We start from the raw sequence: 144,179 nt of genomic DNA on the forward strand, positions 1-144,179 counted from the left end.
TGAGCCACAAGTTCCCAGCCTGGGCTGGAGAGTGGGATAGTCAAAAACAAAAACAAAAACCCACAACAACAAACAAAAAAAACCCCAAACCCACATGTATGTGAATTTAAAGAACATAAGGGAAATGGCTAAAGAAAAACTGAGTGCACTACGTGTGTACATACCAATTCTCTAGGTTTCCTGCCTCTCATTAAATCAATCTCCATCTCCGCCCCTGAAACCTCCACACACCCCATTTCTCTAAATACCCTACACTAGAACTTCAACAGAGCCTAAAGACACCTGAATCATAACATTTCTTATGAGGGAAAGGTGACAAAGCAATTTTTAAATGGTTCTTTATTCATAAACTTGATGCAAGTTTACAAAATTTACTGTACATTGCCAAATAAATCTGCAATGAAAAATAAAATCCAAAAAACAAAGCATGCCAAATGTGCAGCTGTCAATCTGCTAGCCATGAGGATATGAAAGAATTCAACAATGTATTCAAGATTCTGCCTTAGGCTTAAGGAACTTTATAATGCTTTGAGGAATTAATTCTGCCTTGTCACTTGTTATCTGAGCACTGGAATCATTTGAAGGTAACCAAGGGAGCAAGAATACCAGGTATCTTCACCTGTCCTCTTAACCAACAGAACAGAATCAGGAGAAATTAAAAACACACACAAAATGCACAAGTGCCAAGTTTCCTGAATGTGGCTTACAAAGTTTAAAAAAAAAAAAAAAGAATCACAAATCAAGTGTATAAGAAACACCTTTTGAGCTGGGCAGTAGTAGTGGTAGACACCTTTGACCCCAGCACTCCTCTGTGAGTTCGAGGCCAGACTGGTCTACAAAGCAAGTTCCAGGACAGCCAGAGCTGTTACACAGAGAAACCCTATCTTGAAAAGCAAAAACAAACAAACAAACAAACAAAAAAAAAAAAAAAAAAAAGGAAACAAGCTTTGTACTGGTTTGTGCAGGAAAATGTGCTTCTGGGTTTCTTTTTTTAAAAGTGCTTAATAGCTAGAGTTTATACTTAAATCAAATTCAGAATTAAAAAAAAAAACTATTACCAACCAAAGAGGACTGATTCACATAAGGCAAAAAATGGGAAGTACATTGATTTGTGTCACATTTTATAAAAGAATTAACATATGCTGAATCACTACTGGTCTTCTGATGTAAAAGCCACTGGATGACTACAGCAAAAAATCTCAGGGTCTCCAATTTTAGGTGTCTTTTATACTTCTGCTCAAGGAGTCTGTCTTTGTGCCAATCACTTGACAAGTTTATTAGTTTATCAACAATTGCAACACCCCGTTAATAAGTGGGAAGGTAAAATGACCTCATACTTTAGAACTTCAGGCTCTACATTGTGGCTCTTCCCAAGAAATGTTGAACCAACAGGAGGCAGGTTGAGCCCAGCAGGACTCCGCCATCCCAGTGGAAATTACTGCTCACAAATGGCTGGCTCACTTTGCTTTACCTAATATGATACAATACAACTAAGATCATACTTCCAGAAACAGTTCAAACCTTCACACAACCATGAAAAAGTTAACAATTTAATGAAGAGGCTTCCTGTCATAATTTTGGCAATAAAAAGATTTCAGACCTGAAAACACTATGGTTTAGAAGACCTAAAATTCCTAAACCAGTATTGACCATCAGTTAAACTTTTATTGGCTCTAAACGAACAGGATTTTGCAAATCTTCATACCCCATAGGCTCAATATAGGAAGGTTACTGTAAATTCACAGCTGCAGTAAACTGATGCTGACTTCCCTGCTTGCTTAAAAGATTTCACTTTTCAAGAAAGAGGTGGTAGGGAGTGGCTATTGTGTGTACTTATCAGGAAAAATACAGTAAAGGCCCCACTGTTCAGTCCAAGATACCTAAAGTGAGCAAAATGAAAAGGCTGTATCTGGATGTCAGTTGACAGATTATCCACTAAATGATCTATTAGCTAATGTCTTCGGTACTGCTGTTATACGGGCACTCAAAAGCTTATGTCTGCACGTTGGAACGATTTTCTTTAAAGCAACATTGGTCCAGACATATGTCAACGTAGTTAGCCATCTTCCTTTGGAGGTGTATACCAGCCTGAAATAAAATGGAAAAAACATTAACTACTTCAATCCTTGAAGCATCTAGGAAAAGGCACTCCTAAGATGAGGTCCAGTCTCTACTCATAATTTTGATGTTTAACACTACTGTAAAAACTTAAACTTGCTTTTTGGTTATTAATCCAGCATTCTGATATATTCACAGTATCAAGTCACTGCTTATGAATAAACCACACTTGAGTTTTCAGCATCTCTATATAAATGGTATTCCTAGCTGATAATGACAGTATGGAATAACAGCAGTCACATGCTAACCTTCCATTTCAATTTTGTATTTAAAAGAAACCTGGCAATTAGAATTTAAAAAAACACACATTAGTACTGTCATCATATTAAAATTCTAGCTTTTTAAGGCAGTCCAGAGTCAGTAATCTCATAATGTATGTCCAGAGTTACATGTGATAAGCACACCATTTATCTGTCAATTTAAAACAAATAAAAAGATGAAAATTTTTGAAAACATTTTAAAATTGCTATCTCTGATTCTGAATCCACTGCTCTTTCATCAATGCAGGGTTTGCTTACACACACACACACACACACACACACATTTTCTATAAACATCTTTGAATGCCAATTGTAGGTTTTGCCTTAGGAGAGGAAAGAGGAGCAAGCCTGACTGTTGCTCAGACTCCACACAGCTCTCAACTCTCCTAGAAAGGCAATTAGATGCTCAGTCATGCCTGGTACAAAGCAAGCATTGGAACACACTCAGCTGAGAAACTAGAAGTGATATTATGAAAGCCTGGACTTAACCTTATGTTGTAAGACCTTCCTTTGAAGCATCAAGATTTGGTTTTGAATATTATTTCTATAAGGAATCACTGACAAAAGTGTCAAGTTGGCATTGTCATTAAAATAAAATTGAGTGCAAGATACAAATCTAAACATACAAACTAACATACATATGTGTGTATACCTTCGCTGGAGCTCAATAATTCAGAGAGCCCTAGAATCGTCCCTTCCCTGTCTCCCCAGAGGTGGGATCAGAGGCCTAACTAACATGTTTCTAGAAAGTTAGGACCATTGACTACAGATGCCTACCTACCTACCCTAAGGAGACTCCTTCCTTCTGCTCCACACAAAGGGCTTTCATTTCCCTCTGCTATCACAATGACTTCTTTGTTCAGAGGACTTGGTTACAAAGTGCTCTGCAGAGGCACTATTCTTTTTCCTCATGTTTATTAACAGACACTGCCAACTTTAGAGATGAGGAAACTGGGGCTCAAAGAGACCACAGAGGCTGGTAAAATGGTCAGCGGGTGAAGGCATTTGCCACCAAACCAGACAATCAGAGTTTGATTCTCAGAACCCACATGCAAACACATACACACAAAACAAGTATTTCTTTTCTAAATGAATCGTAGGACTTTTTCAAAGTCGCAGAGCTAAGAAGCCACATCAATGGCACTTGCAAATAGGTCTCTCACGCCAGGCTAAGTGATGCAGGCCTGTAATCCCAGCTACTGGGGAGACTGAAGCAAGATTCTGCAGTGATCTCAGAACCAGCCTGGGCAGCTTAGTGAGATCCTATCTTAAAAAGCTAAACAAAACGGGGGGAGGGAAAGGGAAAGGGAAAGGAAAAGGAAAAGGAAAAGGAAAAGAAAGACAAGGCAGATGACTCAAACAGCAAACCTGAATCTCAGTAGTAGAATGCTTTGCCCTGGTAGGAGTTCTAGGTTCGACCCCGAGGGAGGAAGGAAGGAAGGAAGGGAGGGAGGTCTACCAAAGTACTAATCTGAAGATGTTTCAGAAGCAGATAGCCATGATCCTGCTAAGCTTGCTCAACTACAATGAGAGCTCCTATACAAAGTTGCTTGTACAATTCTTTTACTTACAAAATATATTTCAATTGAGCAAAGGGATTTAACCATTAAGCTAATTTCTTGGTTCTGACTCAATGGCATTTAGGTCAAGTCTTCAGAGCACAGAAAGAAGCAGTGTTAAGATTTGTTGCAAGATTATGAATACAGTTAAGGTTTTTTTCCCCAATGTAATTAACAGTATTTGATAAAAAAATTAAGACAAAACCACAGGAATGAACAAGGCAAACACCAGCATGCTGTGTACAACTTCATGAATGGCAATAAGTACTTATTGAATTAAACATACCATTTTTCTCATGTATCTGTACAATGGAATTATAGGATTGTTGGGCCCGTGCTAGATTATACTGATTCTGAAAAAGAAATTACACATTATTAAAACAAATCTGCAGTCAGATGAAAACCATCAGAGTGAATTTATGGATATATCACTACTATGTTTAAAAGGGCATTTTCATTTCCCAGAGAATTTGTGTTACTAACTTTCCAAATTTGCTACAATTTTATTAAAATAACAAAATCAAAATTGCACTTCGCTAAAACCCCACAAACTTCAGTTGTTTACTTTTAACATCTTCCTACCACTGGTCAAGCAGGAAGGTTTACAGTCCTAGTGTGTGTTTCCATACTGTCAATTCAAGTCAAAGGAAACATATTTGGATGAGTAACACTCAACTTTCTTCTCCTTACATCCAAAAGAATGGTCCATGGTACTGCTTTCAGCTAAGAAGACACGAAGCACCGTGAATCTAAATACTTGTAGTTAGAAATATAAAGAATGCCCACAAGTGCCACCAAGTCACCTCCTTTGGCTAAAATAAGGAATTTTCTCTAACGAGCCAAATTCAGACTGAATTTTGTCCCATAAGCATGAATAGCTTACACTTTAACTTCAATTAGTATCAGACTGATCTCTGTAACAGCTCGCCCCACCTACAGCACATCATTCAACTTGTTGCATAACCAATACACAGTACAGAAGAACAACAAAATGTAGAGACAGTCTCCCTTCCCATCCCAACTTCCCCTACGCAGTTAACTACATTTACTAGTTTCTTGTACACTTCTCTGGAAGATTTTGCAAGGACATTCATGCATAGCTGTTGTCCAAAGACTAATCCTGTGCTTGCCAAGTACGGGCAAAAAGCATCTAGAATGGAGCTGCTGCATCAAGAACAAGCCTGTGCAATGCTGAGGCCTTGCTCAATGCTTCACTAAGGACTGCCAAGGCCAACTGTGTGCACCTCCAAGTAGCTTCCCAGGAGTCCTTCAGCACTATTTAAAGCCACATCCTCCCTGTGGTTTCAGTTTGCTGGTCTACTCCTCAGTGCAGCTGAGAGTGTCCGTGCATTTGTGAACCACTTATTTTCATTTCTGTACCAGTCATAGACAGACCCTATTTTTCTACAGAGTAATCTTCTAAAGACATAGACACAAAACACAGGCAGAATCATATCAAAGAAAAACTTGAAAATACTTTAACGGCTAGAGATATGGTTCTGTGGTTAGGAACACTTGCTGCTCTTCCTGAACACCAAGGTTTGATTCCCAGCACCCCACCCAGTGGCTTCCAAGTCCAGTTCGAGGGATCTCAGGCCCTCTTCAAGCATGAATATGGTGCACAGACATATAAGAAATTCAGGCAAAAACATCCATACACATTAATGTTTTTCCACAAAGAGAAAAATAAAAGAGAAACAGACTAAAAACAAAATATACACAACATACTCTCAGATAACCATGAACTACTGTGCCTACTCTTCCAAGCCAAGTATCAGCCAGCCTCCACTATTTTGGACAGTTGACACAGTTGATGATGATTAATTAACTTCCAGTTTAAGGCACTGTTAGGTCAGCAGCAGACTTCTGCTTACACCTTCAGTAATCTCTCCCTGTTCTTCACGTTGGTTTGACTCCTTTCTAACAATGAGTTGAATTTTTGATTTGTTGTTATTGTTTTTATTTCTGTAAATTAGTATACAAGAAACTAGGTGTCAGCATTTTTAACAAGGTCTGCATGTTTTGGTGGAGTCTGCTCTCCCTCACCTTCTGCTCTGGTAACTTCACCGGCTCCAGCCTTTCTTCCTCCGTGCACGGCCCTTTCTCTTCTCCCACCACTGTTCTGAGCCCTCCTTTGGCTTCTGACTGCACTGCTGCTGCTGTCCCAAACACTGCAGATTTTATTTTCAAATTCCCATTTATCCAAAGGGTTGTATAAATCTGAAATTCCACAGAACAGTTTCCAGTGTACTAACTTACCAGTCTTATTTAACTAAACTAGGTTCAGAACATCCGTCTTTTTTCTTTTCAGCATTATGCGTCAGCTTCACTCAAAAACTTTGGGAGGGTTTAAGAATTTTAGTATTGCTATTGTAGTTAAAAAGTATTTTAATTTTGTACTTGAATTTTTTACTATAATTTAGAAACATACTTATAATTTCCAAGTTCATATGTACTGTAATTAATCTTTTCATTATTATCTTCTAATTTAATTACATATCTGAATTATATGGTTTGGAAAGTAGCAAACCACAAGGTTTTTGTATTGCCTGCCTTGCTTTACAAAATAGTCCATTCTGATTTTATTCCGTTTCCCATGTATGTCTGGGAAGGATATGGGGATCTGATACTGGGCACAGGTCTGGTCACTGGCACTCAAAGTCACACATGCAGACCTCTCTGTTGGCAGACTCATCTGGTTTCCCTGGGCTTTTATCAGGGTTTTTCTCTTCAACTGTAAGCTATTCTGTATGTTCTGTTAAATTCTTCTTCAGATCTCTCTCAATACCATTCCCAGTCTTACTAAATGATCAGTTTCACCATTCTGGTTTTAAATGTTTTCTTTTCTTTGGCTTTTAGGGTCTCATGTAGCTCAGGCTGGCCTTAAACTCACTATGTGGCCAAAAATTGCCTTGAACTTCTGATTCTCCTGCCTCTACCTTCTAAGTGCTGGGTTGACAGGCATGTGACCATGTGTCCAGCTTCCACTTCCCAGCTTTGATATTTCATACAACTATTATATTGCACTTCAAATAACTTTGTTTTGTTTTCGTGTGTTTGTTTTTTGTTTGTTTGGTTGGTTGATTTTTCGAGACAGGGTTTCTCTGTGTAGCTTTGTGCCTTTCCTGGAACTCACTTTGTAGACCAGGCTGGCCTCGAACTCACAGAGATCCGCCTGTCTCTGCCTTCCGAGTGCTGGGATTAAAGGCGTGCGCCACCACCCAGCTGTTTTTGTGTTCTGAGGTATTGAGGATTGAACTCGTGCTAAGTAAGCACTCCACCACTGAGCTATATAACCCCAGTCCTGACTCCCATCTGCAGGGGGGCAAGTTTCTCAGTCCTGCCTAGCCCCACGGTCCGGAATAATCTCTCCCACTCGAGCTCTCAAAGCCACTTATAAAATAATCACTCAGAGGCTTATATTAATTACGAACTGTATGGCCTATGGCTCAGGCCTCTTGCTTAAATTACCCATTTCTATTAATCTATGTGTTGCCATGTGGCAGTGGAGTTACTGGACTGAGGGCCTCTTGTTGCTCTTTGGGTGGCCGGTTGACATCTCCTGACCCCGCCTTTCTTCTCTCTATATCCCTCTTGGATTTTCCCGCCTGGCTCCATTCTGCCCTGCCATAGGCCAATGCAGCTTTATAAGTTAACCAATGGGAGCAACATAAATGGGAGAAAAAAACGTCCCACAACACCCATCTTGTGATTTGGTGCCTGGCTGGCCTCGTGATCTTTAACTGCATTCCCCGTGTGTTGGATTTCATCTTTGGGAAGCCTACAAGCTCCAATAGAAACCCTTTTCTCGGGAGACACTGCAGCCACCGCCAGGACAAGCAGCATGTAAAGCCTCTGGTAAGCCACCAGCCACGTGGCAAGGTATAGATTTATAAAAATGGGTTAATTTAAGATAAAAGAACAGTTAGCAAGAAGCCTGCCATGGCCATACAGTTTATAAGTATTATAAGCATCTGAGTGATTATTTTATAAGTGGATTGTGGGACTGCGGGGCTTGGGGAACCTGGAGAGAAGCCCTCCAGCAACAAATGGCGCCCAACGGCTCCAGTTTCCACCTTAAACCTGAGAATATTTAATAACCAATTCTAAACAGAGCCAAAACCAGGTTCCTGCTTCTTGTCTCATACGGGCAGCTAGACGTCGCAAAACACAGGTTTGAACACTGGCGGGTTCCTGGCATGTGCGTTTGACCGGCAGTATGACAGAAATGAGGCGTCTGCCAGGGGCACATTAAGCTGTGTGGTAGATTTAGTCTTTACTAGTATTTAAAAAAAAAAAAAAAAAAAAAAGAGGTTTCTGAGCTACACGCTGCTTTGATAAAAGCTTAGACCCACTATTTCTGAGACTTGATGACTCCCAGAGCTGGCGGAAAACGTACTACTGCCATGTTGGGAAGCTAAAGTGGGCAGAGCCAGCAGCCACAGCGCCGTTTCAGTCTTAGAATGGTGCAGTTTAAAGCAATAGGCTCAAGATAATATAAAAAATAAGCCACGTAAAGATGGCTACCACACAGAGAATCTGGATTATGTTGTCTTTGATATTCGTAACTGAAGAAAAACATTTGATTGCAAAAGCTGTTGAGTTATGCCAAAATGTATATTTTAAAGGTACCTTGACTTCAAAATTGGGATTTAAGGATATGTTGCTTTGGAAAAGAGGTTCTGCTTTTGTTTCCACAGAAAGCCAGAGGCTGTGGATTTGTTCCAGATTAAGATACATCAGGTTTCACCAGCCAAGACTCCCTGAAAGGTCTCTGATGACACCATGGCCCAGATGATCCAACATCCAGAGCGGTTTCAAGGCAACTGGTTCACACAATACAGCCTCACGGACTACCCCATAGGCCTAAAATTTTCTTTGCATCCCCATAAGATACAGCGCCCCCCTCCAGCAGGAAGTAGTAAGAAATGCTACGCCCAAATTCCCAAATATACCAAGCTGGCTTTAGAGGTGGAATTGGCTCACTCCCCCTCTAAACCCAGACATACTGCTTTAAAAAAAAAATGGTTAAGAGATTCTTGTGTCCCAAATCAGAAGAGCCCTCTGGTGTGGGACAGAGAAAAAACAATATTTTTATTTAAAACAGGTTGATTATAAATGTGATCTCTTTCTAAAAAAGAAAAGGGGATATGATATAGATATATAGGAGGATATGGAGATGATAAGATAAAAAGGTAGATTAATGAACCTACTTTTAAAGAACAACTTGTTTAAAATGTTTTACATTGGTATAGATTTTAGTTTATGTTTAAAATGTTTTACATTGGTATAAATTTTAGTTTATTGATACAAACTTGAAGTTAATTTTGTTATACTGTATATATATATTTCTATTCTTGTTTGAGGTATTATGTTTATGTAACTCATTTAAAATTGTAATGGATAATTAAAAAATAGATTAATAATTAAAAAAAAAAAAGAAAAAAGAAAAAAGAAACCCTTTTCTCCGGAGGCCGAGTCTGTTTCTGGGAGAGCTATGATTGCAGCTGACACGGAACACAGCAGAGCCCTGGTGATCAAGGTGCTTATATTTGGCACCACAACTTGGCTCACTTATAAATGAGACTAGGCTGCTTAGTCATTCCCTAACACCAGAAAGGAAGAAACAACACAGATCTCTCCTGCGCTTGTGAGCACTATTCAGGGTTCGTTCTTCAGGAGAACGACAGCATCAAAGGACACCTGTTCTGAGTGCAGAAACAGGGTCAGCACTGCCCCAGAGGCTGTGTGCTCCAGGACTTCGCTATCATTCACTAGTGTTCCCTCTGGAACATGCATGCTTCACACATTAGCTTGCTTTATTTATTTTGTTTTTGGAGATAGGGTCTCCCAGTTGAGCCTAGAATACACTGTGTAGCCCAGCTGGCTTCCGAAGACAGTCTCTACTGAAACAAACATACTTACACAGCTCTCCTTTCCTCCTCACTGCCGTCCCCACTATATATACATGTACCCATCTACACATCAACAGCACTGAACACTATTTAAAATCTTTATTATTGTATGTGAGCAAGTGTGGGCACACGTGCTCAGCACACAGGTGGCAATCAGAAGACAACACTGTGGAATTGGTTCTCTATTTCTACTTTTACATGGGTTCTGGGACTCCAACTCAGGTTGTTTCTTTTGGTTGACAGACAGACACACAGAGTGAGAGTGCATGTGCACACGAGAGGGGTGGGGGAGGAAGAATGTGTGGACAGGGACATGGGGATCAGAGGACAACTTTCAGGGATAGCTCTCTCCTCCCACTGTAGCTGAACTCAGTTCATCAGGCTTGCATGGCAAGCCCTCTCTACCCCATGAACACTTGCTGGCCCTTTAACACCATTAGCATCTTTTTAAAAAAAGATTGATTGTTATTATTTTTAATTAAGTGTGTCTATTTCTATATGTTGAGTATGTACACATGAGTGCAGATGCCCACAGAGGCCAGAGGTATCAGATACCCCTACAGTGGGAGTCAGAGGCAGTTGTGAACTGGCTGACACAGATTCTCTATAAAAGCACCAATCACTCTTAAATCTCAATCATCTATCCAGCTTTGAATTAATAGCTGACGATATCATTTATTATGACAATATCATGTATCTTCCTTTTTGGTTACATTTATTTGTGTGTGTATGTGGCGAACAAGGGGACATACGTGCCATAGCAGGCAGGTGAAGGTCAGAGGATAACCATTGGAGTTGGTTCTCCCCTTTCTACCATGAGCACCAGGAATCAAACTCAGGCCCTCTGGCTTGGTGCCAAAATGTCTTTGCCTACTGAGTCATCTCACGTCCATCTTTCCTTTTTGATTGTTAAGGGTTCAGTTTTTTGAGACAGGGTTTCACTACATAGCCCAGGGCAGCCTGGAACCTGTGGTCCTCCTGACTCAACATCTCAACTTCTAGAATCATAGGCATGCACCACCATGCCAGGCTTCTGTGTTATTTTTTAAGTTAATATTTAGACTATTCCCTGCAGAATGCAGGAAGATGAAACTTCTATTATATTGTGCAAAGTTTCCACTTTCTTAGCTGACAATATTTTTTAATTTGAAAGAAAAAAGAGTGAAGTTTTACCCTAAAAGTTCACTGAATTCACTTCTAATGCACCGTCAACCATGAACAAAGCAGCCAGCACAGAGGATCACAATGGTCCCCAAAGGTTCCATCGGCTATGTCATCAAGTCATCTCAGCGGTTATGTGCTATGTTCTACATAACACAAAGATCTCTTCGTGTAAGCCATGTATGAATGTGTTTCAATACACAGAAGTACTCAGCAGCCGGACTTAGGGCCTCATATGTAATGCTTTTTTCTTACTTACCAAGAAAACTGCACATCATAGAAAACATGTAGGTTTAAAGCAATTGATGGAATCTAAGATTTATAGTATAGAATAAAGAATACTGGTATTCTAGAACTTCAAAACTGGAGAACCTAAGTTAGGCTGGCCCACTGTATTTGATACAGAGCTCTCAGGAGAAAGTCTGTACAGTGTACTGGTAAAATTTTAATTATGAAAGAGAGGAGAGAAGAGGAGAGGAGAGGAGAGGAGAGGAGAGGAGAGGAGAGGAGAGGAGAGGAGAGGAGAGGAGAGGAGAGGAGAGGAGAGGAGAGGAGAGGAGAGGAGAGGAGAGGAGAGGAGGAAGAGAAGAGAAGAGAAGAGAAAAGAAAAGAAAAGAAAAGAAAAGAAAAGAAAAGAAAAGAAAAGAAAAGAAAAGAAAAGCGAGAGAGAGATCACTATGCCCTTCTGATTTTCTTTTCTATTTTAAAATGAAAAACATGGGAATTTTTTTTTTAATTGTTAAATTTAACATCAAATTCTATATATGTATAGATGTTAGGAGAAAGCACTGAAGACCGGGACATGCTAATGCCTGGTGTATTTCTCTAGACATTCAAAACTATAAACTACCTTCTCAGGGTTTTGTGATGTTATCTGCTTTAGGAACTTTGAATGAGGAGGCATATATTTCATCATTAAAAATTTTTCAGATTATACTATGTAACTATTTTATTGACACATTAAAATAAAAATATGCCGGGCGGTGGTGGCGCACGCCTTTAATCCCAGCACTCGGGAGGCAGAGGCAGGCGGATCTCTGTGAGTTCGAGGCCAGCCTGGGCTACCAAGTGAGCTCCAGGAAAGGCGCAAAGCTACACAGAGAAACCCTGTCTCGAAAAACCAAAAAAATAAAATAAAATAAATAAAAAAATAAAATAAAATAAAATAAAATAAAAATATATTCACATATATTATTAACAAACACTGGTTTGATATAAGTTATTGAACATTGGTGAGTTGCTTAACTTTTGGATTTTAAACAAATGGCATTTTATTCCAGTATAAACAAACTGCTATTAAGAAGAGTTAAAAATAACACTATCATCCCAAATTATGATTTTTTAAAATGAACTTTTAAAATTTTTGCTTTTTCTGTGGATTAACTTTCTAAAAAATTCTCATGATTGTAAGTACAGTATAAGTATATATCTCTAAGTTTTAAACTACTTGAATAAACAATGCAAATTCACAAAGAACTTTAGGGAAAACATTCACTGCTTAAAAATCATCAGATCAAGGTTATTTCCATCACACAGAGGTTTGTTTTTTTTCCCCCCCAAAACAAACATCATAAGTATCTATGAATAGCTACAATTCCACCTGGAACAATCCTTCTAGTACAGTAAGTGAATTCAGCACAACTCAGTAAGTGTACAAACTACACCTGCCTAGCTGAACCCTTGTTTTGCCCCCATGACCTTAGAGTTATCAGACCCTGTGTGCCTCAGTTTCTTCAGCTCTAAATGAAGACAACAGAACGTTTCTCATAGGTTATTAAAAGGGTTGAAAAAGTTAATGATCTAAAGTAGAACAGAATCTAGCATGTATACTCTGACTGAAAATTAATGATGCTAACATGGTCTCAGTTTGGAGAAACCTCAAAATACACCCAAGCCTTTTCCTTAGTATGTGACATTTAACAATAACGAGCTCAATCTAAACACGCCTGTGAGTAGGAAAGACTAGGTGGGGCTAAGTGACTGCAGTGAGCATCTTCTCCTACACATCTGTTTCCCACCTTCACTTTTCTAAAACAAGAAAATTAAATCAACTGTCTCAAAAAGAATTGAGACGGGGGCTGGAGAGATGTCTCATCAGTTAAGGACATTTGTTCCTGGAGAGGACCTGAGTTCAATTCCAATCGCCCACATGGTGACTCACAACTGTCTATAACTGTAGTTTATCCAATGCCCTCTGAGGGCACCAGGCACACATATGGTCCACAGACCCACACACCCAGGCACTGCATTCATAGACATAAAAATAACTAAATTTTAAAACTAGAACCGAGAAAAATATATGCCTCACATGTGACCTACGCTAGCATGAGGGCACTTCAGCCTATCTGTGGAGTTCTGAAGAGAGTACCTTATTTGCTCCAAACTGCACTCGGGCCTTGCCTTTCACCAAGGTAGCGTTGATCTGCATGATGACAGATTCTATAGAGTAGGCGCTGCTCCAGCCCTACGGGAAGAAAAAACACAATGGTCTTCACAGTTCCCACTCAGGAAAACCTAAGGAGACATCATAGAGGAAGCCAATGACAGCATGTCAGTGCTAACACATTTGTAGTGAAGAGGAAAACACAGATGACAGTCCTGGGTTCTAAACATCTAAACCTGAGTGAATTTTAATCTTAAATAAACATTACTCTCAGTTGTTCCCGCATGGACTGAGCTCAAAGTACGACATTTTACCAGTTTATCTTAGAATTTCGTTATAAAAGTAGGTGCTACAACAATTTTTTAAAAATATAATCTGCTACATTTAAGAACTTTGCTCTTAGAAGCCAGCTAATTTATGAAAATTATACTAACACTGAGAACTGTGCACAGGAGTTACCTGTTTTGTAAGAAGTTCCATACATAACGCTCCTCCACCCAACACGTACCTTTAAAAAAAGAAAGCAAGCATACAAAATCCTCTAAATATCAATATTCCTTAACTTCTAAAGTATTACTAAGAAAGCATGCACACAAAATTAGGAGATAGCATACAACAACGAAACTGTTATTAGGGACATAAGACGGGCCAATTTCAAATGTTTAGTCATCACTTTAATACAGCCAATGTGTCAAACAAACTGAACAGAACACAAACTTTTCTGATGTCAAAAACGAAGAACTTAGCTCTGTGCATATGTTTCCTTAGCTGACGCTGAAGCATGCTTCTGTCCCTGGAGCTTTCTCTGCACCCTGCTGCAAGGCTGCAAACTCTGCGGACAGACAAAGCTCTACCCTAGCCAGAGTCACAAACAGCAGCAGGGTGCTGTACAGCCTGAGATGGCAGAGCAAGTGTGCCCCCCACCCCAATACACTGAGACTCCACAGTGGAGCCCACATGCCAACTAACATACCTCCATTTCTATACAGACTCATACAAAACCTAAGCTGTCTTCTGATTCTGATATTGAAAGTTGTATTTTAGATATCTTTCAGAAATTTTAAGTCAGCCAGTAGTTTTCCTCTATACTTAGTAATTGGACTATGAAAATCAAGCTATTTTGATTTTGCTTCCATTGGGCTTTCATATTTTACTCCTCTCTCCAATCTTGTTACTTCTCTATCAATTTAGGTTTATGTCCCTTGCCCCTAAGACAGTAGTAGCATGGATCTCAACTAGTGTCGTATCACCATCATATATTCTTTGTACTGTCACAGAGGATTCATCTCCCTAGAATGCTTTTTCCTTTCTTTTGTGTAGATATGTGGTGTGTGTGTCTGGTATATATACATGTCGGTTTGAAGGCCAGAGGTAAACATCAGCTGCCCATCTTATTGTTTGAGACAGTCTTCTCAATGAACCTGGAGCTCATCAATTCAGCTAGACTGGTTAGCCAGCCAGCTTCGAGGATTTCTCTCTGCCCCCACTTACCCAGTGCCAGGATTACAGGCACAAGTCACCATACCTAGATTTTCTGTGGGTTCTGGGGATCTGAGCTCAGGTCCTAGTTTCTCAGCATGCATTTTACCAACTGAGCCATCTGTTCCATTTCTACAACATTTTTTAAATTGTTGTTTCCCTTTTCCTATGCCAGTTAATGACAAATGAATCCAATATTCACGGTTAAATATGCTTACCAGAGGAAGGAGGAAAAAATGACTTGTTACACAATTTACAATGTTATAGCAACACTAACTATAAAAAGTTTAGTGCTGCTGTACTTGGCTAGGAAGAGGCTGGTGTTCTAAGCAAGAGATACAGAAGTTTAAAATTCACCGTATTTCCACCCTGTTTATTTTGTGTATGTAAATATTTGGCTAGGTTACCTAGTATTCTTCCAAAAATGGCCATATGCTTTATGGTAGAGTTACTTCCACTGCCTAACCCAGAAGCATGAGGGGACGTCTAAAGGTAAGAAAATGAATCTTCATAATCTGAACATCTTTGTTCTATAATCTTATCTTGTGATCTCCTCTCATTCTAATAGTGAACAGCAGTGTAACAGCTTTCCAAAAGCAGCAACAAGATCCCTAAGAGATTACTTCAGCTTTGCTGAGCATCACTTTTGGGATTCTGACAGAGCAACACTTCCCAAACAGCGAACCAGAGGGTGCCATCTTCTGAGATGCCAAAGGGAGGGGGGGAAGACTAAAGGAATTTAGAAGAAGTTATTTAGCATCTTTGTGGAAAACAGACTTAGGAATTACTTAGTGTCTCTGTGGAAAATCACATCAAGTCTCCAAGAAGTCCCTTTGGAAAGAATATTACTTAGTCTGCTGTCCAAAATGCCTATTAATATACCATAGAACTTTCTGGGAGATGTGGTAAAGGATTGGGCTGCAGGCATCAGCCAAGCCAACTTTTTTGTTGTTGTTGTTATTTTTGTTGGGATTTTTTTTTTGTTTTTTGAGACAAGGTTTCTCTGTGTAGCTCTGCACCTTTCCTGGAACTCACTTTGTAGACCAGGCTGGCCTAGAACTCAGAGATCCACCTGCCTCTGCCTCCTGAGTGCTGAAATTAAAGGTGTGCGCCACCACTGCCCAGCTAGCCAAGTCAACTTTTAAAGGAGTATTTCCTGATCATGCTGTAGACATCTAAATGGCTCAATACATCATAAACAAGGATTTGTTTAAGGCCATGCTTTTTGTTTATTTGTTTAGCTGAGCTTTACAGACACTGTGGCCAGTGTATTCTGCAGCCCCAACATCAGTTCATATGTATTCTGACTATACTGAGAAATCTTAGCAGGATGTAATCTCAAAAACACAGCCTTTATACTTATATTTGCTTTGCACATCTATTTCTATATTAGAGACACTAGTCTAAGAAGTTCTGAAGTCGGTCTTTAGGAGTAACCCACTTCTGTCTCAAACACAGAAAGGATCAGTCTGGGGCAATGTTTTTAAGATTTTATTATTACAGTAGAAATCATCTCACAAAGTAGAATTAGCTGAGTACTTGAAAATTCTCAAAGGATTTTTTAAAGATTTACTTTCATTCATGTGTGTGCATGTATGCCTGTAGAAGCCAGAAGAGGGTGTTAAATCCCTGGGAACTAGAGTGACATGTAGCTGGAAGCCACCTCACGTGGGTGCTGGAGACTGAAGTCAGGTCCTTTGGAAGAGAAACAGCTGCTCTATAACTGAGCCACCTCTCCTGCTTCCCTACAAATAGTTTATGATTCCTGTGTGGGGACTATGAAACACTTCATAGGTAACTTGATCTTTTCCATGCCTCCTATAGCCTCCTAACTACAAAAAGAAGCAATCTAAAATTCAGTCTGGCTGTCTGACGACCACCAGTCATCTGTACTAAGTGACAAATACTTATGTTGGGATCCGCTCCTGTAACCTCAGGTTTCCCAATTATCACAGTGACTGCACTCAACACAACAGGCCTGTGGGAACCACAATGACTGTAACTTCCCTGAAATCCTCAATGGTTTATATTTGAAAAATGCTTTCTTAAAAGACAGGATCTTATAAATATTGACTACATTACCTAACATCCATATCTGGATGGATGGATGGATGGATAAATTAATCTCTCTGGAAGGCCCAGACCCACTGTAAAGTCAAGGCCAGCCTGGAACTCACAATCCTGCATCAGTTTCTGACAGTTTGGGGTTACAGGCGGGCATACTCAGCTAAAACCCATTTCTTAAGGGTCAATATCTATAAATAAAATCCATTAGTGTGTCTACTTATAAATAACTAATTTATACCAGTCTGAATGTGGACCCCAAACCAGTACTATCAGTTAAATCTGGGAACTTCTTAGACATGCAAATTCTTTGGCCCCCTCAACCTACTTGGCATAGAATCCTCCAGCAGAAGTCCAGCAATCCTACCCTCCCAGGGTCTAGCTACTTCTGCAACGGACCCTGACACACAACGACCACAACAAAGTAAATATGTAACTTACCCTCCTGAGAGAACAGGTAACACCACTCGAACAAATGGAGGATCAAATGGAAAATTATCCTAGAAAAGCATAAGTTTAATCAACATTAAGAACATCATAAGTTTAATCAATTTTAAGAACATCATTTTTAGTTTTGCATTATTTAGAAGGTTTTCAAATAATCAATAAAGAAATGTATCCTCCTATTAACTGTAATATAAAGGTCATAAAAGTTAAATTAGTCCAAAAGAAAGCTGAGAAACAAGTAAATAAAAATGTCAAATATGGAATTCGGGTCAGGACAGAATAAAACAGTGCTGTACTAACTCACATTGTACACTAAGTGCATGGCTGTGGGTAGGCCCAGGAGAGGCCTTTTCTTTCCACTACAGACAGAAGAGGAATGTAAGAGCAGAATGCAGACTCTGGGCCAGGGAGGCTAGAGGCGGAGCTGCAACACACCAAAGAGAGGCCTGAGGGCCTTCTGCATGCCAGGCTGGGCCCTGAGGGAACCAACAGCCAACTGCCCCCCCAGGAGTGTCCGTCACAGATACTCTAGGGGTCCCCACTGTCTGTGGCCCTGGCAGAGGCACATGGTAATCCCCTCTAGGGAAGAACACAATAGTGGAAACCCCTCTGTGATCTTTCACAAGTATGTCCAATTTACTAAGACTTAGACATAAGGACACACCTTATGTCTATGACAAGACAGGAGCAGAGCAGCCAGTCGGCAGGCAAACGTCAGAGTAACTAAGAGGAGAAGAAAGCAAACCTCGGCAGAACTCACACAGTAAGGAGAACCAACAGGATCTGGATCTGGAGCTGCAGCAACAAGAACTTAACTAACAACCTAGTAATGCGTGACTGCACTGACGGCAACACACTGCAGCAGAGAGACTCAGTAACATCCAAAGGAAGTTAGGAAAGGCCACAAAGGGTAGACACAGTGGGAAATGCGGACGATAACAAGACACCCGGTTTATCACACAGGTTTGAGTCTTAGGAAAGAGAATGGAGCAAAAAAAACTGGATAAGAATTTTTTAAACACTCCTCAAGGTTTGGTCAATGTAAGCAATATCAGGAAAGACTAGAATCTTCAATGATGAGAAAGGTCTTCAAGGTGCTGAAAGGAGTTGGCAATTTGCCAACCTAAAAATCTGTACTCCTCAAAAAGGCAATGAAAGCCAGGCAAAGTAGCACACGCCTGTAACACCAGCAATCAGGAAGGGAGTAATAATTTTGAGACCAGTCTGTGCTTCATAGCAAGACCTTGTCTCAAAGAAAAAGAAATAAAAACAAATCAATTTTCCCATCTGCAAAACTGTACTAAAAAGAGATACTTAACAATATTCTTTCAAGCAGGAAAAAGATCGTGCTAGATATAACCTGGGAGAATAAAGAGCATGAAAATCCAAATATGTCTGGTCCCAGAATCTAAGTATAGAATGTAAATGCATGCATTGAGTACATGAACTCAAATGTTCTAAGGCTATGAGATTACAAGGGCAAAAAAGGGAATATTGCACTTTGACAATTCAAGGACATACATGGGATGAGTAAGAGAACATGGAATCACCAAGCTAAAAGGCAGGAGATGGGAGTCCTGAGGAAATCCAAAGGGGCGGGGGACATAGCACAAGAAAGATGAGTAGAAAATCACCAATCATATGGTAGATTTAAACCCAGTTATCAGTAGTAACATTCAAAACAAAGGCTAAGCTGCTTCAAAAAGTCAAAGATGATGCTGAGGAGGTGCCTGCGCAGGCCCAAGAACCTGAGTTCCAGCCTCAGAACAAAGACAGCCAGGTGTGTCAGCACATGCCTGTGACTCCAGCACTGGGGAGACAGGGACAGAGGGATCTCGGGGCTCACTGACCAGCGCCAGTCTAGACAAACTAGAGAACTCCAAGGCTAGTCAAAGACCCTGTCCCTTCTCCAACCCTAAAGAGACGGAGAGCCATCTCCTATCATACAGTATGATGCTAACGGAGCCAAGAGTGTTAGCCGTTAGTTCCTGACAACCAGGTCAGGAACGCTGCCCGTAACTTCCTGGACAGTGAAATGGCTTCCTGCTCTTGTTGAAGAGAGACCAAGGGAGTCTAAGAGAAATTCTGTCCAATTTTTATGTTCAAACAACATGGTTTAAAGGGAAGTAATGCTATTTTAAAAACTCCTTTTGAGGCAAGATAGGTACAAATATGCTTCATTCAATTATTTCCAAGAAGACAAAAAGTCAAAAAACAATTACCATACTTTCAGTAACTTCCCCTGTCTGCTCACAAGATTTCCAGGAACATAAAAATTAAGAAAATTTGATCCTTCCAGTAGAGGAGGCACATTTCTAGTCACTAAAATGGATCATCTTAGATTTCTACTGCAGGTTAGAAAGACACCTGTCAGCCGGGCGGTGGTGGCACACGCCTTTAATCCCAGCACTGGGGAGGCAGAGCCAGGCGGATCTCTGTGAGTTCAGGGCCAGCCTGGGCTACCAAGTGAGTTCCAGGAAAGGCGTAAAGCTACACAGAGAAACCCTGTCTCAAAAAACCAAAAAAAAAAAAAAAAAAAAAAAAAAAAAGACACCTGCCCACCCATACATACTGCCAACTTAATGACAATTTAATCTACTTTCAAATCTATCTATAATTTAACAGAGTAACGAAAACACAGATGCACAGCTTGGAAGAGCAGAACTATTATTAGAACAGGTCTCTAAACACATGATCCCGAATGGGTAACTATAAAATCTCTTTTGACTGCTTGAGAACTGCCTTCAGTTTCAGAAAGTAAGTCTACTTCAGAGCTTAAGAGACTTCTCCATAAACTGTGCTCTGGGATTCAACTAAAGATCTCTACAAATTCTAAATATAAAGAAAATATTCTTTAATGTCTTTTGTTTTCTTCCTTCAAAACATCTTAAATCCTGTTTCACCTATTCTACCACCAACACCATACACAAGCTCTGTACCATTTCATGCTAGGATTAAAGTTAAAGCCTCCAACTAGTCTCCCAGAAATCAGCTATATATTATCAACCAGCACTGTTGAAAGCTCAATGACCGTTAAGACAAAACAAGAAGCTGAACAGACCAACTCTGCCCTTACACAAACTCCTCCAGGGCTGGTTTACAGCACAGAGGACAGATCCCAGAGACTGCAGGCTTTTCAGCATGTTCTGCAAAGTCCAATAACCAGCTCCCTTATCCCCAGAAGGACTGCAAATCCAAAGCCTTAAATAGCATGGGGCAATTCAAAGTCACTTGGGTAAACTAATGTGGACAAACACTGTAATTGAAAGACAATTGCTACACTAAGCCTCCTCTTCAACTCAGAACAGGGCAAAGAGAAGTCCTGCCTCACTTCAACATAAATCCTCAAAACACCTCAATCTAGTTGAGATTTTTTTTGTTTGTTTGTTTGTTTTTTGTTTTTCGAGACATGGTTTCTCTGTGTAGCTTTGCGCCTTTCCTGGGACTCACTTGGTAGCCCAGGATGGCCTCGAACTCACAAAGATCCGCCTGCCTCTGCCTCCCGAGTGCTGGGATTAAAGGCGTGCGCCACCACCGCCCGGCTCTAGTTGAGATTTTTAATCATTAGATTTTACCCTATTACACATTAAATCACTAACATTTTATCTAGAGCCCTTTACTATTCTTTTTTAACTTTTATTCCAAACATCTTTAAAATTACTAAGTGTAGTACAAATTCAAAAAGAAATATATATATACAGGGGTATTTTTTATAAATTGTTATAAAGTGGATGCCCACGTGACCAACACTCTAGTCAGGAGAGTCTGCCAGCAGGAAGCCCATGGATGGCCTTTCCACTGTCCAACCCCTTGTCCTAATATGCACAGTGATCACACCTCACTCCTACACTGGGTTTACCAAAAGTTGTTGTTTTTGTTTTTGTCACTGTTGTTGTTTTTGTCACTGTTGTTTACCAAAGAAGTCTTCCTAGACTTCCCCCCCCTAATTTTACCAGGGTCCCTTGCCCCATGGAATTTCGCCATAGTAGAAATATTTTTTTAATGCCGAAGAATGTTTCATTTAAAGGACCAATTTTCACCTACCTGCAGTGACAATGCGTGTCCTATACAATTCTAGTTTTACAATTTTTTTAACTCTATATAAATGGAACTAAACAAAAAGGCTAGGAGTCAAGTCTAGTTACTTCTGCTTAACACTGTACAGAAGACTGACCTATCTTCTCAAATATGTCTATCTTAGGATTCCACATTCTCCACTTTCCTGTAACTTGGGTTATTTGCGGTTTGGAGTTATGACAAGCAAAATGCTGCTCTGAACTCTTTTGTTTATGCTTCCTGGTGTGTCTAAGCACTCATTCCTTGTGGAGTATATGCCTCATGAATTCCTGTAACTAGCCAGGCCCACTATCAACATTTAATCCCAACACTCGGGAGGCAGAGGCATGCAGATCTCTGTGACTTTGAGGCTATCCTGGTCTAGACAGCAAGTTACAGGTTAGCCAAGGCTACACAGTGAGACTCTGAATAAATAAATAAACAAATAAATCCTGAACTATAAGGTATGAGTATCTTCTACTTTCCCAAATCATACCAAATTGTTCTCCAAGGCAGCTGAACCAATTACACACTCCCATTAGAAGAACATGGGATCCCATTACAATGGTCTTACCTTAAAAGAGAAGTTAAGCAAAATATATTCTATGCCTTCTTTTTCTTTTAAGATCTGAAGATCACTGTGCAAAGGACTATCAGAGTCAACCCTAAGAATAACAAAACAAAAGCCAGTTCAAACAAAGTTAGAAAAACCTTTCTTAACTAAACTCCACCTGAACAGGTCCAAGAGCGGACAACAGAGCACCAGGTTCCCAACAGAAGTTCTGAAGTGCTCACAGTCCCAGGGAAAAAAAAAAAACTCTAGCTCCTTGGAAACGAAAGGAATTTTAAATTAACAGTCATTTCAAAGAACTACAATTGGATACATGTAATTTTTCAAGTAACTCAAAAACTGTTTGATGATATGCTTTCCTAAAATTATATTTTTAATCAAGAAGTTTAAGGAAAGAAATTTATGACTAATAAAACCATGAAAAGTAAATCACTGTAAAAGCTTTTTCTTTAACTCTTCTGTATATGCTGCTTAAATCTCCTTACTTCAAACATAAATAGCATCACACAGTCTCGTGTTATTTTGAATACATTGTTTGTAAATTGTCACTGTCTGAAAAAACTTTATGCCCCTCTATCATTCATCTTCCTCTGTGACTTAACCCAATAATAACCTCAGAAATAGCTCACTCTAATAATCTTACAACTACTTCCAGAGCAGTAATGTTCAAGTAAATGCCATAATATAAAAGTATACAACTGAAGAGGCAAAAAAGAGAGAGAGAAAAGAAAGGCAAACACTTCATTGTGGACAGTAGGTCAGCATAAAAAGCACTTACTTGTGTAGTTTGACATGCCAGTCATATAAGCTGTCATTTATTAGTTCCACTGAATAAATCCCTGTAGATACACAGGGGACAACACTGGTTACTCTTTATTGATTATGTATTACTCTGAAGTAAGTAAATACGCTAAATATACTAAATAGCCAATAACAGCAAAGTTTTACTATTAAAATAATTAAAGCTATCAACTAAAAGATACTTTGTTGAATTAAAAAACTGCTTACTACTCACTTTCACTAAAAAATACATTATACAAATAATATTTCTATGTATGCAGATACTTCTAGGAAAACAGAATCCTATAGAAACTACTTTAATCTTCACCTTTTGACATGCCTTTCTTCTCTGTCAAACTTTTTATAGCATACATGTGACTTAATTTTTTTATTATTTGTATTATCTTACGTGTGTGTGTGTGTGTGTGTCAATGTATGCCTCCTACATGCGTGCCTGTGAAGGTCACAGGGGGTCTGACACCCTAAACCTGGAGTTAAGAGGTGGCCAGACTTGAGTGCTGGGAACTGAACACACATCCTCTATATAAGCATCAAGTGCTCTTAACACTCTCTAGTCCTTACTGCCAATCTTTAAAACAACTCTACTTTTTTTTATTTTGTGATGAATCCAGAATAATTGAACCAATTATTCCTAAACTGGTTATTTCTTGCTTGTTAACACTACAGCAATAAATTTTTTCCTCGGGCTCTACAATACTTAAATCTTGCTGGAAAAGAAAACCTTTTGATTTTTGAATTCATGCAGCTGAGGACTGAATCCCAGGGCAAGTGTTCTACCAATGAGCTACATCTACAGCCCTGAAAAAGAACATTTTCTTCATAGAATTATGAAATGGGGAAATCTATCAATTTTGAAAAGAATACCACTCCTATTGTTAAGTTTTATTGTTTCAAAATACGAAAACTATGAAAATAAATTCAGCAAGTTTTCCTTGTACAACAAAGTATATTAACCTTACTATTTTAAAACGTAGTATTACTCATACTTTTGCCAGAAGATAAAAATCATGAGTTATATCTCCATCAGAAAGAAAGTAAAATTATGATGTATTTATATAATTTTTAAATACAAAAATTAACTCATTTTATCTCCTACATCTTTTAGAACTTTGTTAAACCTGAGTTTTACATCTCCAAAATAGTCAATAAAAATGTCCAACTCTGTCTACCTATATTAATTACATCTAAGCTGGGTGTGCTGGTACACATCTAATCCCATCATGACTGAACAGAAAAATAGTGAGTTCAAGCTAACTGGTCCCCTGTGACTCCCCAAAAGGAAAGCAAAGGAAATGAGAAACACCACCACCTGAAGAAGCAAATGGCCAGCAGAGCCAGGGCCTCACCTGCCTTGTAGCTCTGTGATCTGTAGACGTCCCTGAGCTCCTTCATGAGTCTATCTGATGCTTGCACCGACCCAGACACTGCACCCTGAAACAACAGGTAATTAAAAGCTTAAGGTATCGGAGTCTGAGGGAAACTTTACAACGACATGAAAATGATCACCACTCAGCATTAAGTCAAGAAGTGCCAGACAGTGATGACGTATACCTTTAGTCCCAGCAACTGGAAGGCAGAGGCAGGAGGATCTCTTGAGTTCAAGGTCAGCCTTGAGTGCCTTCCAACTTACTGAGTTAAGTTCCTACTTAAACAGTCTAGTTTAACTGGCCAGCTTGCTCGGGGGATCCTGTCTCTGCTTCTGAGTTGAGGAAATACAGGCTGGCCACCATACACCCCCAGCATTTATGTGAGTTCTAAAGAGCCAACCACCATCCTAACACTTTCCACTTGGGAGGCAACCACTTTAACCTTTGAGCCATCTCCCAGCCCTTGAACTGGTTTTAAACCCTAGTATTTCCATACTATAAAACATATAAAACATGAAGAGTGCCTAGTTACTACAACAGCTATGAAGATTCTATGAAGATTTAATGGGAAGGTAATGTATAAAGCACTTAAGTCTTATATTTATCATGTCAGAGTATCCACTAATTTGTAGCTGTTCTAACTATAAAGCATACAAACTGGAGTCCCATCATAAGACATAGTAAGTAAAGTATTAGTTCAGATGCTACAAGCTTACTTTAATAATAAAGATGTGGGCTTAAAGTTAAAGTTCTCTGCAAAAAAGACTTGCCAGTTAAATTAGCATATTAAATATGATTAAAGGAATGATAAGAATTTACTTGTTAGAATTCTTGATATTAACTTGCATAACAAGTCATTCACTGTGTTTGCCCAAGACAAAGCAGCCAGCTCTGACTTCATGGAGTTAATAAGCTTCTCTTAATTCAAGGCAGTAGGTGTCAGATAACCAGAGTACCATTACACACTTCCTTTGTCTGGGCAACACACACACACACACACACACACACACACACACACACACACACTTTAAAGCTGAACACAAACATGTCTGTCACCAAACAATGAATCTCATACTGCTAGGATGCTTCTCATAAAAGCCATGATAAATCACCTGGCATGGTTGTGCACACCTTTAATCCTAGCACTCAGGAGAGGAAGTACAAACAGGCAGATCTCTGAACTGAAGGCCAGCCTGGTCTATATAAAGTTCCAGGCTAGTCAAGGCTACAGAATGAGATGAGATGGAATGAGTCTCTAGACGGAGTGAGGGGTGAGGTTAAGTAAATCCAAAGAGAAAAATTACTTCTGGGTTGGTTAGGCACAAAGACAGAGGTCAGATTTGTGGAGAGACTCAGTAATACTCTGTAGGAGGCTGAATGCGAACTTACAGAGACCACGGAGGGGAGTAAGTAAAGCAGCAACAACAGGATGCGAAGACGTGTTCTTCTAGGTTCGTTTCTGTTGCTGTGATAAAAATACCCTGACAAGCCAGGCGATGGTGGCGCACGCCTTTAATCCCAGCACTCTGGAGGCAGAGCCAGGTGGATCTCTGTGAGTTCGAGGCCAGCCTGGTCTACAGAGCAAGATCCAGGAAAGGCACCAAAACTACACAGAGAAACCCTGTCTCAGGAAAAAAAAAAAAAAACCTGACAAAAACCAACTTAGGGAAAAAATGGGGTTTATTTCAGCCTACAATTCTATGTCATAATCCTTCACTTTGGATAAGTCAAGAAAGGAAATTCACACAGTCATAACACACTCACAGTCAAGAGCAGAGAGAAATAAATGTGTACATGCTCACCCACTTGCTTGCTTGCTTGTGGTTCCGTTTTTGTCTTCTCTACAGAGTTCAAGACTCCCTACCTAGGGAATGGTGTCACCCACAATGGGCTGAGTCTTTCCACATCAGTTAACTTAATAACACAGTTCCTTGACAGACAAGCCCACAGGCCAATCCGAAGTCAATGACCCCTCATTCAGACTCTCTTCCCATGTTAATTCCAAGTTACATCAAGTTGACAATGAAAACTAACCATCAGAGGATTGTTATACAGAGACAGCAGCACATGCTTCCAAGATGTGAAGAGGAGATGAACAAGGTGGAGAGCAGCTGTCACCAAGCAGAAGCGGCAGCCTAGGTCACAATGGCTGAGTCCACCACCAAGACAGGATGGAAACAGGGCAGCTGAGATTGGCATATTAACGAATTACCCAATTATTATCTATAATTATTTAACCAGAGTCCATGTCCTAGATACTCAGTCACACTTACATTTAAATGGTCTTGCCTTTGAGTCTTCCTAATTTTCTCCAATATTGCCAAATTTTCTTTTTCAATTCCTTCGTCCTCTGACTTTTTCCCATTAATAGGCTCTTCTTCCTTCATCTCATAGTGATCCAAGTCTTCTATATCCTACAAAGAAAACAAAAAAATAGACTCATTCAGGTTTCTCTTCTTTACTAGTTCAGAAACTAGAAGAGCTGGGCGGTGGTGGTACACGCCTTTAATCCCAGCACTCGGGAGGCGCCAGGCGGATCTCTGTGAGTTCGAGGCCAGCCTGGGCTACCAAGTGAGTTCCAGGAAAGGCGCAATGCTACACAGAGAAACCCTGTCTCGAAAAATTAAAAAAAAAAAAAAAAAAAGAAGAAAGAAAAAAGAAACTAGAAGAAAAATAATTTTTGAATGGAATAAAAAGAGTACAAGAAAGGAAGGACGCATCCATTCTATGAGGAGGGGACCCACTCCATTCAGAAACTTTTCTCTCTTTTAATGTCTTCTATTGTGTAAAAGCTGGACTGAGTACAGCAGAGTCCATAGTTTCATAAAGTCATAACTATTGCCAAATATGCCATCTTTAACAATCTCCTATTATGAAGAACTTTTCAAACATTTTAGTGACAGGTGTTAAGAACTTAGCTATTTATACTTTTCTTCAGAAACCTGACTTCTAGAGTTTTATTCTAAGAAATGTTATCACTAATTTAGGCTTAACTACTTAATTACAAAAACAAAATACACACACACACACACACACACACACACACACACACACAGAGCAAAACAGTTAATTCAATAGATCATCCATTATGGGGTCATTAAAATATTAAAAACCTAATTCTCCAGTCTTATGTAGCCCAGGCTTGCTCAATCAAACTTCCTATGTAGCCAAAGATGACCTAGATCTTCTGATACTCCTACCTCTCTACACCTCCTGATGCTAAGATTACAAGCAAGTGTCACCATGCTGTTTTATATGGTGCTTGGGGACCATATGATGATGTGGACAGTATGGGTTATATGGTGTTGATGGTGTGTCTTGGCAAAAGTGTTACACCATACAACAAACCTCACTCAAGAGATTTATTTATTGGGAAGGAAAAATCTAGGAGGGTGGCTGCCTCTAGGGTGAGAAGCCGCAGCAAACTGAACAGGGCAGAGAGCTTATATAGATAAGGTTTCTTAGGGGAAGGGGGAGCTTTCCAGGGTCTTGCCTTTGAGTCTTCCTAATTTTCTCCAATACTGGGAAAATTGGGATTGGTGGAGTTTTGTGGCCTGATTCTGGGGCAAGTGCAGGGATTGGTGGGATTTCAAGCCCTAGTTTTTCCTTGGTCCAGGTCTTGGGTCTAGTCAGGGGCAGGGTGTTTTTTCCTTGGCCCTTTTCACCATACACTATTTTATATGGTGCTTGGGGACCAAGGCCAGGACCTTGTGCATGCTAGACAAGTACTTTATCAACCAAGTTGCAGACACATACATATTTTTTTTTCTATCAATAAACACCCTGAAATAAAAAACATGGAATATACAGAATTTCCATGCATCAAAATAAGAACTGAAACAGAAAATGCTGGAAAGGCTTTGAGATCTACATTTAGTGTTTCAAGTTTTCTGTGGTAAGCAACTATGGACTTCTATAATTAAGTGAAGGTTTTAGAAAAAGAACTTGAAAAACATCCATAGACCAACATCTCTCCCATCCCATACTGCTCTTTCCCCACATCATCTGCTCTTACATACACAAAACTCTATGCCCAAGCTTTCTGATCCTAACTTTTTCAAGTATCTTACTACTCTAAGCTTCAATTACCATGATCTCAGCAGGAGTTTTTAATTCACTACCTCCATTTTTCATGCAAATTGGATTGAAAGTTAATGACCACCTTCAATCCAAAACAAACTGAATGGGTCTCCTTTGGCCCATTACATTCTATTCTTAATCAGATTCCACACAGGGCTTTATATCCTGAAGCTTCTCTCCCATCATATACTTGTTTTCTTCAAAATTTCAATGAATGCCTCCTTAGTATATATATCGTCTCCTCCTCCAACCTCAAGTCATTTCCATCCACATACTTTACTTGAATTTTAATCAGCAAATCCTAAATATACCTCATCATCTTTCTAAAACATATTCACAGCACACTATTCTCTGCTTATGATACCCTGATCAACAACCTTATGAATCAAAAATGTCTGTCTCTAACTCTCTGCCCATGCTATCCAGTTGTGGACGCCATGACTCCACCTCTCCTCTCCCTTAAAGGATAGCATACAGTGTCCAGAATCATGCCATACCCAACGTTACCCATGTTAATACAAATAAGACAAAAATGTCATTCTTTTTACTTTTAATCTGACATCTCCTAAGTCACTTCCCTAAACATCACTGTCTCCGGTAAATCTTTGCTTGTTTTCCAAGAAAGGGTTTCTCTGTGTAACAGCCCTGGCTGTCCTGAAACTCAGAGATCTGCCTTCCTCTGCCTCCCAAGTGCTGGGATTAAAGGTGTGCACCACCACCACCACCACCACCACCACCACCACCACCACCACCACCACCACCACCACCACCACCACCACCCAGCCCCTGTCAATCTTACGAGAAGAAGAAAAGTTGAAATTTCTGAGTGCAAAGTCTATTCCTGCATACCGGGACAGAGGGGAAGTTTAATGTTCTCATGTAATTTGTTCCACCTACGTTAAACTGCATGGAAGCAGTAAAGCCAACAGTCTATCCACCACAGTCCATCTAAATAAATAATTTACAAGGTCATTCTACTGCCAGATATAAGAAAGTGACTACTACTTCTTTAGCTCTGACATATTCTCAAAACATTTTAAATACATGGGGTTTTTTTTTTTTCAAATAAAGTCTGAATAAATTATAAGATCCAAAACAGCCGGGCGGTGGTGGTGGTGGTGGTGGTGGTGGTGGTGGTGGTGGTGGTGGTGGCGGCGGCGGCGGCGGCGGCGGCGGCGGCGGCGGCGGCGGCGGCGGCGGCGGCGGCGCACGCCTTTAATCCCAGCACTCGGGAGGCAGAGCCAGGTGGATCATTGTGAGTTCGAGGCCAGCCTGGACTACCAAGTGAGTTCCAGGAAAGGCGTAAAGCTACACAGAGAAACCCTGTCTCGAAAAAACAACAAACAAACAAAAAGATCCAAAACAAGAGCCGGGCGTGGTGGCGCACGCCTTTAATCCCAGCACTTGGGAGGCAGGGGCAGGCGGATCTTTTGTGAGTTCGAGGCCAGCCTGGGCTACCAAGTGAGCTCCAGGAAAGGCGCAAAGCTACACAGAGAAACCCTGTCTCGAAAAAAACAAACAAACAAACAAACAAACAAACAAAAAAAGATCCAAAACAAAAGCCAATTTTTTTGAAGCTAAAGATGATGAAAATCGTGTACATTTTATTTGTTCAATGGGGGATTAGGATCTTCATTTCAAAATTGAATTTAAATTCAAAGCTTCAAAGCCTAAAAATCTACAAGTGACTGACAATTACTTAATACCTTTGAAAGTTGCTCCAAAATTCGTTATTTGAATGTGTCCCCTCCAAAAATCAGGTATGGCAATAGGATGGTATTAAAAAGGGGCCTTCCCTATTGCTGATGACACCACCACACACTTAAGACAGAGGACTCGGAAGATCTGAGCTGGGTCTCACCTGGAGCCTCTGTCCTGTCTACCCTCCATGATTCCAGTAAATCCTATGCAAGCTGCCAAGGAATGGAGCAATTAAAGCAATCCTCCCCAGGTGCAAGACCTATGCAGCACAATTTCTATCAAGGCAAGATATGCATAAAGGTGTAGTAACTGGCACTCACATGCTGTTTGCAACCAACGGCTGTCTATCTGGATTAAAGGCCCACTCAACTGGAAGGAAATCGTGCCTGGTACTGGGAACCTAGACAGTTTTCCTGGAACTAGTGAAGTCATGGACTTTAGAAAAAGAATCAACTACAGCAACTTTACTAAACCAGTGTTTCTAAATCATCTTTTCCTCTTACCCACACTTGTAGCTACGACCCCTCATCAAAACAGTCTTTATTACACCATCGGAGATCATCAAAGAAAACCATGACTGGACACAATGCAAAGATCAAGGCATCTGGGGAAGTCCAGCCCCAGTGGAAACACTACATCATAGCTCCTGCCTCTTGGGCTCAGCAAACATCACAGAAAGGGGGGGGTATAAAGACTTTAAGGGCCACAGGAAATCCACTGTGAACAGTCTTTCCTAAAAACAGACAAATAAACAGGACCAGAGCAATGACATTCCAATGGACATGTAATACAGAAGGGGAAAAAAATTTCACGAGTTCCCACCCTTAGACAAAGAACTACAAGCAATTACTGACTGCTGGGAGAGGGAAAATTAGCCTCTCCCAGGGGTGAGCCCCTCATTGGTTGTCAAATGCAGAATGGTTGGCCTTGAAACCAAATACACACAAACAACACACACGCACACAAACACACACATTTGTGATACACATACTCAGCAAATATGTATATATTTGTGCAAATACATATGTTCACACACACACACATATATATATATATATATATATACACACTAATACTAAAGAAAAAGAAGCTATCCATTTCAGAGGGGGGACATGGAAGAGGATCAAGGGAAAGTAACTGGGAGGAGTTGGAGGAAGGAAAGTGATGTAATTCTATTTCAATTAAGAACACAATAAAATATAAAAACTGAAAAGATTACAGAGCCAGGAGGTGGTAGCATATGCCTTTAATCCCAGCATTCAGGAGGCAGAGGCAGGTGGATCTCTGAGTTTGAGGCCAGCCTGGGCTACAGAGCGAGTTCCAGACAGCTGGGGCTACAGAGAGAAACCGTGTCTTGAAAAACTAACAAATGATGAAAGAAATATGACCTGTAACAGATGATTAGGCATGAGCCCTCCTTCCTCGACAATGGAATCAAACCCTCTATAAAGGGCTTAAGAGATGGTCTGGCCAGAGTGTCCTCCTGCACTTTTGCTTTCTACCCTTTGAAGACACTGCATGAAGTCCTCCCCAGACACTACATGCTAGCTAGCACCCTGATTCTAAACTCCCTAGCTTTCAGAACTGTGCAAACATAAATAACCCAGTCTTGAGTATTCTAATTCCAGCAGCACAGAACAAACTAAAAGAAAGCCCCTCATTTTCAGTAAGAGACGTCACTGCTTCTAGCAAGCAGTCCCTGTGATGTCCTCAAATTTTCCTTTCATTCCAATATAAACTGTGTGTGTACAGCGTGTTCGTGTGTGTGTGTTCATGTGTGTGTGTTCATGTGTGTGTGTGTACAGTGTGTTCATGTGTGTATGGAGGCCACACATATTGTGGAATATTCCTTTAAACTGTGTGAAGATGTATCACTGTGACTGGTTTGATAAAGAGCTAAACGGCCATTATAGAGTTGAGGTAGTGAGAGCATGGAAGACTATAGATTTAAAAATATGAGTTAGTTTAAGTTACAAAAGCTAGTGAGACAAGCCTAAGCTAAGGCCAAGCTTTCAGAATTAATTAAGTCTCCGTGTCATCTTTTGTGAGAAAAAAAAGAGCTCACAAAAAAAAGAGAGAGAAATCCACGTATAAAAATCTTAAGTCTTCCTCAGTCACTCTCTACCTTATTTTTTTCAGACAGAATTTCACTGAGCCTGGGTCTAGCTGATTGGCCAGGTAAAAGAGCCACAGGGATCCTCCTGTCCCCAACTCCCCAGAGCTGGAAGTTACAGAGGCGAGCCGCATCATACAGCTTCTTTTTATATTACACACTGGTGCTAGAGACCTGAGCTGAGGTCCTCACATTTGACAGCACCTGACTGCCGGAGGCATCTTCCCAGCTGCAAACACAATGTTAAACTTAGTAGTTCTTCCTAAAAATAACCAAATTATAAGATAATTACTATTATCAAAAGTAAACAGTTTTTTTGCTTTGTTTTGGTTTGGTTTGGTTTTTTTGAGACAGGGTTTCTCTGTGTAGTTTTGCGCCTTTCCTGGAACTCACTTGGTAGCCCAGGCTGGCCTCGAACTCACAGAGATCCACCTGCCTCTGCCTCCCGAGTGCTGGGATTAAAGGCGTGCGCCACCACCGCCCGGCAAGTAAACAGATTTTTACTGCTCTCAGATAAAATAATTTGTTGAAGACATATCATCAACTAGATGCAAAGCCAGAGTTCAGAAATTATATTCCATTTGAAATATAAATGTTATTCAATATTCACATTACTTCAAAAAGAAGATTAAAGAATTACTAAAATGTGTCAAATATGAATATATTCATGAGATGTGAGCCAGTGAGATGTATTGCTCAGCCAGTAAAGGCAACTGCCCCCAAGTCTGATGATTTGAGTTCAATCCTTAAACTCACATGGTGGAAAGAGAACGGACTTCCAAATGTTGCTCTCTGACCTCTAAGTGCATGCCATAGCACCAACACCCCCCAACACCCCCCCACACCCCCCCCCACACACACACACACGGCGCGCATGCACACCAAAAATAATAAAAATTAAATGGAGAAAATTTTAGAATATTATTCTTACATAAATACCTACTTCAGCCATCTCTTCCTCCTCTTCCTCTTCTGAAGTTACCTCTTCAGTTGTCCCATTCTGAAACAGAGAAAGAATGTGCCAAAGCTACACAGAACACAGACACACAGAACATATCAGAAAGCTGGCCACTATTAACCACTGTCACTGCGGTCCCATGAGCAGGACTTACTAAAATTAAAGGATTTAATTTTAAGTCAATCCAATGTAGCAGATGCCTTAAGAATAAACAAAGGCAATCATATATAAAGGAACTTCAAAAACTAAAGCATAACCTAATTTCTAAAAATGTTTACTTATATAGCTATGTGTACGTGGTCAAAGGCTTCTGCATATAATAAATGCTCCAAATTATTCTTTCTTTTATCTTCTACCCCTTTAGCCTGGAAAAGCTTAATCTTTCAATAAATTTACTGGCTTTACATTTTAAACAGTGAGGTATGTCATCAGGAAATGCACTTGATACAGCTGAAAGTGACTGAAGCTCCATCTACCTACTATGGAATACTTCTCATAAGGTACAGTTCACATTCACTCACACAGGAGTCAGATGGGATTTTAGAAAGGGTCTTAGTAGTACATGAAGTTTTCTACCAGAGCAAAGTTTGCCAGTTCTCAACATGGAAATGCATCTACATTCATAAAGGTGGTTTTAGTTTGAGACCCAGAATATCTAGACTATCAACTCAGAGAGCAAATCAGACCTACCAGGATCTCAGCAGCCTCAAGGCATCTGTTCTTAGATGCTCTGAGAGCACAAGTCTTATGGAAAGAAAATTCATTATCACAGAGCACTAACTCTTCACAATCAGTGAGCTGGAAAGATCCTGTGCAGGTACAGACAGCATAAGCTTAGGCTTATTTTAAATCCCAATCTCTTTAAACATTTATTATTCCTTTCCTTGGGACTAAATGAGAAAAGCAAACAGCTCCCAAAATTACTGTGGTTCATCCTTTCCTTCATTTCCAAACCAGATTATTTTTGGTATCTTCTCAAAAACAAAAAAGAACATAGCTACCCAAACAGTCTCAAGGTCCCAGATACAAGTCTGAGTGCACTGAGGGTGGAAAGCATTTCTGAAATGCTAATTTCAGAACCTACCCCAGAGAATATCTTCAAATGCACTTTAATGCAAGAGTTAATAGACCATTACAGAAAGCCACAACCAATCAAAATGCAAAAAACAAACAAGAGAGCTGTTAGTGTCCAGCCCCAACTGACACATCTATAACATAACGCCTGCATCCAAGGACCAGGGTCATAGCAAATTAGGGTCAGTAGGATTCTAAGAGCCAGAAGAAGGAAAAGAAAGTTTGCTGTGAGATAGATTTTGGTCTCCTAGAAATATCACAGAAGCTACATTCATGAAGTCTCACCATGATAGCTACCTAAATAAGACCTGAACAAGAATGACACCAACAGAAATGCTAACACAGAGGGGGACTCTCACTTTGGGGCCTTGACAAAGAACTACAGAAGAGCAGGAGAAATAATCCTCCCCACAGAAGAGCACAACTGATTAACCACATGGTCAGCCTGAAAAAGATACACTACAAGTGACCACCAAACTAGGCTCTGCCTAACATTTTATAAATGAGAAAGCTGAAACACTCTTCCCCAAAGGATTAGTAATTTGACAAAAACACAAAGCCAATTAGGCTCATGAAATCTTAAGGCCTTCATTTAAACACGTAGGCAGGGTTCTTTCCAAAAGCCCATTGAAAGCAAGCATGGTAGCTGCTCAAGCCTGTAATCCCAGTACTGAGGACTGACTGATGTGAGTTCAGGGTCAGCTACACTGTGAGTTCTAGGACAGCCTGTGCACTGAATAAAAACCCTGTCTCAAAACAAAAACAAAGCGGGGTTTGGGGGAGGTGACGGACTTTGATTAAAAATGACACTGGTACACTAGAAAAATAATACACAGACCCACAACTACAAGGCAGCAGCAGACATAAAGCAGATGGATTCTACTGTTGCTAACAAAGTTTTAACCCTCCTGCCTGAGAAAGCCACAGGAGACTAACAGGCCAGACTGCATTAAGGTGTGCCAATTAAGGATCACTCTATTCTACAGGAACCCTGTCTACCCTGACAGCCTCTCACTACTATGGGTGTTAGAACCAAACAGAAAAGAAGGAATCTTTTTATTGTAACTCAACACAACAGCAGAATTTCCTCCTAATAGACTTGGGAGTTGGAAAGCCCACCTGTCAGGACCGCCCCCCCGTCCTCCGGCTTCCGGAGAGTACAGGTTCTATACACTGAACCACAGAGAAAAGGGACTATCTTATGGACACTTCTATTAACAGCGGTCCTGACTGATGCCATACCTTTTATATAAGTGAGCAAATAACCAAGTACTACAAATAGAAAACTAATCCTGAATGGTGCCACACAGAAAAGCCAGATAAGTGATCTGAGGCAAGACAGAGCTAAAATCTAAGTGGAATCATTAGTACTGTTGAGAACGAAACAAGAACAAGTTACTACGAAAAAGGACAGTTCTGGGAAATAAAAAAACATTTGAAGAAAAACAGTAAAAACCCATAGAACCCAACTGTCTCCTCTGAACAAAGCATTTATAGTGAAGACGACCAAACAGACAAGAATATGAAGAAAGGAGAGGAATGGAAGCCTGGGGACTTAGAAATAAAGCATTTGAGGATGCGGAAGACAAGGCTCCAGAGAATGAAAGGAAAAGAGACAAGTGGTGGCAGGATCTGAGAGAGTTTAGAATATTAAGTGACTCTGGATCCCCAAATCACACTGAGAAGCCAGTGAGTCCACAGTTGGAGGAAACCAAACCAACATTCAAGACAGGACAGATGAAACACAGAGCAAGCACACAGTCGCTACGTTTCATCTGTAACAAATACCAGAGGTTTAAAAAAAAATGTAAACACAACTGGGAAGACACCCAATAAAGATGTAACTAGCTCTATGCCAACAGAGCTGTGTGTATGGGTGCACATCTGTGTACACCAGTGGATTCTCCACACCAACACACTTTACATGCTAAAAACTGACACCAAGTATACAACGCTCCCTGTGCACATCATACACACCTCCATAAACCAAATCTTTGTAGGAAAAACAAGACGAGAAGACGTGTTATTTAGGGATCTGCCTGGGAGGCGCAACAGCAGCAACACCACCAATGTACAGTCTACCGAACTGTTGATAACGCAGGTGAGAGGTCACATGCACTGACAAACCAAAACAAAAGTAGCCCCAAAGTCACCTGAAAATATTTAATAGATCTGTCTAGATAACCCTTGGGTTAAAAAAAAAAAAGACATTCATGTCCTAGCAAAGTGACTCCTAAGTATGTCCCCAGAGAAATGACTGCATAGGATATCCAGAAATACAAACAGGGTAATCCCCAGTAGCGTTCTTCCTAAGGGGGAGGCTGACTAGAAACAACCAAAACATCCATCAACACTCAAATGGCAAATGGGGAAATATTCTGATCTATCTGAACAAGGGAATAAACACAGCAATGAAAAAGGAACTGCAGCCGGGCGGTGGTGGTGCACGCCTTTAATCCCAGCACTCGGGAGGCAGAGGCAGGCGGATCTCTGTGAGTTCGAGGCCAGCCGGGGCTACCAAGTGAGCTCCAGGAAAGGCGCAAAGCTACACAGAGAAACCCTGTCTCGAAAAACCAAAAAAAAAAAAAAAAAAAAAAAAGGAACTGCAAAGGAAAACATGCAATACATAGCATGATTCTTAACACGGAGCTCAAAAACAGGCAACACCGACCTGTCCACAGAACGCACATATGAATGAGAAGCCAGAGAAACCAAGGGAATTTGGCTAGCTATGAAGGCCTAAAGGAGCGCACTGAAGGCTTCTGCTGTGTCAGCTGTCTGACTCTCCCCTGGGTGGTGACTGAAGAACCGCTCCCAGGGATTCCCTGGAACCAAACGTCAGGCCAAGCTTAAAGCTTTCTTATTTTCAACACTGGTTGTATTTCTATAGTCTTACTAGGCATGTGGATAAATGGTGCCATTCAAAAACACACTGAAGGTTAACCTTGTACAATGAAGTCAACCAGCACTCAAGGACAATATACAGCTTTGCATGTGTGTTAAGAAGTTGATTTGAAGAGTTGAGGAGACGGCTCAGCGACTAAAGCATTTGCCATGTAAGCACTAGGGCTGAGTGCAGAGCCTCAGGACCCGTGTCCCAGTCAGACACGGCAGGACAGCCAGCCTCACCCACTGGGTAAGTTCCAGGCCAGTGAGAAACTGTTTCAAAAAAGGGGGTGAGGTCTGGAAAGACAGCCATTCAACAATTAAGAGAATCAGCAACAGACTAAGATTAGATTTCCAGCACCCACATTAGTAGCTTACAACCCACTGTAACTCCAGTCCCAGGAATCTGGTGCCCTCTTCTGGCCTCCAAGAACACCAGGCACACAGAGAACATTTACAGTCAGGTAAAAGACTCATATACATAAAATAAAATTTTAAGAAAAATAAAAAGGATGGGCATCTGAGAAACACCCACGGTTGTTATCTGGCCTCCACACAGAACATGCACACACACACACCACAGAGAAGCAATTTTAATGACAGCAATCCATTAAAAGCAGAAGGTAGAGATAAAATGGGAGGGGGTGGGAGCAAGAGGATGAAAAAGAAAACACTTGACATTTTAAAAAGAATTGATTCTTCCAAGGGTCTAAGGTATTAAAACAGACAAGCCTCTGGTGAATTATCAGGATAAAACAATTTCGGAAATGGATCAAGCTTGAATGTGCTTAAAATAAGGTTTATCTACTTCAGCAGTACTGACATATTCAACCCCCTACTCTGTTGTGGGGTTCTATCCTCATCATAGTACTTTAAAAGCATCCTATCAAATCATAAAATGCCAACAGCATCCCACCTCTCTGCTACAGCTAGTGATGACAACCCAAAATGCTTCCAGGTATTTCTAAATGTCCACTGAACCAGAACTGCTTTTGTTTGAAATGTACTAAATTTAAACTATATTGTGGCAAAGATGCAAAAAGCTAAGTCGAACCTCGACCCAGAAGTGAAAGAAGAGCCTAAAAAGAAACAAAACCATTCTACAATCTCAGAGTCTAAGTAAAAATAGAAAAACATTACCATAGCTATCCTAGCAATGTTTATTAGAAAAATGCAAAGATGATTCAAAATCAGGGCATTTTGTTACATAATTCACAAATAATCTTAGCTATCTATATTAGCCTCCTATGTACACTCAGGAGAAACAAGACAGATTTCAAGTCTAGGATATACTGTAGGTGAAAAAACAAAACCACAGACACTCTGGAAAATAAAATTTGAACAGATATAAAAATAAAACCTTTTTCTCATCATCTTTCTTTAGGCTCCACTAAATTACAAAAGAATAAACAGTGTATAGATACAACATTTAAGAAAGCAAAGGGGATGGTCTACCAGGTACACCATCTCCACTAGACAACTGCAAACAGGGACAGCAAGAAGGATAAGAACCTAGACTCAAGGACACTGCATTCCTCACCTCGACTTCCTCAAGCAGAACCTGGGAAGATTTATCTGTCATACAAAAGCCCATCTCCAGAGAGATGGGAGCCATCATTTACCCAGTACTAAGAAGTAGAAAAGTAGGGGGAAGAGTGGCTGGGAATCAGCATAATTCCCCCTAAAGCTATAAGGTGACGAGTGTTAGCTATAAGGAATGTCCTACCATTCATTTGGTACAAAGAAGAAAGGTATGTAAAAAAAAATTAAAATATATATGAGCAAACAGAGAATACAGAATACTGGAGGACGGGCTTTACAATGTATAAAACAAGACATGATTAAACTGAGAAAATACACAGTAAATAGAAAATACAGACGCTAGAGAGGACCAAAGTGTCAAAACACACAGCTTCATGAATCTATCACATCTAGACAACCAATACAGACTGCTATGAAGGGGCAATCAGGAGCTGCTAAGCTCAAGTTCACATTCAGAAACTGGAGAAGAATCACACCCCCGTCATTTAAAAAAGTCTGTGGTGTCCCAGCCCACAGTGAACCTGGGCTGGCCTGAGACTCGCTTTAACTCACAGACCACTGGATCTGCTCTAGGTTTAAGCCTTAAGAATGTCCAACAACTCCCACTCTTGTGTTCTTGGAGAGTTCCAAATGACCTCTGAAGAAAAAGAAGTCTCATGAAGAGTCCATAGAGGACGATGCCGTGTACAGAAAAAAGCCATGTGAAGAAATGCCAGATATACCAGGAGTGGGGGGTGGGGTTGGGGAAAGAAGCCATGTTGGACATTTGAGTGCAGCTCAGGATAAAGATCACACTAGCTGTTTACAGCCATACTCTGATGAATGTGCCACCACATGACTGCACAGTAATAATCGTCAAATGAATGCAGCAGACACTATCTCGGTAAGCCTAGCTAACTGACCCAATAGCAAGAATTACTATTTTAAGGCATTAAGGCTTTTTGTGGTTGTTTTGTTTTGTTTTTAATTTTTTGAGACAAGGTCTCATCATGTAGCCCCCCGACTGGCCTCAAACTCAAGAGATTTGCCTGTCTCCGCTTCCCAAAGTGCTGGGATTAAAGGCATTTGCCACCATGGCCAGTCTTTTTTTTGCTTTTTAGGTTAGGCTGGCCTCAAACTCACATTCATCCTGCCTCAGCCTCCTGAGTGCTGAGATTATAAACATGTGCCACCACATCCAGCTCTAAACCATTAAATATCGAGAAAATGGGGTAAACAGAGATAAATAATAAAAACAAAACTTGGCGGCTAACGAGATGACTCGATGGTTATGAGAACTTGCTGCTCTTGCAGAGGGCTAGGGTCTGATCCCAGCACTGACATGGGAGCGCACAACTATCTGAAACTCCAGTTCCAGTGACTACAACAGATTCTTCTGGGCTCTAGGTACTACACACATGTGGTGCATACATACATGTAGGCAAAACACTCATACACATAAAAAATGCTTAATTTTTAAAACCTTAAAAGTTATTACTGTCCATGTAAAAATAGCAAAAAGTTGAAAGGACAGCAAGATTTTTAAGAGAAAGAATGAAATGGCTCAGCGAATATAGGCACCCGATGCCAAGCCTAACCACATGGGTTTGATCCCTGGGACCCAGATGATGGAAAGAGAGAACCAATTCCTGTAACGTGCACACCAACACACACACACACACACACACCAACACACACATACACACACACACAAATAAAAATACAATAAAATTAACAAAAAGAATATAATACAAAAGATATAAAGACTCGCCGGGCGGTGGTGGCGCACGCCTTTAATCCCAGCAATCGGGAGGCAGAGCCAGGCGGATCTCTGTGAGTTCGAGGCCAGCCTGGGCTACCAAGTGAGTCCCAGGAAAGGCGCAAAGCTACACAGAGAAACCCTGTCTCGAAAAATCAAAAAAAAAAAAAAAAAAAAAAAAAAAGATATAAAGACTCAAACTAAGATCTAAAATCTAAAGTTAGCCAGGCAAGGTGACACAGGCCTGTAATTCTACATTCAGGGTATAGAGACAAGAGAGTCAGCCTCAGCTACACATGGTGTTTTGAAGCTAGTCTGAACTACATGAGATCTTGTCTCCAAAAAAATGAAAACAAAAAAATTTAAAAGCCCAATCAGTAAACTCTAAATTAAACAAAATGGAAAAAGCAAAATTAACACAAAGTATATAACAAAGTTCAAGACTCAAATCTGAAAGGACTATCCTTACTGAATGTCCAGCACAATGGGGGAAAACAACAACAACAAAAAAAAAAACAACCCAAAGCTAAAGACACCTTTGTAGTATTTCAACACCAAAGAAAGCAAAACTTTCCTGAAGCTTCCAGAGAACAAGACATACACAAATAAGATTCCAATGGCATCAGCTTCAGCACACCACTGGCTAGAAGGCAGCAGCATACTCCTGAAATTCTGAGGCAAAATGTCCTGCCTAGATGTATGAATTCCATCAAACATGGAGTAAAAAGAGAACATAAGAGCAGTTAATACTTACTAAGGATGTCCCAGATAATTCACATGTACTTCACTGACCACTAATTTTTAGAATAGCCCACAGTGCTGCCAAACTCCTATCACAACTACTTTGTGAAAAGGAGCAATGACCACAGTGATTAAGAGAATGGTCCAAGAACCCAAGAACTTAAGCTAGTATGCAGAACTGAGATTCAAGGCCAGTGGGGGCTTGTTCTGAAACCCCAACTCTGAACCAGATTTTCCAAAAGATAACTCAGGAACTATGCCATTCCTTCATGCTTTGGCTCTTCTCTGACAAGGTAATACAGACAAACAAGAAAGGAAAAGCCAACAGAGATGACATGAGATCTGGGAATCAACAGATTCACTCCAGGAGAAAGAGCAGACAAGAAAGATCTGTACAGCCAACCCAGAGAATGACTCCTAAGGACTAATGCAGAAGAGTCACTGGCTCCAAGGAGAGGATCACAGAAAGAGAGTGTAACTTTTAGAAGCTAGGAAGTGTTACTCTAAAAACACACTGATAACTAAAAGATGGCACAAGTAAAGAAATACCCTAACAGAAACCATGACTCCACAAAGTCCTGACGGTAAACTCATTACTCATAACTAAACAATGTTTAAGAAGCACTGGGTGGTTAAGTAGTTAGTGTAAGAGCTAAATCCTGATTTATTATAATAAAAAGTCAGTAGTTGTAGCTAAACAGATAAATCTCAAAGTCATGAGTGACTGCTGCATTGGTGGGAATTTCCATTGCTTAGGAGAGGTTAAATTTGCATTAGGCCTTAAGAAACACAAACTTTGCATTAGGCCTTAAGAAGCACAAACAGAGTTATGGATAAGGTGTATCAAGGGAAGGTAACTGACTAAACAAGCAAACAATCAAAGAAGAAACACGGAAATCAGAAATTTTAACAAAAACCAAAATAGTGGGGTTGGGAGCAAGTGCTTACCTATACCTATCACAGTAAAATACAAGCAACTCCAAGAAATGAAAAGGCTGTTTTAGTACCTAAAGCAAAGTAATTTACTAGGGACACAAAACTAACTTCCAAATAGGTTGTATAATAATTTTAAATTATCCTAGTTAACTGTGATTAAGACAATTGATTCAGCTCAACACTAGAGAATGTTTACTTTACCTGACCCGTGGGTAGTGGTTGATCTAGCATCTCAACATCCAGGTGCTTAGGAAGGTTATATAATCTGCAGAGTTCACATATCAACCACTTCAATTGCTGACGAAGCTACAAAACACATTTCAGTAAATAAGCATTATGTTAAAGAGCCCTTAGAAGACATTGAATAACGCTACAACTACTGTTAATCAATCCAGAAGGAAACGAAAACGTGCTCCTGCTCCACTACAGCCTACGGATGGACTAACAGTCTTTTACACATTTTAGAGCTGCTGGTAGAGGAAACCTTAAAAAGTTACTACAGTTTAGTGTGTCCTTACTACATGGTAACTAGAAAATAACCCCAACAAAAAGGCACAGAAGGAAGGTTCAGACATTGTCTAGTGTCTAGTTGCTGACATTCTAGAAACTTGCAGCTTTAGACAAGAGAACATTAATGCATTCATAAGACTATAAAAAATCTAAAGGAAGTGTTGCATGTGGATTTTGAACTTACATATGCAACAGTCATGTTTGTTTAAAACTACAGAGACAAAAGTGACCTAGTAGACTGGCCTTAAAATAAATAACCTTGTATACCTAAGCCCCTGGCTTTAGTCTCCCCATCTGCAAAACAAGGAAATAAAGGCTATCTCAGGACAAACAGTGAGGAGTAAATTAAAATTAAGCCTCTCCAAAAGAAAAGGAAGAAATTTTTAGGAAAACTGCCGTATTAGAACAGCTCTTTACATTTCCATTTTAAAATTCTGTAGGTATATATACTTCATGGAAGTAACCAAACTATGTGGAAACATACTTTTCCCCAACATAGAAGAGGAGCAATACTTAGACTAAGATGGGAGCTGATAAAGCAGCTTACTACACTGGACAGGAACAGTTAGCTCAGTGTCTCTGACCAAGAAAAGACACAAAGAAGAAGCAGGTCTATGGAGGACTAAGAAAACAGAAACAGGATTAGAATGGGTTAAACCCAGCAAAGAACAAGCCCTTCCACAGTGGATAAGGACCAAGTGGACATGGGGAAGGCTAAATAAACACTAAATTAGATCAAACAAATGCCCTCATGCTTAAAGGGAAGCAAAGGGCCCACCACTGTGCATTTGTTATCCATCCATTAAGTCAGAATGTGTTCAATACATAACGAGATGAGACAGGGTGACCAGGACACAGCGCTGACCTCGGGTCCTGCCTACCACAGGCTCCTGCAGGAGTGCTGTAGACGGCAGCAGTGGGATGGCATCCTACCAAGCAACAGGAAAAACAGGGAGTACATCTACCAGGAAGTTTACTTTTTACCACTCCCCTCCTCTTCAGGGATTGTGGAAGAAACTAAGATCACAGGGAGGGACTAAATATTTAGAAGGTAGATGGACCAGTCTTTGGTACTTACTAGAAGAGTTTACAGTTTGGGGAACAGAAGTATAAAAAAAAAGAACTCAAGTTCCCAGGGCCAGGCACAGATGACCAGTATCATTATTTCATTTCTACAAAGAGAATTAGTGAGGGAAAGCATGATGGGCTGATGGAGACAAATGTAAACTGATAGTCACATCCCATGGCACATCCAAGCAGGATCCCCTATACACAGAGGATCTATATTCGTAAGTGTATGGGTTTCAAACTCTGAAGACAAATTTTGGCTAGAGATACAGATTTAGGAATCCCTGCAATAAATAAAGTATGAGTAACAAGAATAAAAGAGCTGCACAGAGAAAGCACAGAATAAAAAGATAATAAAGAGACACACCAAAGAAGAGAATCTCAGAGGAGACCAAGACAAGATAGCAAGAAAGAGAGCTGGGAAATGATGGTCTCACAGAAGTACCACTAGGTTAGTAGTTCGCACAGGGCAGACAACACATCTTGTCTGTGAATACACATCACTTATCACAGAGCTTCATAGAGAAGCCAATCAATATTCTTAAAATACTTTCCTGTGTTCTGTTAACAGCTTCCTACATTTATGGGAGGGAAAGAAAGCCAGCACTAATATGTATTTTACATTCTTTTTTACTACAGTGGAGTATTCAACTATACATCACATTTTTTAAAATTTAACAAATTCTTTATTGGTGGGCATTAAGTAATACATGTTCATGGAAGAATATTTCAACCACAGAAAAATCAATTTGGGTACTAAGAAAAGGAGCCACTGGATTGGACAAGTAAGAAATGCCCATACAACAGCAGAATCTAAACTATAATAAGTAAATTAAAAGTCAAAACAAAACAACTATTCTCTCTAGAAACTAGGTAATGAGAAACTGGCAGAGGCTATAAGAGTGAAAACATGTTTTTCACTATTTACTTTCTAAAACTAGGTCCAATGTTAAGTCCTGGTCCATTTCACTTGACAAGTTTATTTACTTTTTTCATAGTACCAGGGATTATGCCTAGGACCCTGCACAAGGTAGGTAAGCATTCTCCTGCTGAGTTATAGTTTCAACCATCTTTTTACTTTTGAGACCAGATCTCAATCGGTTGACCATACTATCCTTGAACTTGCCATCTCAGTGCCTTAACTCCAAAGTAGCTGGGATTATGGACCTGTGCCATCAAGCTTGGCTCAGAAGCAATTTGAGGAGGAACAGAGGGCTATGTCTGTCTTTCTCATCACCACTCTGCTGGAGATGTCAACATGTACTTGCCTGGCTTTTAATTATGTCCTACTTTCATGGCTCTTAAGATTTGAACTCTTAAAACTTTTCAAGCTTATGTTCCTAAATTTTTTTAAGAATTTTTTATACTTATGGAGGTTGGGGGGGTGGGGTGGGAGACACGGATGACATGTGCCACGACATGTGTGGGAGTCAGAGGACAATTCCTCTCATTTCCTTCTACTATATGGATCTTGGGTATCAAACTCGGGTCCTCAATCTTGTAGGCAAGTGCTGAGCCATTTCAATAGGCCTGGTGTTCTTAATTTTAAGAACATGTTTAAACTATCAATAATTTATTTTGACAAGTCAAAGAGTTAATGAGTCCAACTTCCCTAAATGGTCAGTTTCCCTAAAACTATCTATAGAAAGATCCTTCCTTCCTGAATTAAAATACCAGCTTTACTTATTCTAAATTCTCATTTGCATGACTGTTCCTAAACTTCTACTGCCTGATGGTCTAGTTCCAATATTTAGTATTTTATTTTATTTACTGTCTGGACAAATCTTTTACCTTTCTAAATTTTTTTATTTTATTCTTACTCTTAGAGCCATTCTGTCAACAGCAAAAACAAATCTGTTGGTTGTTAGGCAGGGTGACATAGCCTATTATAGTCCCAGGACTGGAAAGACTGGGGCCGGAAGCTTGCAAGTTCCAGGCCAGGCTGAATTACACAGCAAGAGCCTGTCTTTAAAAGCCAAAATAAATAAGTCATTTTTAGTGAGTGACACTGAATTAGATTTATAAATATAAGGACACAGAGATAAGTGGCATTTGTAACATCTTAGACATCTGTCTGCCCATCCAGGAACATTATATCTAAGTTGTTACATTCTGCTAAGCAAAATTTTGTAGTTTTGTAGTTTTCGTCATATAAGTTTTCCACATTTAAGTTATTCCTAGGTGTTTAATTCTTGTTGTAATCATCAATAAAATATCATTGTATTTTTGGAATACTATAGATTTTTATAAAATATACTTCAACAAATCAATTTAATTGTTTTTCTCCAGCTAGTCCCTTTACAGGGGTTTGAGTGGAGTATTTTTAAAAAACCACGATACCTACAGAGAACAATTATTTTTCCATAATGATTTAATATCATAGAAAAAAGTACAGTAAGTTCAAAAGGGATGTAAGACTACAGGCTATGACCAACTATTTAAAGACATAAGAAATAGTATATGCATTTTGCTAGCAAAGAAAAAACTGGCAGAAAATATCCATTGTGTCAACAGTAACCAGTTCTATTAGGTAAAAAATTATAGGAAAGTTAAATGTCCTCTTTTGGTTTGTCTACAACATATAAGTTTTCTCACAATGGGTAACTTAGAAGTTTATAATCAAAGAGTAAAACATTTTTAAGTTAAAAAAAATGAAAAGGTACTTTTTAACAAGATATTTATTTTTAATTGTGTGTGTGTGTGTGTGTCTGTCTGTTTGTACACCTGAGTACAGTGACTACAGAGATCAGGAAACATCAGATCCCCTGGAGCTAAAGTTAAAAGCAGTTGTAAGCTGCCCAACTTGGGTGCTGGGAACTGACCTCGGTTCCTCTGCAAGAGTAGGAAGTGCTCTACATTCCCAAGCCCTATCTCCAGCCTCAAAAGATATCTCTACACAGCGGTTCCCCTTTACCCCCAGGTTAATCAAGGTCCACCCACGCTGACTGGAAGTAAGAACTTGTAAAGTTATTTAACATGGGGCCTGCTGTCACTGTTCTAGTTTACTACTGGCTACTGTTAGTCTCGTAATGTTCAATGTACTGAAGAAAATGTGGTTTTTGTTTTGTTTGGTTTGGTTTGGTTTCGTTTTTCAAAACAGGGTTTCTCTGTGTAGCTTTGTGCCTCGAACTCAGAGATCCACCTGCCTCTGCCTCCTCCTAGGTGCTGGGATTAAAGGCGTGCGCCACCACAGCCTGGCTGAAAACGTGTTTATACAGAGCTTCTACCAGGGCTCTTGGAACATGTGGACAGGGGACAAAAAAACAAGCCTTTCTTCAATCAATGCGGCTCTTTACTGCAGCCTTGTGGGCCCTCCTCAGCAAAGGAATCCCTAACCTCAGGACTGATGCTATTCTATCCTTCTCTCCTTCACACCACACTGGCCTGTCTTTCTCCTTTGTCCTTCCCTTTCTCATCTCACCCAACAGTCCATCCAAAAGGTTTGCTTTCTTTAACCATTCGAATGGAGGAAAAAGAGAACCTCAATTCCTAATATAGAAAGGCACTGTACCTATGGAAAGAGGGAGATGGACTTCAAAAGCGATAGCCTCTAAGCTCACTAAAATCATAATTACTAAACAGGCTGTGTAACAACTTACATTAGTCTAAGAAGGGATGGAAATATCAGAAAAAGGAAATAAATGAAGTAAATTTTAAATATGATAAATTTTTATCACATTACCTCTTAATACTTAATTTCTATTAAAAGACCATAAGAAAGAAAAAAGAAAAGACTAGTTCATCTCCTTACCAAATTGTTGTTCTTTGTGTCCTCTAAGCGTTCCAGAACCGATGCCAGATTTGGGTCATCAGAGTCCACAAACCATATCGGTGAAGAAGATGGGTAAGATTCCTGTTATGAGACAGTAAGTGAAACATACTTACAAACAGACCAACCCAGATATGCAGCAGCAAGGTGCTTATGATCCATATAAAATGCTTCAAAGGAACAAAGCGACATCGAAATTCATGGAGAGACCAGACTCCTCTGTGATGTTTAAAAATTAAAGCTGCTAAGTTTAACAGCTTAATCTTGCCTAGTCCATGTCATCCAATTTGTAAATTTAAAAGCAGACAACAGAACTTTACCCAACGAGCAGGATGATTAAAAACCAAATGTACCTTAAGTTCCTTTTATCAAAAGGGAGGAAATGTATCCAAGTGCCACTGAACACTTGCAAGAGTAGGTCTATCATGACCTGAATTCTCTAGCATTCACCTTTTCCAGAGCTTTAAAATATGGAATCACAATAATTTCTCAAAGTGAAAAGGCAAGTTTAAAAAAAAAAAAAAATCCCAACTTTAAAATTCAGTCCCTAGATTTGAATAGTACCTTTTGCCTTTTAATAATGCCCTATTTCTGAATTTAATCTACACACCTCGCTCTGAATTTTTTAAGTAAATCCAAGGAACATGTTTCCCAACCTTCACAAATACTGACACTTCTTTTCCAGCCCCTCTGCTCACGGCGCTCTGGCCTCCCTTCTAAGCAGTGTAATCACAGAAGCTCCTTGGAGGTTCTCTTCTTCCTCTACAAGTACACAATGCACTACTCACAAGTACACTGAGCCAGGCTTGGGGCGGACACATCAGAGGCTGGGGTAGGAAGCCCATGAGTTGGACACCAGTCTGGATGCACAGAGTCCCTGTCTCAAAGGGTGGAGGGTGAGCTGAAGAGAGGATTCTGTGGTTGAGATCGTGTACTGCTCTTCCAAAGGCCCTGAGTTCAATGCCCAGCACCCATGTCAGGTGGCTCATGACTGCCTGTCACTACAGCTCCTGGAGATCTGGTACCTCGGAACTCTTCAAAACACCTGCACTCATGTACATATACCCATCTCCACACACACAAACACATAATTAAAAATAAATAAAATAAAAGCTAAAGGGATTTACTCCATTTATTTTTCCATCCTTTCTTAGACTGTAACACAGAATTTAATCCATTTCTTTGGTTTTTCCTTTTGTTTTTTGAAACCAGGTCTCAATACATAGACTCAAATTTGCCCATCCTTCTACCTCAGCCTCTTAAGTGCTAGGATTACAGGCTGACTTCAGAATACAATTTCATAGCCAGGCTGTGGTGGCACACGCCTTTAATCCCAGCACTCGGGAAGCAGAGCCAGGCGGATCTCTGTGAGTTCCAGGAAAGGCGCAAAGCTACACAGAGAAACCCTGTCTCGAAAAACAAACAAACAAAACAGACATATTAAATGAAGATTATCTTCATCTGATCTTGCCTAATCCTTTTCTTGATGCTGATAGTTTCTCCTACCTGTTTTGTTTCTGGGAATCTGGGGATCAAACATAAAGCCATGCCCAGGTACATGCTGTACCACTAAACTCTAACAGCATTAAATATATTTTTAAATATAGCAGGTGTTAGAAGCAGAGTGAACAGCAGCACAGGGCTGTCACAATCCTCGTTCAGATTTCACCTGCCACAGAAGTGGGCTTCTGAGTTAGCCATTCTAATATAGATGTTTGACATTTATTCACAGACACCATCAATGGTATTCTCAAACATTCTATTACACAGCCTCTAAAATGACCCCCATTAATTCTCACTTCTTGGTATTCATACCCTTGTAAAAATCCCCTTCCTTGAACTTAGCTACTCACTTCTAAATACAGCAAAAGTACCAATACCACTTCTGAAATCAAGTTACAAAGACAACTCCTGTCTTGCTTTATCTCCTGGTCTTGCAATTAATCCTGGTGATGTAAAATCAGCTGCCACATGGTGAACTACCCTATGGAGAGCTCTGAGTCACAAGAAATTGAAAAAGGACTCTAAGAACGAACCAAGATCCTCAGATTAGGCCAACACCCTATGAGAAGAATCCTGCCAGCAACTATGACCTTTCCAGCCTTCTGACCACAGTAGCCTCCACCAACAGGTTTCTGCATTAGGAAAGACCACAGGCCAGAGAACCCAAGGTAAGTGACGGCAGACTCTGATCCACAGAAACTCAGAGTAATGTTTGTTGTGTGAAAATTCTAAATTTAGGAGACTGAAGCCATGACTCAGTGGTTAAAGAGCACTTGCTGCTCTTGCAGAGGAGCATGGTTCAGTTCCCAGCACCCACAAGGGGGCTCACAACCAGCTCTAATTCCAGTTCCAAAGAACCCAACAGCTGGCTTCTGCAGGTTCCTAATCACGTATGGTACACATAACTCATGCAAGCAAACACATACTCATCCCCCCCACCCCAAGGTCTAAGGGCTCCAAGGTATAACTGGCTTGGCAGTTAAGAAAACTGACTGTTCTTCCAGGAGACCCAGATCCAGTGCTCCAACCACCTGTAACTCCAGTTCCTAGGAGATCTGATGCTCTTCTGACTGCATGCAGGCATTGCATATATGTGGTACACAGACATACATGCACGCAGAACACCTATACACATAAAATAAAGTAAAATAAATAAGTTTCTAAGTTTGTTAGAGAGAAATGCATCTGTTGCTAATCAAACATGATACAATTCTAATACCCTATCACACAAAGTACTACTGAGAAGTGCTACTACTATATTTTTTTACTTTAAATGGTTTTTTTAAGTGAGTTAGTAAAGGAAGTGTTACATACTTGCCCACTAACAGACATGTGTTCTGCTCCTTTGTACTGTTTTCTACTGAGACTCTGGGAAAAGACATTATCGGTAGATACTAGCTGCTGAAGACATTTAAGAAGTGAAAAGCTGTATCACACAGATAGTTTATAAGAACAATGTTCTGTAATGCCATACAGGAACTATAACCTCATTATAACAGAACTAACAGCACAAAAACTGGAAACTTTGAAAGCATTTTACCAAATCTTTTTTTGTTGTTGTTTTGTTTTTCAAGACAGGGTTTCTCTGTGTAGCTTTGTGCCTTTCCTGGAACTCACTCTGTAGACCATGCTGGCCTCGAACTCAGAGATCCACCTGGCTCTGCCTCCCGGAGTGCTGAGATTAAAGGCGTGCGCCACCACCGCCCAGCTAACATTTTACCCAATCTTAAGAAAAAGCAACTACTGTCAGTAGTGGTATCCATGTGCCTGTCCAGCAACAGTTGGTGTATTTTTGTCTTCTCATTCATTTCTTACTGGCTCCAAATCACTTCATAGGCTAAAAGGTAAAGTGTCTTCAGAATCAACCCTGTTCTTAAGAAAAGGTACTTACTTGGTGTAATTTCACATTCTTCAGCCTAGCTTGGGTATACAGCATCTAGACCATTTTTACTGTTTGGGCTTTGTATTTTCTTTAGCTTTTAAAAAATAAAATAGATCTAGAAGTTCATTATATAGATTAGTGTTTATCTAGTAAATGTCTGCATGAAGAAGCATATGAGCTACTGAGGCAGACTGAAATGCCCCACACCACATTAATAGTAATTTAGGGAGAGGAGATCACATCCCCGAGATGTTTGTATTTTAAATCTTGTAGCTGAAAAGACAGGCTAGGCAGTAAACATAAGCACTCCTATTCCCATGTTTCTCAGAGGCCTGAGACCTCACACTGTTAACAAGACTCCACTGTTGATGGTCTTTTTCACTCTCCTCAGTCCTCACTAGTGCACAGAGGCTGTGGGGGAAAACTGCTGCTGCCTTCGCACAAGTGAAGGCCCTGTGACACGGTTACACGGCTGGGATCTTCCACTGCTAGTACCTGGACAGACGAAGCTGTGAAAAGGACACGGTGAGGGTGATACCCATTACATCTATACACCTTTTGACTACTGTGGGAATGAAATGGGAAGCAGACACGAGCACCCCTGGAGGACACTTGAGAGTAGGCATGTGTGACTGATTTGTGAGATGAACTGACATAAACGGACACCACTTTTACTTGAAAAGATGACTATGCAAGGCATATTCCAACTTGGCTTTTTAGAAGATGTCTTCTCAAACACAAGAGACAGACAGCCTGTCATTTCTAAAACAAAGGACGGTCCATTTCACCAATAGTAAAGTCAAACTTTAGAGAAAAACATTCAAACCCTGGAACACTTATCCACCAGTGTAAGCTCAAAGCTTCACAGAGTATTCTGATGAGACTGGTGGTGAGATTAGATTTTGAGGCTGTATAGTGAAACTTATCAATGTTTAGAAAATATGTCAACCAAATATTTTTCCCAAAGATCACTGCATGATGCTATAATGTCATGCAAAAATAAGGTCAAGTTTTTGTAAAGTAACACACATATACAAAATATTCAGAAGCTGGAAAAAACAGCTCAGTGGAAAGAACACTTGCCTACCATGTTTGAGGTTCAGTTCCCAGCACTAAGGGGCATGGAGATCCCAATTACCTAAAGTGGCTATTGCCATTAAAATATTTCTTTACCAACGAGATATCTGAGGTTGAGTTTGTTCACATTACTTCAAACTTTAAAGGATCAAACAACCGGGCTGGAGAAATGGCTCAGAGGTTAAGAGCATGGCTGCTCTTCCAGGACCTGGGTTCAATTCCCAGCACCCACATAGCGGTTCATAAGCATCTCTAACTCCAGTTCCAGGAGCTAGAACACCCTTTTCTAGCCTCATCAGGCACCAAACATGTACATGATGCACAGACATACATAGAGACAAAAAAAATACATTTAAAATACAGTAATAAAGTATATATTTTAAAAAAAAAATCAATCAAACTAAGTGTAGAAGCAAAGACAGAGCATCAAAAAACCCTGCAGTACGGAAGGTTGGTTTTACTGTTCATGTTTTAATATTTCTGTTTTAATTTCTAATGATAAATACCAAAGGTATAACTGATAAAAATTGAGTTTAAGTCCGGACTCTAAAACTATTGAGAACTGCTGCTTTCCACCTTCTCTCCTGCTAAATCCCTATCCTTCCCTCCTTGAAGAAGCACACCTTTTTCTCCAGTCTCCACTAACCTACATGCTCCACTGGGGTTCGGTTCGGTTTGCCACCTCCCTCAACACAAAGCCTGACCAAAGAACTCTAGCATTCCCTCTTAGTTAGGGTTATTACTGCTGTGGTGTAACACCATTACCAAAAGCAACTTAGGAAGGAAGGGTTTATTTGGATTACATATACTGAGTCACAGTCCGCTGAAGGACCAAATCAGGAACTCAAACAGGGCAGAAACCTGGGAGCAGGAGCTGATGCAGAGGCCATGGAGGGGTGCTGCTTACTGGCTTGCTCAGTCTGCTTTCTGATAGAACCCAGGACCACTAGCCAAAGGATAGCACCACCCACAATGGGCTGGACCCTCCCCAATCAATCACTAACTAAGAAAATGCCCTACAAGCTTGCCTACAGCCCTAGCACATGGAGGCATTTTCTCAACTGAGGTTCTCTCCTCAGACGATTCTAGCCTGTGTCAAGCTGACATCAAACTAGCCAGAACACATTCTAACCATTCCCACTGATGAACTGTCGGGTGGGGAAGCCATAAAAATCTGAGTTTTCTCTCAGACTAAACATCTCTTTCTGGGACAACTGGGGTCACAGATATAATTTTGCTAGCCTGGGGTAATCAGCATTCACTTTGTTCTACTGAGAGAATTCATGAGGTCAAATTTCTTCTCAGAGGGCTGTAGATAACTGTCTGTCTGTTATGACACATAGTGTCTGTGGTGACTGTCATGACTGTGGTGATGTTCATTCATTAATTATACAATGATGTTCATTCATTATACAATGCTAACATGTTTACCAATCTGATAAATAACAGCTGATAGCTTTAAGGAAAAGTTTCTATAATACAATATAACTTGTTCTACCTTCAGAAACCAAATCAGCAACAAGAATTAAAAGAAACTACCTCTAGGAAATTTTCCAAGGGCATTTCCTATATACACAAGGATTCCATCTACTGATACTCAGAGCATTACTTAAAATAGGGAGGAAATAGAAGCAGCTACCACCTGCATGTCCAATATTAGGAGACAGAATTCACCAGATGGTTCTGTCAATATCGCAGAAGAGGAGACACTGGAGAAGGACCTCAGGATACAGATCCACTGCTAAGTGAGAAGAATGTCACAAAACAATCTCATTGTTCATTGTTTTCCAAAACAGTAGCCAAGTGTGATGGTACACACCTTTAACCCCAAAATTCAATAAGCAGAGGCAAAATCTCTGTGAGGCTAGCCTGGTCTACACAGCTACACAGAGTTCCAGGGCTACACAGAGAAAGGCTGTCTCAAAAAAAAAAAAAAAAAAAAAAATCAGCACATAATCTAGAGGGAAAGGTGACCAGAAAGATACTACACCAACATGTATAGCAATGGGTGCTAGAACCAGAGAGGTGGGTTCTGTTCTGGTTTTTGTTTTTTCCCCACTTTTGTTTCTCTGGTTTCTAAATTTCTCACAATAACCATGTTTTGTTTCCATGTTACAAAATATCCACCACCACCACCACTGGAAACAACTTTCAGCACAAACTCTGCACCATGTTCTAAGAACTGCTTAAGTATCTGAGGTAGAGAACAAATTACAGCTACTCAGAACATCTTTCTAAGCGAACTGAGGCAGAAAAAATAAGATGATCTGAATCAACTCGGCTGCAAATTCCCGGGGATAATTTCAGCAGTTCTGATTAGGGATTGTTTTACCTAATTGTCTTCAGAAGCTATCAGAGACCACCAGTACAAAAGCGTGAGGGTCAGGGAGAAGCCTTGTTGTGTTTCTCCCCAGGAATGTTTTCTTTTTGGCAGTATCTGTTTCCATTCAATCTCTACACCTCCCTCGACTAGCTGACACTTACCTAACACTACCCCTTTCCCAGGCCTACGCTCAACACCCTCAGCCCGCAGACACCACCAAAAAGTTACTAAGGTATACACCATCACTCATAAAAAGGAAATCCAACCTCTCCATTTCATTTCTCTCCAGAAAGCACATAAAAACAGAGATGGAGAAGGACAGAAAACCACAAAGAATCTGCCTCTACATTATTAGCTGGTCAGATAAATGAAAACAATGACTCTTTCTGGTCTGAAAGTACCATTCAGGGGATTAACATGACAATTCTGATATTTCCAACAGCTTCTCCATGAACTCAACTTGGAAAGGTAATCTGTCGTGGGAGAAGCGGCTGAAGAAAGGCTCTCAGGCGCAGCAGTCATTTTGTTCATTATTTCCTCTGTACAAGTTTGGCTGAACTTCTTATCAGTGTAAAGACTAGAAAAACAAAACGTGCACTTTACAGCACTGCTGTGTGTCCACGAAAAGATGCTACACAGCACATCATTTATTTCCTTCCTTTCTTTGTAGCTGGGTCTTGAAACCAGGGCCTTGCATATGCTCAGCAAGGTGGAATACTCTACTCCTGAGCTAGCCAGCTCAAAGTATTTTTAAAATAATGGTTATCACTATCCCATGTGTACAGTATAGTACAGTACTGTTGACAAAAGGCTTTCCAGTAGCATTCCAAGGCAAAAAGGGACTGTTTTATGGAGAAACACAATAAATGAAATAATTTGTTTCAGATCCTAAATATTAAGTAATGCCTAAACCTCTCCCTGCTAGATTCAGACCTAACATTTGTTAATTTAGTAGCTTACTGTTGGAGGAGAGGCTTTTAGCAATAATAAATAGAAATTAGCTAAACAAAAATTATTTCACCAAAACTAGCCTGACAATCATTCATGAAGAAACACCAATTTATGTATACAAGTAATATAAAGAATAAAATTTCAATTTTATACCAATTTACTTCCTGTGAGAGTTTTTTTGTTTTTGTTTTTGTTTTTTTTAAACTGTGAAACAGCAATTTATTACCAAGTCTCCAAATGCTGCTGGGTATGTGGCAGAGCACACACAGAGGGGAGAGAGGAGAATCAGAGTTCCATTTACAAAGCAAGTTCAAGACCAGCCTGAACTACATGAGACTTAAAAAGGAGGTGGAGGAGGGTGGACAGTTAGTCGGCAGTTTGCACCGAAGCATGAGAACCTGACCTTGACTCTCAGAATGCACACACAGCCTGATGTGGGGGACACTCGCATAATCCCAGCGCCAGGGAGATGGAGACAAGTTGGGCTCGTGAGCCAACCACCCAGGCCAATTATCCAGCCTCACAATAGTGAAAACTAACTCTCTCCCCACATGTCTGACCACCTGAGTTTAGATCCCAAAACTAGGTAGCACATTGTCTATATAATCCAAGCCGGCATTACTCTGGCCAAATGGGAGGTGCAAACAGGAGACTACTCCTGAAGCAGGCCAACTATATACTGTGTACCTAGTGCAGCAGCAAACAATGAGACCTTGCCTCTAAAACGGCAGAAGGCTGCAAGAACCAAAGTGGAGATTGTCCTCTGACCTAGACAGACAGACAGACAGAGACACACACACACACACACACACACACACACACACAGTACAAGGACTGGGGAGATGGCTTAGACTAAAAAGTGCCTGCTACACAAGCAAGAAAACCAGAGTTTGATTTCCATGTTAAAAAAAAAAAAAAAAAAAAAAAAGCAAAAGCCAGGCATGTTGGCTCACTCTATTAAGCACAGCACCAAGGAGATAATGAGAGATGGATGGACAAGATGGATGCTAGCCACCTAATCTAATTGTGAGCCCTAGGCCAAAGAACAACCCTGTCTCAAAGAAGGTGGATGGCTCCTGAAAAGTACCACCCAAAGCTGACTTCTAGCCACCACCTGTACCCACAAACACATGTACCTACCCACATGAACACACACACACACACACACACACTCACACACTCACTCATACTCCTAAAGTTCCAACAAGTCTATACAAGAAGGAATACAGCCAGACACAGTTATCTATGACCAGCACTCTAAAGACAGGTATGACATTTCAGGGCCAGCTTGGTCTACATAGCAAGTTACAAGCCAACCAAGGCAATATAGGGAGACCTGTCTCAACATCCCTTTACTCCCTAAAAAGGCATAATGGAACTGCCAGCTTAAGTATTTTTAAAAGACTAAATAAAAAAGGAAAGTCACATCCTAGCTCCCAAAACAGCCATACAGGTTATTACACAAGCTGCTTTGCTCTGGAGTGTGATCACAACAACTGGGTCTTAGTACTGACTGGCAACCAAGCCTGTTTACTGAAACGGAAAAACAATATCTACTTTTATATAACAGATAATCTTTCACGAGTTCACAGTAAAGAAATAGACTCCTTGAGGTTCATATTCAAGAGCGGGACAAATTGATAAATCATGATGGGAAAAAAACAAAACAGCCCAATTTCCATGGCCTAGAAAGGAAAATACTTATGCTTGAGTTTTTACTTCTGACACTCTCCTTCATATGTAGCCAAATTACAGATTTCCTATCAATCCTCAGTGACCTTTAAGCATTTGTGTACTACCCATGACACTTTCTGATGTTCAAACTCTTTCTGATAAATTCTTAGCAGCTAGCTTTCAAAGTACTCTTCTAACAGAATATAATTAGAACAGTGGCCAATATAGTCAATAAAACCAGTATGAATGGGAAGAAAATACAAAGCACAAAATGATAATTATACAATATTCTCCTGATACCATTAAAAACTAGCTTGAAGAATCAGAACTATGAGAGAACATGAGAAAACATAAAGCAGAAACAAGAAGACCTAAAGGGAGGAACGGAAAATGTTGCCATGAACTGCGCATGACCCAGAAAGAGTCTTGAGGGGCAATCAACCATGGAAAAGGCAGACTGGGAAAGGGCACAAGGTAGGAGTCAGGAGCACATTCCACAAGAGGAAGAACAGCTGACACAGAAGGTTAGGAGGAAGAGTGGGCACAGTATCCTCAGAGGATGATTCAGAAACTGGTACCTAAGTGTGTAAAGGTGAGATGCCATTCAGCCACACGTTATAGAAACTGCACAAGGATGCTCTTTGGTAGCTTAGTGACCTGGTGTGTAGAGTGCTCAATAAATACTGCTGCTGTCTAAAGAAGGAAAGGTAAAGAATGGGTCAAACTCACTACACTAATGACCTACAACTTCTTACAAAATGACAAATCACAAGTCTTAGACGGGGTCCTTGTACTTGAATTCTAGTCACAGTTTTCCCTTGCTATTTTCCTTCTCAGCAAATTACACCCATATAAGCAGGCCCTGTAGATTATCAAAACACTCATATTTTAAAAGTATACCTTTTATAAGCACATACCAAAATCTTTAGAGAAAAAAAAATGTATGTCTAAAGAACACTTCAAATCAATCCAACAGGAATATACATGAAATAAGATTGGCCAAAAGTTTATCATAGCTGAGGCTGGGTACATAATGTCTCTCTGTTCAGCTGTGTTTGTTAGTTTTCCATAATAAAGTTAACATACATCCTACTGAGAATCTGTAATTGTCTTCTGATAATGTCTAGTCATAATTCACTAGTACTCAATTTTAATAACACCTACTAGCAACACCATTGCACTGTACACATCAATGCCTCCCGCTGCCCCGTTATCTGAGTCTCAGTTTACTCCACTGCCACACCTAAGCCTTTCTCTGTCCTCTGTCTCCAAGATGGTTCTCCATGGGATGCTACCGGCATTTTAGGTCAGATAACTCTTTGACATGGCAGACTGCCCAAACATTACAAAACATTAGCACCCCTGTACCCCTGGTAGTAAATGTCAGCACACAGGCCAACAGCAGCATCCACCACCCACTGGAATAACCAAAACCACGCTTTCATACATTCCCTAATATCACACCATTATTAAGAATTCTAGTTCTGAAAGCAGACACATTTTCTCAACTTACTAGAATGAAGGTGTGGCTCCCCACATTCTACAAATTTAGTACCCTATCATTTAGATCAGATGTACCTTTCCCCGGGCCATACCTTCAACTTCTACCTGAATAACACCCTCCAACAACTGTTCAGGCCAGTCTACTCACTTACTCCACTCTGACTACTACTTTCTTCTTTCCATATTTGGATTTTTTGTTTGTTTGTTTTTGTTTTTGTTTTTTCGAGACAGGGTTTCTCTGTAGCTTTGGAGCCTGTCCTGGAACTCACTCTGTAGCCCAGGCTGGCCTTGAACTCACAGAGATCCGCCTGCCTCTGCCTCCCGAGTGCTGGGATTAAAGGTGTGCACCACCACCGCCCGGCCCATACTTGGAATATCTTCACCAGCCTACAACCCTGGGCTTCTTCTCCAGTCTGAGCATTAACTGTCCACTCACTCCTAAGAACTCAGCTTTCTCCAGCTTCAGTGTCTCATTTGGGTGGAGTTCCCTGGATCTGGAACACCCTTTCCTCCAGCCTTCCAAATTTGAACTCACCTGTTCAGCTCCTCAAAGCTTCCTCTGAGGCACACCTTCAGCTCCTGTCTTAGGGTTGCTGTGATAAAACACCATGACCAAAAGCAACTTGTGGGGGCAAAAGGGGTCATTTCAGCTTACAACTCCATCACTGAGGTATGTCAAGGCTAGAACTCAAAGCAGGGAACTGAAGCACAAGTCATGGGCTGGGCCCTTCCTCATCAACCATTAGTGAAGAAAATGCCCCGCAGGCTTGCCTACAGGCCAGGCTTAAGGAAGCATTTCTTTCAACTGAGGTTCCCCCTGTGACTCTACCTTTGTCAAGTGGGAAAAAAAAAAAAAAAAAAAAACCTAGTCAGCACAGCTCCCTACTCAAAATTAGATGCTCCCTTTAGATTTCATAACATTACAGTAGTTGTCATGGTTGTATAAAACTCTCCAAGAAGCCCGAGTTCTCCAAGTAGGCACTGGTTTGTCAAGTTCTCAAACACCAGCACCCACAACAGCATAACCAGATACTCTTCAGAAAGCGCCTTCTCTCCTCATCAAAGCACACTGCGGCCGTTTGTTTTTTCGGACATAAAGTAACTCACAGTCCTAACAGTACCCACCTTCTTCTGTAGGCTCTGCTAACTATGTTAAGGTCAATTATCATAATGCCAAGGCCTTTGCCAACTCCCACATTTGGGGGTGATGTATTGAATTAACAGAAGGAATCTTAGCCATAGTTAAAATACTGCTGTAATAGAAGTGTCTCCTGCACATGAGATCAATTCCACAATGACTAGCCAGCCTCATGACACACTTCGGTGGGGGAGGGAGTTCACTAACAATTCCGTATTCTACCAAGCTTCTGGCTTAAACGGGAAAGATAACTGCTGCCCACGTGTCTCTCCAGCTTTCTAACCCAACCTGATCTTTCCGGGTGGGAAACTGGACAGCATCTCCCTTCCCCTGCTGGTCATGTTCAGGCTTCCGCACAAGTGGGACAGCTCGCACCCTCGCCGCCACACCACCTGCCGCGTGGAAGGTTCCATGAGCTTTTCCGAAACACGTTAGCGCAGAGCCAGGTCGGGGCTAAAGGATGGCTCACCCCACCACCTCCCGGGGCTGCGTCCTAAACTTTTTCCTGAAATACGTAAGCTTTCGGCGTTCTTCCGTCCTCACGGACCAATGCATAAACAAACAAACAAACTGGTTGAACAAGCAAGGACGAGGGGTTTGAAACCTGACGGAAAAATGAGAAGCTAAAAAAAAAAAAAAAAAACACTCGAGAGCCTTTCCACCCGGGCTGCTGACCCGAGCCCACCGACGCGCCGCGGTCCCCAGGAGCAGGCCGGCTGCGGGCGGCCATGGCGACCTCGGGGCCCGACGGGGGCCGCGAGGGGCCAACAGCGCCAAGCCGGCCCGCGCAGAGCCGCGACGCGCCTCGGCCGCCTCCCGGCCAGCCAGCCCCGAGCTCCCGGCCAGGCCCGGGCCCAGCCACCAACCGGCCGCGCCCGGGGCGTCGGGGGGTCTCCGGGGCAGGCGCCCTTTGTCCCGGGACGGCGGCGCCCCCGTCCGCCCTCGCCCGGCCCCGGGGGGCTGCGGCCCGGCGCCTCACCGTGATGTTGCAGTGGAGTGTGAGCGGCGGCGGCGGCGAGTGCGGGCTGCCCGGCGGTGGCGGCGGCGGCGGCGGCACCAGGAACTGGCAGTGCAGCTCGTCCAGCTTCCAGCTGACGATGCGGAATCGCTCGTGGTTCTTGTCGAAGATGGACGCCAGGAACTTCAGCTCGGCCTTGAGCCCTGACACGGACATCTTCCCCTCATCTCCGGCGGGAGGGGTGAGGAAAGGGAGCCGGGGCCGGGAGCCGCCGTCACGGCCGCGACCGCCCCGCGGGGCCGGCCCGGGCCGCGCTCTCGCGGCTCCGCCTCTCCCCGCCGCCGCCGCCGCCGCCGCCGCCGCCGCCGCGACCTGAGTCCGAGCGCGGCTGGAAAAATGGCGAGGAGCGCGAGGCCTCGGCGGACGCGCGGACCGGCGTGCGGGAGCCCGGCCGGCGACTGCCTTTGTAACCGACTCCACCCGCAGGAGGCGGTGGCCCCGCGGCTTAAAAGGGCAACAGCGACGCCGCCCCCGCCGCCGCCGCCGCCGCCTGCGAGAGGGCTGCCCCCGCCCCGGCGCGCGCCCGCGAGCTCCGTGCGCGCGCCCGGCCGCCCCCTCCTCTCCTGACCCAGCCCCCTTCCGCCCCGCGCCGGGGCTCCCGCGCCCCGCAGCCCCGCAGCCCGGGGGATCTGGGGCCGGCGGCAGCGCACGCGGACCGGCCTGGACCCCCCCGCTTCCGTGCACCTCTGCGCCGGGGGCCTCCGGCCAGACACGTGCGCGGCCTATCGCGCCGGCCACGTCGGCTCCTGCAGGAAGCGCGCGGGCCCCTGGAGGTGGCTCCTCCGCGTGGTTGTCCGCGGGCCACCCACTCACCTGGGCTGGGCGCGGCCGGGATGGGGAGAGGAGAGACGCACGCCTCGCTGCTTCACCTCTGCTGCTCCCGCTCTGCGCTCAGCCACCCACCACTTTTTCTAAGTGTGGCTCCTGAAAGGTCCTTCTCGCCCGACTCGTGCTCCCTCCTTCGCTCCCCATTTGCCGAAGATGAGGATGGAGCCTGCCTGCTGCTTCTCATCATCATTTCAGTCGTTTCTCAGGGAACATTTCTGGGCTCACGCTACCACGGATACCCCGCCTCCTGAGTTCCTGCTGTACTTCCCCCGGCTGGCCCCTGTTTGTTGAAGTCTCAGCTCAAATGTATCAAACTGATCCTTCCAGACCAACCAGGCTAAAGTAACGAACCGCGTAGATACCCTGTATCCATCCCATCACTGCGTTAACTTACTGCGCATTTCTCTTTGTTGCTTGGCTCTGCTTAACAGTGAAATCTTAATTCAGAGCGGCACTCCCAGGATCGTGGGGAGGGAGAGGCTACTAGACACCAGTGTCATTTAATGAATACTTGCTCTTATCCAGAATCCCCAGTGCTTAACACAATTCCTGGCACATTCCGGGTGCCCTCACAAAGAGAACAAAGACTACATTGCAGTCTAAAGGAATACCATATAATTGGGAAGGCAGTTGATAGTACATGTAGATGTAGTCATGTGTTCCAGAGGCAGGGCCAGCTTCCTGGACATGCAACCTCTGTAGTACCCAGGGTTCCTAGCTTAGTAAGGCCCCCTGGCCTGGTTAAATCCCTGCTGTCACCTTCTTGAAATTGTTTTGTGTAGCCCTGGCTGCCCTGGAATTCACTCTGTAGACCAGGCTGGCCTCAAACTCGCAGAGATCCGCCTGCCTCTGCCTCCCAGTGCTGGGATTAAAGGCTTGAGCCACTACGCCGCTTTGAAATACTAATGTTTTCAGTAAGGGACCCTGCCTTTTCCCTTTACACTGGTCTTGAGGTACCTAGCCTTGCCGCCTAAATGTCTCCTGCTTCAGACTCCTTAAATTATAAAAGAACACAGGAAAACATTGTTTGGGCATATATGCCTGGGACTATAGTTTCACCTGGTGAGAGTTACCACTTTTAAAATAGTTTGGTTTGGCATTGCTATATGAAAAGTATTAATGTTGGTTTAAGAGAACAAAATCACCATCAAGGGAAGACAGTAAACCCAAATTCTCTAGCTCTGGCCTGCCCCTATGTTTGTTTGTTTGTTTTTTTAATTTGTGTGTGTGTTCGAGCGCTCAGAGGTCAACCTCTTGGTGTCGTTCCTCACAGATGCACATCATGTCTTTTGAGATAGGGTGCCTCACTGACATGGGGCTTGCACATGGATTCTTCTAAGCTGATGGGCTGGCCGTCAAGCCCAAGGATCCTCCTGTCTTCAACACATGCCCAGATTTTTTATTTTATTTTTTTTTATTTTTTTATTTTATTTTATTTTATTTTTTTTTTGGTTTTTTGAGACAGGGTTTCTCTGTGTAGCTTTTGCGCCTTTCCTGGAACTCGATTTGGAGGCCAGTCTGGCCTCGAACTCACAGACATCCAGGCGGATTGGAGAGATGGCTCAGCCATTAAAGGCTAGGCTCACAACCAAAAATATAAGATTTTTACATGGGTTCTGGGGACCAAACTAAGGTCTTCATGCTGATGTGACAAGCGCTTTCCCAAGGGACCGATCCCCTAGTCCCCTACCCATAATGCATTGGAGCAGTCTATACCCATCCGTGAGGCTCTCTCTCCAGCTCCAAACAGCACTAAGCCTTGGATGGCAGACATCCTGACTGGGTGAGTGGAAGACACGAAAGTGGAAAGAGGATTATGGAAGGAAAGGAGGAACTCCTGCGGTGGGGCGGGGTTAATAGAATATATGCGGCAGGGAAGTAGGAAGGGAGGCTGTCAGGAGGAAAGGAACCATGGAGTCACCTAGGAGGCAGGAAGAAGCACAAATAACAAGAACACTTGAGAAAGTGATCACCTCGAAAGCATGGGGACCTAATTTTGATACCTAGAACCCCTCAGGGGGGAAAACCAGGTATTGGTCAGCAAGATGACTCAGCAGGTAAACATATGTGCTGGCCTTGCAGCCTGACAAACTAAGTTCAATTCCTGGAACCTATGTAGAACTCGAAAGAGGGGGTTGGGGATTTAGCTCAGTGGTAGAGCGCTTGCCTAGCAAGCACAAGGTCCTGGGTTCGGTCCTCAGCTCCGGAAAAAAAATAAATAAATTTAAAAAATTAAAAAAAAAAAAAAACTAGAAAGAGAAAACTGACTCCTCAGAGTTGTCCCCATTATGAGCACACATGCCACAAGTGTGTGTGTGTGTGTGCATGTACCCCTGCACACATGCCACAGTGTGTGTGTGCATGCACCCCTGTCCTGGTTAGTTTGGCTTTTTTTTTTTTTTTTTTTTCAACTTGATACAAACTAGAATCCTTCGAAAAGAGGGATCCTCTGTTGAGAAAATATCCTTACTAAATTGGCCTGTGGACAAGCCTGTGGTACCGCCCCTGGGCTGATGGTCCCGAGTGTTATAAGAAAGCAGGAGGAGCAAACCAGTAAGCAGCACTCCTCCATGGCCTCTGCATCAGCTCCTGCCTCCAGGATCCTGCCTTGAGTTCCTGTCCTCCCTTCCCTTCCCTTACATGCTGTAAGCTGAAATAAACCCTTTCCTCCCCAAGTTGCCTTTGGTCTTAGTGTTTTATCACAGCAACAGAAAGCTAAGATGCCTCCAAAAATAACTTTTTTTTTTTTATTAAAAGCTAGGTGTAGTAGCACATGCTTGTAATCCCATCTCTGGGGAAGCAGAGACAGGCAAGATCCCTGGGGATCACTGGTCAGTCACCCTAACATACCAGGCCAGTGAAAGACTATCAAAAATAGTGGACAAATCCAGATGAACAACACCCAAGGATGGAGAGAGAGAGACACAGAGAGAGAGACAGAGAGAGAGAGAGAGAACTTTATGCACTAACTTAAACAATTTTTTTTTTTTTTAAAGAGGCTTTGGATCAGCCCAAGTCAATAGTGAGAAAAACTGAAGCAGGTTGAGCGGCAGTGAGACCGTCACACCAGTTCTGGAGACATGTCTGTTATGGAACCCCTGGATCCGAGAGACAATGGAAGTCCATAGAGACCTTTATTCAAAGTAACAGGGAAAGATCTGGAAGACATGGTGGGAAGGCAGTGATGCACAGACACAGCCTGAAGAGATGCGACGTGTTCGTGGGGCTTCAGATAGACGTTTTACCTCAGGCCTGGAGTTAGTAAGATAAGTCAGGGCAAGGAATATTTAAAAAATTAAAATCTGGGCTTGGTAACATGAATCTAATCCCAGCATGGAGAGGAAAATAGAAGGATCTCTGGGACTTCTTGGCCTGCCAGAGCAACTGAATTGATGAGCTCCAGGTTCAGAGAGAGACCCTGCCTCAAAAAATATGCTGGAGAACAATTGATCAAGACATCCAGTGTTGGCTTCTGACCTACACACAGCACATGCACACACACACACACACACACACACACACACACACACACAAATATATGTGTGTATAGAGGAACAATTATCATTGTAAAAGACAAAAAAGGTCCAGAGTCTTAGAAGTGGGCATTTCAAACATTTTGGTCTACCTACCCAGTGGAATAACTGAGAGACTTTAGCGAAGCTGTATATATACCTGAAAGGATGCACCATCATATAAATAATGAACATTTCCTGGCAATCACTTTTCAGACTATTTCAATTTTCTATCTGCTTATTTATATTTCCCAAATATTGGTGTTGAATAGATACATGTCAGTAAATAAATACATAATTTTAAATTAGTCTATACATATTTAAAGTAGAGAGATATCAGTCATGGAAGACTTTTGCAAAGAAACTTTAAAGGGACAGTACATAGTGGTTTGGTTTCTTTCTTTCTCTTTTTCTTTTTTTTCTTTTCTTTTTTTTGGTTTTTCGAGACAGGGTTTCTCTGTGTAGCTTTGAGCCTTTCCTGGAACTCGCTTGGTAGCCCAGGCTGGCCTCAAACTCACAAAGATCCGCCTGGCTCTGCCTCCCAAGTGCTGGGATTAAAGGCGTGTGCCACCACCACCCAGCGTGTGTGTGTGTGTGTGTGTGTGTGTGTGTGTGTGTGTGTGTGTGTGTGTGCGCGCGCGCGCACGCAGACCAAAAGTCAATAACAGGTCTCTTCCTGTATTATTCTTCACCCAATGGGGCAGGGGTTTTCTGGGATTTGAACCCAGGGCCTCATAGGTTGCTAGGCAAGCACTCTGCCACTGTACTACCTCCCAGCCCCACCTTAGTTTTTTGAGGTCTCTCACTGAGCCTGAAGCTTGGAGACTGAGCTAGACTAGCTAACCAGCAAACCCGGGAGATCCCCTGTATCCATGTCCCCTGCTCTGGGGTTATAGGCTTATACCACTACACCCATATTTTTTTATGTGACTGCTGGGGATCAAATTCAGGACCTCATGTTTACACTGCTGAGCCCTTGAGACACTGAGCCACTTCCCCAGCTCCTGGTTTGGTTTGATCTGTTTTCGAATCACAAAAGGACACTTGAAATAGAAGTGACTCAGAGGTTGAATTACAAACACCTGAACTTCAGGCTCCTAAACAAACAGCCAATTCACTGACTCTTCACAAGTTTTATCCTGTTTTAGGAAAAAAAAAAAAAAAATCCTTCTCCCCAGACCAAGCTGAGTAAGGGCCTTTGACGCTTTGAGTGTGGGTTAGGGACCTCCCTCCTCTGGCCTCATATTCAAGGCATCAAGGGGTGTGATTTCCAGGAGAAATTCTTGGAAACAAGAGCTTGATTCTGCTTGTGGTTTTCCATAATCAATAAAGGCATTATAGAATTTTGAATAGCCTGAAATCAATAGATCATCCCCCTGGTTACGTTTAGGTCTCATCTTGCAAGATATGAAAAATTAAGTAGTAACCAGCACAGCCCTTCAGACCTCATGGCCAAGAGGAGACAACCTAGCCCTCTCTGGGTGGAGGCTTCTTTACCAGTTACAACATGTTCCGGCTAGATGCCTTGAGCTCCTCTCAGAGGGTAGAACAAATCTTGTGGTAGAAAGCCAGAGTGGCACTGAGCTGGCTCCCTGGTCACTCTCCAGGGAACATGTGGCCAGTCACATTCTCCGATACGTGGTTTCTTTGTGTGTCAAGAGGTGTTGGACAGAGTTCATATTTTCCACCATCCAGACATGCTTAGTCCAAGAATGTGTGAGGGAGTTTGTTGGCTCAAGGGGTCTGAAGAGTCAGGAGCCCATAATCGTGAGAGCAGAGCAAACAGGAGTACCACAACAGACCGGACGCTGGCAAAGCAGAGTAGTTCCTCGTGCTTCTTGGCCTGGAATGGAGAAGGACAGGGAGAAACACTTCGTCTTAGCTGAAGAACTGACTTCTCTTCTACTTTCTAAATATAACAGTTATGTCATTTAGTTTCCCTCTGGATTTCAAGGGATCCCAGATTTGGTCTTCGATTACATTGTCCCAGAAGTAAGCCCTTGACCGAGGCTTCCAATACAAGTATTTTATGTTGGGGTTGATCCCAGAAAGCAGGAAGTAAAGCTTGGGGAAGTGAGAGAGGAAAACAAAGCAGGTTACCATGTAGGCAGCTGGAGTTTGGTCACTCTGATAACTCTGGGAACATTCTAGAATGGCTCAGGAGTCCAACCATGCAACAGAAATCTGAACTCTAATCTGCTTCCATGGGTGTTCTCTCCTTCTCTCTCCCTGGCACACATGCTTGCGTTGTGTGTGGTTAACCCCATGTTGAAGGCTGCACATGTCGGCAGTCAAATCTCTGACTTGCAATCTGAGATACTTATGGTCTGTTTTGGATATTCATATGCCCCCAGTTCCATCTAGTTCTCCTTTTGATAGTAAGAGTTTTCACAGGGTATGGGAACACCTCGCCAACGACTATATTTTCTAACATCCCTTGTGAGTCCAAGTCCGTGGGGCCCAGTAACTAAGAGGGACAAGGAGACACACCTAGAAGAGATGTACATCCCTTTCATGCCCCCTCCTGGTGGCAGAGGGGGATCACAGCTGCCCTTCTGCTCCAGAACTCACTTCCTAACTACAACATAAGAGAGAAATAAGTTCTCAGTGTCAGCACTCTGCTTTGGGTTCTTTATTCTCCTGTTCCCTAACCAACATGTTCCTCTCAGGACCGCTTGGCTTTGCTTTTGGCCTTACTGTATTACTCTTTCTGGATTATGTCCTTCCTGGAAAGAAACAAGTCACAAAGAGAGAAAAAGAAAGAAGAACAAATAAAGGCCTGTTGTTGATGTTTGCCTTGCCCATAGCTGCCAATCATTCTTAAATAATCCCTTTATTTGGGGAAGATTCTGACGATGATGAATAAAGCCAGACAGTAGTTCAAGTGATGGAAACAGGTTTCAGTCAGTAACTTCCGACAACAGGAGAAAAAGCCGAGCTCCGTTCCAGTTTTGCAGAGGTGACTGGGCATGTCAGAAAGGAGGATAGAGGGGTGGGGGAGGGAGTGAGCAGGTTCTCAGGGGAGATTTTGCTGAGGGCTGCGTAAGTGTGATTGGACCAGCTGTGTCCGCTGGCCAGCCACTATCAAAGGTAGGATTCTCTCCTCCCTGTCCATCATGGTGTTACATTTCTAAGGAATGGCTTTCGGGTCCTTGAGCAAAACACTCCTGGGTTGAAGGACACACACACACACACACACACACACACACACACACACACACACACCACACACAAAAAGAGATAGAAAACATTTCGATCGTTTTTAGTAAATGTTTTAAAAAAGGAAGCAGGGGCCTCTATCAGGTGTCAGAACAGATCATACTGTTTCCTTTTTGACCGTTCTGAGCTGTTCCATACAAAACACTCAAAAGAAGACTGGGACAGGAAGAGCTGGGAGGATAACTCAGTCAGTAAAGGCTGACCATAAAGCATGCAGACCTGAGTTTGATAGCCAGAACCCACAGGGACCTGAGTTTGATAGCCAGAACCCACAGGGACCTGAGTTTGATACCCAGAACCCACAGGGACCTGAGTTTGATACCCAGAACCCACAGGGACCTGAGTTTGATACCCAGAACCCACAGGGACCTGAGTTTGATACCCAGAACACGTTTTTCATTTTGTTGTTGCTATTGCCTGTTTGTTTTTGTTTTGTTTTGTTTTCGTTTGTTTGTTCGTTTTTGTTTTTTAAAAAGTTAGGTATGGTCAGACTCTTATAAGCCCAGCTCTGGGGAGATAGCAACAGTTGAAGTCCTGGAGTTGGCTGGCCATCCAGTCTAGCCTAATTGGTGAGCTCTAAGCCACTAAAATACCTTGTTTCAAAAGCCAAAGGAGGCCAGGTGTGGTGGCATGTGCCTTTAATTCTAGCACTTGGGAAGCAGAAGCAGGCAGATGTCTAGGAGTTTGAGGACAGGTTAGCCTCCATAGTGAGTTCCAGGCCAGCCAGGGGTAAATAGTGTCTCAAAATAATAATAATAATAATAATAATAATAATAATAATAACAACAACAACAAAATAAACTTTTTTTTTTTTTTTTTTTTTTTTTTTTTTGGTTTTTTGAGACACAGAGTTTCTCTGTGTAGCTTTGCGCCTTTCCTGGAACTCACTTGGTAGCCCAGGCTGGCCTCGAACTCACAGAGATGCACCTGCCTCTGCCTCCCAAGTGCTGGGATTAAAGGCATGTGCCGCCACCGCCGCCACCCCCGCCACCACCACCCAGCAAAAAAAAAAAAAAAAAAAAAAAAAAAAAAAAAAAAATTTAAAGAAAGAAAAGAAAAAAGGGGCCTACGTTTCCCAAGGGTTCTCTTTTAAGTAGTCAGAAGCCAGATTCAACTTGGGTTAAGTCCCCTAGTGCAAGAGTCAGAATGGAGTTTGGAGCGAAGAGTTCTTGCAGTTCTCAGCTCCCCTGTCATAAATCCTACCTCCCCAGAGTAAGGGAGCTCACACCTCCCTTATTCACTCACTGGCTTCCTCATAGGTAGGGGAAAGACATTTGGCCAAGTTTCCTCTCTGCTCCTGCAGGAAGGCCTACTCGGTAACATGAGGAAGAGGCTAGGCTCAGGGAGAATGCCCTTTGGGCAAGCACGGTGGTAAAAATATTGGAATTTGGGGGCAACTAGTCTTGCATTCCTAGAGAATATGGTGAGCCAGGTCTGAGAGTGCGTGTATATGGAATCATCCGCCGCTGTTGGAAGTAACTGCCACCACTGGATTGAATAAACACCCTTTGCTGGACAACGCCAACGAGAATGGTAGGCAGAAGTAGAAAAAGAACAATCCATTTTCCTCCCTCCAGCCTTCCAGCCTCCTTTGAGCATCCCCCACCGCCCGACAGGCAAAGGAAAAGAAGGTCTGCACCCCAATGCCTCAAGGCAGGCATAGAAATACAGGACAATAAAGAACAACAGAGAGCCAGACAGGTCTCAAGAGCAAAGGCGGGTTCTCAGATGTGCATTCTTCTTCACAGCGGAATCAACGGGGGTGTTCATTTATATATGTGTGCGTGTATGTACAGGATGCACTTGCACATGTGTGTACATGTGTAAGGCCAGCGGCTGATGTCAGGTGTCCTCTTCCATCCTCTCCATGTTATTTTTGGAGATAGACAGGGTCTCCTCTTGAACCTCGAGCGCATCCATCTGGCTCAGCCAGCTGACCAGCAAGCCCAGAGGTCCTCTTGTCTCTGCCGTCTCAGTGCTGGGATTACCAGCAAGCACCTGCCACACCTGGCTTTTTTTATGTGGGCTCTAGGAGATCAAATTCCGGTTCCCATGCTTGCTCAGCAAGCACTTTGCCAAATGAACTGTGTCCCCAGGCCCCACACTCATCCCCTTCCTTCTTGGCCTCCTCTCCCTCTCCCTAAACGAGAGGGACAGTTCACACCCAATTGCCCATTTGCTATTTCCAAAGCAGATCTCTCCTCTGAGCCCCAGGCCTGCATCTCCAGCTGCCTTCTCCGGAGCTTCTCCCCACGGGCTACCAGGTCTCTCAGAAGAACGTGCCTACTCCTGACTTCTCCATCAAGTTGGTCTCGGGAATTCCCTCATTTCATCACAGCCCGGAGAGTCACTCCCAATGCCTCCTCTTCTCGTTCTCACCTTCATTGCCAAGTTTTGTTCTAAATCTCCTATGTCTTCTTCGCTCCTCAGCATCTGCCAGCCCCACCTGACGCATGCCCTTGTTCTCTCTCCTGGGAGCTGCTGCAGTCACCTTTGGGACTCCCGCTGCAGCTCCCCACAGTCGCTCAGCTCAGTGAGCTTTTAAAGCTCCTCCGGGTATAACACTTGGACTTAAAAACCCTCCAGGGCTTTTCCACTGGTCCCACGATAACATCCAGAATCCTGACCACAGCTTGCCGGGCTTTAGACTGGCCCGACTGACTCCTTCTATCCTCCAAGCCCATTTTGTTTTTCCAGACCATTTGCAGTTTAGGCCCCAGGTCTGTTTTTGCTGGGGGTTTCAGAGCTCCACCTCTTTCCTGCATCAGACTCTCTGTGTATTCTTTGTCTCTGCCTCCCGTTGTCTTCCTATCTCCTTCCACCTCACTGTCTTCTAGTCCCCAGTCTCAGCTTGTGGATCACCTGAACACCTTGGGACAGCTTCCAGGATCTCACTGTCTTAGTGCAGTTTCCGGTGCTATGATTAATACCATGACCAAAAGCATTTATTTGGCTTACAGGCTTCAGGGGAAACCAAGGCGGGAACTCAAGACAGGAACCCAGAGGCAAGAGCTGAAGTGGAGGCCATGGAGGAGCACTGCTTACAGCCTCCTTCCCCGTGGAACACAGTTTGCTCAGCCTGCACACACACACACACACACACACACACACACACACACACACACCCCGCCCCTCACACCACAACCCCTCTGGTTTTTTGTTTCTGTTTTTGTTGTTGTTTTATCGTCTTTTTTTTTTTTTTTTCCTAGACAGGTCCCACATGTAGCTAACACTCACTGCATAGACCGGGCTGGTCTCGAACTCACAAAGATCCCCCTGCCTCTGCCTCCTGAGTCCAGGGAAAAGTGTGAATGTACCACTACAACCTGGCTCAGCCTTCATTCTTATAAAACCCAGGACTACCTGCCCAGGGTTGGCTCCACATCCATCATTACTCAAGAAAATGCCCTCAGACTTGCCTCCAGGCAATCCGAGAGAGGCATTTTCTCTTTTTTTTTTTTTTTTTTTGGGGGGGTTGGTTTTTTGTTGTTGTTGTTTGCTTGTTTGTTTGGTTTTTCTAGACAGGGTTTCTCTGTGTAGCTTTGCGCCTTTCCTGGAAATCGCTCTGTAGACCAGGCTGGCCTCGAACTCACAGAGATCAGCCTGCCTCTGCCTCCCGAGTGCTGGGATTAAAGGCGTGCACCACCACCGCCTGGAGAGGCATTTTCTCAATTGAGGTTGACTTCCTGGAAATTCCAGTTTATGTCACCGTGATAAATATACTCACTATCACCTCCCCAGGATTAGGTCTGTAAGCTCTGGTATCATTGGCACCCTCAAATTCTTATAAGGCTCCACATTTGCCATTGTTTATTGTTTAATTCCCTGTTTAATGTGTCTTATAACACCTAAACTTCCTGGCATTAGATCTATATGCTCCTATCACAGGGCCAACTCATAGCAGTGTTCAACCAATACTGGGTGAGTGAGTGAATGAAAGAATGGTGAACAAATGAATGACTGGAGAAACAATGATACACTGTGTGGCAGCAGAGCATGCTAGAAGTCACATTGGACTAGCAGCCATGAGACCTGGATTCTAATCCTGACTTTATCATTTCCTGGGTAATCTTCAGCAGTGATACATTTCTTCAGCTTTGGTGTCCCGGTCTTTAAAACAAAGGGGCAGTGGTCTCAGAACTCTCTTTAGCTTCGAAAATGCTGAGAGTATTCGTTTCCAGTGCTGACTCCAGGAGCTTCCATGAAAAGGTGTTTTCTCTGCAGGCCCCTGTCTTCCAGGTGCACCATCCCATGTCCTCCCAGAGTCACAGGGGAAATATTCCTGTCATTACCACCAAACCAACAGTTGACCAATCTGCTTGAGCAATTAAGAAATAACAGCAGCTAAGGTGTGTTGTGCTTCCAGCGAAGGCAGGGCACCAGCTGCCCCGGAACAACCTCCCCTGTTGAAAATTACAGGTCAATCTCCTGCAAGCCCCTCGACCATTTTCCATAGAGACTCGCCTCTCCACTGTGCTCCATAGGCACTCTCCCTGATGATCTCACGGGGACATGCTCTTTGCTCCGGAGCAGGAAATGGTGCTGACAGCGAAAGCCACTCAAGTGCTCAGCTGGTTAACAGAAGGTCCCTGGGATGGGTTGAGGCCCGCTTGCTTGTGGGTGTGTCAGGCATTCTGGGAATTCATGTCAACCCAAATCACTCCCTCTACAACTGGAAGGTCTGAATCACAAAGCACCGATGGTTGTTTGGTTTCCTCGCCCGCTCTCCTGAGCTCCTCCTTCCTCCCTAGCCCACTCCTGAGACTAGCACACCCACTGTGGGAGTGATGCGGAGTTCCAGCCAGAAAGCAATGGTTCCCAGTGCCAGCTCTCCCCCACTCTGCTCCCTAGAGCAGCTCTTAGTCACAGGCAGGCAGCATGGGGTCTTCCTGGCCTCCAATAGGTGGCACAGTTACATTCAGAACAGAAGCACTTGCTCCCAGAACTCCTGTGGCCCCCCAAGTCACAATACTACTTACTTACATTGTGCCAGCTAGGCCTGTCCTCTTTCACTCAGGAAGCTAAAGAAGAGATTTGTGGGAAAAGATCATCCTGCAAAAGAGAATAACAGATTCCCACAGATTCCGAGCAGCAGAAGGCTGCCTCAGAGAACCACACTTAGCACGTAACTAAGATGGAATGACCCAAGACCGGATGGATTGTCCAAGAAAGGAGTGCCTGGATTGGGGGGCAGGGGGAGGGGAGGAGCTCCATACTTCAAGCCCCAGGACTCAGAGGGGCCCTGTCCTTCCAAAGCCCGTGCCTTATTCCATCTTACAGAACAACATTACACAAAGTAGTAATGGCCCTGCCAAGGACTCCGGATTCAGAGGGAAAAGGACATCTTAGGAATCCCTAGGGCGGCTCTTTGTTTGTTTATCTGACCTCCTTCTAAACATGATCTTATTTCTTCAAAAGAGTTATCTGATCATTTATCCAGTCAACACCTATCATCTCTCTTCTCTGTGACTGAGCAGTGTTACATTAGGAGGTTTTATCAAAGATGGAAATCTCAGGCTAATTCAAGAAGGAGCTTTATTTAAAAACCCACTATAACGATGGAGAACTGGATTGACGGCTCAGTGTGTAAAGTGCTTGCCATACAAACATGAGGACCTAAGTTCGGATCCCCAGCCCCCACATGAAAAGCTGAGTATCCTGTGATCCCAGCACTGGGGAGGCGGAGACAGGAAGAACACTGAGGCCATGCTGGTCAGCCAGTCTAGCCAAATTGTCAAGCTCCAGGTTCAGTAAGAGAGGCTGTCTCAAAATGATGATGATGATGATGATGATGATGATGATGATGATGATGACGATGACATAGAAAGTGATAGAAGAAGACACTGAAGTCAACCTCTGACCTTCTCACATGTGCACATGCATGTGTATACCTTAAGGCCAGATGTGGTAATATATGCCTTTAATCCCAACACTTGGAAAGCAGAGACAGGCAAAGTTCTACAAGTTAGAGGCCAACTTGAGCTATACAGTGAGTTATAGGCCAGCCAAGGCTACATAGTGAGACCTTGTTTAAAAAAAAAAAAAGTAAATAAAAGATAATGATTTGTGAAGGGATGGTTGTGAGGGTCCCATGTGGAAGAGATTAGGAACCTAGAGAGACCAGAGAAGAGAGAGTGTATGCCTGCCAGAGTTGGAAATGGGGGAATCAGGTAGAGAGATATCATTCAAAGTGTGATATGCAAAGCTACACAGTCCGTGACGTGAAGGAGATGGCAATCAAAAGCAGACATTTAAACCAGTGTATAGCAGTCGGCCATTGTCAGAACATCAAAGTACACAAGTGTGTCAGCTGATGTAGCTAGGTTCCAGGTGGGAAGATTGTCTGGCAATGCAGTGCAAATGACAGACAAATGCTCCCAGGTCTGTATTCAGATGAAGACACTTGCAGCAGAATGTAGGTCATCATGTGGCCCCCTTCATGGAGAAAGTCATTCTCCTAACCCACTTTCCACAAACATTTGGTATGCTAAGTGACACAGCGAAGATCCATCAGGGCTGGCTAATGTGTTCCGTTTGGGACATTGTCATGTGATGATACATATGGAAGGCTGTGCTTAGATGCTGAAGTGTGGTGGTTGTCTAAGAGAATGTTCTATCTAGAGTTGAATGATAGCTGGGTGGTGGCGCACGCCTTTAATCCCAGCACTTGGGAGGCAGAGTCAGGCGGATCTCTGTGAGTTCAAGGCCAGCCTGGTCTACAGAGTGAGATCCAGGACAGAAACCAAAAACTACACAGAGAAACCCTGTCTCAGGGGGGAAAAAAGACTTGAATGATAGCCAAACTCTTAGTGTTTCATCTGGTACTAAAACTTCCAGATTGTGAACCATCAGAACTTTGGCTTAAGATCTTGAGTATGTAGTGATCTTTGTGTGAGGAAAGAATAGAAACTTGGAAAATGGACCTTCTATCCAGTTCAAATAGCATGCTCCATTAGTTACCAGAGATGTTGATGCTAATTCTGACATGGCATATCACATGTACAAAAACTTGACACCAAACACATCATGCAATTGATAGAATGTAATCAATTCAAAAGCACTGGATTCTCCTATCAAAAGTGGTCATACATGAAATGGATGAATCCAGAACTATGATATCACAGGAGGAACTGTTCGTGTCAGATGATGACAGAGATGAGAGATGAATTTTGAAAGCAGCATTATTTAGAAATTAAAGAGTGCCGGGCGGTGGTGGCGCACGCCTTTAATCCCAGCACTCGGGAGGCAGAGCCAGGCGGATCTCTGTGAATTCGAGGCCAGCCTGGGCTACCAAGTGAGTCCCAGAAAAGGCGCAAAGCTACACAGAGAAACCCTGTCTCGAAAAACAAAACAAACAAAAAAAAAAAGAAAGAAAGAAAGAAAAGAAAAGAAATTAAAGAGTGAAGAGTCTAATCTTTCTAAAATTGCTTGGGATCCTTCTCCCATGTATGCCTGTCTTAATTTGCTTTGAACACCATGACCAAAAGCAACTTGGGAAGGGAAGAGTTTATTTCCACTTATAGCTTATAGTCCATCACTGAGGGAAGCCAAGGAAGGCACTCGGCAGGAACCCAGAGGCAGGAGCTGAAGCCGAGACCATGGAGAACCACACTGCTTACTGCTTTGCTCAGCTTGCTCTTATAAAACCCGGGAGGAGCGGCGTCACCTGCGGTGGGCCGGTCCTCCCACGTCAATCATTATCGAGAAACTGCCCTACAGACTCGCTTACAGGCCAATCTGATGGAGGTGTTTTCTCAACCGAAGTTCCCTCTTCCCAGATAACTCCAGCTTGTGTCAAGTTGACAAAAAAGCTAACCAAGATAAGGCCAGCATGCCTTCTTAAGACCGATCTTTCTACAGTTGTAAGTGGAATGTTTTAAATATTAAATTTGTTGGTGCATATATACCATTTAGTCATCAGATCTGTCACTCCAACCTAGGTTAGATAAATTAACAAAATGAAAAATTGTAAAATGTAAAGTATCGATATACACATCGTTTTGTCAGGGTGTCTTGGGGTTTCAATTGCTGGGAAGAGACACCATGACCATGGCAACTCTTACTAAGGAAAACACTTCATTGAAGTGTCAGCTCACAGTTTCAGAGGTTCAGTCCATTGTCATCATGGCAGGGAGCACAGTGGGGTGCAGGCAGACGTGGTACTGGCTACATCTTGATCAGAAGGCAACAGGAAAGTCAACTGAATCACTGGTGGTATCCTGAGCATAGGAAACCTCAAAGCCCACCTCGACAGTGACACACTTCCTCCAACAAGGCCATACCCACTCCAACAAAGCCACACCTCCTAATAGTGCCACTCCCTATTAACTTTCTGGGGTCAGTTACATCCAAACTACCACAACGGGTAAGCATTTAATATGAGCAACTGTGTGACCTCATGATGCTTCACTGTAGAGCTGACTGTGGAATGACAAGGTCTTAGCTGTGTAGCAGCAGGTCCCACAGTTATTAGCATGTGCACTTTCACTGAGTAACATGCACAGTTTGGGCAATTATACTACGTTGTATTTCTTCTGGTTATGTGTTCAAATATAACTATAAGTTTGAGTCTAGTAATAAAACCTGATCTTACATTTTAATAGTCATTTCCATTTTATCTTTGTGTGTATGTGTGTTCATAGATGTGCATGTAGGAGGTGGTGCCTATGTGTTTGTGGGTGCCTGTGTTTGTGGGTATGCATGCATGAAGAGGCCAGAGGCAGTTGTCCAGTGTCCTCCTTAATCTCTCTCCACCTTATTGTTTGAGAGAGGGTCTCTCACTGACCCTGGAGCTTGTTTGCCTAGACTAGCTGGCCAGTGAGCACCAGGGACCTTCGTCTCCTCCCCAGCACTGAGATTACAGGTGTGTCAGGCTTTTTTGCAGTTGCTGGGGATCTGAACTAGGGGCCTCGGGCTTGCGTGGAAAACACTTCACCCAGCTTGAGCATCTCCCTGGCCTCTAGTCACTGCGGCTTACTCCATTGCATTTGAACAATTCATGTTTGACATGTATTATATTGCACTTGGTCAGAAGTAAAATAAAACAAACTAGCTGAACCCTAGACAGTTTGAGAAATGCTCTGGCAGAGTCACTTAAAGAAGAGCCTTGAGCCTCAGCCTTGGCTGAGGGACACACCCAGACTTGGACTATGGAAGGAGAGAGGAAAAAAAAAAAACCGACTTTACCCCTTCCCTCAATCTCTTGGCCTCACTCAAACTGGTCAGAACCAACTAGAAGCAGTGTCTTAGTCAGGGTTTTTATTGCTGTGAAGAGACACCATGACCACAGCAATTCTTATAAGGAAAACATTTAATTGGGGTGACTCGCTTACAGTTTCAGAGGTTCCGTCCATTATCAGCATGGTGGGGAGCATGGCGGCGTGCAGGCAGACATGGTGCTGGAGAGGTAGCTGAGAGTCCTACATCTTGCAGGCAACAGGGATTGACAGTATCACACTGAGTGAAGCTTGAGCATATATAAGATCTCAAAGCCCGCCTCCACAGTGACAGGCTTCCTCCAACAAGGCCAAACCTCATCCAACAAAGCCACACACACCCCAGTAATGCCACTCCTTTTGGGGGCCATTTTCTTTCAAACCACCACAAGCAAAGAACCTCAGGAGTCTAGACAAGTAGGCCAGCCTCCAGGACAGGGGACAGGGTGGAGAATGGGAGAAGGCACATCTATGAGGACCCAAAGATCAAAGATAAAGGCCACAATCAGTGTCCCAGGGCTGATTGTTGTGTAGGTAATCAGAAACTAGACCACCTGAGGGCAGTGCCAGACAGACGGACAGCTGGGGTGATGGGGGTCTCTATCTAACCCAGCACAGTGGTCGGGGATGCAGTAAAACCTAGATTCTGTGATGTCTGAGCTAAGGGAGGAAGTAAGAACGGTGACACAGGAGAAGCAAGTGGAGAGTCGGGGCGAAGTTGTCAGCAGAGGGGGTGGCCTGTATTGGGGCACAGAAACCAAATGACATGAACAAGGAAAACAGATGAGGCAGCATGGTAGAGTCTGATCTATTCGTGGGACACCCTAGTTTGGGACTTGAAGTTTTACTATATCCTAGAATTAACCAAATATGAATGAAATGTGTGCTATTTACGAGGAATAACTGAAAAGGTCTTGATTAAATCACAAAGTCAGAGGGAAAAAATCAAAAGGCAGAGCAATCTGGATGAGGAACTGAAGTGATTGTAACACAGGAGAGGCCTGGGCTTTCTCAGTGCTCCCCACTACCTGAAGCTCTTAAATAAATTAGTCCTTTAATACTCGTGGTGATGCTTCAGAAGAGACGTTGTTATTGTTCCCACTTCATACATGAGTAAACTGAGGCACACCGAGCTTGGGGGAACAGGCTGCATTCACCCAACTGTAACTAGGCGTGGAGCCTAGGCAGTCTGGCTTCAGCAGCTGTGTCTGGGGGCAGAGAGCAAACCAGAGTGAACAGACTAGGGCTGAGGCTGAGAGCAAAGCTGACCCTGGACTTCCTGTTTCCTCCATGCGGCGCCCAAGGACCCTGAAACCATGGCTGTTCTCCTTTCAAATCAGCTGTTCCTTCATGCCCCATCCCTAGGCTGCCCAAACCTGTGGTCTGCATTGGGGAATCTGTGTGTGTGTGTGTGTGTGTGTGTGCGCGCGCGCGTGTGCATGTGTGTGTAGGCATGGAAGCCAGATGACAACCCCCAGTGTTGTTTTTGAGGAGATATCTACCTTGGTTTTGGTGACAGGGTCTCCCACTGGTCTGGAGCTCACTTGTTACTCATTAGGCCCTAGGAATCTGCCTGTTTCTACTGTCCCAGTTATAGCCTCTCACCATGCCTGGCTTGGAAGTTTTGTGTGTTTTTTTTTTTTTTTTTTTTTTTTTTTTCGAGACAGGGTTTCTCGGTGTAGTTTTGGTGCCAGTCCTGGATCTCACTCTGTAGACTAGGCTGGCCTTGAACTCACAGAGATCCACCTGGCTCTGCCTCCCAAGTGCTGGGATAAAAGGCATGCGCCGCCACCGCCACCACCCGGCTTGGAAGTTTGTTTGTTTTTTTAACTTTTTTTCTGGGCAGGGGAACACAAACCATGACACACACGTGGAGGTCAGAGGACAACTTGAAGAAGCTGGTTCTCCTCTTCTACCATGTGGGTCCCAGGGATCAGTCTCAGGTGGGTGGGTTTGGCAGCAAGTGTCTTTACCTGTGGAGTCATCTTGACAGTCCACACTCAGATTTTGTACGTGGGTTCTGAGGATCCAACTCAGGTCCACAGGCTACCTCTCCAGCCCCTGTTGAGGAACCTCAATAATTTTACTTTGTATCTTGAATTAGGCAATAAAGACAAGACTCCAAGAAAGAGATGGGAGAGAGGCCCGGATTCAGGTGGCAGGCTCCTTCCGTGGCCCTGAATCAAGTCACTGAGCCAAAGGGAGCTGTGGAAGCAGGTTTCCTTCCCACAGCAGATCCTTATCTTTCTGTATTGCCTGATTCAAAGTTGATTTCTCCGAAAATGACTCTGTGTGTGTGTCTGTCTGTCTGTCTGTCTCACTCTCTCTCATTTTTTTTTTTCAAGACAAGGTTTCTCTGTGTAACCCTGGCTGTCCTGGAACTCAGAGAGATCCACCTGCCTCTGCCTCCTGAGTGCTGTGATGAAAGGTTTGTGCCACAACCGCCTGGTGAAATGCTCGTCTCTTAACCCAAGGCAGTCACTGACTTTGTATAGGTGGTAGAAACAAACTGTGTGTGTGTGTGTGTGTGTGTGTGTGTGTGTGTGTGTGTGTCCCCGTCCCCGTCCATCCGTGTGTCCCAAGGAACAGGCACAGCTGGCTATAGGCTAATTATTAACTCGTGGTTTGCCAGCAAAAGACATTCACAAGAAAGCTACCTGCTTCCTCCTCTCTGGCAGTGGTATCACGTGGCTTAGGATTTTTCAGAGATCATTAGTGTTTTGTTCTCAGCTAATCTCAATGGCTTGTTTAAGTAGAATTCTTCTAAACTCACAGTCACCTACTTTAGAGGTAGTTGAAAACACACACACACACACACCCTTTTTTTTTTTTTTTGAGACAAGGTTTCTCTGTGTTTTTTTGTTTGTTTGTTTGTTTTTGAAGCCTGCCCTGGAACTCGCTCTGTAGACCAGGCTGACCGGAAACTCACAAAGATCCACCTGGCTCTGAGTGCTGGGATTAAAGGTGTACGCCACCACCACCCAGCTTGACTTTAGATTCTTAATGGCCAAGGGCATAGGATCTGGGCTCAAATGTGGGCTCAGCACACAAGCTGTGAAAAACACGACAATTTACAGCCTTGGTTTCTTGATATGTGAAGTGGGGATTATTAACGGAGGTAGGTGTAAAAAATCAACACTCTCCCCGGTTCAGAAAGCCCTCAGACATGATTATTATTATTATAACTACAGATGCATTATCGGGACAGGAAAGTACGTAGAACATACCTGAATATCCTCATGTTCTTGTCGAGAGGACTGTGCATTTGCACACTCTTATTGCTTAAAGCCCTTACTCAAGCAAGGCTCTGGAACTTAGTGCTCAGTTTATGTTACAGCGCAGCTGCCATTTTGGCTGGTAAGTGAAGCGGACGGACATAATGAATGCCCTGCTTTCTATTTATTTAGTTTTAGCAGGAAAGTGGTCTGTTGGGTAGAGTACTTGCTATGCGAGAAAGCATGAGTGTCTGTATTTGGATCTCCAGGACCAAGTGAAAAGCTGGGCATGGAACCTGGAACCCTAGAACTGGGGAGGTGGAGACAGGATGAGCCCCACTGTTCTACCAGCCTAACCAGGATCAGTGTGAGACCAAACTTCTAAAAATAAGGAGGAGAATAACAGAGGAGGATACATGAAGTGAGCATGGGTGCACACATATGGACAGACGGGAGACACACACACACACATACACACACACACACACACACACACACACGAGAAGAACATGCCTCAGTTGGCTGAAACGAGCAATCCAACTTGGGGAAGAACAGCAAATTATCATGTTGAAATGTGGAGAATAAACACCCGGGGCAGGGGTCACTGAACCAAGAAAGGGAACTAGAGTCCCTCATGGAATTAGCCCAGCCTCTTCTGTTCCTACAAGCGCCTCTTGGAAACTAAGCCAGACCCAGGCTGCACATCTTAAGGGACCTCTGGCAGCTCCAGCCATCTGTGAGAGGGAAGCAGAGCGCAACATCTGTTTAACCAGAAGACATGCCGGGACATGGCTTGGGGCTGCGTGTGCAGATGGCGCATGCTCGAGCCCTGAGACTGGGGGGGAGTGTCCACGGTAGGAGCTGGAGTTAGACGGTATCTCTGCATCGCCTGCTGCTTAGGGCGTCTTTGAAAGAGACGGACAAACAATTGGGAAGCCATGTGAACTCTTGCAGGGGTAGTGACCAGGCTGGGCTGGGCTGCCTCTGACCCATATCTAAGGACACTGCTGCAGGCCTGTGGGCCACCTTGGGAAATCCTTCCATACATGGACACACCAGAGCCTGCAGAAACAGATGTGGAGGAGAGTTCTTCTGGCCTGGAGCATTGCCCTAGAAGCTTCCCTTAAAACTGCCTCTGAAAAGGAAGGGCTGCTGGCTTTGTCTGCGGCACGAATGATGGGCATTGGCTATTTTTAGAGCACGTAGAGAAAGATTTACTGGTAGTGAGCTAGCCCGAGCCCTCAGACATTGCTTGCCTTTACTGGAGGTCCGGTTTTGGAGTCCCAGGTTTTACTCTGGGCTCAGCTGTTCTCTAGCTGTGCGTCCTTTAAGACATTGCTTGACTGTGCTGAGCCTGGCTTTCCTCGTCTATGGATGGTGGAAACACAGCTGGCCATGGTGCGCGGTCAGGAACTCACTCCTGCAGGGCAGCAAGATGAATGAAGGGATGCGGCCTAGCCCACTATCAAGTCGGTTAGGTGCTTGGCTAATGGTTACCCCAATACACTTAACAGTGTTTTGAGGGGATAAGTGCCCCTTAGATTCACTTGAGTGACTGATTTTTAGTGTCTGTTCTCTACAGGTACATATTCCTCTCTGTCTTTGTTGCCCCCTGCCCAGTCCCCGGCCATTTGCTCAGTGGGTCCCAGGGGACCCTCATCTTCTCTGCTCCTGTTTGGGTCTATAGCAATTGTCCCACAGCTGAGCATGACCTGTCACCAAAGTACCGCAGGCTGCCAGACTCCTGTCCTCCAGCTAATTACAGGAAAATTCCTGGCATCGCATGACTAAAGGAAAGGTGTGAACCTTGCTGAACCATGGTCCAGCCAGCGGCTCTTGGTTGACGGTTCCGCTACCACAGCAGAGCTGTTGGGGACACTCTTCAAACACATCTCTGGTTTTACACAGGCAGGAACTTGCCTGTCTAGAGGGGCACTGCTGGGGTGGTGAGGTGCGGGAACACTGACCTCCTGGAGCAGAGACGAGCCGCTTTCCTGAGTGGCCCCACCACCTCATACCCAAGCAGCTGTGTGAGCAGCCTTGGGCTCTGCATGCTCTGGTATGTCAGGCAGCAATGAAAAAGAACCAGCGGCAGAGCCAGAAGTTCAAACCTTAGCAGTGACAGTAAGTGAAAAAGGGAACTTCCGCAAGGAAGAAGACGACCGCATTCTTCATAAGACCCAGGAAACAGCTGGGAGCGGAGGGAACGCATGGATCTACTGGGGGGTTATACAAAGACAAAACAAACAACAAAGCTGTGTCAAAGGGACTCAAGTGGAGGGAGAGTGGCATGCCCACCCTCGTGGCAGAACGTTCACCTTATAGTTCCACGTTACTGCTTTTACTTTCTCTTTTTTGGGTTTTTTGTTTTTTGTTTGTTTTTGTTTTTGTTTTTTTGAGACAGGGTTTCTTTGTGTAGCTTTGCGCCTTTCCTGGAACTCACTTGGTAGCCCAGGCTGGCCTCAAACTCACAGAGATCCGCGCCTGCCTCTGCCTCCCGAGTGCTGGGATTAAAGGCGCCCAGCTCTTTTACTTTCTCTTGATGCAAAAGGCTTAATCAAAATAGCTGAGTGGTGGGAGCAACCTGGGTGCCCACTGATGGATGAATAAACGAAGGTGTCCACTCATTTAATGGGATATCATTTGACCATAAAAGGGAAGAAGACTGTGACGAATGCTATCGTATGGGCAGACCCTGAGAATGCCATACCAAGTGTCCTCACGAAAAGCCACATCCTGTATGATTCACCTTATCTCAGCTGTTTAGTCAGACACAGGAAAACAGTAGAGTGGCTGGGTCAAGGAAGAGGACTCAGGAGCTGTTTAGTAGGTAGTTTTAGTTTTGCGTGGAGATGGTTCAAGAAGCTGTCTGCACAGCACTTATGTATGTTTTATATTGTTGTACTGCACACTTGAAAATGGTCATAATGGTATGATGGTCTGCTTTCCAGTTTCATGTATTTATTTGTGTGCATGGTGGGGGTTGATTATATGTAGTGTGTACATGCGTGGGCACATACATGTGGAGGTCCGGTCAGTGCAGGGTGTCTTTCTATATCATCCTCTACCCTTAGTTCTTGAGGCAGGGTCTCTCATGTTACCTAAGAGTCATCAGTTTGGTGAGGCTGGCTGACCTGGCTTCAGGGATCTGTCTGTCTCCACCTCATCCCAACCCTAATGCTGAGGTGACAGGCATGGACTGCCATATTTGGCTTTTTATATGTGTTCTGAGGATCCAAAGTCAGCCCCTAATGCTTGTCTAGCAGGCCCTTTACCGTGCCATCTTCCATCCCAAGTCACAGTAAAACACCTGGGATGGTCACCTTCCAAAGCCACAAGTTCACCGGGCGGTGGTGGCGCACACCTTTGATCCCCGCACTCAGAGGCAGAGGCAGGCGGATCTCTGTGAGTTCAAGGCCAGCCTGGGCTACCAAGTGAGATCCAGGACAGGCTCCAAAGCTGCACAGAGAAACCCTGTCACATAAAAAAAAATGTTAAAAGGCTCATAGTTTTCCAGGTTTCGGTCAGGAAACCTCATGGCAATCAGAAAGGAAAAGAGACAGAGAGGAGAAACCAGGGTCCCCATGTCTCCCCCAAGGGCACACCTGCACTGAAGGAACTTCCTCCCACCTCCCTCCCTGTCTTTAGAGTTCCATGTCTAGCAACACCATAGACTAGGGACCAGATCTTTAACATCATGGACCTTTGGGAACATTCAAACAGATGAGCTTATGGCGGCCATTCCCATTCAAACCAGCACAATATAGAGAATCAAAGGGGACTCATTGGAGTGTCTTACAGGCTGTGGTCCGGCGAGGCCAACATTGCTGTGTCCTGACAGGAAGGAAGGAATGCCTGAGCAGCACGACAGATGAACCTGCCAGTGAGATCAAAGGCAAACAGGAGAGAAGTGCAAGTTTCCCTCTTCCCTGCCCTTCTGACTAAGCTGCCCCCCCCAAGGTGGGGCTTCTGAGCTCCAATGATCTGGATTTAGGACAGGTCTTCCTACCGTCATGATCCAATCAAGAAAAACCCCTCACAGGTGTGCCCAGCTGCTTGGGTTCTTGTTGAGTCCAAGTGTAGCCAAGTTAACAGCCAAGAGTACCCCATCACACTCCGCTTGCGCAGATGAGGTTGACTTATCCAAGGTCACACAAGAGCCAACATTTGCCTTCCTGTCTTCTAAGCTCCAGCCCCTCTGGGTCCACGCCTCTTCCAGTGTTGCAGATAGAACCTGAGCCAGGGAGATCCTCCTGACGCAGTTTCAGTGAGCTCCCTGGCACTTGGGGGACACAAACAGTCGTCCCTTCTTCCGGGAAGCGATAGCTTACAATGATTCGACAGAACACTCACGTATTAGTGGGCTCCAGCGCTGGGCCTTTCCTCCACAGTTCTACACAGACTGGAGACTTGCCAGCACAGGAAGGCCAGCCATGCTGTCCCAGTGAGTAGACCTCTGTCCCTGTGGTACAGCCTGACCGAGGCTCCTCCTGGACCTTGTGCTCTCTGTCTGTCCAGTCACGATCGCTGCTATTGCTGAGGCCTTGCATGGTGGAGGGGATAAAGCAGCTGTGAAGTTCTTCTTCCACCTCCGCAATCCAGCCCTTTTCAGAACGTAGACCACCACCATCAGGCCTGGCCAGGAACCCCCCTACCAACCCCGGGTCCCTTTGCCCACCTGGAGCGGTTTCCACAGTATTGCCTAAAGTGGCTCCTCCCACAGTCTGCATCCGTGAATGGTAGGTTCCTTCAGGCAAACCTACAAACTCCAAATTGTTGGACAAATGAAATGAGATGAAACTGCAGGAGTCTGTAAACCAGTTTGTGGGCAGTAACTATGGAGGCTGAAGAGAAGGAAGATCTGGTGCCTTCTGAGACTGCCTTTAAGGAGGATGCTAGCTGGGGATGGCCAACAGCAACTAAATACCTTTAGTGCCCCAAACTAGTAGACTTTTGCCTCTGAAAGGGCATGGGGAAGGAGAAGGCTAGCATCTAGTTCCTCCCTGAATGATGGGAGGACACATCACAACCAGCTGCCTAGATTCAACCTAACATCAATCGGCCCAACCTCTCTTCCAAATAGAAACAGCATTCCTCTGTTGAGAGCCCCTGGGGAAGGCTTGGGAAGGAACTGGTCTGGCTTCATTCTTTGCACAAGAGGAAGCAGGGCTCAGGTAACACTGACCATATGCATTTAGGTAGTCAGAGCCCGTGATATGTGTCCAAGCTCTTCCTCAACACCCATATCAAAGTCAGTGGGCCTTGATCAGGTGCCCCCAGGCAAGACAATACTACATAGCATGAAGACACACACAGCCTGACTGCTGGCATCCTGGGGACCATCTGCTGCTGGGGACTATACAGAAAATGAGAGGCCTGGAACAGACAGGCGTGCTGTGTGCTGCCATGCTGCTATTCCCTTGGAGGGGTTTCCCCTTTCTGCCCTCGTAAGAAATGAAGACAGGGTTGGAGAGATGATCGGTAGTTAAGAGCACTGGCTGCTCTTCCAGAGGTCCTGAGTTCAATTCCCAGCACCCACATGACTGCTCACAAGCATCTATAACTGTAGTCCTTCAGGATCTGATGCCCTCTTCTGGTGTGCGGCCAAAACACCCATACACACAAAATAAATCAATCATTTTAAAAATCAAAGAAATGTGGCAATTGTACCCATTTAAAGAATAATAAAGTAGAGACTTGGCAACAGTAGGTAGCTTGTCTAAGATGGCCTCATTAGATGTTGGCTGTGTTATTCAACCCCACCTTAGTCCTCAGGGACTGGGTGTTTCTGTCTAACATTCTCTCAGATCACCCTCAGGCCACAAGAGTCAAACCACAGCCACAGAAATTCTTAGGAACCTCCACTTTAGGTAGGAATATGCCTGGACACTTTCAGGAAGGCCCTGGGTAAGCAAATGCCTTTGCAAATAGGTGTGGGAGACTTGATCCTATTTGTATGTGTATGTATGTGCTTGAGTGTATTATATGTATTATATGCATGCAGTGCCTTCAAATGCCAGAAGGGGGCATCAGATCCTCTGGAACTAGAGTTACAGACGGTTATGAGCCACCATGCAGGTACTGAGAACTGAACCCTGGTCCTCTGTAAGAACAGCAAGTGCTCTAATATCTAAACTATCCCTCCAGTCCTGAGACCTGAGCTTTATAATCCTCTCAGAAGAATAAAATGTTCTTGAGCCACCAGACAGTGGCTATTTTTATAGAATTATTCTACAATAAACTATTGTGACTATATCTTTGACCTATATCTTCAAAAAAAAAAAAAAAAAAAAAAAGAAAGAAAGAAAGAAAGAAACCTTTGTGTTTTGTTTGAAACAAAATACTTATTTTTAAAAAGTATACTGTTTATATCTTTGTACAAACTGGAGGGATATAGGAAACTGTGCATGCTCTGAGAGTCATACGGCAGGAAGACCACACTTGAAGCTGGACCTGTTCAGAACAGGACAGGGAGCTATGATGAACTGAGTGCCCAGTGCAGTCAACAGTGACCTTGTTTGTGGGCCTTGTGCTTGCTAGGCAAGCGCTCTACCACTGAGCTAAATCCCCAACCCCTTGTCTTCATTCTTTAGACTACTGTCAACAATGCTGTAACAATATTAAGTTCTCTCTGATATACAACAATAGGTTATTAGTAGTTACTGGTTAGATTTCATATATTTGACTATACAGAAAGCACAGGTTGCTACTGCTTACATTTGTACAACAGGAGACACGAGGTCTTTTTTCTAATCCATCTTGAACATTGGGCTTGATTTTCCTTTTTTATTATTACTAGTGAAATTGAATACTATGTGCACATTGGTTTTTTCTTATTTGTGTGTGTGAGTGTTGTGTGTGTGGCATGTACATGCTACAGTAGGTATGATGAGGTCAGAGGACAATCTCCAGTGTCCATCCTCACCTTCCACTTTGAGACAGGGACACTATGGTGTTTGCTGAGACATAAGCCAGGTTTCCTGGCCTGTGAGCTCTTTGGGATTCTCTTGTCTCTGTCCACCATCTTCCCAGAGGAGCTCTGGGATCGCAGACACTTGCATTATACATCTGGGATTGCAGACAGTTGCATTACACATCTGGGATTGCAGACACTTGCATTACACATCTGGGATTGCAGACACTTGCATTACACATCTGGCTTTTCCATGGGTTTGGGGATTCGAACTCAAGTCCTTATACTTGTGTAACAAATGCTTCTACCCACTGAACCAGCCCCTCATCGCCAGAGTGTGTGTGTGTGTGTGTGTGTGTGTGTGTGTGTGTGTGTCTTCTTTGCTGAATTGTCCATTCCTTGTCTTGATCCATTTTTCATTAATAGACCCATCTTTTCTCCATCGGTTGGCAAGTATTTTTATACTATAGTGGGAATATCCACACTAATATATTTCATTACATAAAATCCAGAACTTCTACATGTTGTGAAAAAAAAAAACACAGAAAAAAAAGGTAGAAGAGACAGAAAAAACAATGTGGCCATGGTTTAACTTTCTTTATAATGCCTGTTTTGACTATTTAGCGTAGAAAGTCTCTTACCTTCCCCAAGACCATATAAACACTCATTTCCCCTGGTGCTGGTTGACAGTGTGCTTATAGTTCTGCATCAGCTAAGCCTTCACAATAGAGGCGTTAACTTGGGGGATGCAGCTTAAGGCAATGGTGATTCTAACTTGCTTTCGCTCCAGGCAGTTAAAGAATCACTTAAGTAGAATGTATTGACCAATTCTTCCCTTCACAAGGATCTTTGGGGGGGGGGTTGTGCATGGTGTGTGTGTGTGTGTGTGTGTGTGTGTGTGTGTGTGTGTGTGTGTGTATGAAAGCCAGAGGTCAACCTTGTATATGTTAGTCCTCAGGGGCAATCCATCTTGGATTTTGAAACAAGGTCTCTCATTGGCCCGGGGCTCATCAATCAGGCTAGGGTGGCTGGCCAGGGAGCCCGAGGGCCCTGCCTGTTTCTACCCACCCCAGTGCTAAGATTGCAAGCACGTGCCAGCACAGCAGGCTTTAGTGTGTGTTCTGAGGGGCTGAACTCAGGACCTGGTGGGCAGCAAGCGCTTTACTAACTGACCTATCTTGCCTTCTTCATGGGGGTCTCTATGCCCTCTCAGGCCAATATATATATATATATATATATATATATATATATATATATATATATATATATATTTTTTTTTTTTTTTTTTCCTGGAGCCGAGGACAGAACCCAGGGCCTTGCGCTTGCTAGGCAAGCGCTCTACCACTGAGCTAAATCCCCAACCCCACCAATACATATTCTTGTACAAATTCAGGTTTGCTTCTGGACTTGCACCCCATGTCCTGTGATCTCTTGTGACGTCTCATATGGTCCCTGTTTCAACAAGGACCCCAAATGCTCAGAAACAGTTTGCATGGCTTTGGAAATCTCTGCTCATTTTTGCCTCCTGCACCAGACAGCAAGTCCCTGCAGACTAGGTCCTGCCTTGTTCCTCTTTGTGCTTAGAGGTTAGGCAGAGAAGTGAGCTGTATAGGAATGGATCAAGGCCCCATCATGAAAGCTGACAGATTGAGCAAGGTGCAGGATGCCCAGCTAAACTAGAATGGTGGATAAGCACCAAGTCATGGGGGGGGGGGCGATAAGTATGCCCTATGCAATATTTGGCACACACTTGATCCTTAAAGTTAGCCAGGTATCTCCACCGTAATGTTCAACCTCCTCGGTACCCTCTCCCCCAACTTGCTCCAGATTCAAGCTGACAAGGAAGGGGTTCGATGTTTACTTGTCTGGTGCCCCAGTTAATGTAGCTCAAGTTCGAGGTGCCTGTGACTGAGTGTGAGGGTGAGGAGTGGCCTTCCATACCTACAGAGGCGGTGTTGTAGGTCCTGGAGGGGTGACTCACAGCCAATCCCCAGACCCCAAGAGCCTCGGCTAGAGTGGAGGAGTAGGGCAGCCATTCTGCAGTCCTGCATCTGAGTCTTCATGCTCTTTAGCATTTCCCTCTCCTAGGAAGGGAAACAGTGCTCAGCCCCCAGCTCACAACACCTGCAGCTCACAACACCCCCAGCTCATGACACCCCCAGCTCACAACACCCCCAGCTCACAACACCCCCAGCTCACGACACCCCCAGCTCATGACACCACACTAGAGACACTCAGTAGAGCAGAAGTGATTATGCAATCATCTGTTTTAAATCATATTTCCAAAAGTGACACAAGTCTACATTAGCCTATGCTCCTGATGCGAATGGCCCCTAGTTTGGGCCTGATACGCTTCCAGATAGTAGGGCTGCAATAGTAAACGAAATACAAATGGCCCTTGTCTCAAGGGAGAGATAATCATATTTTTTTTTAAAGAGTTAATAGGTGCCAGGTGGTGGTGGTGCACACCTTTAATCCAAGCATTTGGGAGGCAGAGGCAGGCTGATCTCTGGGTTTAAGGCCAGCCTGGTCTACAAAGTGAGTTCCAGGACAGCCAAGACTCTTACACAGAGAAACCCTGTCTTGGAGAAAAAAAAAAGAATTAAAAGGTAAAACCATGAAGTGATATTTTTGAACTCTTTTTTTTTGTTTGTTTGTTTGTTTTTTGTTTTTCAAGACAGGGTTTCTCTGTGTAGCTTTGGAGCCTGTCCTGGAACTTACTCTGTAGCCCAGACTGTCCTCGAACTCACAGAGATCCGCCTGGCTCTGCCTCTTGAGTGCTGGGATTAAAGGCGTGTGCCACCACTGCCCGGCTGATAACCATATGTTTAAGTGAAAAAAAAAAAAATCTAAGGAGATGTGTGGTAGTTTGAAAGAAAATGGTCCCCACAGGGAATGGCACTAGTGGGAGGTATGCCTTTATTGGAGTAGGTGTGGCCTTGTTGGAGGAGTGTGTCGCTGTAGGGGTGGGCTTTGAGGTCTCCTATGCTCAAGCCATGCCTAGTTCAGTTCACTTACCTGTGAGTCAAGATATAGAACTTTCAGCTCCTTTTCCAGCACCGTGTCTGCATGCATGCCAACACGTCTTGTCATGATAACAGACTAAACTTCTATGAAGGTTAAGTGAATGAAACTATAAATCACCCAATTAAATATTTTCCTTCCATGGTCACAGTGTCTCCCCACAGCAATAGAAACCCTAACTAAGACAGAAGTTGGTACCAGGAGTGGGGTACTGCTGCGATAGGCCTAACCTTGTTTTTGTTTGGAGGAGTTTGGATTTGGGGACTTAGGAAAGCTGTAGAATTACTTTAAGCACTGCTTAATGGGCCATAGTAGCAGGAACATGGTTTGAGCAAGAACTGAACTGTGGGGGCCTGGCTCAAGAGGTTTCAGTAGAGAAGAATTTTTAGTGGGTTTAGTGAAGTTGAAGCCTGGATTGCCTTGAAGACACCAAGATGTCGGAGGTATCCTAGGTTACGTGTGGAGGAAATCTGCTAACAGGAAGTCGAGACCATCCTTATGATATTTTGGTGAAGACTGTGGCTGCGCTCCGCCCTTGTCTGAAGAGTCTGCCTGAGGCTGGATTGGCAGAGGGAATCTCACAACAGCCTAGTGTAGACTCTGTCATATGGTGACTAGTGTTTACATCATGAGAAGGAGAAAGCCGAGCAAGGAGAAACACAAAATGAGCAATCTGAGGAGAAAAAGAATCAGGAAGTGGAATGGAGCTAAGTCTTGTGTTCAAGGAGATAAACGGATTAAGAAATGGAATGAAGGGAGTGGTGGCCTCAGAGCAACCTTTAATCCCAGCACTCCAGAGACAGAGGCAGGCAGATCTCTGAGTTTGAGGTCAGCCTGGTCTACAGATCCCGTTTCAGGACAGCCAAGCTTAGGTACTGAAGGAAACTATCAAAATCAGAAATCTGCTGAAGATGTAATTGAACGAGGGGCATCATGTTCCGGCCCCAGCAAGCAGCAGAACTTTGCAGCTCCAGCCATGCGATTCTAGCTTAGGGTCAAGGACAGAAGAAAGGAGCTATGAAATCTTCCTCTGGGACTAAGGAAAGCCGCCGAGGCCAGGCATGTGTCAGGGGTGTCCCTGAATGGAGGCCCAGAGAGGGCCATCACTTGAAACTGTGAAGTTGAAGCCTGGATTGCCTTGAAGACACCAAGATGTTGGAGGTATCCTAGGATACCTGCTGAGGAAATCTGCTAACAGGAAGTAGAACCAGCCCAAGAGTAAGAAGTGGTTGTAGTCAACAAAGCTGAAAAGAGTTGGAGATTTGAAGAGTGTTTTGATGTCAGACATGGAGACGAAGAGTTTGGAGTTTGCCCAGCAGGTTTTCAGTCTTGCTTTGGTCCAGTATTTCCTCACTATGCTCCCTTCCCTGTGTTTGGAATGGTAATATATATCCTATGTCATTATATGCTGGAAGTATGTGATTTGCTTTTTGAATGTGATTTTATAAGGAATTACAGTTAAGAGATTACATGAATCTCAGAAGAAACTCTGGCCTTTAGACTTTTAGATAACTTTGAGACTTTATAAACTATGGGGACTTTTGAAGTTGGACTGCATGCATTTTTGCACTATGATACGGCTACAAGCCTGTGGGGGCCAGGAGTGGAATGTGGTGGTTTGGAAAAAATGGTCCTCATAGGGAGTGGCACTACTAGGAGGTGTGGTTATTGGAGTAGGTGTGACCTTGTTGGAGGAAGTGTGACACTGGGGGGGGGGGCTTTGAGGTCTCCATGCTCAAGCTACACCCAGTGAGGGACAGTTCACTCCCTGTTGCCCGCCAATCAAGATGTAGGACTCTCAGCTCCTTCTCCAACATGTCTGCCTGCATGCTGCCATGTCCCATGATGATAATGGACTGAACCTCTGAAGCTGTGAACCATCCCAGTTTAATGCCATGGTATCTCTTCACAGCATTAGAAACTCTAAGCAGGGCATTCCCCTCAGGCTGGAATCAAGGTTCCTGAGACCATCCTCTGGACCCCTCCTACTGGAGACCTCTTAAAAAGGTGTCCATGGTTGAGTCTAGAGCAATCCTGCCCAGAATTGTAGCTTTGTCTGAGTTTGTGTCCTAATTAAGATTGTCAGAGGTGGGGGCTGGAGAGATGGCTCAGGGGTTAAGAGCCCTGGCTCCTCTTCCAGAGGTCCTGAGTTCAATTCCCAGCAACCACATGGCGTCTCACAACCATCTATAATAATATCTGGTGCCCTCTTCTGGTGTGCAGGGATACTTGCAGGAGGAACAGGTATACATAATAAATAAATAAATAAATATATTTTTTAAAAGATCATCAGAAGCCCAAGACATTGTAACACTGACAGTCTATTCCTCTTTCTCCCAAGTTGTTCAAACTAAAAACAAAACAAAATAAAATATGGGACCAGCAAGATGACTCAGTAGTAAAGGTGCCCTCTGCCAGGGACCTGAGTTCAATCCTCAGGACCTTCATGGTGGAAGGGGTATAATCAGATGTTTCCTATCCTGACTGCCCAGTCCCAAATAACTGACTCAGAGGCTAAATATGAATTATAAATGGTTGGCCAATAGCTCGGGCTTGTTACTAGCTAACTTTTACACTTAAATTAACTCATATTTCTATTTATGCTTTTCCACATGACAGTTTATTAGCACAGCACATTCATCTTCTGCTCCCTCTGTGTCTGGCTGGCAACTCCTCTGACTCTGCCCTTCCTCTTCCCAGCGTCCTCTGTGTCTGGCGGTCCGCCTATACTTCCTGCCCAGCTATTGGCCTGTCATGTCAGCTTTTTATTAGCCAAGGAGAAGGATTATTCCACAGCATCTGCCTCCTGCACATTGTCCTCTAACCTCCACACAAATGCTGTGACATACACACCCTCCTCCTCCTCACACAAAATAAATAAATTAAAAATATGACAAAAAAATTAAAGGAAAGAGAGGCTACATAAATTAAGTGAACTTTAACAAAATGATGCAAAACCTACAGGGAAAGCAAAGGTAAAAGTGCTCCCTTCTAGATTTTCTCCTAGTGTCTGTGTGCTCTTGCACACAAAGATGCTGGGCATTAACGGCCACCCTATGAGTGCACGTGCTCTGTCCGCTGCACTGTGTGGCAATGTGTGATAACCAAATTTTCACCAGTCACGATAGAACCGTCAGCTCCTTCTGGCCATGGTTTGTGCGGATGTGTGTGAACTCATGTGGTATACATGCACACACTGGATATGATTTGTGTGTGTGTACATGCACGGTAAGTGGTGTGTGTGTGTGTGTGTGTGTGTGTGCAAGACCCTGTGGGTGTGTGTACAGAGGCCAGAGGCTGACACTGGGTGTCCTGCTCTACCAGGCTTTGTATTCTTCCCTAAGACCACACCGAGTCTCTTATCTCTGCCCATACCAGCGCTAGTGTTCCAAGTGTGACCATGCCTGGCTTTTCTCCCTGTGGTTGTGGGGATCCGAACTCGGGGCCTCATGCTTGTATAAGTGCTTTTACCCACTGAACCATAGCCCCAGCCCAACTTCTGGGCATCATTTGCATTAAACTTCCTGTTTGTATTTGGTACAGGGAAACGATCCTCAGATGAGCTTCTCATCGTCCAGTAGCACACCCTAGCCTGTTTGGCAGAAGGATCATCTTGGGCTGGAGGTTGGGTATAGTCCCTCCAGAGAGAGGGACCACAGTTAGAAGCAGGGGGCTGGTCAGTCTCAGCTGTCCATTGGGAAATGGGCCTTGGTTTGTTCAGTTTTTATGAAAGAAAACACTTGCAGTGACTAGGCTACTGAGAGAATTAGCAAGGGACATTGGGCACAGCCTTGTGTTTCCTCCTTGTGCCCCTCCAGGTGCCCACACTCAAGAGTGAGGAGTTTCAGAGCAGGGACTGAGAGTGCTGTACACGTCCAGGCTGCCCAGGCTGGGCTCCTCTGCTGCCCCAGGTCCTGCCCTCAGGAACTCTGGGGAGGCAAGCAGGGAACCCTCTTGGAGTCTGGGCTTCTGGCTGCACACCTATGGCTTCCTAGTATACAACCGGAAAGGTCTGTCTTGAGGACCCAGAGCCTGGGAGATTAGCAACTGATCAAATCTACCCAAAATACAACTAAAATTCTCCATGGTGGAGAAGTCCCCTGATTGCAGAGTCATCACCTTGGAGGTGACCAAGTCTCTACTAGGGTGGGGGCAGCACGTGAATATACAGTGTTTACCTAAGGCAAGCCTTTTTCTGTGACCCCCAGGTCACCATCCCAGTCCCTCCCAGAACTCTGTCTTGTGAATTAGTGCAGGCACAGACACCTTAGATGGAAATTGACACTACGCTGGAGAACCGGAAGAAAAGGAGAGTTCCAAGAGCACAGACATCCTTGTCACGTCCCCCCTCCCTCCCATCTCCAGCCAACCTAACTTGGAAGAAAAGAGACTCTGAGATGGTTCCCTCTAAGGGGTAAATGACTCCTACCACTTAATAGTTATATTATCAAGGCATAAATCCAGAAGCAGTTTGGGAGACAGCTTTCCAGGCAGGAAAAATGTAGGCAAGGAAGCCTCCTATGGACAGAAAGAAACTTCACAGACCCAGTCATTCTGTAAAGAACATCCTGAAAAATGGCCCGCACAGGAGTGTCTTGTCTGTACCACCCGAGATCCCTGAGGACCCTGAGATCTGTTTTAATAAATTTTATCAAACAGCAGTCCCGGTCTGGGTTCATTTAATGTCCTAGGAGATTTTCCCCATTAATAATTCCAGGCTAAAGGAAAGACATTATCTTTATTCACAACTCAGCCTTACGTGGGTCAATGATAGATTTCCCCCCCATGAGGCTTTGGTTTTTTGCAATTTTGAAATATTACTCAAATTAAGGCCAGCTTCACAAAAGCTCCCGAGTTCAAATTCCAGCAGAGAAGAGTACTTAGTAGCCCACCCTGATCCTGCTAGCTCTGCTCAGCTTGCTGGCTTTCCTCCTACATCTTTGTTAAGGATGAGGAGACAAGTTAGAGGGATTGGGAGGCTACAGCAGGGGCGTCACAATCCTGTGCACTAAAAAGACTTTCTTTTCCCATCTGGAAAATTTCATAGAGCAAGAGTGAGTAGAAAGGGCTTGATTTGGTTGGCTTCTGCGGGCTTCTCCTGAATCCTTAATCTGGGCTTCACTTCAGGTTCCGGCTCCCACGGTTTAGCTAAAACCACGGCTTGTAGCCGGGGAGGCAATTCCCCAACATGCCCTGCAGGTGGCACCAGAACAACATGGAAGATGACCTCCCGAGTCCAGCCCTCTCAGGGAAGGACAGTGGAGCGGGGCGGGGGAGCAGGGAGGAACTAGGGCGAGTGAGGCGGGCAGGGGGCGGGGCCTGGACCAGGCGGGGTAAGTGTTCACTTCTTGGCTGGGTGGCTTGCACAAAGCGGACTGTCTATACCCATTCGAAAACCCGGGTCCTTTGGTCAATTTCCTCGGTGGAGGACGTTCACGTGATTAGCACCCCAATCTATACACTCTTGAGAATGGAAAGGGACACTGTTAAGACTTCCAGGATGACAGGTGTAAACTTCCTTGTCCCTGACAGACTGGAATGTATGCTCACCGACACTCTGGTCATCTTCTCTCCTGTTTCCACCTTTCTCTTCCTTATATTTCCCCATTACAAACATCTAACGTTCTGTCCCAAGCATCTCTGTCTACAAAGGTGGCCTGGCAATGGTGGACATCACCCCTGCAGCTTCCGGGGTCTAGTCGCCCGCTCCAAGGACTGTATTTAGCGTCTAGTTAGAACACCATCTCTCATGATCCCTAGGGAGTTAGGAAATAGAGTCGTCGGGGTGGAACCTTGACCCTTATCTCAATTTCTGCCTCTTCTGGTCTTCCTTACTAAATTTATTCCTCTAATTTTGTTCTGAGTGGCCTCCTTTATCTCTGAATTTAAGTATACTGGTTTATTGAATTGCAAATAGACAAGTCCCATTAGGAACGATTCTTAAATTTCCAAGAGTGTCCCATTACTCCATTCAACCCCGAATTAGCATGCCATTTGTCGTTTGTTTCTGAACCCTCTCCAGTTAATAGCCCGCAAACATCCACCCACAGCAGAAAGGGCTCAAACTTCCCTCACGTCCATTTTTAGATGTGTCGTTGCTATCCAAGCAAGGGATTTGTCTGAAGGAGCCTTTTGTGGAGAGTCCTCCCCGGGTACTTGTTTTTATAGCTGGATTGTGCTGGTTGATGGTTTCTCTGGGACTCCTGCCTTGCTACAAATGGCCTTGGGTTTCTGTCCTAACATAAATCTAAGTTAGAAATTGTGGGTTTATCTCAATAACACAGATACGAGAAGCTTCAGAAATCACTGAAACCCTTCTCATCTAAGAAGGACCTTAGGGTCTAGCACATGTCAGGCATGAAATTGGGCTGTAAATATATAAAATCCAAGGAAAGGCCACGTTCAGAGACAAGATTTTCCTTTTTGTTCTTTGGTGTGTTTGTTTGAGACTGGAAACTCTAAATAGTCCGAGAATGAACTTAATTTGTAGCTGAGGCCAGCCTCAAAATTGAAGACCCTTCTTCAGGCTCCTGAGGGCTGGGACCACAGGCATGCACCACCTCACCCGGGCCCCATTGCCTTTCTTTTTCAGTAAAATATCTCCTCTGTCATCTCGGTGTTTGTATTTTCTGTAATTCCTGTTGAAACTTAACGTGAGGACATGAGGAGATGATTGATTGTATTGGTGAGGACAGGAGAGAGAGGGTGGACAGTTTAGGGTTAGGGGCCTAATTCAGGTCCTCGGCCAGAAGCCAGCAAGGGTCTGTCCTGGAGGGAGGCCAGCAATGCCAGGACTCGAGGGCTCTGGTCATCGATCTGACTTTTGATTGACTTGGGGTCTCAGCTCTTGAGGAAGGAATGTCACCATCCTCATCAGCCTTAGAGGCCATTGATAGACCTCCACCTTGTGTTTTCCCTGTAACTCTAGTAAAGGAAGCCCCCTTTCAGGGCCTCCTTCACAATTACCATGTGAACATGTGGCAGTATACAGATGTTGCTGAGTCTCGTTAAGGTAAAGAGAGCCGAGGGCTACACAGAGAAACCCTATTTAAAAAAAAAAACCCAATAATAATAATAATAATAATAATAATAATAATCAAAAAAAGAATAGAGCTTAAATTCTGCCCCTGGCCCTGATATGGAGACCTGACATTCTAAGTGACCCAAACATTGCATACTATTGTCTCTTCCCTTTAAGAGTTAATCCACCTGGCCAAGAGCCCACCCCACCCCACCCCACCCCCACAAAAAAAAAAGGAAGAAAGAAAGAAAGCTGATTCACCTAAAGACATACTAAGGCTGTGAGAGGACTAATCTCCTCAGTGAGCTCATATACCCGTTCTCCCCAGAACACTGGGATCCAATAGTTTCTGCTGGTCTCTAAAGGCAGCAAGCACACACATGGAATGCACACATACATACAGGCAAACACACACACACACACACACACACACACACACATGGAATGAAACCCCGCCACCAGTACGGTGTCTGCAGAGCATCCATCACACAGCACTGAGTTCTCAGGAAGCCATAACTTTCCTTTTTTCTATCTTTTTCCTTGGTCTACTGGCCAGACTCCTAAATTAGCTTTCCCTGACACCGAGCCTCTCTGAAGCTCTCCCACCCTCCTGCCATGGCGCCGCTCTGCTGGCTGCTTGCTGACCTCCATTGCTGAACCTACTTATTTTCTCAGGCCAGAGCTTAAGTAGCTCCATCTCTCCCTCATCTCCATCTCCCTCCCCCGGGCAGCAGGCAGGATTTTCAGCTTGGCTATCCTGATGTTTTTTCCTCAAACTCTAATAAAAATACCCTCAAGTTTCTTCTGATGCCATGTCTATATTCTCTTATTAAATAGACTAAGAACCCCAAAGGCGGAATCCCTCTCTTGGTAACAAAATTATGAGGCAGAATGCTCATGAGTGAGATAAACTTCAGTGATGTAGAAAGTGTGTGCAGGTCCAGGGGCTCATCATCTTACCTTGGATTAGCTTTCGCCTCCTGAAGAGCTACTCCTTGCCCACTTCCCTGTCAGAACTAACATCCTGTCACTAATAGATAAGACCTTTTGGGATCTATTCATAGGTTTTCTGCCGCACCCCCCCCCCAATAATAAGTTTCTCCACCAACACAGTAAGCCAGATTGAGCCGAACTGGAAAAAAAAAAATGTAACAACAGGTATATTGAGTAAAGCAACTTCCAGGCAGGTTCTCCAGTCCCAGAGATGGAGGCTAAAGAAGTCACACCCCAAACTAGAGCAGGGAGACTTTATAGGTTGTAGGTGAGGGGTGATGATGTGTCCAACACAAGCCAGGTTTGTGCCCAAGTGTGGTCAAAAGCTGAGCACTGAGATGGGACTTGGGTGGCTGGCAGCTTCAGGGCTGGGGAGAGCGGCATAGCGCCGAGAATGTGGACCTGGGCTTTTTGATGCCGTTGTTTTGTTAGTAGACTCTCTGAGCAGGTGGGGTTTGGGGAGGGGAGAGAGAGAGAGAGAGAGAGAGAGAGAGAGAGAGAGAGAGAGAGAGAGAGAGAGAGAATGCAGGGGAGAGCTGGAGGCTCCAACAGAACCCCTATAAACTTAGAAGACCACTAACTTCCAACAACACAAAAGCTAGGCCAGTCATCAGATGGCATCTAAGGCCAATGGGCCAGATTCCCCTCATCTAGCGTAACCACCTCTCTGAAACACCCACCGATGCATTTTAAACTTCCTTGAGTTCTGACTCTCTCTCTTCTTCTATATGAAACTGCTCCCACAGGGGAACTTGGAAGCTGGGGTTCCCTGTTTCCCCAGACCATGGTCACTCAATTTTAGCCCCGGAATAAAAGATCTCTTATTCCCTTTGAGGCGAGAGCTGTATTCTTTGCATCGCCAAGCCAAGAACCCAAACTGTCTGATCTCAGACCAGGCCCCTCCTCCTGCCTGCCTCAGTGGTTCTACCTTGTATGGTTGCTGGGAAGTTAAGAAACTCCTCTTTACTGTGACATCAGCTTAGGGATGCCTGTCATCTGGGTAACATGTTGGACATTTACTTATTGTGTGTGAGCATGTTTACATGTGCCTGTATGCATGTGAGGGTGGCTGTGGAAGCCAGATCACAGAGTTTGGGTTCTTGGCTTGTTGGTGTAAAGAGTACAGTTCTCACCTCAAAGGGAATAAGAGATAGTTTATTCTGAAGCTAAAATTGAGTGCCCGTGGTCTGGGGAAACAGGGAACAAAGTCACCCCAGCTTCCAAGTTCCCCTGTGGGAGCAGTTTGATATAGAACAGAGAAAGTCAGAAATCAAGAGGCAAGTTTAAAGGCATTGGTGGGAATCAGTTCTTTTCTTCTACCATGTGGGTCCTAGGGATCAAACTTGGGCCATTAGACTCGGCAGCAAGTGTCCCTACCTGCCAGGGCATCTCACGGGGCAGAGACTCATCCCAGAAATTGAAATAACAATAGCAAAAGCTTGCTCAGCAGTCATTATGATTCCTGGTGTTTTATACACTGCTTGTTAGTTAATATTACATATTTCCCCTTCAGATGGGGAAATCGAGGCACAGAAAGGGTAACTTGCCCACAGTAGTGAAGCTGGGATCTGAACCCACTGTTACCTGGCTTCAGAGCCTGTGTCCTTCACCATCACACCGTACGGTCATGTGGGATATTTCGGGTATTTTCTATTAGGCTGGGAGCATTTCGTGCATAATTTAGATCTTATAAATTTGCTTCAAAGAAGGCAACTAAATCAGAATGGGAGATCTAATGTGTGGCATTCATGAATAAATTATAGGACTCTCTGGTTTTAAATAAAAATGATTTGCTTAACCTGTGACTGCAATCAGACAGGACTGTGATGTGCTAAGCTCCATTTTGGCTCTCTGCAGTCTGAGGAGCGGGGCTCAGCACGGGAATAACTCACAGTGAAGCCTTTTCATACTCTGCCTGGTCCTTCGTGGAGCAGTGGGGGAGGGGAAGCGTTATTGTGGAATCCTCCTTTGTTGAGAAAGGGAGAATGCTGTTTTAGTGCAGGGTGCTTAAGAAAGATGGTTTTTCAAGTGGGGTCATTGGAGCTTTGGCCATTAACATGGGACCAATGATTTTCTGGTGTTGGCACACAGGAGGAGAGAGGAAATGAGTCTATCACATTTTTTTTTTATTTATGTGTGTATGTGTTGCTCAGGCACACATGCACACATATGTGGGAGCATCCCAGTTCTCTCCTCGTGGCTGAACTCAGGTCATCAGGCTTAGCAGCCAGCATTTTTACCTGCTGAGCCTGCGCATGCATCAGCCCTAGGAAATGAAGTTTTCACCTGAGCTTTACCTGAGAGCCAGCAACCTGAGAAGACCAGACTAGGCTCCTGAAGGTCTGTCTTCTTCCCATCCTTACCAGCAGATTATTTAGGGAGGGGAACCAAGGCTGCCAGTCAATTCACAGTTTAGTCCTACCTCTCTGGCCGCAAGGCTGGCTTTGTGACTCAGATTCTGCTTGTCCTTCATTACCATCTCTCTGTAGAAGGGCAGCAAGGTGGTGCTCACACCAAGGCTAGCAAGTCCCACACCAAGGCTACCAAGTCCCACACCAAGGCTACCAAGTCCCACACCAAGGCTACCAAGTCCCACACCAAGACTACCAAGTCCCACACCAAGGCTACCAAGTCCCATACCAAGACTACCAAGTCCACACCAAGGCTACCAAGTCCCACACCAAGGCTACCAAGTCCCACACCAAGACTACCAAGTCCCACACCAAGGCTACCAAGTCCCACACCAAGGCTACCAAGTCCCACACCAAGGCTACCAAGTCCCACACCAAGGCTACCAAGTCCCACACCAAGGCTGCCAAGTCCCACACCAAGGCTACCAAGTCTCACACCAAGGCTACCAAGTCTTACATTTCTCCTGAATGTCCATTTGGGCAGCATCTAGACTTAGGCTAGCTCAGAACACACAAGCCAGTGTGTGTACGATTCTTTTCTACAGAATAAAATATGATTGTGTTCTTTAAAACATTAAATGTTTGTGTATATATTTGAGTGTGTGTGTGTGTGTGTGTGTGTGTGTGTGTGAGACATGTGTGCAGGGGCCCGTGGAGGCCAGAAGAGGATGCTGAATCCCTTGAAAAGGTTGTGAGCCATCTGTCATGGGTGCTGGGAACTGAACTCAATTCCTCTGGAAGAATAGCAATATCCTTAACGACCAGGTCATCTCTCCAACTCCCCAGAGGTATCCATACAGACTCTGAAGTGTGTCATCAATATGACCAGGAGTTTCATTCTGCTGCTTAACTTTTATCTATCCCCCTCCCCCTTTCTTGACACAGGATCCCTCTACAGAGCCTGGAATGGCTTTAGCTCACTGTCCTTCCTTTACCCCCAACTACTGCAGTCACAGGCCACCACACTTGGCTCTATATTTCTTCATAAATAAACTAACCCTTGCTCACTTATTTCCACATTTGATTTACTGATAATCGGTATGTGTCTTAGTTAGGGTTTTTATTGCTATGAAGAGACACCATGACCATGGCAACTCTTTTTTTTTTTTTTTTTGGTTTTTGAGACAGGGTTTCTCTGTGTAGCTTTGCGCCTTTCCTGGGACTCACTTGGTAGTCCAGGCTGGCCTCGAACTCACAGAGATCCACCTGCCTCTGCCTCCCGAGTGCTGGGATTAAAGGCGTGCGCCACCACCGCCCGGCCCCATGGCAACTCTTATAAAGAACATTTCATTGAGGGGGCTCACTTATAGTTTCAGAGGTTCATCCCATTATGATATGATGGGGAGCATGGCGGCGTGCAGACAGATGCGGTGCTGGAGCTGAGAATGCTACATCTTGCAGGCAACAAGAAATCTACTGACAGTCACACTAAGGGAAGCTTGAATGAAACAAACCTCAAAGCCTGCCCCCACAGTGACACACTTCCTCCAACAAGGCCACACCTCCTAGTAATGCCACTCCTTTTGGGGGCCATTTTCTTTCAAATCACCACAGTAAGTATATTAATACATGTGTGTACACATGCGTGTGTGCGTGTGCATGTGCGTGTGTTCACATGCACTGTGTGCCAGTGTGTATGAAGTTAAAGGAAATCTTGTAGAGTCTGCTCTCCCTTTCACCTTCAGGGGGTGCCAAGGATAAAACTCAGGTCTTTGCTGGGCGGCGGTGGCGCACGCCTTTAATCCCAGCACTCGGGAGGCAGAGCCAGGCGGATCTCTGAGTTTGAGGCCAGCCTGGTCTACGGAGCGAGTTCTAGGACAGTCAAGGGTACACAGAGAAACCCTGTCTTGAAAACAAACAGACAAAAAAACCCAAGCAACAACAACAAAACCAGAACAAAAAGCCAAACTCAGGCCATCATGAGGCTTGTGTGGTAAGCGCTTTATGCACTGAGCCGTCTTCCAGGCCCTGCTTCCTTATTTTTAACTGGACACATTTCTGCCTTGTTATGCTCTGCTCTGTGTCCTTCCCACTCAGCTCCAGGTTTGTTTGCTTCCATATGCAGGATGGATCACTGAGATTTTTGTCTCTCTTTAATCATCTCCCTGAGAATATAAACATACACACTAACAAGACTGAGCCAACACTCTGTGATACACACATTGACCCCCACCACACACACACATACTCATCTTTTTAGGACTCAGGGCTCTCTAAGAACAGAAACGTGTGTGTGTGTGTGTGTGTGTGTGTGTGTGTGTGTGTGTGTGTGTGAAACATCACTCATGCGACTTTTCCAAATCTTGGTTTCCTCATCTATGAAATGAAAGCCAACAATATCATCCCTAGCAAGTCAGTTACAGATGCTTTGATGATGTAGGGAGGACAGCAAAGTGATGGCGCGGTGTACATAAAACATTTGTTGTTGCTTTTGAAAAGGTCTGGCCTTCATTCTCAGTTCCTGGGAGACAGTCTCCAGTATGTGACACCCCTTTGGAGCATCTGTTTCTTGGGGTGTCTCATGTCCCAAAGGATAATCTACTAATATAATTTAGAGTGGGAGTTTGGAATGAGCGCATGGCTGTGTGTCGGTTTAGGAACCTCCCTGGTTGGTGGTCACAGTCACCCACCAAGGCCAGAGGAGTAGGGAGAGGACAAGAGGAGCCCCACATCCAGGACTTCTCTGGCCCCTGGATGATTTAATCTATATTCTTTCCCGTTATAAGCCACAGTGCGACTCTAACAGTTTCCGGTCGCCTTAGATGTCCTTTACGCCTGTTGAGACTAGGGCTGAATGGCTCCGGTGGATCTTCTGCTTCAACTCTCTGTTTCGGTGTTGAGCCCAAGACTGATGACACTGAGCAGAGTCAAACCCATCATCCTGGGAGGGTTAGTTCTGTGGGAAAAAAACTAGAAGCTGATGTCTGCTTTCCCTAGACCTTCTCACACTCCTTTCTCCTTGCTGTGGTTTGTTTTAAAAGAGTCTCCTGTAGCTCAGTTAGCCAAGGGTGGCCTTGAACTCCTGATCTTGCTGTCTCCATCTCCTGAGCGCTAGCATACAGGTATGTCCCACCATACCTGGTTTGGGTGGCCCCGGGGCTGGAACCCAGGGCTTCATTGAGCAAAGTCCTTTCTCCAGGAAATCCAGGTGAGTTCATCTCTCTGGTCTATCTCTGCCGCTGTCTGTCTGTCTGTAACTCTCTCTCTTTCCCTTTCATTGCGGGGGTGGGGGGGGGTGTCCATCCACGTTTTCGTGTAGTTCAGTGTGGAGGTTTGAGTGGGCCGTCACCCACATTCTTGAGCATTTGGTCCCCAGTTGGTGGCCCCATTGGGGGAGGATTAGGACATGTGATCTTGCTAGAAGAACAACGTTACTGGGGCACAGGCTATGAGAGGCCAAAAGACTCGGGCCACTCCAGCGTGCTCTCTTTGCTTCCTGTTTGTAGTTGGAAATGTGTGCTCTCAGCTGCTGCTCCACCATCACGGACTCCAGCCTTCTGGAACCATAAGACCCCAATAAACCCTTCCTTCCAGAAGTTTCCTTGGTTATGGTGTTTTATCGTAGCAACAGAGAAGTAACTACTACATTCAAATTGTCCTCAGATTTACTGTGCAGCCAAGGATGACCTTGACTTTCTGATCCTCCTGCCTCCACCTTCTGAGTGCCCTACCACCAGTTTCCTATGACGCTAGGGATCAAATCCAAGGCTTTAATGCACATCAGCTAAGCACTTTGCTAATTGAGCTCGGTGCACATAATTACAGTAGATTGGCAGCTTGCTTTTCAATCCACAGCTTTACTCTGAAGGGCCACTCTGGAGCTCTCAAATGATAAAGACTATGCGTGCATCAACCATCTAGGTTCGAATCATTATCTCCAAAGGCCATTAAGACCATTCCCCTGCCTTTGTGACTGGCAGTGCCAAGTCCTTCTTTCCAGGCCATTTCCTGTCTCTCTGGGGAGCCTCTGCTCTGGTCCCGCTGGTACCTGATGGATTGTCTCCATCAGGCCTTGATGTTACTACTTCTGAGATCTTTCTGTCTCCATCCTGTGCCTGTACAGACTTCTTGTTTTCTGAAAGTTCCCGATGGAAACCTCCCCTGACTGTGTCCTGCCCTCAGGTCTCCCATAGCATTCCTGACCTGTTCTATTCCGTCCATTCATGTACTCATTCAAGTTACTGGTGCTGTGATGTGTGGGTGTGTAGAGGACCCGCACGGATAGACAGAAAGAGAAGCTCTTATTTGGGGGACCTGGTATATAATCCGTGTCCTTGAAGTGAAGAGGGATAAAGATTTCAAATGTTGACCTCTGGCCTCTACACTTTCTAGTGTGCATGAAGGCTTGGGTGTGTGGGCAGCAGGAAGTCTGGCTGCCTGGGTAGCCCGTTGTCTTAGCCAGCTCTCACAGATTACCACAGAACTATGAGTTTATACCACAGACATTGACTTCCCACAGTCCTGGGGGCTGCAGGTCTGAGATCAGGCCACCAGCATGGTCAAGTTCTGGTGAACATTCCCGTTCCCTCAAACAGATGTCTTCTTGGAAAGCAAGCTCTTGTGTCTTTTCTTCTTAGGGCACTAATCCTTCGTGAGAAATGCAGACACCCGGCCCATAGCCCCTGGATTCAGGAAGGCCCAGAGGAGCCTGAAACTCCATGGCCTGGCTTCCACCTCCTCTTCCTCCTCCTTGCCTTCCAGCTCCCTACTTCTCCACTGAGACCTTCTTCACAGAAGCAGGGGAAGGTGCCTGAACTGTCCCGGGTCGTCCAGACCTGAGGGTGGGGTTCAGTTCTGGGTCTTGCCAGCCCCATATTTTGGTGGATTTGCAGTAGTGATTAGTTCTCCAGTCTGGACCTTGACCTTGAACTCTCTAAGCACTGAAAATACTTTAACGCCTCTTCTCAAGGGGCATTTTCAAATGAAAGCATACCAGTAATTCTGCAAAACATTTCTATATATGCTTCAAAGACACTGGCTTTTTCTCCTGAAAATTTCTATTCACAAAAGTCTGGTTAAATATTTGGAAACAGATTATTTTTTGTGGAATCAAATGTCTACCACTGAACTCATCTGGGGTCTCCAAGAACAACCATTATACTTACCCTACACCTGCCTCGATTTACCCACTTAGACATCTCCCACTCCTTGGGCTTTTGGGACTGCCGTGCACACCCAGGGATGGGTAGCACATCTGGAGCCTCTAATGGCTTTTACTGGGGATGGGGGACACACAGAGTTTCCCTGTGTTATTATTCACCCCTTTTCCACCCCCACCACACCCTCACGGCCCAACAGGTTTACTCATGGAGGTTCCACCATTTCATCAGGGACTCACCAGGCTAGTTCGCTGACTTGGGCCTCACTGTGTGTTAGAGCTGAGCCAGGATCAGGGAAGACCCAGGTGAACAGAAGTAGCCCTGGCTTGGAGCCAGAGTAGGAGGAAGGACAATTCTGATCCACACTGCAGCATGGGCTGCAGGCACCCAGGAACTCGGAGATTATGGGGCTGGTTTGACACTACCCTAAGATCCTCTGAGAGTGGTGTCTGGGAAGCAGGAAGAATGAGCTACTAACGCTGCAGTGGAAACACGGATATATGGTAATAGTGGGTGCAACGTGGGATGCCTGGGCAGAGCATATGGCAAGAACTCAAAAGCTAACCGTTGAAGCAAATTCCCTCCAACAGAACACGTTCAGGGTCACCAAGAACACCCTGCCACCCTTTTCCACCATGCTCAGGTTCTGCCTTAGTGATACCAAGACCTAGGACCTCCCATGACACACAGACTTCCTAGCCTCCAGCCACATACCACCTCTGTGCAGCTGCTTCTGTCCTGAGAGAACATTGGATATGAAGGTGGCCCTAGAAATTGTTGACTGAACTAAAGCTCAGTCTCAGTACACCGATGCTACACATGGACCATGCAAGCTCAGGTAAACTACTTAGCCCTGGGAGCCTCAATCCACAGGTCCTGCCTCATGGAGAGCGACAGCCAATCTCTGTTTTCAGAGTGAACACAGCATGGTAGTTTGCCTAGCATATAACGATGTTAAACATTTTAACTCGTGATTCCAGACCCCTGGGAGACTAAAGCTGGAGGCTTGCTAGGTAGAGTGTTTGCTAAGCATGTGCAAGACCCAGTGTTCAGTCCCTAGCACCGTGGTGAGTTGGGGGCAACTATACATGGGTCAAGCATAGTGATACACAACTATAATCGTAGCACTCAAGAGTCTGAGGCAGGAGAATTGTTGCAAGTTTGAAGCCTACTTAGGATCTAGAGTAAGGCCTTGTCTCAAAACAAATTAAATCCACCACTCATGAGACTAAGGCAGAAGAATCAGGAGTTCCAGGCCAGCTTTGGCTACAAAATAAGCTCTCTCTCTCTCTCTCTCTCTCTCTCTCTCTCTCTCTCGTTAAATATGTATTAATTGGATGCCTGAATGAGGGAGGGAGGGAGGGGAGACACAGAGAAACGGCTCAGAGTAGCTTAGCAACCTTGGACACCGGACCTGCATCAAGCTGCATGTCCCTCAGCTCCAAACAGTGTGATGTGTGCCTCCTCCCTTGGAAGCTCCCCTTTTGTGACCCAGCGCATCCTAAAACATGCCCTGAAATCACGGGAAATGAGATCCAGCCGGAGCTATTTTTAGGCATCTGCAGAGAAAGGCAAACTCCATCCTCAGCATGGGCTGTCAGGGAACTCCCCCGTTTACCATTGCATGCCCATGCATGGTTAGGTGTGCCTAGGATTAAAGTCAGATGTATTGTGGCAAAGGACATGTGCAACAAATAAAGGCTTATATAACCCAAGTCTGTCGATCGAAACAGGAAATCATCTCCATCCCACCCACAGCGGCTAACTCATCCTCCTCCTGAACCTTCAGAGGAAGTGTGAAGAGGTTACTCCGTGCTCCGGTCAATCTCTCAGAGCCCGAGGCTCTCTGGCAGTATCCGCCTGCACATCTGCTCCGCTGCTGGATACAAGCCCTTGATGTTTTGCTGTTTCCATGTGCTCTTCAGTTTCCCCCATTCTTTAAACCCAATACCATGAACTTGAAATACCCATTCTAGACAGAGACCACTCCAGACATACCTCCCAGAAAGATCTGGACCTCATTCTCATCACTCAGAAGGCTTCCATGGGACAAGGGAGAGAGAATGATGGAAAAGAGGATGCTTCCAGACCAGGGAGAGAGACCTTGGGGGTCCCTGGCACCACGTAGTGAGGGGCACTAGGGTTAGAGGAGGGAGCCTTCCAGGACTGAATGACTCACTGTGGGAATTGACTGCAACATGTGGAATTAGCATTGGCTTTGAGATGCAATTTAGCCTCTCAGTGAAAGACTACCCACAGCAGAAATACCTGTTAATGTGTAGTCCAAACTGTCCGCTTAGAAAGTGTCCAGCTCTGAAAAGGCAGTTTTACAGATTTCTCACTCACCCCTACTCATGCCCTGTCCTGAAGAACCCTGATGCCCACCCCATCCATCAAAAGTGAGGTGTGCCCTGGGAAACAGCATTGATGGAGGCTACCACATCCTACAAACTGGCTTATTGTTGAACTCTTTATTCTGTGACCTGTGTCACCTCACTCGTTTCCAAAGCCACAGTTCTCATGGGTTGTGAGGCTTAGAATACTGTCAATTTCCTAGGACAATGAATTACCGTAATTACCTTAAGAGACGAGCCTCCGAAAGTACCCAAGGCGCTGCGCGGATCAGGTTAGCTTCTGGATGCAGCTGGCAGATTATCTAGATTAGGTTAATTGGTGGGAAGCCCCATCCTAAGCCCTGCACTGAACAGAAAGGAGACGGGAGCTGGGTACCAGCATTTGTACTCTATCTGCTTCCTGACTGTGGATGCAGCATGCCTCATTTCCTGCCTCCATGATGGACTGTGTCCTGGAACCGTGAGCCAAAAGGAACCCTCCCTTCCTTAAACTCGCTTCCTATTGGGCACTTGGTCAGAGTGACAGCACAAGTAACCAATCCATAGGGGCATGGAGCAGAATGAAGAAAGGAGGGGGGTTTGGTGTGCTGGCTGGTTTTGTGTGCCAACTTGACACAAGCTGGAGTCATCAGAGAGGAAGGAGCCTCCGCTGAGGAAATGCCCCCATGAGATCCAGCTCTAAGACATTTTCTCAACTAGTGATCAATGGGGGAAGGCCCAGCCCATGGTGGGTGGTGCCAACCCTGGCCTTGCGGTCCTGGGCTCCATAAAAAAGCAAGCCAGTAAGCAGCACCCTCCATGGCCTCTGCATCAGCTCCTGCCTCCAGGATCCTGCCCTGTTTGAGTTCCTGTCCTGACTTCCTTCCGTGATAAACAGCAATGTGGAAGTGTAAGCCAAATAAAGCCTTTCCTCCCCAACTTCCTTTTTGGTCACGGTGTTTTGTCATGGCAATAGATACCCTGACTAAGACACTTGGCTTGCCAGACCCCAGGAGGTACTGTGCCATCCTGGGACTCAGGCTTTTCTCACTGAGGGCTGCAGTGAGCATGTCCTTGCCTCTCCAATCACTCAAGCTAGGACCTTTGCCCCACATTGAGCAATGTCTGACTGGGAGCTCCCTGCACCTGAGTGCGCTCTACTTATAACAATGAAGGCACTGGAGTGCCACCTTCTTCCTTCGTGATGCCCAGCATCAATGAACACACACACACACACACACACACACACGCACGCACGCACGCACGCACGCACGCACAAACGCACGCACGCACGCACGAACGCGAGCACACACACACACACACACACACACACACACACACATACACTCACACCCCTCTACAAATTCTACAAGCTAAATAAGGGGAAAGTGATGACCGGTCATCTAAAGCAAAAAGACCATGAATGTGAAGCCATTTTATTACAACAAGAGTCGATCAAAGGAAAACAATAGATGGGGACATTTACAACACTGTGAATGACTGAGAAAACAAAACAAAACAAAGCAATCTACGTGTGTATTAATAGCACAATGGATAAATGATGGCGCATTCATCTGGCGGAATTATCTGTAATTGTTGAAAAGACTGAATGGACCCAAATGAAGAGAAAGCAAGTCTCAAGATACTGCCAAAAATATCAGCAGGGCCGGGCGGTGGTGGCGCACGCCTTTAATCCCAGCACTCAGGAGGCAGAGCCAGGCGGATCTCTGTGAGTTGGAGGCCAGCCTGGGCTACTAAGTGAGTCCCAGGAAAGGCACAAAGCTACACAGAGAAACTCTGTCTAGAGAAACCAAAAAAAAAAAAAAAAAAAAAAAAATCAGCAGGATGCCAGAGCAATACGTCTGCTTTAACTACCCTGGTGTGAACATGTGTTTACAGCCACATGAATGTGTGTACAGAGTGAGTGTGGAAGGACCCACAGAATCCAGGCAGCTGCTGTCATGGGAGGGGAGCTGAGGCATGGGGGGCAGGAGCACAGAGATTCCCTCTGCACGCTATGTCCTCTGCCTCATCTTGGTTTTTGCCCTTGTTGTTGTTGTGTGTGTTCATGTGTGTGTAGGTACGCATATGCATGTGTGTACGCATGTAGAGACCAGAGGACAATCTCAGGTGTCATCTTCAGGAACACCGTCCATCTCCTCTGAGACAGGGTCTCGTCAGACTGGAGCTTATCGGTTAGTCTACACTGGCTGGCCAGCGAGCTCCAGGGATCATCCGGCCTCTACGTCCTCAACGTTGGGGTCACGAGTGAATGCCACTACACCCAGCACTTTTACACAGGTTCTGCTATCAAACTCAGGTCCTTACACTTGCAAAGTAAGCACGTCACCGATGGCAGCCCCCCAGACCAATGGCAGCCCCCCAGACCAATGGCAGCCCCCCAGACCAATGGCAGCCCCCCAGACCAATGGCAGCCCCCCAGACCAATGGCAGCCCCCAGCCCTCCTTTGTCTCATCTGAGTTTTGAACTCTGTGTGTCTCCTCTAGTAACACACAGTGGCACATTACCTGGCTTTGAAAAAGAAATCCTGAGAGACACTGCCAGCCGCCACCATGACAAGCAGCATGTGAAGACACAGGTAAGCCAGGAGCCACGTGGCAAGGTATAGATTTATAGAAATGGATTAACTTAAGCTATAAGAACAGTTAGCAAGAAGCCTGCCACGGCCATACAGTTTGTAAGCGATATAAGTCTCTGGGTTTACTTGGTTGGGTCTGAGTGGCTGTGGGACTGGCGGGTGACAGAGATTTGTCCTGACTGTGGGCAAGGCAAGAAAACTCTAGTTACAAATAGCGCCCAACATGTTGGCAAGAGTTTCCACCTAAAACCTGAAAAAAAGATTCTAAAATGGAACTAAAAACAGCTTCCTAGTTGTCTCTTTCAAGCTAGCGGCAGCCTACATGTTTGAGCAGACTAGCTACTATGGCAGGTTCCTGGTGTATGCGCTCAACCTGCAGTATGGCGGGAATGAGGCCTCTGCAAGTGGCACATTAAGCTGCCTGGTGGATTTAGCCTTTGCTAGTACAAAACAAAACAAGAGGTTTCTGGGCTACACGCTGCTTTTATAGAAGCATAGACCCACTATTTCTGAGAGTTGATGGCTCCCAGACCTGGAGGAAAATGTACCACCGCCATGTTGGGAAGCTGAAGTGGGCGGAGCCAGCAGCCACAGTGCCAGCGCCGTTTCAGTCTTAGAAGGCTGCAGTTTAAAGCAATAGGCTCAAGGTAATATAAAAAATAAGCCACATAAAGATGGCTACCACACAGAGAATCTGGATTATGTTCTCTTTGATATTTGTAACTGAAGAAAAACATTTTATTGCAAAAGCTGTTGAGTTATGCCAAAATATGTATTTTAAAGGTACCTTGACTTCAAAATTTGGATGTAAGAATATGTTGCTTTGGAAAGGAGGCTCTGCTTTTGTTTCCACAGAAAGCCAGAGGCTATGGATTTGTTCCAGATTAAGATATATCAGGTTTGACCAGCCAAGACCCCCTGAAAGGTCTCTGATGACACCATGGCCCAGATAATTCAACATCCAGATTGGATTCAAGGCAACTGTCTCAGACGATACACCCTCACGGACTACTCCATAATCCTAAAATTTTCTTTGTGTCCCCATAAGATATAGCGCCCCCTCCAGTAGGAAGTAGTAAGAGAAGCTACGCTCAAATTCCCAAATATACCAAGCTGGCTTTGGAGATGTGTAAAAGTTAAAACCTTCCTCTTTAAAAAAAAAAGAAAAAGAAAAAGAAAAGGGGAAGTGCTGTGGGATGGTCTGTATGTCAAATTGCTCTGATTGGTCAATAAATAAAACACTGATTGGCCCGTGGCCAGGCAGGAGGTATAGGTGGGACTAACAGAGAGGAGAATTGAGAGAACAGGAAGGCAGAGGGAGACACTGCCAGCCACCATCATGACAAGCAGCATGTGAAGACACAGGTAAGCAAGGAGCCACATGGCAAGGTATAGATTTATAGAAATGGATTAATTTAAGCTATAAGAATAGTTAGCAAGAAGCCTGCCATGGCCATACAGTTTATAAGCAAAAAAAAAAAAAAAAAAGAAAAAAGAAAACAGAAAAGAAATCCTGATACACCCTCAACATACACGGGCCTGAAGAACAGCTGGCTGGTAAAATAAAGATCAAGACAGAGCGCTTCCCACTGAGGGGAGGCAGAAAGGGAGACAGTTAATTAGCAGCTAGGGTGGAAGTGAGTTGGGGGCTTAGTGTTGAGCTGAGAGTTTCCTTTTGGAATGATGAAAGTTCTGGAACAGGGCAGTGGTGATTGATGGTTGTGTAGCCACTGAATTGCCCTCTTTAAAATGTCTTGATGGACCATTTTGTGAGTGCTTTATGACGAAACTGGGATATTTTATTTTAAAATATTATTTCTCAATTTCTTCATCTAATAACCATGGTGCAAAAAAATCTCCCCTGCACCCACTAAATTGTGCAACATCTGAGACCGTATCTTTGAAATCTGACTGAACTACACTGGCGTCTGGCTCTAGCACTTACTAGTTTTATAACCCCTAGCAACCAAGATCTTTCTAGCTCAAGGTCAGCAAATGTGCTTTGTAAAGGGCCAGGTGGTGAATGCTGTAGACTTTAGAGGTCACACGTGTCTGCTACACACAGCTGCTTGGTGCCAATGCAGGAGCCACCCGTGTGCCTGAGTGTCACTGTGTTCCCATCAGGCAGGCCGTGGCAGCCCCAGGGGGCCACCTTCTGCTTCATTTCAAAGGTGGAGAACAGACGCTGAACCCGTGTTGTTGGGCTGTGTGGAAATTTAGTGGGGGTAACGAGTCCAGTGCTTTACTCTCGGCCTGATAGACAATGGGGAGCTAATCAATGTTTGCTATTGCTCACAATCTGTCTTTTGTAGACAGAAGTTTCTGTCCCACCTGGTCCCCCAGCCGTTCAGTCCCAAATAAACACACAGAGACTTATATTAATTACAAACTGTTTGGTCTATGGCTTGGGCTTCTTGCTAGCTAGCTAGCTCTTTCATCTTAAATTAACCCATTCCTATTAATCTATGTATTGCCATGTGGCCGAGGCATCACTGGTCTGTTGGTCTCCTTGGGTGGAGGGCTAGCGTTTGCCCCTACCTCTGCCCTCTTCTCCCTGTAACTCCCTTGGATTTCCTGCCTGGCTCTTTTTTGTTTGTTTGTTTGTTTGTTTGTTTGTTTGTTTGTTTTTTCGAGACAGGGTTTCTCTGTGTAGCTTTGCGCCTTTTCCTGGAACTCACTTGGTAGCCCAGGCTGGCCTCGAACTCACAGAGATCTGCCTGCCTCTGCCTCCCGAGTGCTGGGATTAAAGTCGTGTGCCACCACCGCCTGGCGGGGGCTATTCTTATTTAAGCCTCTACATGGTTGTTGAGGTAGATGCTGAGAATGAAAACTCAAGTCCTCTTTATTGATTACCTATTTCATACATAGGATGTCTTAAAGCAAGAGAACTTAATATTGTTTCTGTTATTAGTCTTTAAAAGTATTTCGTGTTGACATAGAGTCTTGTGCTTTTGACCCATCAGCTCATGTCATATTCATGATTACTCTCTGGGGTAAAATTTCCAGACCTAGAATCCATACTTTCAAGTCTATTTCTACTAGGGAAAGCAGAGAAAAGCTTGGCTCCTCAGGCGACCTACTCCAAACACCACATTCTCAGTTTGTGGACAGGAGAACTTCCCACTACTTCTCCCCCCAACTCCCACCACCACGGGAGTTTGGAAATAGTTGGGGACTTTGAAGAATGGGGAGACACTACTAGAACTTAGTGGCCAGGGTCCATGACCTTTAAAGGCCTCACAGCACCATTTAAATATCTGTAAAAGGGAATTATATGTTGTGTGCCAGGGATGCCCCATGGAGGAATATTCCATATAGTGCTGTCAGGAGAAATGCCATGGTCAGCTCACAGCAGATGGGTAGTGCCGTGTGTCTACAGGGCGCTGAGGGAGGGCATGGTAAGAAGGGTGCTGCTGGCTGTACTGGAGAAGGACTGGCCGGGGACAGGTGGTACACACTAAGTTTCAACCGTCTTTTCTCTTCTTCTTCTTCTTCTTCTTCTTCTTCTTCTTCTTCTTCTTCTTCTTCTTCTTCTTCTTCTTCTTCTTCTTCTTCTTTTCTCTCTCTCTCTCTCTCTCTCTCTCTCTCTCTCTCTCTCTCTCTCTCTCTCTCTCTCTCTCTCGGGTCTCATGTGTTCCAAGTTGGCCTTTCTATAGTTTCTCACTCTTCTGGAATTTCTGACCCTCCTGCTTCTACCTCTCAAGTACTGGGATTATAGGCGTATGTTACCACGTCTGGTTCATAGAGCGCTGGGGATCAAATCCAGGGCTTTGTGTGTGCTAGACAAGCGCTCTACCAACTGAGCTACATCCACAGCCCCTGAGACTTTTAATTTTTTTTCTATTTGTAGGTATTATGAATTATGCACAAGTGGAGAACCCCCAGCTGGCCAGGCCAGAGTATCCCATGCATGAGGCTAGAAGCATTGACTTGACTCACTGACCAGCTAAACAAGCCAGGTAACCTAACTAACCTGCTCACAACTGGGCTTTCAGAGTCCCAAGATTTCCACTCTGGCACAAGCCTGTTCCTTGCAGGTCTGTCTCCAGGGTCAGATGAACCAACAGAATGAAAGCACATAGTTCTAAAAAAAGCGGGGGAGGGGGGCACTGCATTGGAAAACAACCTTCAATGAAGCCTTCTCTCTCCAGAGACTGGGCTACAAAGGGCATGTGAAAGTTTCTCTGAGAAGCCCAGGTACACAGCTTGCCACCACCTGCCCCTCTGCTCACCCACCGAGACTCTGACTGCCTTTCCAACCAAACAGCCAGTGTGGAAATGAGCCCAGGAGACAGCGGCTACACTTCCCCTCGGGAGCTGCGTCCTAGAGAAAGATGTGAAGCCAGGCAAGGGACTAAAACAGCTTGATGGGGTCAGCGGCAGTTCAGGCCTTCGGGAAGGGAAGGGTTAATGGTTCCTTTAGTCCAAATGTCAAGTTGGAATTCCTCTATAGAAACATCAAGCCTCCTCTGTAGCCATCAGCCTCGCCCCTGCCTCTTGATATCTCGCAACCTGTGGTCCTAACTCTGCAATGCCACATGGGTGAGGCCCTCCCCAAACTATCTGCAAGGATCTGGGCTGCTTTTCCTGATCTGTCCTACAAGCCTCTGTCCACTCAACCACAAAACTAGGTCCTCCCTCTCCTCCCATGGACAACAGAAGACAAGGCCAGTTGTGTTGACATATTCCTTTATCCTAGCACTCGGGAAGTCATCTTACTTCTGGCTTCTGCATTTCCATAGGGCTGCCAATCTCGATATTAAAATGCTGTTGTGAGGGCTGAATTAGATTTACCATGTAAATGGCAGGTACACAGTATGTGCCCGTTTCAATTAGAACTCCTTCGGCTACAAATTGGTTTAAGCAGGAGGAATGTGTAGACTGGCCAATAAAGTCTGGCAACCGGACAAAGTTTGATTGGGACTTAGTGGGGTATTTCATGACATCCCCAGGGCTGCTTGGCCCTCTTCTGAATAACCATTTACTGTTCTGCCCAGCTTTCCTCACAGCCACACAATGGCGGAAGCTACTTTAGGACTCCTTTCTTTTACCTCCCCTTCTGCTGTCTCACCCCCCCCCACACACACACACTCTTCCTGCTCCTCCTTTTTAAAGACAGGGTCTCTCTACCTAGTCCTGGCAGTCCTGCAACTCACTGTCTAGACCATTCTGGCTTCAAACTCGCATTAAAGGCATTAAAGGCATGTACCACCACATCCAGCTCAGTCTCATTTCTACCCTCTGCATGGTCCAGAGCACAGCTTCCTAAACTGAGCGGAGGAGACCCCGTAGGGGGTCACATTACCAAATACAGGGGGTGCAAAAAAGTTGACAGTGGTGGGAGGTTTCTGAATGTAAAACAACTCACATGATTAACAACTCAAATTCAAATATGTAATGAAGCCATGGTGTGCCTGGATACGTTTGCCCGTGACATATTACGGAACGTCACTGCAACCTTGGTTCTGAACACGGGTGCCAATGAGTGCTTGTTAACAATCAGCTCAAATTCAAGACTATTGCATGTGATGAATTGTTCTTACTGTACATACAGAATGTTCTGCTTTTATAAAATGATTTGTTTTTAAAAAACAAAAGACTTATAGTGTTTTCCTACCAGCATCCCTCAGCATGGGTTGTATCATATTACAATGTTTGGCTTTAAAACTTGCTGTTTGATGGGCTGGAGAGATGGCTCAGCAATTAAGAGCACTGGCTGCTCTTCCAGAGGACCTGGGTTCAATTCCCGGCACCCACATTATAGTACTGTCTCTACCTGTAGTTTCTGGGGATCTGCCATCTTCTTTCTGATCTCTACAGGCACCGGGTATGGAAGCGGTGCACAGACATTCATGTAGGCAAAATACTCAAACTTATAAAATAAAATTAAATAGTTTTTTTTAATTGTTGTGTAAGCTAGGCATAGTGGTATATTCTCAGCACTCAGGAGGCACAGTCAGGTAGAGTTAGAGGCTAGCCTGGTCTAGTAAGTTCCAGGCCAGACAGGGCTACCTAGTTAAACAAACAAACAAAAAACAGCTTAGAAAAATTGCTGATTGGGTGGCTGACTTGAATTTCATAAACTATCAAGTGAACTTAGGTTTAGTGTATCATGGCATTGATGGGCCAGTGAGGTGTGAGAAATGAAAGAATTCACTAAGACAGAAAAAAATACAGGTAGCAGGTTTATTTGATACATTGTGGCTCAGCCGCAGAGGGCAGCTGCTTTTATGGGCTGGGGGTGGGGCAGATAATGCAGTCCATTAGTCAATCCATGTCAGTATCCCAGCTGTTTAGGAGTTACTGCGTGGGACACCTGGGTGGACCTCAGAGCTGGATGATTAGACCGACATTTCACTATTAGAGGAATAGGTTTTCATTGTTTATGTTTATTTATTGTGTGTGTGTGCATGCACGTGCCACAGAGTTCCTGTGGGGTCAAAGGACAACTTATGGGGGTAGGTTCTTGCTTTCTACCTGGCGATTGTAACCTGGGTCATCAGGCTTGAAGGCAACCGCCTTTACCCACTGAGAGATCTTGCCAGCCTAGGAATACTTTATAGTATGGGTTGTTTCTTCTTGGAACTGGCTATCTGTGTAAGACAGCGTGGGCCACTAGGGGTCAAACTCCAGATAATCTGAGCCTGCCCATTAATTCACGTGTGGAATTCTCTGTGGAAGTGGTGTGATGCCCAAAGACAGATCATTGCGAAGGCTTATAAAGGTAATGTCTTTTGGATCTTGCTTAGAGTACAGCCACCTTGCTCTGGGCCCCTCCTGCATCTGCCCCAGAATAGCTTCAACAATCACAACAGTTTCCAATTTCTGTAATGAGCCTAAACATACTTCTGCCATTTTTGTACTGAATATTTATGTAAAGTGGTGTTCTCAGCTTCGCAAATTACAGAATCAAAATATCAATCAACTCCAAAAATCACCAAAGTTGCTCTGTGTTCTGTAGCATCAGTCAAGATTTAATTCCTTGAATAAAAATAAATAAGCATGTTCACCTCATGTGGTATGCAACTTTGCTCTCGTCTCTTATAGCTGCTAAAATTGTCTATATACTAAATATTTGTTTTAAAATAAATTTATTTATTTGTGATTTATTACCAGTAAATGCTTGACTTACCTACATACAGATCCAGATTGCATAAAAATTCTTCTGGTGAAAAGGGTCCCAGTGGGAAAGAGTTTGAATCCTGATCTAAAAAAGGAAAAATTTGACTTTCTTTAAGTATTAAATGAAATTTCTAGTTTGGGCTCTGATAGAACACTTCAGACTGTGAACCTGCTTCCCAAGTGATTATTAGGGCTGGGGATATGCTATTCTCTGACTGGCTTAGGTATAGACCGCAATAGGTGAGATTCATGTATCCTGAGGTGCCCAAGTTCTAGGCCCACCCAGGTGGACTCCTGTCTTCATACATGTCCTACAAAACCTATGGATGATGCAGACACTCGGGAGATACTGAAGCAATATCAGGAAGTGAGGATTACAGAATCTAAAAAGTATGTGTGTGTGTGTGTGTGTGTGTGTGTGTGTGTGTGTGTTTGTGTGTTCATTTTCTGAAGCTGTTGTGCAGTTAGTGGCGATTCCCTAACGAATGCCAACAAAGCCTCTGCTCTTTCCCAGCAGGCAGCTTGCTTCTTCCAGCAACATCAGTGAAAACCCTAAGAAGCCCCTTGCTAGGCCTCACGCTGCATTAGGAGGCCGCCTCGTGTTGGCTTGACGCTGCTCACTTCAGCCAGGGAGCGTGAGAATTAAAATCCCAATTTCGGTTTTAGTCACCGAGTCCAAAAAGAAGATTAAATTTATCTTGAAGTAGCCTTTTTTATGGAAATGAAAAAGAAATTGAGATTTGAAGGGCAGGACTTTTTTTTTTTAATCTAATGGGTGGGGGCCGAGCCCCAGTTTTCCATTCTGAGGACTATTCTCTGAAGCCAGCAGAGAGACGCTGGCAGACTGAGGGTGCAGAATCCAGGCCAGCAGCGCCACAGTGCCGAACCCCAAACAAGGACGCTTGCTCTGCTGTAGGATGGAGAAGCAGAATTGCCGGATCCACACTTCACATCCCTCTTCTCTGCCTGGCTTAGGTGGGATACAAAGGACTGCAGTGAGTACCAAACACCATTCTGCCTCACTGCCCTGCTTCCCCGCGGCCATCATTGAAGAAGAGGACACCTGAGCAAGGGGTGGATGGGACTCTCCAGCAAAGAATGTATGCCTGGGATTCTGACTCATCGGTCTTTCTGCTCCTCAGGCACTCCATGCTCAAACACACTCCCATGACATTTCTCAAACCCATTGTAAGGGCCCTTTCCTAATCCAGCCCCCAGACTTCCCAACAAGCTGCTAGGGCACAATTCTAGACCATTCTCCCATCAGCTATGGCCACGGTTTATGTGACTGTTCGCTGCACCATCACAGCCTCTGTGACAACTCGGGGGGGGGTGTCTTCTCCCATCTTTCCCTAGCCCCTAGCACCTGGTTTGGACTGTTGGGTCTCAGCCCCTCTGGCCTTCTCTCCATGGTGTCTCCAGCTCTGTGTTAACACACGCTACCTCCTCCAAAGTCTTCAAAGTCTTCAATGACTCTCATGGCTAGCAGAGGTCTGCATTCCTTTTTTTTTTTTTTTTTTTTTTTTTGGGGGGGGGGTTTCGAGACAGGGTTTCTCTGTGTAGCTTTGCTCATTTCCTGGAACTCGCTTTGGAGACCAGGCTGGCCTCGAACTCACAGAGATCTGCCTGGCTCTGCCTCCCGGCAAGGTCTGCATTCTTTACTAGGCGCCTAGCGCCCACAGCTCCTCTGGTTTCCGACACATGAGGATCCCCCTTGCAGCAGATGACCCCTTCATTTGCGTGGCTTTGACCACTGGGCCTGCCTGCCTTCTTCCTCCTGAGGCCCTGCTCCTTCCCCAGGTTGTACGTGACTGTTTGCCCTTCCTCCCTGTGCCCCTTGTTGCTGACTACTTCACAATATTAGCCTTTTTTATCCCCACAGCAAGGAAGGCAGTGTGTGTCCATGAGTGGAACACTAACCAGTTATCTGTACTGGCGCTGGCGAGGTCGTCATATACACACGTAATTTCACTCAGGCCTCCGCTAAGAGAGGTAACCCTACCCCACTTCACAGACAGGAACCCAAGGCTCAGAAAGATGTGTGATATGGCCGGGTCTTTGGCAGGAGTCCAGGATAGCTACTCCTCCACTGCTTGCACAGTCAGTTCCTGGGATGGGAGGACCCCCTGGGAACACATCTGTTATCGGTTTTATTTAAAGGGCCCTCGAGTTTCCAAGCAGCTGGCAGGACACACTCCCGTGATCACTAATTCACATTTGTCCTCCCTCTCAGGCCCTGGTCTCGAAGGCCAACCATGAATCAGGGCCCCAGGCCCATGGCTGAGCAGGTCTGCATAATTTCCTGAATGTCACCAAACCCATCTGTCATCTCCTCAGCTTCCCAAATGCCATCCCTGGAGTACCGAGGAGGCACTGAGCCATATGGCCAAGGAGCCCCACTGTGAAATCCCATTACCTCTTTCAGCTAATTAGCTTCAAAGCAAGCAAAGTAATTAGGAAGAGGTTGTGGGGAGCACACCACCAAGGGAAGGGCTCTGAACTTCCCTGTATACCCTCCCCATTGAGACTTCATGTTTATACATACCTCCCTTCTCACCCTCCGGCCGGCCGGGGCCTCACTGCTGCGGGGAGGCAGAGGGATACTCAGGGAAACAGCTCCACTCCCACATGTAGATCATTGTTACAGGATCATGTTTTGAGATATTAACTTTTTCCTCTGCTTCTGTCCTCTCTTTTTTTCCCCCAGGCAGGGGCAGCTCACCTCACTGATAAGATGGGGTGGGATGTGACAAAGTAGAGGGAGAGAGCCAGAAACAGGGAGGACCCCTGACCGTAGGCCCAGCGTGTCTCTCCTTGACCGATGTTGTATCAAAAATGACCCTAAGCTCCCCACAGAATGGAAATGATGGATGAAAATATGGCTCGCAGTAGCAAGCTGGGCAGAGAGATAAAGGTATCTCTCTGGACTCCATGGCTTCTGACTTTGCATTAGAACACAGACTTGAGGCCCAGGGAGAAAAGATTTTGTTCCAGAAATGCAAAAGCTTCATTTGAGATCAAGGGTGGGGGCTGGGGAGATGGTTTGGCAGGTAAGTGTGTAAGGGTGCTTGTCATACAAGCTAGAGGACCTGAAGACACTCTGGAACCCAAGTAAGAAGCTGGGCATGGTCATGCATGCTCCTGTAAAACCAGCGCTGGGGTTGGGGGAGCAGAGACAGGAGGATTACTGGGACCTGCTGGCTAGCCAGTCTAGCTTCAAGTTTGATAAGAGATACTGTCTAAAGGAAGTAAGGCATAGATTAATAGAGCAAGACACCCAATGTCCTCCCAGGCCTTTAAGAATGCATAGGCATGCATACATGCATGCATACTCACACACACACACACACACACACACACACACACATACACACACAGATTAAGTGTGGCCATATCAGCTATGCATCCAAGTTCTGGGCTTGCATTTCAAGGCTCCATTGAACCTAGTTCAGGGCCATAATTTTGTATCTACTCTCTCTGGCCTCCCAGCAGCCACAGAGGAAGACATTACTGCCTCATTTCAGAGGTGGCCAGAAGCCATAATGAGGCCATTGAGAAAAGAAATAGGCACATTGACTCTGAGACTGAGCTGTGATTAGGCCAAGGACCCACATCTTCCCAGAGGCCACATTGTCAGGGCCAGTGCTGGCTGGAGTGGACACAGACACAGAGCCTCCAGTGTTGCTGGAGTGATGTAAGTATCCCCACCATGGAAGAAGACCTTTTTATACTAAGGACATCTATCCTGATGGTCCCCATAGTGTAGCAGGAATCTTTAAAAAAAAAGTTCTTATTAATAAAATCAAATCCAGGGCCAGGTATTGGGGTGAACACTGGGAGATCAGAGAGACAGAACAAGCCACAGCTAACCTCACCTGGCCAACTTCTCAGCTGGTCTTGTTTCCTCAGACTGGAAGCCTCTGTGTCCTCATATCCAAATGGCTCTCAGCTGAACTGTGCTGCTAGAAGTCTGAAAGCTTAAGCAGTCAAATGCTTCTAGTTCCTGGTCCTCACGCCTTATATACCTTTCTGCTTTCTACCACCACTCCCTGGGATTAAAGGCATGAGTCACCATGCTTGGCTGTATCCTTGAACACATGGATTTCTGCCTCTGGAATGCTAGGATTAAAGGCACGTGCTACCACTGCCTAACCTCTGTTTAATATTGTGGCTGTTCTGTCTCTGACCCCAGATAAGTTTATTAGGGTGCACAATATTTTGAGGAACACAATACCACCACACCATAGCCTGTCCCTGGCTGGAATCCTGTGACTGCCACAGTGGCCCAATATGCATAAGGGCAGGCAGAGGAGGCATTCATTGTAAGTGTTCTCCAGCAGGTGTAAGGGCAGCTGGGGATGGGTCCTGAAGTCTAGGCAGTAGGAACCTATGGATGAGGGACAGGAACGAGTGAGCTGCCTCGGTCGGCAATGCAGGACTCCATTCAATTTATCCTCTGGATGGGGTATCCATCTACTCAGGAGACCCTGGACTAGGGAGACAGAGCCCTGGGGCGACTTGTAAGGTGTCTCTCACTGCAGACAGGCTTTTAAAGTGGTTAACACAACCTAGCAAAACAGGAAGCCCAATATTTGGCTAACTGAACAGTGACAAAACATACTGAAAATAATTCTGTAATTCAGATGGAGCCATGCCCATACAATACCAGAAAAAAAAAAAAAAATAGCCAACCCAAGAGCAAAAGTACTGAACTGGAACAGAACTTCCCAGTGCTGGTTTCCTGGGGATCCACAGAGGAGGGGCTGATGTCACACACCATGCAATCCAATATCCTACTATCTCCTCTAAGTACGGCTGTCCCCAAGCCCAGTCCTTCCAGAAGTGTCCAATCTTACCCTCTCTTCATTATTTTCGCTGAAACTCAACACCCTGCCCACCCTGTCTTCCTGTCCTTGCTCACCCTCCCCTCTGGGCACACCAGGAGAGCACATTCTCTCAGGCCAAGCCCTGTCCTCCAGCCATCCTTTAGATCCCCTCAAATGGACGGCTTGGCCTCCCTCAGCTTCTGCTCTGCCCCTTCCACCACACAATAATATCCAGGAGGCCAGGAACCACACACACACCAAGGGACCCTCCTTTTGCTGAAGGTGAGGGCGACGATGCCAAATGTTTGCGATCTGCTTTTTTGCCCCACCTGTTTACACGGGCAGTACAGAGCCTCCTTCCTGGGAAGATCACAGAACCCAGGGCCATGAGCCTGAGCAAGGGGAGCCCCAGAGACTCTGCAATTGATCTCAGACAAAGGCTAAGCCCCTGGTGAGTTCCCATGTCCACCTCTCAGGCACCCCTGCCCTGCCCTGCTCTCTGCACCCCTCCTCCATCCCACAAACCACCCTGCCCTCAGCTGCCTAGGGAAGTCAGGCCTTGGGGCCTTGAGGAGGCTCTCTGTGAGCAGGTCTGCTCCATCCAATTCAGAGAGACAAAGCAGGAAGCTAATTCAGACAGGGCAGGTCTGACCCTCAGCCCGTCCCAGAACCTTACCTAACTCCAGGCACCTAACCCCCGGCCAGGCCAGCGCACTCATTTCTACTATTGTACAGGGGTCAGGAGGAGGGCGAGGGCCATCACTGCAGCCCACGTCTCCTGCTTTAAGACCCAAGAGAATCAGAGAGCTTCATGATTCTCGCAGCTTCTGACAGGAGCTCCTGGAAGCCAGGCCTCCTAAGGTCTAGACGAGTGTCTCCTACATGACACAGGGATGAAATCAAACTGGAGGAGGGCAGATGGTCTGTGCTGTGGAAATGAATGAAATTGAAAATGCAAATTCTGGATCCTCTATGGTTATTTGCATTTTAAATGGAATACAAACATCAAAACATGTTTCTGACTCAGGCAAAGCCACAGAGACACAGCCTGGGGGAGGGGACTGGGGAGTGATACTTCATGGGTTGGGATTTCTTTTGAAATGGTGAGAAGGTTCTGGAGCTATGAGTTGATGGTTGCCCAGCATGAAGCGTCAATGTTGTCTGCATTTACATGATTAAGACAGTAAGTTTTATGTGTATTTTACCACAGTTAAAGAAACTTCCTGGTGCTGAGGATAGGGATACACACCTGTAATCCCGCACTTGAGAGGCTGAGGCAGGAGGATCGTGAGTTTGAGGTCAGTCTTGGCTACACAGTAAGTCCTCAGATGTTCGAGGTTGATACAATGAGATCCTATTTCAAAAACCAACCAGCCGATCAACAACAACAAACAAACGCTGACTAAAACACGCCATCCCTCCAAACCCAAGTGAGGGGAAAGGCCAACTTGTTTTATCTTGTCCTTCCTGCCCTCACCAGATCTACCCCGGAGCTCCAGGTCTAAGGAAGAAACCCCACCAGCACAGAGCACAAGCCCTAAACCAGCCACTCGGGGTAATGTGCTCAGAAACAGCGAAGCAGAATGCCTGAGAGAGGGGAGGGAGCCCAGGCCAAACTGCTGTCCCATGGCAATAGTTTCTAAGCTGGGTGCTACCTAATCACTGCGGGTTCCTGGGAGAGGGAGCCAGCAGGGCTCCAGGCCTCCGGAGCTCACCTGCACCCCTCAGCTCTCACTGCAGGTTCCTGGGAGAGGGAGCCGGCAGGGCTCCAGCCTCGGAAGCTCACCTGCCCCCCTCAGCTCCACCCCTGTCTTTCCCTGCTTCTCTGTGAAAGCATTCCTCTAACCTGCCCCCTCCTCCCACCCAAGCCTGGCTCTTCCTAGCCCTCTTAGAAGGCTGCAGGGCCAGGAAGCTTTGCCAGCACTCACCTGCCTTCTCTAACGGTTTTCACACCAGGCAGTTTCCCACCTGTTTAGTCTTAACATGGTCATTATTATTACTGTTATTATTTGCTTTGAGAAGCAGAGATGGGGTTTCTTGCCCACTCCCCGACTACACTTCCCCCCACGCCTAGAATTGCATTCTGTCCTCTGTGGCGGATCTGGTGAGATGCCGGCAGATCTGACCCCTCAGACAGTACTGGGGACAAGACGTGTTTACTGGGAACAGGAGAGGACTCGGGGTTGGCAGAAGCCTCTGCCCACCTCCAGAGCCCCAGTTCTCTTGCAGATGTTAGCCATGTGATGGCTAGAATGGGGGCAATGTCAAGAGCCGGGTAGGAGAGTCACCACAGCCAGACAGAGCTTGTCCACCCAGGGAGGACTCTTCCTGACATCGGTCAACTATGCCTTCCTCCTTCCCCTCCCTCCCCTCCCTCCTCCCCCAAAGCTCTGTTATTTGAACCTCTAGGGTTGTCCAGAGCTCTCAAGGAAGGCCTGGGGTCTAACTTCTCCATGTAGCATGGACCACACGGGCACACCGAGCTGTCTGTGTCTCCTCCCACAGAACTCAGCCGCATCTCATGGCAGCTTCCGGGCCACTGGTTGGCGGTCATAACTTGTCTCCCTTCTGAACCTGTTTTCCTGGCTGTGTGGTGGGGCTCGTGGACGCAGTGAACTCTGATTCTGTTTACAGTTTGCTGTCACTCAAGCGGCCATTCCCATCTGTGGTCAAATGAGGAGATCTGGGTGAACGGCCTTCAGAGACTGACCACTCCCTGTTTCTCAGCGGACTCTATTGTACTTCTGCTCTGCCACTGGCCCCACTCATGGCCCTGGATACAAAATCCTCCAGGGACTCCAGAAGCCTGCCAGGAACCAGAACCAGTGACCTGCTTGCTAATGACACCCTCAGCGGACCACAGGGAAGCTTTTACAAGAGTCGGTAGGAAGCACTTCATTGGAACTCATTTCTCTGCAAGTCCATCTGGGGAGAGGCCTGACCTTTTTAGTTGCATTAGCCATTAGCTCTGGAGGTCTGGACCTCGCAGGCCTGGGCAAGGCTGGGAGGGTGAGGTTGGGTAACCAACTCCCCTCTCGAGGCTCTCCTTAGCTCTGCGGAGGCCAGCTTCTGGGAACTGACCGCATTGGGTAATTCTCTCTGAAAGTGAGTTGTACGAATGTGGGAAGCGGGACTCAGAGACAGGAAGGAACTTTCTGAGGCCTTTGTAGTAGCAGGGATTCCTACCTCAGTACCAGCAGGTACTCAGGCCTGAGCCCTCCTAGCATTAACTTGGGGCAATTCAGGGCAGAAGCGACCCCTCTGTCTCCCTGGGGGTGGGTGTGTCAACAGGATCGGGCACCCTGAAGATCCTGTCTGTGAGGGACAGAGCAGTCACCCCTGGGGCTAGGGAGGGCAAAGAACGTGGAGTTGTGGAGGGATTCTAGCCAACACCACTGGACCCTCCCACCTGTCTCTCCCCAGCTGAAGCTGTCACTCAGGGCCTCTGTCAATAAGCATCCCATGGTGCCTCCCTGGCTCAGGAAGCCATGGCTCAACATGGCTCAGCCAGTTCTTTGTTAAATTTATGCATTCCTTCATAATGTCATACGTAAACACTTTGCTCATATTCCCCCTCAGGATGTCCTGCCCCCTCCCATCAGATCACCTCCTCCTAGGAAGTCCTCCACCTACTTTCATGGTTTTTCTTTTCTTTTATAAAAAATGTTTTAGGTTTATTTTATTTTACATGTATGTTTTGTTACATACATATGTGCAACATGCCCCTCTTGGTTTTAAACACGCAGCGTGCGAGAAAGGTCACGAGGCACGACAAAACCCAGCATCAGAACTTTATTGGGGGCCAGGGGGGACAGAAGAGAGTGACCAGGCCTGTGGAAGAGACTTGTGAGGAGAAAGGAGCCAGAAGGAGGAGAGAGCAGAAGAGATGGGAGGAGTCTGTGTCCGACTTTTTAAGGATTTCTCTGCACATGCGCATGTGGGCTTCCGGAGCTACACCACGCATGCGCAGATTGCGTGACCGTGCACATTAGTAATCACGCAGTACACAGATGACATAAGATGTAAGACCCCTTGCTTAGCTACTGAACTGCACATGTGTGGTCATGCAGCTGGGGGAGTGGCAGAACCCTAACAGCCAGGCCTGCAGAAGTCAAGAAAGGGTGTCAGATTCCTGGATTTGGAGTTACGGATGGTTGTGAGCCACCATGTAGGTGCTGGGAACCAAACCTGGCTTCTCTAGAAGAGCAGCAAGTGCTCTTAACCATTGAGCCACCCCTCCAGCCCTCTCCTTGTCATTTCTTTACTACCCCACCGAGTGACCCACTGCGGTTTAATTCGGGTAGCTTGCATGCGCACGGATGTGGCATTAGTTAACAATTTGCCAGTGGGTACACCCCTGAAGAAAAATGACTTCCCCTTCCTCAGCAGCCATTACCTGCCTATGTCTCCTCAGAGAGGAGCGAGGCATGATGAAGTTCATTCCCACCATGGTGGAAAGTTGGTGGGCCCAGTCCTGTTGGTCTTGTTGCTATGAGTCCATGGGTTACAGCCGTATCATGTCCAGAAAACAGTGCTTTCCAGCTCTCTTCCCGTCCTACATCTCATACATTCTTTCTGCCTCTCTTCTACAGTGTTTTCTATTCCTTGGCGGGGAGATCCAGATGTCAGAATGGGGTCATATCCTCAACGGTCACTTATTCTCAGCACTCTGACCAGTCATGAGGCTCTGTATTAACCACTGCCCACTGCAAACAGAAGTTTCTCCAGCCAGGACCAACCACAGCACTAATACACTGTCTAAACATAAATATTTATAGAGAGGGCAGTTTGACACCAGGTCCATTTAATAAAGCAACAGTTTTCCCTTGGTACCTAGGACTCTCCCGGTCATGGGAAAGATCACAGCTCTAGGGAAGAAGTCCTTCTGTGCAGTGGCCTCCAATTTAGTCAGAAAGCAGCTGTTTATCCCCATAATGGTCACGCCACTGTTGCATCAGTGGGCACATCTTGCCTCAAAGGTTGGTGGTGTTGCTCCCGGGAGCCACAGCTTGGAAAGGTCATTGATGGCCTTACTTCCAAGCAGACTGCATAGCATTTTCTGACACTATGAAAGCTTGCAGGGAGCTTCCAGTTCAGCTCTGCCTCTATTTCTCTATGTCACACAACCAAAGTGTGACATTGGTTTTTAATCCTGACTGTACATTAGGATCCTCTGGGAGCTTTAAAAAATTCTTCAGTCCCAGCCCACACCTCAGATCAACTATAGCAGAGTATCTGGGGTGGGATCCTGGTGCTGGCAGCCTTTAAAACTCCCCAGAAGGGTCTGCGGTGATGGTTCAGCAGGTAAAAGCACCGGCTATACAAGCAATGGTGTTAATATTCTGATCCGCCCCTTGACATCCCACCCCTTGGCTCTGCCCTGCATCCTGACGGAAAAGCCTCATTCTAAGAAAAAAACCTTCCTCTTCCTCTCTCTCTTCCACTTTTCCTTCCACAAGGTGCTCTCTCTCTCTCTCCTCTCTTTCTCTCTACTCCTCTCTTTCCTGTCTTTCTCTTCATCTCTCTATTATAATAAACCATTTCCGAGGGGATGCAGGATCTGGGTCGTGTGAATGACTGTCTGCCGCCAACCTGCCACCATGCCCGCATGAAGTGGGTCACCTGCCAGCCCTCTGCTGCATCTGCCCAGCATGCCAGCATGTTTCCCTGCACACACCCTCGCTCCCCACTCCCCCAACACTCCCGCGCAATAATTCTTAACAAATAAAAAACTGAGTTCAAATCCCTAGAACCCACATAAAAACCAGACATGTAACGTGAGTGTCTATAATCCTAGTGTTCCTGTGGGGTTGAGAGGGCAATGAGAGGCAGTCAGGAGAATCCCCCAGAAGCTTGTGAACTAGCCAGAGTGATACACATAGAAAAACAACAGAGCCCCTGTCTCAAACAAGGTGGGAAGCAAGGGCTGGCTGATGCCCAAGGCTGTCCTCTGAGACCACACACACACACACACACACACACACACACACACACACACATGCTCATATACACTTCCACACACACTCACAGACACACTCAAATCTTTAAAAGCAACAAGAATTTAAAAAGCTCTCTAGAGGATGCCAGTGTGGTCCAGGCAGAGGTCCACTAACGGGTCCATTGAGCTGTGTGTCAGGAGGGAGGTTTAGGCCTGTGACACCCCTGTCCCCAAGAACTCCTACACACCTGGGAGGATTGCTTGCTATGGGGCAGGAGAAGGTCATCTGGGGGAGCATATGGATTGGGGTAGGGTGGGAAACTGCATATCAGAGACCCCCGAGGTGTGTTCAGTTCCTCGAGGTTCTGTGGGCCTGCTCCCAGGGAAGGAGGACCTGAAGGAATCATGAGAGACATTTTCATCAGAGTAGGACACAGCAAAACCAAGAGACTCCCTGCATGTGATTTCTGAATGGGAAAAAAAAAAAAAGAAGAAATAAAAAAGGAAGGACATGACTGCTCCTAGGTATGGTGGAGGAGAAGGTTTATTGTAGATAAAAGGGAAAGAATATCCAGAGGCAGGGACATCTGGAAGAGTCCAGAGTGGACAGGACCCTGAGCCATGAGAGGAGAGGGGGGAGGGCCAGGGGAGATCCAGGAGACCAGGAGACCAAGAGGCCAGGAGGGTTAAGGGTAGACAAAAGACCGGGTAACCAAATGGCCGGATAATATAGGGAAGGGCAGCTGGGGGAAGGGCAGCCCAGTCCCTGCAACTGAAGTTGAGGGTAGGGGGTGGGGGATGCCAGCCATACCCTGTAGGGACTGAAGGATGCCGGGAGAACAGCCAGGTCCACTTTGATATGTTAAATGGGCACCTCAGTTAGCTATAGGTTTGAGACCTAACAATTTCCCCACTTCCTCTGGGAGGAAGAACAAGCTGAAAGTGATGGAGGGCCAATCAGGACTAACTTTGGCTTGACATGTCAATCAGTGCTGTGGGGCTAATATGCAGGCTTGGAGGCGCATGTCCATCACAGCTCTGATAGGCCCAGAACGGGGCTGGCTTAGGGAGTCTTTGCCAGACTGTGTCATGTACGTCAAAATCTGAGATTCTGTGCCCAGGAAATAAAGTAAGGGAGGCAGGAAGACAGAACAGGAGTAAGAATCCAAGAGTGAGGAGATGCGGCCGTTTAAAACCTTTATTACTCTTGATTGAGGCAGGAAGAGTCTTAAAGAATACTCCAGTCAGCAAGAGAATCTGCCTACTATGCATAAAGCTGTGGGTTCCATGCTCAGGACCCCGGGGCAGAGGGAGGAGGCTGCAGTCACAGAGGGGTTATAAAATTCCCATTTAAAATTAATGGCTGTGCCGTCCTCCTGTGAGGAGGCCTTCCCCAGTCACCCCAACAGACCCTTCTGCTCCAGCTGTGGCTGACTTCTCCCACCATCCAGGACCTAACCTGCCTCTCCTCCGGAAGTCCCACCCACCAGTTCAAGCCCTGCTCCAGGCGCTCTTGTTTCCCTGCCTTCCTGCCTGCCTCCCTCACTTTGGCCTCTCTCTTCCCCCTGTCTTCTCTTTCTAAGCTGCCTAGGGCCTTCTTTCTGCCCTGCTGTTTAGATGTCCCCTATTCTCCTCTCTGCTGTTTCTTCTCTGCCTGTTCCTCTGTCACCACCCTGAGGGTCTTTTTTGCACTCTGTTGAACACTGCCCATCCTTTGTCAGCCTCTCTCACCCCATTTCCTGACTATTTTTTTATGTTCCTAATAGATTATGACAGGCCTCAGAAACATGAACGCCTGTGCTGAATGAATGCCTGTCACCCACAGCCACTCCTACAGCATGCTTACACCCACATGGAGACTGAGATCTTCCTGGCCCTAACGGCTCCTCACCATTGGTTGTCAGGTTGTCAATGCTCTGCTGACAGAGGCCAGGTGCCAGGCACAGACTCCTCGAGCTGGGCCACAAGGAGGACCCAATGCACCACAGGGCCATGCCCTAGGAGCCAGAGTCTCAGCTCCTCAGGCTCAGGCTCCAACCTTCCAAGTCTTGTTTCTGGGAAGCCAGATTGAATTAGCTGCTGAACCCATCTGGCTAGCTCTTGGCTTAATACCTTTTGGCAGCTCATGCCTCAATGCCAACCCCAGCCCCCTGGCCCCAGGGCCAGAAATCCAATTTTCCAGAGCTTAATTGAGCCCTGGACTCCCCAGGGCATTGGCCCTCAGGCCCTCCTGTTCAGCCAGCAGCAGATTTCCTGGTGATTAGGAGAGGAGGGGAAAGCGGCAGGAGCCAAGTTAATTTCAATTACCCTCATTTTCTCCCTGGAGCAGCGCAGCTAAGTGCATCTTTGTGTCAGCTCTCCGGACACTGATAAGTATTAAGCATTTGGAACTCTGGGTGCCGCAGACACCTTCATTTATCTGCTGGTTCCCGAGAGCAGGCTACACCTCCCTTCCACCTGTTGGTCCTCCTCGGTTAGTCTTATTTCACAACACCCACAGAAGCAGGCTGGGACGCAGTGATGCCCACAAGGGAAAAAAACAACAAAAAAGAGTCATGCGTTCGTTATCCGTTCAGTGGATGTTTTAAATCGACCAAAACTCCAACAAGTGGTGTGTACTTCTTCATGATGAGTCACACTGTGGACTTAGAGGCACATTCGTAAAATCTGGGTACTCTGCTGCCTTAAGAGCCTCTGTATTTGGAAAGAAATCAGGGAACGAGGTTGTAAAAGAAATTATTAAATTTCCTTTTCTTCCTTTTTTACAGTCTGGCCAAGTTGGGGAAAGACTCCCAGTTTCTCTCCACCTTTCCTGTGCTGGTGTTACAGCCTTATAGAAAAGATGAACCAGGATCAGTGAGATGGTTCAGTGGGTAAAGGCATTTTCTATGAAGTCTGATGACCTGAGTTTAGTTTCTATAAGGTAGAAGGAAAGAACAAACTTCTACATGTTGTCTTCATACCTCCACATGCTTGCTATGGTATGCACATGTGTATACATACATACACACAGAGAGAGAAAATATCAGAATAAATAAATGTAATACTTTTTTTTTTGGTTTAGAAAAGATGAAATATGCGGATGTTAGCTATGGAAGACCAACCCCAACTTGGGAAGCCACAGTCAGCTTTCTTGACAAGGACAGAAAGTTGGTATGTAGTAAGATGGGAATCTAGGATTGTTCCATTCACGGATGTCCCTCTACACTCAAGGAAACAATGAGGCTGGAGTATAAAGGTTCCTTCCCCTCGCAAACGCTTTGAACATTCCAGGAATAAAGGAGCGAGCGGGCACCCCATGCGGTGGCCAGCAGGGCCGAGACTGGGAGGCTGCTAAGAAAAGTTTGGCTCACTGAGAAACTACAGAGAGGCACAGGCAGAGGCCAGTCCTCTAATGTCATGCTAAGGGCAGCAGGGCCGAGCCAGCTTGCTCTAAAGGTCAGGGAAGCACTGAGCATCTGTGCATCCGGAAGACCGACCTCTGGCTGTGTGTAGAGAGGAGTCTGGAGGTGGCAGGAAAGTGGAGCCGATAGGGTAGCAGCTGCTGGAATGGGAGGTGGTGGAGGAAGAAGCCCCGGTGAGGAGCAAGAAAGCAGGTGCAGAAACCTCACCTGGTGTAAAGCACCTTTATCTGGTGCCGATGCCAGCCCCGTGACTACTGGACAAGTGAGAAGGCCTCTTGGCAAGCAGATCCAAGTCAAGTAATAGACCGGTGATTTTTCCCTTAAAGTTGAAGCTGAACAGCAACAGAAAGGGGATCCTTCACAAATGCATGGTTTCAAAATAGCTATGAAAATCCCTTAGGAGGAGATCATGGAGCTGAAGCCTGACAAGGCGCAGAGGGACCTGTGGGTGCTGGCCCGTTGCCAGGCGACTGCCAGGGAGTTTCTGGGCTCCAGGGCAGGTATCACAGAGGCAGAGAAAATGGACCTAGATGGAGACAGCTAGTGTCCCTCCCTTCAGGTCACGACTGCAGAGGGTCCTTCTCTCCGTGAGAAATTCAGAAGCTCCATGTAGAGAACACGTTTCCTGCCCAGTGAGAGGGGCCGCCGCTGGCGTGATACTCGCATGAAGTAAGCCCTCCTCACTGAAGCCTGTAGGGTCCCCACTGCTTTCTTTCCCTGTTCTCAGCTCTGCTCACAGGTATGTGAATAAGTTACATATACAACCTTAAATGCAGAAGAGACACCTGGTAGTCACAGCCATTTGAAAAACACTTTTAGCATGATGGAGAAAGAACTAAAGTCCTCAGAGAAAATTCAAAAGAGGAAAAAGAAAAAAGGCAATTTTTGTTCTTGGGCAATCTCAGGAAAATACCATATACTATACACACTACAGGAGCATACTGTCATACCCTGCATGTATCTTGCATTGTATGTGTGTGTGGCGGCCCAAAACAGCTTGACCACACAACTGCCATGACAGGCTTAGAGGCCCAGACACAGCTGCTCTGACAGGCTTACTGACAGGCAACACCGGATCCAGGAAAAGCCAGGAGCTGACACCACCCAGGGATCTACCCAGGGATGGGCCAGCATCTAAGGGGAAGAACCTGACATCCCAAAATGTTCCAACCCTTAGATAAGATCACCAGATATCCTTGAGTCTAGCACATATCTATTTCCCTTTTACAGATACGCCCTAGACAAATGTCAGCCAATCAGGGTTCTGAACCCTAGAAATCCCCTCACCCCAACCTCTGCTATGATTAAAACAAACAAACAAACAAATGAACAAACAAACAAACAAAAACCAGCCCTACCCTGCCTGGGCTGGGGGCTTTCTGCTCTCACCGCTGAGTCTGACAGAGTAAAGCTCTGAGCTTGAAAATAAAGGCTCTTTGCTTTCACATATGGGCTTTGGTCTCTGTGGTGGTCTTTTGGAGGTCCCCATGATCTGGGTATAACAGTATATGGTGGCACAGTCCTGTACTCTTGAGAGGTTGAGAGGATGAAAACAGGAGGATATCTTGGGCTCAGGAGATCAAAACCAGCCTGGGCAACACACACACACACACACACACACACACACACACACCATTTTGTGATGTATGATTCAGTGATTACATTGCTCTAACACCATCATCTCCAGAACTTTTTTAGCCTTGAAAAAAATCCCAACAACTTGTCACACAACGACTGTTCGTTCCCCCTTTCCCTTCGCCTCCTCGCTATCATCCAAGGTCATCCTGGGCAGGAAAGTAAGAAGTAAGAAGCCAGCCAGGTATTAGAAACCAAAGCAAAGCAGCCAGGTGTGGAGGTGTGCACCTGCAATCCGGGCAGGGGGGGATGCTGGAGGAGAATAGCAAGTTCGAGGCCAGCCTGGGCAACTTCACGAGTCATTATTAAGTAAGTAAGAAAGAAAGAAACCAATGTATCTCCTCATGGAAATAGGAAGTGTTTTCTCTTCCTTCTAGACACCTAGGGACAAAGCACAGATGAGATCCTAGCAGCCACCCCCTTCTGGTCCTAGGAGACACCCTCTACTCTCCCGGAAAGCCTAAATCCCTTCCTACCATTGACACACTAGGGGGCGCTATGAGGCTCCAGGCAGAGAAACACTGGGTTAGGGCTCTTTCACCTGAAATCAAAGCTACTCTTGTGGTGGTATTGTGTTCCCCAAAATATTGTGTACTCTAATAAATTTATCTGGGGTCAGAGAACAGACAGCCACTAGATACAGAGGCTAGAAAATGGTGGCACTCACACCTTTAATCCTAGCATTCCAGAGATAGAAATCCCTCTGGATCTCTGTGAGTTCAAGGCCACATTGGAAACAGCCAAGCATGGTGACACACGCCTTTAATCCCAGAAAGCCAGCCTTTAATCCCAGGGAGTGGTGGTAGAAAGCAGGAAGATATATAAGGCGTGAGGACGAGAAACTAGAAGCATTTTGGCTGGTTAAGCATTCAGGCTTCTAGCAGCAATCAGCTGAGAGTCATTGGGATGAGGACACAGAAGCTTCCAGTCTGAGGAAACAGGACCAGCTGAGGAATTGGCGAGGTGAGATAGCTGTGGCTTGTTCTGTCTCTCTGATCTACCAGCATGGACCCCAATAACTCGCCTCAGGTTTGATTTTATTAATAAGAACTTTTAAGCTTCCTGCTATATACTCTAGTTCTCAAATTTGACTGGAGGACTGAAGTGACCTTGGGAGAGCTGAAGGAGCCGGTTTGTGGCGACACATCTGGGCAGTCCCCACTTTCCACGCCCAGTGCCACAGTGATGGAGGCATATCGCTCCTCATTTTCCACATGCCTGGTCACCTCTGTAGGAACCATTTCTAGAAGTGAGATTTCTGGTCCCAGCAGATGGAAGGTTCTGGGGCTCTGACCCCACATAACAGTGACAAAGTAGCAGCAGGATGGGTGCCTCTTACTCAAACTCTTCCCTCCCTAATGTCCTTCCTGCATCATCTTCTTGATCTCTGGCAGCTTGGCAGATAAAAATGCGTATCTCATGAGTCCGGGTGCGTTTTAAAAAATTACTCAGACAGCTACAAGTGGTTCATATACTTTCTGGTCGGTTATTGTTATGCCACACATCCATGCTGCATGCTCTGTCCTAACGTCTTTTTCCTGTTGATTGGTGCTGCTCCGAACCACGTGTCTGATATTGTTGAATTCTCCTAATTTACTCTGGGCCTATTATACCTGCTTTTCACGCACAAAAATGTTTCCAGTCTCATTTTCAATCTTTCCTCTATAATTTCTGATTTCCTTGTTAAACTGGGATTTAACAGCGATTTTAGAAAATGCTACCTAAATTTTGTTGTCTGTTGGATTGCTTTTAGTTCCTTGAGACAGGCTCCTTGCTGTAAGTAGCCCAGGCTAACCCTAACACTGATCTTCCTCCCTCGGCTGGCTTGCTTTATTCTATTATCTTTTTAGTATCATTTTCCACATTCAGCTCTTTATCCCATTTCAAGTTTATGTTAATAGGTGGGTTGGAGAAAAATCAAATCTTGGCTTTTTTCATATTTTTTCAGTTTCTACCCATCTTACAAATTTTGTTTTCTTACATTATTTATATTTATTTTGTGGTGGTAAGGGATGACATGTGCATGGTGAGGGGCTTGAGGGAGGTCCAGAGGACAATCTATGGGGCCCAGTTCTGTCTTTCCACCATGTGGATTCTTGGTATCAAATTCCGGCTACATAGAAAAGGGTTTTACCAGCTGAACCCTCTTGCCAGATCTGTTCCCCACCTCCATCTCTCTCTCTCTGTGTGTGTGTGTGTGTGTGTGTGTGTGTGTGTGTGTGTGTGTGTGTCTTGTACATGCATGCATGTCCGCCATGGGTTGGTGGATTTTGACCTCTACTGTTCTCCAGCCTGTATTTTGAGGCAAGGTCTCTCACTGTTCCGCTTGGTTTTTTGCTGCTGTTGATAAACACCATGAGCAAAAGCAACTTGGAGGAAAGAGGGTTTTTTCACCTTACAACCTGCCATATCATCGAGGGAAGCCAGGGCAGGAATCTAGAAGCAGGAACTCCAAGAGAACACTGTTACTGGCTCCTTGTACAGCTCAGGCCTCCTACCCAGGGAAGTCCCACCGCATTGGGTTGGGTGACAGGCCAATCTGGTCTAGGCAACTCTTTGATGTAGTTGGTCTTTTTACTCTTTTGGGAGCCCACCACCCAGCTCCCAAATAAATACATGGAGACTTATTCTTACTTATGAATGCCCAGCCTTAGCTTGGCTTGTTTCTAGCCAGATTTTTCTAACTTAAATTATCCCATTTCTCTTTAACTATGTGTTGCCTCTGGGCTTTTTACCTTTCTTTATATGTCTTTCTTTCCTTCTTACTCTGTGGCTGGCTGTGTGGCTGTGTAGCTGGCCCCTGGTGTCCTCCTCTCTTTCTCTTCCCTTCTTTTCTTGCTCCTTCCTTTCTTTTCGTTCTTCTCTTGGTTCTCTCTGACTGCCAGCCCCACCTATTTCTCTCTCCTGCCTCGCTATTGGCCGTTCAGCTCTTTACTAGACCATCAGGTGTTTTAGACAGGCAGAGTAACACAGCTTCACAGAGTTAAACATTTGCAACATAAAAGAATGCAACACATCTTTGGGTCATTAAACGTTCCACAGCATAAACAAATGTAACACATCTTCAACTAATACTCCACAACACTTTGATTTAGGTTCCTTCTTCCCAGATAACTCTAGGCTGTGTCAAGTTGGCAATAAAAACTAACAGGTATGCTTACTGAGCCTGGATTTGACCCACCCTTTGGTTAGGCTGGCTGGTCAAGGCCCAGAGATCTTCCTGTCTGCATCTCCCCAGTGCTGGGATCAGAAGCCATGCAGCCTGGGTGCTGGGCTCTGAACTCAGCCCCATGCTTGTCTAGCAAGAACTGTGCTGACTAAGCCTCCTCCAAAGCCCTTCCACACAGTTTCAAATGTCAGTTTGTTGTGTCCTAAAAATTAAAGTATATTTGGGATCTCTGAACTTCTATTGGACTATATTGATGTGACCTTTTGTAAATATTACAGCACCTAACATTATTTTTTTTTCATTTTTCAGTATTTATTTAGCTTTTCTCTCCCACTTACTAATCTTTTAAAGAATGAATTTATCAAGGTAAGTGTGTGGTGTCCTTTAGCCCCAGCACTCTGGAGGTAGAGGCAGATGAATCTCTGAGTTTGAGGCCAGGCTTGTCTACATGGCTAATTCCAAGTCAGCCAGGGCTACCTAGTGAGACTGTGTCTTTAAAATAATGGTAATATAATAATAATAATAATAATAATAATAATAATAATAATAATAAATTCCACCCTCCTCCAATTCTTTTGAGACCCTGATGAGAATTTACACACTGAAAGATAGTTTAGTCCCACTGGGTATATGGTTGTATCTCAGGCTTCAGTACACCCAAGCATGGTGAGGATGAGGGAGTGTGAAAGCAGAGTACCCAGAGGCCTAGCCCTGCCACCCACAGGCCCGAAAGTCCCATTAGGAAGAGGGGCTCCTCCTCCGTCTTCATTAACTCCTACACCACACTGGGGCAGGGGCATGCTGGTGAGCAGCTGTCTCCTCTGCAACAAAAACTGGAGAATTCAGGGAGGGGAGGGAGGGGGAGGGGAGGGGGACGAACAAGAGAAAACTTGGCTACGGTCTAGGGTCCTTATTGGGTGCCCTACCTTCAAGGGACAAGAGCGCAGGGGCCCTGATGCTTCTTCCTGTGCACTGTCGCTGGGGAGCAGGGTGGAGGAAGTTTACTGGAGACAGCTGATCAGGTTAGAAGGAAAAGATAAGGTCCAGCCACAAGAGAGAGGCGAAGAAACCTTGTGTGGCTGCCCCCAAAAGGGCAGGCAGCACAGACCCCCCCCCAAGGCTGTGACCCAGTTGCTTCTTGCTGTCTCTGCCTCCCTCCCACTGTGTGGCCCTCTGTTAGATAGGACCCAGGAGCTTGTTAGAAGTTAGGAAGGCGACTCCCATTCTGCTGTCAGAACCTACATTGCGCTCAGTCTTCAGGTGTGAACACCGCTCCTCTGAACGGGGAGGGGAGGCGGGGTGGGGGTGGGGGGAGGCGTCAGGACACAAGGCGTCTGGGTTGGATGCCTCCAACTGCTCAGCCAGAGATGGAGCCCTACTCTCGGTCCCTTCCTCTGGAGGCCCTGGCCTCAGGGGCAGAACCCCTGGGGTCAGGGGCAGCTGACCGATGAACGTTCCCAGGAGATTCCAGAGTCCGTGGGAATCTGCTCCAGAAACAGCTGTGTGGAGTATCTACGACAGGCCTGCGGTCACTTCGACACTCCAGTTCAAGTGGAGGTACAGGAGGCATGGGCCCTTGATGGAGCCCGGGGCTGACGTGTCAGATGGGAACAACTATGCCCAGCCCACTGTGCAGTCCTGGCGGGAAGGCAAAGGTGAGGGCCGTCAAGTGCCCGGAGAAAACCACACTCACTGCAGTGGTTGGTAGGAAGGACCGCCTTCTGAGCTGTTATAACACAGGGTTCCCCACGGCATTGAGATTTTATACGAGGGGAGAACCAGGAGGAACAGGCCACTAACAAATTCATCCAGTGCATATTGACTGAGCATGCCAAGGAGTATGACAGTACTCTGGCTCCCAGCTTCTCGGGGTAGTTATAACTAAGTTCCAAAGAAATGTAAAGAAAAAGAGAAATGGCCAGAGGCATGTGCCTTTAATCCCAGCACTCAGAAGGCAGAGGCGGGTGGATCTCTGTGAGTTCAAGGCCAGGCAGGACCACATGGTACACTGTCAGTGAGTATCATATCCAGTCTGATAATGCTGGTGGTCCAGGGAGAAACTTTGTTTGGGGACCTTACTTTCAGTGAGCAACAGCTAGCCCAGGATGGGACTCACGGAGAAAGGCTTTTATATCTTTCTTCCACTAAAGAGGCATTAGCTTCACTCAATCTCGACTCACTCTGGCACACAGGAAGCACTTAAGAACTGTTAGTTGGAATGGAAACTGGCACTCAGTTGTTACCACGGTCGTGATAAAGTAATGGAGTCACTGGCCAGGGACCAAGACAGTTGGGTTTGTACCCCAGTGTTGACACGTCCTGGTTAGCTGGTGTCTGAGCCTCGGTTTCCTCTACCGTAAGAGAGAACTGGTTAAGAGCACTGCCTGCTCTTCCAGGGGTCCTGAGTTCAACTCCCAGCAACCACCTGGTGGCTCATAACCATCTCTAGTGGGATCTGATGCCCTCTTCTGGCATAAAGTTGTACATGCAGATAAAGAAGTCATATACATAAATAAATAATAAAAATCTTTAGGGGGGGAAGGGAGGGAGGGAGGCACAGGGGGGCCAGCTAGCCAGGCAGAATACAGACAGACAGACATGGAGTAGGACATGCAAAGTGAAAGAAAGGTAAAAAGCCCCAAGGCAAAATGTAGATGAGAAGAAACAGGTTAAAATAAGTTGTAAGAGCTAATGGAACAAGCAAAAGATAAGGCCGAGCATTCATAACTAATAATAAGTCTCTGTGTCATGATTTGGGGGCTGGCGGTCCGAGAGAGCCTGTGACAGCCACCAATGCTGTGATTCTGTGGTTCAGCTGCTGTGTGCCCCCCCCCCATATGATGATAAGCTTCTCTGTGACTGAGCTAGGCAGGAGAAAGAATATGCCTAGAGGAAATGCTGGGGAGAACAGGAGAGTGGCGGGGCTGGGGAATGAGGGCCATGGAAACAACAGAGGCCAGGGGTGGCTATGAATCACTATTGTGGGCAAGTAAGTAACTGAAGGGACCCAGGGGACTTGACATTCAGTGGTGTGGGTTCAGATGTCAGCTCGCCCTCCTCTTCTGCTGTCTATGAAGTGGCGACACTAACTTCTTGTCAAGATACAGGAAAGGATCGGTGATGGAGTGTCTAGCATCTAGTAGTACCCTGAACACTATGGCTTCCTCTGCACCTGCCCGAGTAGGAGAGAGATGACAGATGGGACACTTTTGCAGTCTACACTCCAAAGCCACACTTGTTTACTGTATTATGGGAAGAAACATGCTATTGCTAGCGTAGCATGTGCACACCAGCAATGGTATGCTTGCTTTGAGTTCATCGCCTCTGAGCTCTGAGGTCCCTGGAGGAGCACAAGGCTGACACCAGCAGAAGCAGAAACTAACGAGACTCAGCATTTCAAGACCTGCCTGAGCCCAGAACCCCCAGACTGAGGGAAGAGGGGTGATAACAAGAGAGTCACGGACATCCAAAGTCTCAAAGGCGGACCTGAGCTCTGGATGGCTGCTCACACTTGTCCGCACCCACTTCACCCTGTATCGTCTGCTGTCTGGCAAGGGGCTGTAAGACAGATCTCTGGACATTAGTCCACTGTCTCCTCAGACTGCAGGCTCTCTGAATAAAGTATGATTTTCATATTTGGTTCTTGCCTCAGCTTTTGTAAGAGGCCAAATTCTAGTGACACCAAGAGATGAAAATCAAAGACCCTGACTTGGCGATGGAGAGTCTCAGCTGAGCCACGGGCAGGTTTAACTCTTTTTAAAGGTGAGAGGTTTATACGACCTGAAGACAAACCTGAGCATAGGCTTGACTCATTTAACAAGTTAGTAAGTCAGGACCAGCGAGATGGTTCAGTGAGTAGAGATGCTTGATGGCAAACCTGTGACCTGAGATCAATCCCCAGGACTCACAGGGTGGAAGGAGACAGCAGACTCTTGCAAGTTGCCCTCTGTGGAGTGTGTGGTGTGTGTGTGTGTGTGTGTGTGTGTGTGTGTGTGTGTGTGTGTATACACATGCACAAATAAGTAAATACCACAAGTAATTCTCCCAAGACACAGGATGAGTCCCCTGTGGAGCTGAGGCGGGAATCAGGGAAAAGCCACACGAGGCAAGCATGCACCTTCTCTCTCTGCTGGTGCCCAGGGCCCAGCGCAGTCTCGCCTTTTCACCGGCTTTAAGGAAATCACCAGTGTTCACTGAGGCAGCAGTGGAAGTGTGTGAGTTCTGCACTAAAGGACCTACTGTGGGAAGCAGACTGTACAGAGCTGTGGAGAGACAGGAAGCAGAGATGGGGGAGGGCGTTGGGGGTTAGGGGAGTCAGTCTTAGAAGCCTGACCGCGCCAAGTCATTGCACTCCGGACCACGGGTGAGTTCCTAGGTCGCTGCACAGCTGTGCCTCACAGGGTCTCTCATCTGGAGTGTGCTAATTAAATGTTTCCTTGCTGTAATAAACACCCAAGAGAGACAACCTGAAGAAGGATTCTCTCGGTTGACACTTTCAGAGGCTTCAGGTCAAGGTTCGTTGGACCCATTGCTTAGGCCTGAGCTTAGATGGAATATTGTGGTGGCAGGACCTTGTGGGAGAAGTTGTTCACTTCACGGCAGGCAGGGAGGAAAAGGGATTGGAGAATAAGAACGCATCCAGGAGGATACAAAGATGCTCAGTGACAAGGGTCAGCGGCTGGAGGGGGCAGCCAGATACAGGGCAGAGAACGAGACCACGCTGGACCCCGTGGGTATGCGACATCACGCTAAAGCCATGGCAGACCCGGGTGATGCTCCTTCCTCTCTGCCTCACACATCCCGCACACGGTCCTCTTTCAGGCAATCCTTCCTCTCTGGGGCTCCTCCAGGGGCATCAGCTCTGATAGAAGATCTGGCAAAGGCAGTTTAGAATGATGATGAACAATTCTCGCTCATATAAACCCTCCTCTTTCTCGCTAATTAGACTCCCGGAGCTCCACCCGGGGCCTAGCCGTGGATCTCTGCATCCAGATCCCTCAGTCCTTGGATGGGGTTTCTGGCACAACTATTAGGGTGTTTGGCCATCCCATCACCAGAGTAGGTCAGTCCCGGCTGTCTCTCGACCATTGCCAGCCGTCTATTGTGGGGGTATCTTTGTGGATTTCTGTGGGCTTCTCTAGCACTTTGTTTCTTCCTTTTCTCATGTGGTTTTCATTTACCATGGTCTCCTATTCCTTGTTTTCCCTCTCTGTTCTTGATCCAGTTGGGATCTCCTGCTCCCACAGGCTCTCTTTCCCTCGACCCTTGCCCTTCATACCCCCACTCATGTCCAGGTTGTTCATGTAGATCTCAGCCATTTCTCCATCATTGGGCGATCCCAGTGTCTTTCTTGGGGTCCTGTTTTCCAGGTAGCCTCCCTGGTGATGTGAGTAGCAGTCCAGTCATCCTTGTTCCACCTCTAGTATCCTCCTATGAGTGAGTACATACCATATTTGTCTTTCTGAGTCTGGGTTACCTCACTCAGGATGATTTTTTCTAGATCCATCCATTTGCCTGCAAACCTCATGATGTCATTGTTTTTCTCTGCTGAGTAGTATTCCATTGTGTATATGTGCCATAATTTATTTATCCATTCTTCAGTTGAAGGGCATCTAGGTTGTTTCCAGGTTTTGGCTATAAAGCACAGGGACAAATAGCCAAACGAATGGAAACACATGAACTATGAACCAAAGGCTGAGGGGCCCCCAACTGGATCAGGCCCTCTGAATAGATCTCTGAAGTATTGGAAGGCCACCTGGCCAAACATCCTAATTGTCGTGCTAGAAACCCCATCCAATGACTGAGGGAACCGGATGCAGAGATCCATGGCTAGGCCCCGGGTGGAGCTCCAGGAGTCCAATTGGTGAGAAAGAGGAGGGTTTGTATGATCGAGAATTGTTGAGACCAAGGTTGGAGAAAGCACAGGGACAAATATACAAACAAAAGGAAACACATGAACTATGAACCAATAGCTGAGGAGCCCCCAACTGAATCAGGCCCCAGGCCCTACTGATAAATAAGACAGTTGATTAGCTTGATCTGCTTGGGAGGCATCCAGACAGTGGGACTGGGGCCTGTCCTCAGTGCATGAACTGGCAGTTTGGAACCTGGAGCTTATACAGGGACACTTGGCTCAGCCTGGGAGGAGGGGACTGGACCTGCCTGGACTGAATCTACCAGGTTGAACTCAATCCTCGGGGGAGTCTTTGCCCTGGAGGAGATGGGAATGGGGGGTGGGCTGGGGGGAAGGCGGGGGGGGGGTGGGGGGGTGGGGGGTGGGGAGGGAAGGTGGGTGGGTGGAAGGGGGGAGAACAAGGGAATCCATGGCTGATATGTAAAATTAAATTTAATAAATAAATTTTAAAATGAAAAAAAAAAAAAAAAGGAAATTGGCCTTCTTTTGAAACACTGGGGGAAAAAAAAAAGAATGATGATGAAAAGCCAGACACTTTTAGGCCGGCCTCTGCTCCGCCCCTGTTGCCATGGTTTAGAGATGGAGCTCAGGGCATGAGCCGCTGCAGTGCCCCAGACCCCAGGGAAACAGAGCTGGGTGACTTGTTGGACCCCACCATTTTAATGTGTGGATTGAGGCATCGGGCCCTTGCCTCCTGCTGCATGCTGCTGTGGCAGACCCTAGACCAGCTGCCAGTCCTCTACCCTCAGCCAGCACCCCTGCAGCCAGGGCCTCAGCTGGAAGCTGCTGGCTCCTCCCACACTCAGGCAACTGGAAGAAAAAAAAAAAGCACACCACTATGGGCAGAGCCCTAGGCCAGGACATCAACCTGCCTGTCTGGCTCTGGACAACTGCACAGCCTATGGCTGGGGTCAGGCCAGGCCAGCCAGGCACCAGGCACAAAGCTGGGAGAGGGAGGGAGCCAGTCCATCTCCTGAGTACTATCATGCAAGGAGCTCTTTTTTAGAAAAGTGTTGTAACTATCACAAAATCTTCCAAATACATATAAATCTGTAGAAATCACAGAGCCAACACCTGGGTCCCATTATCCAGTGCTACCAGCACTTACGTGTTTGCCTCGGATCTTCTTGTTTTATGGAGCCAAACATTTCAGATAGAAGTAGAACGTCTCCCTCGGCTCACCCCGCTTCCTGATGAATCTAGAGCAATTGCGTAGTCCTGCTGCTTACATGGGTATCTTTAAGGATGTTTTAACACGTCAGCTCACATGTGCATGTCCGTATGTGTAATGATGTCTGTGGGATTGGTACATCATTTATGCTTTTTCCTGTTTTTTTTTTTTTTTAAGTGTGTGCATGTATATGTGCATGTGCAAGCACATGCAAGAGTATCTATGTAGAGGCACCTTGTGTCATTCTACCT

The 144,179-nt window shown here is 45.1% G+C and overlaps 1 protein-coding gene across 3 annotated transcripts; it reads right to left on the bottom strand.

Annotated features, from left to right (window-relative positions):
* Positions 1-321: 321 nt before the first annotated feature.
* Ube2q2 (ubiquitin conjugating enzyme E2 Q2) lies at positions 322-61,521 on the bottom strand. Of its 3 annotated transcripts, none has more exons than XM_028865008.2 (13): positions 61,180-61,521; positions 47,280-47,381; positions 42,152-42,256; positions 33,019-33,075; positions 26,455-26,595; positions 24,161-24,245; positions 22,792-22,852; positions 22,017-22,107; positions 17,381-17,439; positions 13,856-13,904; positions 13,382-13,477; positions 4,224-4,290; positions 322-2,088 (listed from the first exon to the last, which is right to left on the bottom strand). In XM_028865008.2, the coding sequence occupies exons 3-13, from the start codon at positions 42,179-42,181 to the stop codon at positions 2,057-2,059; spliced, it is 768 nt and encodes a 255-aa protein (XP_028720841.1). In that variant the 5' UTR covers positions 42,182-42,256; positions 47,280-47,381; positions 61,180-61,521; the 3' UTR covers positions 322-2,056. The 3 variants fall into 3 exon arrangements, with proteins under 3 accessions (XP_028720841.1, XP_028720838.1, XP_028720839.1); XM_028865005.2 differs by lacking the exon at positions 61,180-61,521 and adding an exon at positions 60,328-60,642; XM_028865006.2 differs by lacking the exons at positions 42,152-42,256; positions 61,180-61,521 and adding an exon at positions 60,328-60,643.
* Between the last annotated feature and the right edge of the window lie 82,658 nt (positions 61,522-144,179).

Source organism: Peromyscus leucopus, chromosome 7, assembly GCF_004664715.2.
Source record: "Peromyscus leucopus breed LL Stock chromosome 7, UCI_PerLeu_2.1, whole genome shotgun sequence".
In the NCBI taxonomy this organism is placed as follows: domain Eukaryota; kingdom Metazoa; phylum Chordata; class Mammalia; order Rodentia; family Cricetidae; genus Peromyscus; species Peromyscus leucopus.

Excerpts from the sequence above, each read along its gene's own strand:
- Ube2q2 (XM_028865005.2), bottom strand. The coding sequence starts at position 60,522 with ATGTCCGTGTCAGGGCTCAAGGCCGAGCTGAAGTTCCTGGCGTCCATC. Across the intron at positions 22,853-24,160 it reads ATCACAGAGCTACAAGGCAG|GGATTTATTCAGTGGAACTA; the intron begins GTGAGGCCCTGG and ends GTGTATCTACAG. Across the intron at positions 22,108-22,791 it reads TGGCATGTCAAACTACACAA|GGTTGACTCTGATAGTCCTT; the intron begins GTAAGTGCTTTT and ends TGTTATTCTTAG.